Source organism: Equus quagga, chromosome 10, assembly GCF_021613505.1.
Source record: "Equus quagga isolate Etosha38 chromosome 10, UCLA_HA_Equagga_1.0, whole genome shotgun sequence".
NCBI lineage: Eukaryota > Metazoa > Chordata > Mammalia > Perissodactyla > Equidae > Equus > Equus quagga.
This window is the reverse complement of record NC_060276.1, coordinates 41,937,595-42,074,210: the sequence shown is the minus strand read 5'-3', so window position 1 is coordinate 42,074,210 and position 136,616 is coordinate 41,937,595. Positions and strand designations below refer to the sequence as shown.

At 42.7% G+C, this 136,616-nt stretch overlaps 6 protein-coding genes and 1 long non-coding RNA gene across 11 annotated transcripts; 3 read left to right on the top strand and 4 right to left on the bottom strand.

Annotated features, from left to right (window-relative positions):
- Nucleotides 1-7,135: 7,135 nt before the first annotated feature.
- TAF7L (TATA-box binding protein associated factor 7 like) lies at nt 7,136-23,818 on the bottom strand. The gene is made up of 13 exons (XM_046672851.1): nt 22,954-23,818; nt 20,368-20,438; nt 19,471-19,549; nt 18,052-18,185; nt 17,280-17,406; nt 16,979-17,034; nt 14,631-14,663; nt 13,702-13,774; nt 13,253-13,366; nt 12,646-12,822; nt 12,335-12,447; nt 11,147-11,206; nt 7,136-7,218 (listed from the first exon to the last, which is right to left on the bottom strand). The coding sequence occupies exons 1-13, from the start codon at nt 23,816-23,818 to the stop codon at nt 7,174-7,176; spliced, it is 1,947 nt and encodes a 648-aa protein (XP_046528807.1). The 3' UTR covers nt 7,136-7,173.
- A 26,361-nt stretch (nt 23,819-50,179) lies between these two features.
- Nucleotides 50,180-53,007, bottom strand: TIMM8A (translocase of inner mitochondrial membrane 8A). Its single transcript, XM_046672522.1, has 2 exons — nt 52,786-53,007; nt 50,180-51,240 (listed from the first exon to the last, which is right to left on the bottom strand). Exons 1-2 carry the CDS (start codon nt 52,915-52,917, stop codon nt 51,079-51,081), a joined length of 294 nt encoding a protein of 97 aa, XP_046528478.1. The 5' UTR covers nt 52,918-53,007; the 3' UTR covers nt 50,180-51,078.
- Nucleotides 53,008-53,227: 220 nt separating this feature from the next.
- Nucleotides 53,228-64,671, top strand: LOC124246057 (uncharacterized). 2 transcript variants are annotated; one of them, XR_006890386.1, is made up of 4 exons: nt 53,228-53,500; nt 57,816-58,083; nt 59,111-59,334; nt 64,537-64,661. It is a non-coding gene; the product is annotated as an uncharacterized LOC124246057 (long non-coding RNA). The 2 variants fall into 2 exon arrangements; XR_006890387.1 differs by lacking the exon at nt 59,111-59,334 and having other exon boundaries at nt 64,537-64,671.
- Nucleotides 53,575-85,199, bottom strand: BTK (Bruton tyrosine kinase). 2 transcript variants are annotated; one of them, XM_046673977.1, is made up of 20 exons: nt 85,088-85,199; nt 78,658-78,839; nt 76,367-76,537; nt 75,731-75,829; nt 73,951-74,019; nt 72,288-72,369; nt 65,113-65,241; nt 64,746-64,813; nt 63,743-63,930; nt 63,014-63,076; nt 62,363-62,417; nt 62,021-62,100; nt 61,713-61,840; nt 60,623-60,697; nt 59,951-60,122; nt 59,224-59,440; nt 57,843-57,907; nt 57,118-57,236; nt 56,417-56,574; nt 53,575-54,109 (listed from the first exon to the last, which is right to left on the bottom strand). In XM_046673977.1, the coding sequence occupies exons 2-20, from the start codon at nt 78,709-78,711 to the stop codon at nt 54,038-54,040; spliced, it is 2,064 nt and encodes a 687-aa protein (XP_046529933.1). In that variant the 5' UTR covers nt 78,712-78,839; nt 85,088-85,199; the 3' UTR covers nt 53,575-54,037. The 2 variants fall into 2 exon arrangements, with proteins under 2 accessions (XP_046529933.1, XP_046529934.1); XM_046673978.1 differs by lacking the exon at nt 78,658-78,839 and having other exon boundaries at nt 53,578-54,109.
- Nucleotides 85,200-89,117: 3,918 nt separating this feature from the next.
- On the top strand, nt 89,118-92,143 carry RPL36A (ribosomal protein L36a). 2 transcript variants are annotated; one of them, XM_046673292.1, is made up of 6 exons: nt 89,118-89,243; nt 89,659-89,764; nt 89,966-90,033; nt 90,895-90,921; nt 91,652-91,774; nt 92,071-92,143. In XM_046673292.1, the coding sequence occupies exons 1-6, from the start codon at nt 89,133-89,135 to the stop codon at nt 92,089-92,091; spliced, it is 456 nt and encodes a 151-aa protein (XP_046529248.1). In that variant the 5' UTR covers nt 89,118-89,132; the 3' UTR covers nt 92,092-92,143. The 2 variants fall into 2 exon arrangements, with proteins under 2 accessions (XP_046529248.1, XP_046529249.1); XM_046673293.1 differs by lacking the exon at nt 90,895-90,921.
- Nucleotides 92,144-94,069: 1,926 nt separating this feature from the next.
- Nucleotides 94,070-103,102, bottom strand: GLA (galactosidase alpha). The gene is made up of 7 exons (XM_046673313.1): nt 102,720-103,102; nt 99,182-99,356; nt 97,962-98,139; nt 97,316-97,407; nt 95,287-95,448; nt 94,876-95,073; nt 94,070-94,478 (listed from the first exon to the last, which is right to left on the bottom strand). Exons 1-7 carry the CDS (start codon nt 102,923-102,925, stop codon nt 94,212-94,214), a joined length of 1,278 nt encoding a protein of 425 aa, XP_046529269.1. The 5' UTR covers nt 102,926-103,102; the 3' UTR covers nt 94,070-94,211.
- A 111-nt stretch (nt 103,103-103,213) lies between these two features.
- HNRNPH2 (heterogeneous nuclear ribonucleoprotein H2) lies at nt 103,214-109,183 on the top strand. Of its 2 annotated transcripts, none has more exons than XM_046673311.1 (2): nt 103,214-103,326; nt 106,970-109,183. In XM_046673311.1, exon 2 carries the CDS (start codon nt 107,023-107,025, stop codon nt 108,370-108,372), a length of 1,350 nt encoding a protein of 449 aa, XP_046529267.1. In that variant the 5' UTR covers nt 103,214-103,326; nt 106,970-107,022; the 3' UTR covers nt 108,373-109,183. The 2 variants fall into 2 exon arrangements, with proteins under 2 accessions (XP_046529267.1, XP_046529268.1); XM_046673312.1 differs by having other exon boundaries at nt 103,218-103,314.
- Nucleotides 109,184-136,616: the final 27,433 nt, after the last annotated feature.

Below are 136,616 nucleotides of genomic sequence, written 5' to 3'. Positions count from 1 at the left end.
GTTCAGAGTAGACAGCAGGGGTTGGGGGAGTGGGCTTGAGAACTTTGAACAGAGTCAGAGGCCACTTAGCCAGCTTTCTATCAAAAAGAGCTTTATAACCTAGAGCCCTGCAATTGACTTAATTTGACTAAGTTTACATACGTACATATCTATGCTACATATTTACTGTACATCAGTACTCCCCTGGCCTCACTCACACATTAAATTCTAATACCTCTTAAAATATTAATGTTCTGCCTTGCTCTTTGTTAGCCCCAGCCTCTGGTTGGACAGATAGATGCATCCTGGCTGCTCCCCTAGGCTGTCTCTCCATTCATGTTTGGGGTGAGCTGTGCTCAAGACCAAAGCAAGAAAAGCCTGTGGCCACAGAGGAGTCTAACAGGAAGAGTCACTCTGTTCTCTTCATTCGCTCCAAATCTTGTTCCCTTGAGACCTGGGCCTTGGATGAATTTTCCTGGGCTCCTCTAAACAATGGTTCAGGTGCTAAAATAGAACAAATCCAAGCTCTACTCACCCTATGCAGCAAAGAAGGAATAAATAGGCTTCTATTAGCCTTTGCCAAGCTAACACACAGAGTACATATTCTGGTCCCCTCCAATTCCTGTCTGGCTCAGGGCCTTAAAGAAAGCAGCGGTTGCCACCAAGGTCAGGAGGGTGTGAGACGATTGAGGTGTTGTGTTATAATTGAGCAGTGGGCCAGTGGGTAGAGCTCCTGAGAAGCTGGATTTATCTCCTGCAGGGGAGGGAGGGCAGTGGCTTGGGTCCGGAAGTCTCCTTCTAGTATCACCGGGGGGGCACTAAGCCACAGGTCCAGGGTGTCAGACCTCAACACAACATCTGCCTTAGAACTCACGAGGTCTCTGGGTGGGAGAACTGGGTATCTGGATGTATGGCGAGCAGGTGGTAGGCAAGCATCAAACACAGAGCCTAGGCATCAGTCAGTGGGGTGGGGGGAGCTCTATTCGCAGGGGCCTAGGTTGTGGGCGGGAATGGGATAGAAGAAATTTGCTATAGGACAGAGAGCTCAGGGTCTTTGAAGCATATGCCTGCTAAGCCTTAGGAGGGCAGATGTTATGAAACAACCTTTGACCAGGAAAATCCTGGAAAATCTTTTCTGTAACCCCAACTCCACCTGAGAGATCTTGGACTGTTGAGGGCCTGTGGCAGCCGCAGTGGGCCATGGTAGAGAAGCTGTAGATCTTGTTATGTAGGATTTGTGCTGTAGGTGGACCGAGGCAGCAAGTCAAGAGTTGAATTCTCACTAACAGGGTCACTGACACTTTGGGGTCCTGCGTTTACCTTAATGCCGGAGAGGAGTATATCGCTCAAGGGTCCAGTGATGTCACTGCAGAGCAGGTGTGGGCAGTTTGTCCTCAGTGAGGTAAACGGATCTTTGGGCACTGTGAATCCAAATTAGGGTGGGATTTACTGAGATGTGTTGTATGTTGTTAGGCATCTGTCATGTATCGTGTCTCCTAGAGGTATTGTGTACGATGTGGGTAGTTTATGGCCCTGTGCTGGAAGGGTGGTGAAGGGAGTTGCTGGGTAGGCAGCCTAACGAAAACCTCTGCCTTGTGGGATTAGCATCAGCGATAAGGAATGTGAGCATTTGCTGGAGTCGTCAAACAGTATCAGGGAACAGTTAGGGTGGATAGGCGATTTCTTCTCGGCAGAATCAGATAGAGGCCAAATGCCATTATGAGGGTGCCTCTGCTCCCAGCAAAAGCAGAGTGGAGTCATGTTGACTGGGGAATTATTAGGAAAGGCTGACTGGCTGGAAGACATCGAGTGTTTGCTGTATGGTTCCCTAGGAAGGGTCCTACCCAGGAGGACATGTGCCCTTCCCTCCAGAATGGAAAGGCAGAAATCAAAGCTCACAAATGCTCATTTGCTTCAAGGCCCAAAGTTTGGAGATATTTCTCTGCAGAGAAACCTGTTTGAGTTTCTATGCTCCAGGAACCGGGCTGGCAGGAGGCAGTAATGAGAAACCCTGAGGTCAGGCCGAAGCCAATCCTGGGAGATGTTGTCCCTCCAGATTAATTTTAAGAACTACTCATGCTGCCTGAGGTGTGTGTTTGGGATCTGGGCTCCATATCTAGCTTCAGGTTAGAGCATTCCTTGAATACACCTTCTCAATGGCAGATTTATGGTCTCCCAGACTACTGCAGGCCAAGAATTTTATCAAAGTTTCTTGACACGGGTGACAGTAACCAAGAAAGTAGCTGCCTTAAGACGAACAGTCCTGGGGGAGAAACTGGGAGCCCTGCCCTAGGGCTGTGGAAACTTAGCTGCTCAGCTGGGCAGCTCTATCTCTGGGCCTCGCTGCCAAAATCCGGCCCTGAGAACAAAGAAATACTTCAGCTCCTTCTTATTCTCTTGACACCAGTGGCTGTGGGAGAGGGAAAGGCTCAAGGCCAGGGCTCAGCTCCCAGCCTCTATCTCCTCCCACAGCTGCCGCCTTTGGGGGGGACCTGCTGAATGTCCTTGCTGTCCTCAGGACAGCACTGAAGCCAGACTGAAACCTGCTATGCTGCTCGCTGGCTGCAAGAACTGGTCACGAGGATGAGAGTTGGGGAAGGGATTGGGGGGAGGTGGCAAGGGTGGCACACGAGTCTAGAAAAGTTTGGGATGAAGGGGTGGGGCTGGGAACAAATTGGTTAACTTTGCCACTCACTGTGGTGCTTTTCCCCTTTCTCTTGAATTCTGCTTTGAAAAGAATAAATTTGTATTTGTTTACTTTGGGTCCTCTGGTTATACTCTTTGACTCTGATATTCTACATCCTTCCCTTTTTTGGGTGTGGGAAGAGAGGGTGGGCCAAGAAGCCACAGGAGCACTGCAAACTGTCGGCTACCAGATGAGTCCACCAGCTACTGAGCAAAAAGACACCCCACTAGCCCCGTCCACCCCTGTCACCTGGAGCGGTTGCCTCTCAAGGCCCCACACAAATTAGTTCGTTGTCTCCTCATGGGATGAGCTCTCTATAGCAATGGTTCTTAAATACCATCCTCGTCAATCTGAGGAATTTTTCACCAGCCTGAAGCAATATGAGAGAAGTCAGGACAATGTGGCGAATTTCCATAAAGTTACACTTATTCAATTTAAAAGTCTATCCTTTAGATTTAGATTATAGATATATACATGTGTGTGTGTTAAAATGTCCCTGTGAATTGGTGGTGACGGTTTTTAAAAATTCCATTTTCTGGCAAAATAAAACCCTGTCAATCCTGCTTTCCTACTACCAATTTTTCTTTTCTCACCAATCTATAACACCACTGTCCAATAGAAATATAATGTGAGTCACATTTGCAATTTTAAATTTTCTAGCAGCCATATTAAAAAAGTAAAAATAAAAAGGTGAAATTAGGAGCTAGCTCCGTGGCCCAGTGGTTAAGCTTGCGCTGTCTGCTTCGGTGGCCCAAGGTTTCGCCAGTTCAGATCCCATACGGTTCGGATCCCAGGCACGGACCTAGCACCGCTCGTCATGCCGTGATGAGGCGGCGTCCCACATAGCACAACCAGAAGGACTTACAACTAGAATATACAACTATGTACTGGGGGGCTTTGAGGAGAAGAAGAAAGGAGCGGGGTAGGGGGGAGGGGAGGGGATGAAGGAAGAGGAAGAGAAGAAGAAGGAGAAAAGATTGGCAACAGATGTTAGCTCAGGTGCCAATCATTAAAAAGAAAAAAAAGAATTTGCTTTCCAAAAAGAAAAAGGTGAAATTAATTTTAATTAATATATTTTAACCCAACATATCCAAAATATTATCATTTCAACATGTAATCAGTATAAAACAATGAATAAGATCTTTTATATTCCTTTTTATTTTTTTTCACTGAGTCTTAGAAATTGTCAAGCAGGCTGACAGATTCAGCTGGTAAAGAAACAAGAAACCCACGTAGTCCAGGCAATTTATTACTTGTAGAGACAGCAAAAGCAAATCAGCAATGCTGTCAGCTCCCTGCGTCCCGTGTCTCACAGGGCAACACTGAAACAAAAGACGCCAGCTGACATGCAACATGAACGATGGGACTCCCTGTGGCTGAGAAGGGAGTCCACGCTGCCGCTAAGCAGTTCACGGCCTGCAGCCGTGCCCTTTGGCGGTGGGGGCAGGCAGAAAGGCCCAGGCCTCACCAGAACGAGGGAGGCAGATAAGAAACTGCCTCACCACAGCCTCCCTCAAGAGAATAGGGTCAGAAATGGTCTGATAGCTCCTCCTGAGACCACCTGTCTTTCCATGTTCCCATGTTCCCATGTTCTGAGAGGATCACAGGGCACCCCGCCAAGGCCTGGGGGAGTCTGCAGTTGAGCTTTGCCTATGTGGCCTACGTAGACAGTGCAGTTCCCCTACAGAAACCAGGTGTATATTTTACACTTATGGCCCACCTCAATTTGGGCTAGCCAGATGTCAAGCGCTCAAAAGCCACACATGGCTGGTGGATACCACATTGGACAGTGCAGGTCTATAACATGCAAGAGTCAGAATCACTGGGCTATAGAAAAGGAAAACTCCCAGAGGTATCATGTGTGTGGGGTGACCAGAGGGCAGTGGTGAGGCGGCTAGCCGGGGTTACAGTGAGGTGTGGTGGCAGAGGAACAGACGGGCACTGCAGACGCGCGGATTCGCCCCTGCCCCGTCCTGTCGTCTCGCCATCCGCCCCGCCTCTCAGCACAGCTCTGGCTGCTCTTGGGCTGCAGTATCAAACAGAGGCTGAGCGCCGGCTCTTCTACGTCTCTCGCCCCTGGATGCCACCTGGGGCACATGTGCCACCCTCACTGGCCTGTCTCTCCAGCCATGTCCCCAGGGTACTTTTTATCTGTTTCTGCTCCAGTCCTCTGCCTTCCTTCATCTGGAAAGGCCTATCTTCTTTTCAAACCCTGCCTCTTCGCCCACCTTCTGCCTCCGACAGTCAATTCCTTCTCCCCATTCTCTCTTCTCTTTTAAATTCCCAGTTTCTGAAAAAAAGACTCCTTTTTATATTATCTTGGTTTTCAAATTGTCCTCTAAATTCTCTCCTCATCTTGACTTCATTTTGTTTGCCCTTGTTTATCTCCCTTAGTCCCACTTCTTCCCTGCATTTGCCCCGAGCATTCCTTCTGCCTTCATCCCTCCTCTGTAGGCCCTGCCCGTACATATTGACCTCTTCTTCTCTGCCCTTGGCTTACTAACTTCAACTTGGAATGGGAGCACAAAAGTGGCCCAGAAAACTTGGGAGTACACTTCTTAGAGTAGCACCAACTTCATCATTTGGGACTAGAGCTGGGTCTAGCTGGGTTACTTCCAGAAAACCCTCAGGTGCCTCTTGGTGATAAGCATTATCACCCTTGATTTCCAGATGAAGAAATAGAGGCTCTAAGAGGTGTAGGGACTTGCCCAAGGTGAGTGGCAGAGCTGGGATTCCAAGCTTGTGTTCATTCCTCTGCAACATAATTCACTGCAAACAGTGGAGCTGCCATTTTTACCACTTTTCTATTGGTGGTGTTAGTGCTATCGAGTCGCTTCTGATTCCTAATGACCTCGTGTACAGCAGAGCAGAACCCTGCCTGGTCGTTTTTTTTTTTTTGAGGAAGATTAGCCCTGAGCTAACTACTGCCAGTCCTCCTCTTTTTGCTGAGGAAGACTGACCCTGAGCTAACTTCCGTGCCCATCTTCCTCTACTTTATATGTGGGATGCCTACCACAGCATTGTGTGCCAAGCGGTGCCATGTCCACACCCAGGATCCGAACCAGCGAACCCCAGGCCGCCGAGAAGTGGAACGTACGAACTTAACCGCTGCGCCACCGTGCTGGCCCCCTGCCCGGTCTTTTGCGCCATCCTCTCTCTCACGTTTCAGCGCTGTTTCAGACAATGCTCCACCTATTCATAGGGTTTTTATGGCCAATATTCTTGGACGTGGGTGGCCAGGTCCTTCTTCCTAGTCTTTCTTAGTCTGGAAGCTCCTCTGAAACCTGTCCACCAAGGGTGACCCTGCTGGTATTTGAAATAGTGGTGGCACAGCTTTCAGCATCACAGCAGCTCACAGCTGCCACAGTATGGCAACCGACAGATGCGTGGTGTGTTTCCCTGACCGGGAAATGAACCCGGGCCATGGCGGTGAGAGCATCGAATCTTAACCAGCAGACCACCAGGGCTGGCCTCATTTCTCTATACCCTCTCTCAAAATCCCAATGCTATATGGTTAATATGAGATGATTTGCTTAGTTCCTTAGGAGTTATCCTAAGAGCTCTTTAGAAGGATGCCCCAGTACTGACAGCACCTTCTGTCATTTCCTAATCATAGTTTATTGCTTGTCTCTCCAGTTTTCTTTTGGATGAGTGTACGCATCATGGGAGCGCTTTAATAAGGTGACAGTAATCCATTTAAAATGAAAAATTTATTTATTGCTTAAAGAATACAGACTATAAAACCTTAAAAATACAGCTGGAAAAAACAAACCCACCCAGGGTCTTCAAGGTGAAGTCTTCACAGGCATCGCAGGCATCTGGTTTTTCCTAACCTTCTCTGAGAGGGGCTAGGATGAAGAGGCTCAGAATAAAGGTAGCAGCTCGGAATTTCATCTCTGCTCATCTGACTATTCCCTTAGCAGACAAGTAACAACCAGACACAGTCCTAAAGACATAACAGAGCAAAGATGGCAGCAGCAAGAAATCATCCCTGAGCAGGAAAGCGGCCCCATGACCTGAGCAGAGGACACAGCTTAGTATTGCCTGCTGTGAGGTAGGCACTTAAATTCACTGTGGCAGGGCCTGGCCCTTGGTACAAGTGAGTTGATTTGTTCTATGTTTTAAGAAATATTTAAAACAGAAGAAAGAAAAGCTAAAACATATGCAAAACAGCTGTACGGCCTTTAGGCTAGACTGTCTGCCTTTGGCAAACATGGCTGAATCATCTGATGACACCATAGACCAGAAACAATGTAAGTAATTCTCAAATTAACGAAGAGAAGCAAAATCTCATAGTTAAGTTGGATCTTTAGGCCTACTACTGTTTTATATCTGTCGCTTTCTACAGGAGCACAAACTTCAAATATAACTAGCAAGAAAAGGTTCAGAGAAACAGATACAAATGATCCAACGTGAGGCAATAAAGGGAACAGAAACGTGCGCAGTTTCATCCAGTCTTCAGTCTGGATGGTGAATCCAAGGTTTCTGCCCCAGGCTGAAGGGTCTCCTCACTTCTCCAGAAGATATTTCAATTGCTCCCGCAGGGAAATAAGCTATAGAGAGAGGCAGCAACAACATGAAAAATCCATCTGAAATCTTAAGTCCCATTACTTGATCCAGAATTTACTTACATGAATGAAAAAGAACTACTGTAATTTTGCATTTACTAGATTCTCTTAGTCTTGCAATGTTCCAAAGAACAGGGCTGCAGTCAAGAGCGCACCCACGAGGCTGCAGCCAGGATGCTGTCCTTTATTATGCCAAACTTATAAAAGGAAGCCTTTAAAATTGAATATGCTTAAAAAATGGAATATGCTTGCTGTTAAGAAACTGTACCTCTGGGGAAGAGTGGGCAGAAGTCACAGCTCACTGTAGGGACAAAGGAAATGGGATCACTGTAGCCATATTGTAAGAGTTAGAAGATAAAGCCATCGGGATAGCCTCTGCACACTGGATCTTAAACTGCATCTTAGTTGCTGCTTCTTGCCATGTTGAGACACCCGGAAACCAGGTCAGAGTCCTGACCAATTAGGAGCCTGATGATGTTCGACTTATCCTGATGCTTTCTAAGTCAGAAGCCCTGAACCTTTTGTGGTGTAGGATTTTTTTTTTTACTTGAAATGACAAAGTGACCAATAACATTCAGAGAGGTATACTGTTTCTGGGAAAAGATTGTTTTTGACTATTATTCAAATATGGTCACTCCATACCAGTTTGGATTTTCCTTCTGTGAAATGAAAAGAATGGAGCATTAGAAAATGATTCTACGCTGCCGTCACCTACTGAATTGCTCTCATTGCCAACTACGGTAATTTAAAGGCTCTTTTCACTCAGATGCTGACCATGATGACAACCACTGACTGTCTCAGTTCTTTCTCCTATGTGGGCTCTTTTTCTTCCCACCACCCACTAAAGGGAAATTTTTCCCTAGGTTCAGACTTCTTGCTAAACAGTCAACCTGGCTAACTCATCTAGCCCCACAGCTTCAATGATCACTTCTAAGCGTGAGCCACTCTCCAGTCTTCCATTTTCAAAAGCGCTTCCAACTCAACATGCTTCCCACTCAACACATCATCTTCTCCATCCTCCACCCCCAGTAATCCTCTTCCTGTCGTCTTCATTTCTGTTAGTGGCACACCATTTTCCAGTGAACCAGGCTTTGGACTCCTCTTTGTTCCCTTTTTTTGCCCTGTAAATCCAATCAGTAGTTAAGCTCTGATTCCTTCTATCACTTGCATCTTCCTCTAGTCTCTCCCACTCCAATTTCTCCTATTTGCTGCTGGCAAAGAAATGTTCCCGAGTTACTGCCCAGGGAAAAAGCTTTGATGGCCCATTATGACCTACACCAAAAATCTAAACTCTTTACCCTGGCATCACCACTTCTGCGCCATTGTGCATGCTACTTTCTATACAGAATGCCCTCCTTTCCCTATCGCCTTATTAAAACCCTATCCACCTTTTAAGGCCCAGTCAAACACCATCTCTCCATGAAGTCTTCCCTAATCTCCATGGACAAAAGTGAGCTCTCATTCCCTTAATTTCCTATCCCTCTCATGGATCTCTCTCCAACTGGAGGCAGACTGTGTTGCAAGCATTTATTGTTCCCTGCAGAACCTAGCTTAAAGTAGGCACTCAAGAAATCTACACTGAATAAAGGCGCTAATATAAAGGGCTCTAAGTGAGTAAACTTTACACATATATTTCTATGTTGAAAATAGCACTCCCCAATACTAACTAGCCAGCCCTGGTGGTCTAGTGGTTAAGATTTGGCACTCTCACTCCCATGGTGCCAGGTTTGGTTTCTGGTCGGGGAACCACACCACCCAGCTGTTGGTTGTCATACTGTGGCAGGTGCGTGTTGCTGTGATGCTGAAAGCTATGTCAACAGTATTTCAAATACCAGAAGGGTCACTCATGGTGGACAGGTTTCAGCAGAGCTTCCAGACTAAGAAAGACTAGGAAGAAGGACCCAGCAACCCGCTTCCCGAAAAACTGGCTATGAAAACTCTATGAATAGCAGTAGATCATTGTCTGATACGGTGCTAGAAGGTGAGAGGATGGCGCAAAAAGACCAGGCAGGGTTCTGCTCTGCTACACACAGGATCACTAGGAGTCGCAATCAACTGGACAGCACTAACAACAAAAAATACTAACTACTTCCATGGATGAAAACAAAGATGTTTAGTGGGTGCTAAAGTAATCTTGGTATTAGCTGTTCCCATGATTGTCTATAAGCGGTACTTGGATAACTGATTTGCTGAGGGGAAGGAAGGTACAGAACATAAGAAATCCCCAGACCTTGTTGGGATGGGGCTGGAGACAGGGGATGGCATCTCTACCTTAAGAGCCCCATGCTAACCCCATCCTCATAACATGACCTCCAGTCTCTTTTAAATTGTTGCTCTCAACAGTACAGGGCTGGAGTCAGCAGACATTTTCTACACAGCTACTTGACCCTCACTTATCCTACACTGCCCTCTTCTCTTTTCACTCTGCTCACTCTCTTGTGGCTATCAATACAGTCATTCAAGTTAGAAATCTGGCATACTTCCTTAACGCTTCCTTCTTCAACACCCAGTGACTCACCCAAGTCCCATCAATTCTACCTTTAAAACACATTCTCTCGTATATGAATGTTCGCAGCAGCATAATTCATTATAGCCAAAAAGTGGAAACAATCCAAATATCCTACAATGAATGGATAAGCAAAATATGGGATATCCACACAATGAAGTATTATTCAGCCATAAAGTGGAATAAAGTACTGATACATGCCACAATATGGATTAATCTTGCAAACGTTTGCTAAGCGAAAGAAGCCAGACACAAAAGACCATCCACGTTTCCTTTTATATGAAATCACCAGAGAAAGCAAAGTAGGCTGGTAGAAAGTAGATGAGTGGGTGCCTAGGGCTGAGGGGGTGAGAGGAATTCAGAAGAAATGGGGAGTGACTGCTAATGGGTACAGGTTTTTTGGGGGGTGATGCAAATGTTCTAAAATTGATTGTGATGATGGTTGCACAATTCTGTGAATATACTAAAAGCCACTGAATTGTACAATTTAAATGGGTGAATTTTACGGTATGTTAATTATACCTCAATAAAGCTGTTATTAAACACTTTTATTGCAGTTAAAAATATACATATTCTTTCCATATCCATTGCCGCCACCTTAGCCCAAGTGACCATCATCTCTTATTAGACTACCTGACAGCCCCCCTGCTTGTAGTCCTGCCCTCCTCTAATCCATTCTCCAGATAATAATCAAGGTGATCTTGAAAAAGTTTAATAAATGTGACTCTCCTGCTTAAGTCTTCAAGGGCTTCCCATTGCACTGAAGACTAAAACCCACCCTCCTTCTCATGGCCTGCAAGGGACCACACAATACAGCTTCCGCCTACTTCTCCAACCTTATGTTAAGTCATTCTCTTCCTCAGAGGACCGCAGAGGTCCTCAAAGACGGCAAGTGCTTTCCCAAGTGGGCCTTGGCATATGCTCCACCCAGGAGGCTCTTCACCCACTCTTGGCCTGAAGTCAAGGATACTTCAGGTCTCAGCTTAATTACCACTTCCTCAGAGAGGGCCATTACGATCCCCTCAATTTAATTCAGGACTCTCTTTATTCAAATAGCGCCACTGACTTTTTTTCCTTCACAGCACTTCTTCATGATATGCACCTTTCTATTTGTATGGTCATTTGTTTCCTGTCACTCTTCCCTACTAGACTGTTCGCCCCACGAGGACAGTTATTATGTCTGTCTTATTCAACAACACGCTATTACATCCGGTGCTTTTTACTTAACAGGCATTCGGTATCTGAGTGAATTTTCACAAAGACCTTGTTTCAATCTGCTACCCTCATTCAGAAGATTTGGTCACTATTATTCCCGTGAAAGAAACAGCCAGAAAGGAGACTGACAGTAGGGTGGGCGGAATTCCCTGCAGCAAATGTTTTCTGTTGATTTGAAAACACACTTCTCACCTGCTCACTTTTTTGTTTTTCCTCTATCTTAAGCCGCTCCAGTGCAGACTGTAAATGACTCTGGAAAACAAATTGTATAAATGATGAATGCTGAGTCTCAAAGGAAGACAAGAGAGACAGAGTTTGGCAAATAATTTGATAAGTAAGAAAACTGTCAGTTGTAACAAGAGCACTCTTTTTAAAGGATTTAGAGTATAAAAACTGCACCACCTAACTAGAGGGCCATTCGATTTGATTTTATACACCCTACACAGCATTTTTTTATTGCCCTAAAATAAACAGTTGAAATGCCTTCGTGTTACCTTTCTCTAGTTTAGCACAAACCCTTTGACTGTGTTGAACAATTAAATAAACTGGCTTAGAATTTGGTGTTGACACCTTCATTTGCCTGCATTAGGGCAGAATATTACTATTCCCACCTAGTACTGCAAGCAACAATCATATGTATGTATCTTTCAAAGTGTATCCACATCTCATCTCACTTGGTTACTCTAAGGACGACACTTTGAATAGGTATAGTTCTGTGTCAAGTTGCTCCTTCTTGATGACTACAGCTCTACAGAAAATTATATCCGGCAAGGAATTCTCCAGATGCTTCAGAATTTCCCTCACTAGAAAAAGGGAACCAAATATATCATAACATGTATTTTCCTTTTGTTGAAATGTGTATTAATGAAATGTGTATTAATAAAAATAAAGCTACTTATTCTTGTTCAACCATCCATCATAAAATTTAAAATGACTTTAGTTAATTCTCTTTCACTGCAATGAATACATTTTGGTACACGCAACAAGGTTCAATCTATGCCCTACCACTTCCTGTGGTCCTTGGCAAGTTACTTAACCTCTCTGAATTTCAATTCCTTATCTATAAAATGGGAATGACGACAGTACCTCTATTTCAGAGATGCGAGGATGGAATGAGACGATACATGTAAAATGCTCAGCTCTTTATGCACCTTTCACATAAGTAAATGCTCAATATTGGTGATTACCTCAAGTCTCCTGGTCCCTTCACAAAAATGCTTATCATGAGATGATCAAAATTAGCCAGATAAAAAGAAATAGGGTTATCTTTTATTCAGGGTTTCTAAGAGGTTGTTTAGGTTCATGAATGAACAAGAATGCTGCAGAGACGACAGGAACGGAAACACAAAAATGGGATTATACCAGCTAACAAGAATTTACCTTGAGCATCAGGTTTTCCAATTTCATGATGAGATTCTTCTGTCTTTCCGCTCTGTACTGAATCTCTCGGAGCTTTTTCTCCATGTAGTAAATCTCCTTCTGAATTTCCACGGCTAATAGAGACAGACAGAAACTTTATGTATCTAAACACAGCCTCAACTAGTTGACTGAGATCCAAATCAACTAAAACTCCATTACACATCTGAACAACAGTTTCTCAAACTTCGCCTTGCATCTCACACGTGTTTAGAGTCAGTCTTGAGCACTGCCACTCACTCTGTCCCAACCCTTTGGTTTTTCCTCTAACTTACTTATTGAACTGGCTCCTTCCTTGGCCTCATACTGGTCAGATTCAATTAACTTGGCCTGTAGCTCCCTTTCCAGAGCCTCTTCATAATCATCTTCCTCATCTTCATCCTTATCATCCTCCTCTTCATCATCACTGTCACTGCTGGAATCACCGAACATCTCCCGAAGTGTATCACATTCTATTGGTTTTAAGCAAGAGGAAGTTAGAACTATCTGAAGCTTTTCCAATGACTCACTCTAGCTGCAATTATACTCCCTCCCCCTCAAATTCACTGGGTAACCAATGAATTTTATAAACAATTTTCTCACAGGAAGATTATCCCCTTCACAAAACAAGTACAGGAAATGCGAAACACTAATGTTCATTCATGTATTCAATGATCAAGACATTTAGAGAATCTAAGGGCCCATGGAAATCTATAATACCAGAGATGGAGGAGAGATTAGAACACCAATCTGAAACCCCTAAAGCACTGAGGGACCACTAAGAGAAAAGAAGGGCAAAGGAATCCCTTTCCTGTGATTGGCCAGGGAGTCTAGGGAGAATGGTCTGACACACAGCCAACACCTGCCCTTTCTGAAGCTGCTGCTTGGCCTTTATTAAGTTACCTGATGAGACACCACCCTGCTTATAGCCACTTATTCCTGGGGATGTCTCAAAGACAGGGATGAAGCCTTGACTATCTATTTCCTTGGTTCCATCTTCACCAATGACTTCCCATCCTGAAAACAGGGGCAGTCAAGGAAAAAGCAGAAAGAAAGGAGAAGGCACAGTTGAAAGGCAAGAGGGTCTCTGGCTGAAAGCACTATTTAATTTAGCCCACTTCAGGCCATTTGGATCCGGATTCCTAGTATGGAGAAGTGCCTTATATTGAATTACACAAGTAAATAAATTTCTAGTCCCTGAATTTACTGTTCCTAGCTAGAAAGTAACATTTCCAAAAATCTGAAGTTCTGCACATCAAAATTGGCACACAAATACCAGAAGCGAGGACTTGCCAGGAAGTGCATATGGGGTGGGAGGGATGACACAGAAAACACTTAGTATAAAAGGATACGGGCACTGACGGCTTCGGCATCAGAACACAGCAGTTTTTTCACTTCCTTTTCCACATCAGGAGACTCAATGTACTGCACCGGAGCGGGAGAGAAGGGACCACCAGTAACATCATTTAACTCCCCGGGTTTTGCAGTAATGTCTTTATCCTGCATACAAATGAATTCAAATAATTAGGCCTCTTTAATATCCATCCAACCAAATTTCTACTGTAAGTAATACTGTTTATGGAGGAATTTTTGACCTGGGTCTAGATTTTTGTACAGTAAGCTTATTTTTTTTCCCAAATTACTTGAGACATTTAATCTTTTCAATTTGCAACTCTAGGTTAAAGACCTCTCTCAGAGGCACAACCTTTAGGTCTCAGTTATTAATTATTCGCCCTGACCCACAGTGGCAAAGAATTATAATTCCTTATTTGTTACTTAGAAACAATTTGGTTTAAAAGTCCAAATGCCCGGACGTCACTTCCCCACATCTTTATTATTAAGGATTTTCCTTTAAAAACTGGGTCTTAGTTACATGTTCTCCCTTAAATCCAGTTTTAGACAATCATCTCCACAGCAACCAATTCGTCATGCCACAAATAGAAATTAGAACTTTGAGGGGGAATAAGCAATTGCAAACAACTGCTGGTAAAAGTGAACTCCAGCTTGCAAGAAATGGCTTTTTAAATAACTATCAGACAAAAAAGCAGATTAGAATACACAGGGTCATTGGCCAAACTGTATCTTTTCCTCTAGGAGTTATCAAACAGTAAAGAAGGAATTCATTTTTCAGTGAATCAAATTCAGTGTATGCCTATGGGAGTGAGGGTTAGAGGTGAGAAGGTAGGCTTGGAAGTAACCTTTATGATTTCTCTGAAATTAATGAGCTATGAAATAAAACACACTAAGGGTAAACGGTAAAGTTATATTATGATTACTCTACCTCAGTAAGGTTGATTTCTTCAACATCCGTGAGCTATGAAATAAAATACAATAAACAATGAAGTTACATTACGATTGTTCTACTTCACTAAAGCTAGAGTTCTAAAAGTATTATTAACTTAGTTTTACATTTAGTAGGCACTCACGAATATTGCTGACTGACAGTATAAAAGCCAGGGCATTCGTGTCCAGAGACTGAAAGACTCAACACAATAAAGCTGTCAATTCTCCCCAAACTGATCTAGAAGTTTAATGCCATTCCCATCAAAATTCCAACAACATTTTCTATAGATATAGACAAACTATTCTAAAACTTATATGGAAAGGTACAAGCTGTAAATCGGTTAAAACAATCTTGACAAAGGAAAATAAATTGACAACAGTCTTTCTGATTTCAAGACATATTATATAGCTACGCTGCGATACTGGTGGAGGGATCAACACATAGACTGATGGAAAAGAACAGAGAACCCAGAAAAAGACTCACACGAATATGCCCAACTGATTTTTGACAAAGGTGCAAAAGTAATACAATGGAAGAAGGATAGCCTTTTTTACAAATGCTGCTGGAGTACTGGACATGCAAAGGCAAAAAAAAAAGGAAACTTCACATCTTTTACAAAAATTAATTCAAAAATGGACTGCAGGCTTAAATGTAAAATATAAAACTTTTAGAAAGAAGAAATAGGAGAAAATCTTCAGAATCTGGGCTGGGCAAAGACTTCTTAGACTTGACACAAAAAGCAAGATCCTTAAAAGGAAAAATCAAGAAATTGGACCTCATCAAACAAGAAATTTTTGCTCTTTGAAAGATCCTGTGAAGAATATGAAAAGACAAGCTACACACTGGGAGAAAATATTTGCAAACCAGATATTTGACAAAAGACTAGTATTTAGAATAGACAAAGAACTATCAAAATTCAAGTATTAAAAAAAATCCATTTAGAAAATGGGCAAAAGTCCTGAACAAACATTTCACTGAAGTGAACATACAGATCGCAAATAAGAACAGGAGATGTTTGACATCGTTAGTCCTTAGGGAGATGCAAATTAATACCACAAGGAGATAACTACACAGCTATCAGAATGACTCAAACAAAAAATAGCGACAACACCCAACGCTGGTGAGGATGCAGAGAAACTGGATCACACATCCATTGCGGGTGGGAAAGTCAAATGGTACAGCCACTCTGGAAAACAGTATGGTAGTTTCTTATAAAACTAAACAGGCAACACCACACGACCCAGCAACTGCACTCCTGGGCATTCATCCGAGAGAAACGAAAACACGTTCACACAAAAACCTGCTTGCAGCTTTATTTATAATAGTCAAAAACTGGAAATAACCCAGATGTCCTTCAATGGGTGAACAGTTAAACTGTGGTCCATTCATACCATGGAATATTACTCAGCAATAAAAAAAGAAAGAACTATTCATACGTGCAAAAACTTGCGTGGCTTTTAAGGGAATTATGCTGGTTGAATGAAAAAAAAGCCAGTCGCAAATGTCAGACATTGCATGATTCCATTTATATGACATTGTTGAGATGACAAAATTACGGAGATGGAGAACATATTACTGACTGCCAGGGGTTAGAGACTGGGGGTGTGGGGTGGGAAGGAGGTGGTGTGGCTATAAACGGTCAAAATGAGGGATCCTTATGGTGACAAGTTTGAACTGTTTAGAATCTTGGCTGTGCAGAGGAACATACAGAGGAATAAAAATGTAGAGAACTGAACAGAGGCACGCACACACAGGAGTACAAGGAAAACTGGAAAAATCTGAGTAAGATTGGTGAATTGTAATAATGTCAATTTCCTGTTTGTGATATTGTTCTATAGTTTTGCAAAAAGTTACAATGGGGAAAAGTGGATAAAGGGTACACGGTGTCTCTCTTTTATTTCTTACAACTACATGGGAATCTACAATTATTTCAAAATAAAAAGTGTAATTTAAAAAAGAAGCCAAGCCACAGTACTCCTGTAGCTTGCCCAAGGTTCTACAAGTCTGAGGTAAGGTGAGGAATATAACTACAATTCCCAATTCTCAGGTTCTGAATGGGTTCACTTTAAAACTAGATCTTGCAATTGAAAACCAAAAGCATTAGCAGAAGTTTCAAATTCATGACACATCCAGATACCCTTACCGACCAGCCTCTAACCTCAAGGATCAAGTCTGGTTTAGTTCACTGTATATTCCCAGTGGCTAGCACACAGTGCCTGACATTTAGCTTGCAATGAATGCTTATTGAACATATAAATGAACAAATTAATCCTCAACTGACTGTCTCCCCCACCATAATCCTCTTCCAATCCACCCAGTAGACACAGAAACAGCATGCAACTAACCTTTTGTTTTGTTTTGCGGAATCTTTTCTTTCGGACATTCTTAAGTGGTGGAGTAACTAAAATAAATTCAACATGGTGAAACACGTATATGACTGACGGTAGCACATATCTATCTGAATTTGATAAAGAGAAAGGTCATCTTATAAGTCACTGGCTCATGACATGACTCATTCTTTTAAGAGTGTCTGGATGCTTAATGAACCAAACACCTAAGTGTGGTAACAGGTCCCTGGCTCACTAGTAATTAGGATTCAGCAGAAAAATGCAGTCTGCTGGAATGAGCAAGGGGCTGGTGACTTACTGCCATGCTTCCAGACATATTTTTTCTCTCCCTCTCTTTCATCTTTCCCGATTACTTTAAGATCAGTAGAGGTAGCTGGTTCTTCCGGAGAAGAGTGGGAATCACCATCAGCAGTGCACACAAGCATCTACATTTAACAGACAAAGAAGTTGACTATGACCATAAATCTTGAGTTAGGAATGAATCATGAGCATTCTTACCACCAGAAATCCTGGAGCATAGAAGCAAGGAGCATGTTACTTGGCATTTCCAGAAAATCAAGTATTACACACATTCATATTCATTCTCTCTCTGTCTCGGCAACACTGTATATGGACTCTGAGTGTTTTTAGCTCGAGTGCTTACCGCTGCAGAGGGAATATGTTGAAAACAGATATATCTTAGAATTTTGACTTAGAAAGGAAACAAGAAATCAACAGTAGAGATGACGAATAAGAACCAAGGTGAACCTCCAGAGTTAACAGCGTGCTGCGTTAGCAGAAAGTTCAGAAGAAGATCCCAGATGTTCATATTTTTCAAATAATGAAAGTCACTATAAACGGCAAAGAGGGGGCTCTAAAAGCTATTTGGATAAAATAAAGTAACGGAAAATTATCAATCAAATGCTAAACCAGAACGTGATATTGTATTCCTGCACAATTGAGCTGGAAATCAGAAACGACAGGCAGCCATTCACCAAGTGGAAAGGAGCGCTGAAAGAAAGATAAAAGAAGGGAGAGAGGGATTTCTTGAAGGATGCAAAAGCTACTAGATTAAGAAAACTCATCCATACCTGGGAAATATCTGCTGTTTTATAAAAGGTGTTTTTATCGTGAGTTTTCAGGCTTCCAATAACGCAAGGCAAATCAACCAGCTTAGCAGTTAGTGAGACAGCTTCCACCTCCACGACTGCATGACGTCCATCAGCTGAAGAGAAGCAGGAAAGATGAAAGTTGACATCTTCCCAATGTACTCTTAAGCCTCCTAGGGTTTGAATAACGAAGACTTATGTGGGATGGACTAGTCTTTCAGTGAAACCTACTCTTCTTCATAATGCTAGAACTGTGTACGCAATTAGTAACTTCCCAGAGAAAAGGCGGCACAGTACATGGGGCTCTTTTTTCCCAGTTTATGCCACTCGATCAAAAGTAGCTAAATTTCTTGGTGATGGCTGTGAACTAAACGTGGATGCAGTAGTAAATGTTTCCTTCTCATCCTGAAAGGCAAATTCCATTCATTCAAATCCATTCATTTTGACACCATTAGAAGCATTCAATTGTGTCACTGTACACGCGTGTTTTCAAAAGGCTGGGTGAGGGAAGGGTTGATCCAAGAATGGTGCTAATAAGCCTCAAGTTACAATCTCTGGTTAGCTTCACAAAGATAAAATTATACACAATAGACATATACTGAATATATACATATATTCATATACTGACAACTCTGAATCTTGCCCAGATGTCTCAAATATGAATATCTTTTGACACAAGAGGATTCAAGTGTAATCTTCTAATATGAAGTGAAAAGAGAAAGACGCAGAACCATGTTTGACATGATCCTTTTTGTGTAAATTAAAATATAGAAAGATTATTTAAATGTTGGTATTATGCATAAAAATTTTGTCCGTAAGGAAAGATGAGGAGAAATGGTTATTACTACTTATCTTTGGCATTGAGGTTGGGGCACTGTGAGGGAGAGCTGCACGTCTCCTTGTGAACTTTTCTGTCTTGTTTGAATTTTCTAACCATGAACTTCATTACCTTTTTTGTAAATGTCTACAAGGGCGACCTGAACAGTGGAATTATGGGTCATTTTTAATTTTCTTCTTTATATATTTCTCTGTATTTCAAAAACCTAATACATATTATTTAAAAGAGAAAGATATGTCACGTTTGTAGACAAAGAGCAGTACATTCGGCATTTCCTGGACAGTCAGAAATCACAAAGCTGGCATGCAGGAGACAGTCGGCAGTATGCGAATCGCACAGTTGAGCCCCAAGTTCTTCCTTATACACACTATGATAATTACCTCAAGTTGCATAATCTCTACTTCCTTTCCTCCAAAAAGAAGAGATGGAAGTGACTTAAGTCTCTCTTAGAGACCATATTCTGTTCTTTGTCACATCCTTAGTATCTAGTATGGCGCCTGGCACACAGCAATCCCTTAATAAATTACTGTTCAACGTCCGGTGAATGGATATTAACTACTTACGAGATATGTCAATTTTCAGTTTATCCTTCATGGAGACACTTCTGGAACGTAGTAGCTTCCTGACAGTAGAAGCATGTTCCTTAAAGGAGGTAAATTGAAAAATCAAAAGGATGAATTGTCTACTTGGCAGCTAATGCAACAGATATGTCAGAGACAGTCCCCCCTTAGATGAGACCTTAAACCTCCCAAAGGTTAGAAGTGACGCCATATGCCTGAGATACCGTGCACTGTGTAAGTCAAGTTAGGATGAGGCTGTCTCTAAGCTCACTGTCCTCTTTTAGTAGCTATAGATAATGCTTTCTCCTACCTCTCCATTCCTGCCTCTCACTGCTGCCCCTTAGCTGCAGTTGCTAAGGAAAGGCTTGGCTGCAGTTTACTGGGTATATTGACTAACCCTAACTGGAGAAACACCCTTCTGAAGCCCATCCTTAATCTAGCTTTCTTAGACTAAATGACACTTGAATACAGGTATCGACGGGGAAGAGACCCTCATACGATGCTGAGACGAGCTTCCGCAGCCTTGCTTGGTGGTGAATTTGAGGAGACAGTGCTGATCCCTCTCACCGCCCCTTTTGCGGTGACAGAAAGGATTTTAGGAGAGTCTTATCTTGGCTCTCCAGGGAACAGGCTGCTAGTGTCTGTGATAAGTGACTGAATCCATCACTGCCACAGCTGTCTGCCGGGAAATCAACTCACATGATAGGTGGCATATACAGCACAAAGAAATGCCACTGAAAGAGTACACACTAGGACAGGACTGCTTACTAGAAAACGATTCCTGGGAAACAAATGTTCTCAGTTTTTATAGCCTACCTTAAACAGAAATGCTACAGAATCCAAGCAGAACTAATACGGATGTGCTGAAGATATTTGGTCTGAGATGCAAAGGTTTCTTACCGGAGGCAGACGCAATATAAACTGGTTCTCAAGTTCATGAGGAGGTTCATCCTGGCTTCTACTCATCTCTTCTTTAAGTTCATGAAAGCAAAAACAAAACCAACAGTAAGTCACCAAAAACTCCTCTTGCTCCCTCTGCTGACCACTTCAGGTAGTACTGCTTAAATTGTACAAGATCTTGCCTATAACTCTCACCGGAACGATGTGTGTACGGGTCTGAAATACCTTATTTGCCATAACTTGATTATTTCTAAAAGTCACCTCATCTCCCCTTCAATATGTCCAGATTTTCCAAAGTTAATTGGAATTGCATGATGACAAATGAAGAATTGTTGGGGCTGGCCCCGTGACTGAGTGGTTAAGTTCATGCACGCCACGTCGGTGGCCCAGGGTTTCGCCGGTTCGGGTCCTGGGCGCTGACATGGCACCACTCATCAGGCCATGCTGAGGTGGCGTCCCACATGCCACACCTAGAAGGACCCACAACTAAAAATATACAGCTGTGTACCGGGGGGCTTTTGGGGAGAAAAAGCAAAAATAAAATCTTTAAAAAAAAAAAAAGGAATTGTTATGAAATATGGTTGAGTCTTCTTAATGATATTCTTAGACTCAGGTAAAGGACCACAATTCATCAACACAGCAGTGGCTACCAAAGCAAACCACACACCTCTGCCGCGAAGAGGGCCCACCCAAGGCTGCAGTCAACCAGAACCACTGGCAGAAATGTTCTGATGATGCAAAGGAAGCAAGAGCTTAATTTTCAATATTTCATTCAACAATCCTTAATGGATTGGTAGGACTTAAACCATGGGAGAGCAGGCAGCTTTTCATGACTCTAGAGTCAGCATCAACAACTCTGAGCTACCTCGGGGAAAAGTAAGGAGTCCAGTTCTTAGGGCCGGGCTCTCTGTGTGAGTACATTTAACTTCATGGAATAGATGCATCCCTGAAGGGGTGATACAAGGCGAAACCCAATTTGATGTATTCATCACGAACACTAACTGCATGAATTCTATGCGCCAAGCACTAAAAGTGTGTTATGTCTATTATTTCTTTTAATCCTCACAACCACCACTTATTTGAAATAGCTCTAAAAACTGTTGAAAGGAATCCTAAGATGGATCCCTTTATATAAAAAAATACATCTCCTGTAAAGCGAATAATCTCCAAATTAATCTTTATTTTTAATCTCATTTTCCATCTATTTGGAATGTATCTGTAGTGGCTTGCATTTCGGGTTTTAGGGCCCAGACTTCCTCTGAGGAAATTTTTTCTCAAAGGTGGAAAGAAAGCAATATACATATACGAAACCTGACAAAGTTTTCTTATGTTCTAAGGACTATGCTTTACACCAAATTATAAAATCTTCACCTTAAATTAGATTTAAAACTCCAGTTAATGTAGAGCTACTAATACCCTGTAAACCATTAACTGGGCTCTTAGTTTTGAATTTGAATCTCACTGAAAAGCACTGGAACCTTGTTTTTAAGCACATACAAGTGAATCTGAGACCCTACGACGACAAAATCATTCACCAATTATTATTTCACTCCTTTAGTACCATTTCAGAAACTACCAGAAAGCACAAGAGAGGTCAGCAATGGAAAATCAGACACCCAGCAGGAGGGAGAGAGAGAAAAAGAGACATTGATTATCCGTGGTAGTCATTTCTTCTCTTCCTGCTTCATACACACACACACACACACACACGCGCGCAAAAACTAAATGTAAACGTAAGGAAAAAAGTTAACTAAAAAAAAAGTAGATAAAAAATCTTGGGACAGGGCACATTGCCTAACAGCAAAGAATAACAAACACTTAAGGTTGGGAGCAGAAATACAGATTACTTGAAGAACTAGCAGCGAAGCATGATTTTATCAGATCAGTAGTAACTTTTAGATTTCTCTGCAGAGCTAAGACTAGGGCATTTTGTTCATTTCAACGCCGTTCTGGCAACTCCTCTCTTATGAAAGAATTAAAGAATTGAAACTATTTCAGAGAAGGTGGACAACCCTAGTTGAAATGAGATTTCATTATTTTTTTAAAATTTGTTACTTGCATTTACCCAATTAACTGGTTGTACCGTATTTATTTTTCTAAAAAGGCTTCCATTTTTTTTTTCCAGCAAGCACTCTTTGGTACCCAATTAAATTAACAGGACCAGCCGCTCTCCACCGTCCATCCTCAGCTCCATTTCGCTCCAAGGGAATCAGAACCTGAATTAGAGTTACAGCCGGCTGGAGGGCGCCTGACTGCATGCTCCAGGCAGCAGTCACCCGAACTGGCATTTTCTCAACGTCACAGCCATTGGCTGCTGCTGGGAGGCAGTGACCACTCCATCCTTAACCGCGGAGCACTAAGTTTCCAGGGGAAGCGTCCAGCGCCTAGGCTTTGATCCCATTTCCCTGGAAACCCTCCTGCAGAGCCAAGGGCCCCAGCCTTCGTTCCTCGTGGTCCGGGCGGGCTGCGGAGGGGAGCGCGGCGACTGCCCGACGCTGACCGTCCCCCGTCCCCGCGCCCCGGGGAACCTTCTGACCGCCCTGCCCCCCGCCCCTCCGGACCCGTGCGGCCCGCGCCGGGACTTGCCTCTCTGCCCGGGGGGTTCCGGCGGGGGCTCGAGCGGGCTCCCGGGCGGCGGCGAGCGGACAGCGCGGCGACAGGTAGCAGGCGCGCGCCGCCTCTCCCGCGTCGCCTCGCCACGCCTCTGCGGCCGGCCAGCGGCCACGAGGCGGCGGCCGGCCAGCCTCGTGCACGGCCGGCCAGGAGACTGGGGAGGCGCGGAGGTGCGGAGGGCGGCGGGGCGCCACCGCCCGGGGCCCTCGCCAATCAAGGCTTCCAAATGAACTCCCTCTACATAGGGGCGGGCGACCTTCTGGTCGGCCACACGAGGGACACCAGGGCACAGCGTTACCGCTCCTCGAACGCGCGAGGTTGGGCCAATTTGTCCCGTGGCGAGGCGACCTCGCTTGGTGACAAATACACCGCCGCAAAAACGCACTAACGGCGCCCAAAGGCCTCTAACATCATCAGTGGCTCCCTTCGCCTCCACAGAATCACTGTTTTCCATCCTTTGGACAGAAACACAAGTCACGGCACTTCTCTCTCCCCGAGCGGGCTCGCAGCACAGACAAACTCGCAGCGGTTCGCTTCTCCCAAAGGAGATGCTAAACTTGCGGACGGACACTTGCAGCCGCCTACCTTTCCCCTCCAGCAGGGTGTCCAGAGCAGCGGCCGCCTGGGCGCCGCCATCGGCATCTGCTGGGGCGCTGGAGTCCGCCGCAGTGTGGGTGTCTTGGTCGCCAGGAGTTTCGGCGCCAAGGTCACCTGCAGCCTTGGCTCCACGGTCCCCAAGAATCTGGGGGTCGTGGGACCTCAGGACTTCTGATGTTGAAGCTGTTGGTGGTGAATCATTTTCCGACGGAGCGGAAAGCTGTCCCTCAGGGCGCTCCATAGTCTACTGGTAGATCATAAAATGGCTTCCCGTTTAGTCATGGGACCTGGAAGATTCCAGAACTTTCATAAAATGAGGTCAATGATCTCCTTCTTAAAGACACAGGGATAATATTAGAGGCATTAGAGGTACCTGTTAGAGATTACAGTCGTGAAGTCTCTACCGTGTAATGCTTAAACTTAACCCTAAGGAATAAGTATTTTTGGAAGACTAATTATTATCGTACAATCATGTCTTCTGGATACATGATATTTTTTTCATTTCGTAAAGCTAAGTTACCAGAGCTTCAGACCTAGACAAAATCGTTTTGGTCCCTTTTAGAATACATCGGCTGATCTTTATTTTGGCCTTACGTCCGTCGTGCGGCTACATCAAGGGTCGTAATACAAAATAGACCAATGAAATTCATTTTTCATTTGCTGTAGAATATTCTTAAAGGCGTTTATTATATCAAAAAATAATTCTTTAATAATAACACACGAAAAATTCTATTTTCAGTAACTGAAATAGCTGAGTAACTGTGTGTTTTGAATCATACGCACAATGTGAATTATGTAATTAACTTTTCTCCTGATGGCTGCTAGGAAACTCGGAACCAGTTTTACGACCCACTTTTAACAACTGCGAACCTTACTGGCAAATGTTGATGTTTCTCTTTTCTTAAATAACCACATTCTCTCCCAATTCCCTAATTAGTTTTATGTTGTGCAGTTAGTAACATTGAAAGCTGCTTCAAAACATTTTTAAAAGAGAATCAGATATAAATATTAGATAAATAAAAGTAGTGCTCTGAAATTTGTTATAAACCAATATGACCTCAATTTAAATAAAAAGACGTGTCACAAGGAGCATCCCTATGGGTGGAGGAGGGGAGCATAGTAACTGCTCGCTTGTAAATTAATCATGCAACAAATGTTAATTGAGTCTAATGTGCCAGACTTGATTTGAAATATTTACTAAATGCTTAAAATACAGTAAGAGTTTCATGGAAGGAGGCAAAAATTACCCTTAAGATACAGGTATACACATATGCCATTTTTCCTTTATTGCCAGACTTCCAGCTCCTTAGGGAAGAAGGGAATGAAAAGTGCAAGAAAGCAAAGGGCACGAATTATGGTAGAGGAGAGCTGATGCAAGAAGGAGCACTCATGTACAGATACAAATGTGTCATAGACATACCATCATATTGTCAAACATGTACAGAATATTTTTCTGGGTTCTGTTCTGTAATGTTGCTGTCTTTCTAATAAGTTCTTCTGGATCCCACCCCCCTCAAAACCCGCCCCCCCCTTTCCCCTCCCCCCCCATCTATGGCTTAAATAAATTTTATCATGCAGTTGCATGTATTCCTTCAACAGAAATTTATTGAATTGTGTGCCAAGAACTGTTCTAAGGTTAATAATAGCTCACATTCACTGAGCACTTACTAGGTGCTAAGCTCTTTGCTAAGTTCTTTGTGTGCATTGTCTCATTTAACTCTCACAATTGCTCTGTGAGTTTGGTGCAACTATGATCCTGGTTTTTTTTCAGATGAGTAAACTGAGATTTTTAAAAGGTTAATTAGGGGCCAGCCCGGTGGCACAGCGGTTAAGAGCACATATTCTGCTTCGGGCGGCCCAGGGTTCGCTGGTTCAGCTCCCAGGTTCAGACATGGCACCGCTTGGCAAGCCATGCTGTGGCAGGCATCCCACATATAAAGTAGAGGAAGATGGGCACAGATGTTAGCTCAGGGCCGGTCTTCCTCAGCAAAAAGAGGAGGATTGGCAGCAGATGTTAGCTCAGGGCTAATCTTTCTAAAAAAAAAAAAATAGGTTAATTAACTTGACTCATGTCACACATCTAGTAAATGGCAGAGCCAATACTTAATTTAAGCCCAGGTTCATTTGACTCTAAATGTGTCTATGTCTACATCCTCAGACCTCCCCTACACAATTAGATGTGCAATTATTCCCCATTCCCCGCTCTTCCTAGCCCCTGCTAACTTCTATTCTACTTTCTTTCTTTGTGAATTTACCTATTCTAGGTGCCTTATATAAGTGGAATCATACAATATTTGTCCTTTGTATCTGGCTTCTTCCACTTAGCATAATGTTCTCAAGGATCACCCAGTTTGTAGCATGTATCAGAACTTTTTTTTTTTTTTTTTTGCTGAGGAAGATTTGCCGTGAGCTAACATCTGTTGCCAATCTTCCCCCCCTTTTTTTTTTTTATATGAGCCATCGCCACAGCATGGCTACTGACAGACAAGTGGTGGTGTTCCATGCCTGAAAACTGAACCCGGGCTGCCGAAGTGGAGTGTGCTGAACTTAACCACTAGACCATTGGGGATGGCCTAGAACTTCATTCTTTCTAAAGGCTGAATAATATTCTATTGTATGCATACACCACATTTTGTTTATCCATTTATCTGTTAATGGACATTTGGAATGTGTCCACCTTTAGGCTATTGTTAATAATGCTGCTGTGAACATTGGTGTACAAGTATCTGTTTGAGTCCCTGCTTCCAGTTGTTTGGGATGCATACCTAGAAGTGGGATTACTAGATCATATGGTAAATCTATTTTTAACTTTTTGAGGAACCACCAAACTGTTTTCCATAGTGGCTGCACCTTTTTTATATCCCACTGACGTTGCACAGGGTTCCAATTTCCCCCACATCCTCACCAACACATTATTTTCCATTTTTAAAAAATAATAGCTGTCCTAATGGGTGGATAGTGGTATCTCATTGTGTTTTTTTAGCACTTCTATACATCCTCATTTTATGTATTTTTAACAAATCCCTAGAGCATTACAAAAGAGGAATCACATCCATTCCTTGAAATAACACTCTTGTCAAAGCAGCTTGCACAGAACACTCATGTAACCATCCTTATCACTGTGGTTTTCATCTGCATTTCCCTAATAGCTAGTGATGTTGAGCACCTTTTAGTTGACCATTTGTATATCTTCTTTGGAGAAATCATCATTCAGGTCCTTTGACCCCCAACTTTTTTTTTTTAAAGATTGCCATCTGAGGTAACATCTGTTGCCAATCTTTTTTTTTTTTCTTCTTCTCCCAAAACCCTTCAGTACATAGTTGTATATTCTAGTGGTAGGTCCTTCTGGCTGTACTATGTGGGACACCACCTCAGCATGGCTTGATGAGCGGTGCTAGGTCCATGCCCAAGATCTGAACCAGCAAAACCCTGGGCCACTGAAGTGGAGCAGACAAACTCATCCACTCAACCAGGGGACCAGCTGCCTTTGCCCTTTTTCTTTTTTGAGGAAGATTAGCCCTGAGCTAACATCTGCCACCAATCCTCCTTTTTTTGCTGAGGAAGACTGGCCCTGAGCTAACATCCACACCCATCTTCCTCTACTTTATATGTGGGATGCCTACCCACAGCATGGCTTGCCAAGCGGCGCCATGTCTGCACCTGGGATCTGAACTGGCAAACCCCGGGCTGCCAAAGCAGAATGTGCGAACTTAACCACTGGGCAACCAGGCTGGCCCCTGCCCATTTTTTAAATTGAGCTGGTTGGTTTTTATTTTTTGCCGTCATTGAGTTGTAGGAACTCTTTATATATTCTAGAAACTAACTATCAGATATATGCTTTGAAAATATTTTCTCCCATTCTGTGGGTTGTTTTTTCATAATCTTGATGGTGTCCTTTGATGCACAGAAGTTTTAATTTTGATGGCACCCAATTTATTTTTTTTCTTTTGTTGTCTGTACCTTTGATATCATATCCAAGAAATCGTTACCAAAACCAATATCATGAAGATTTCCCCTATGTTTTCTTCTAAGAGTTTTATAGTTTTAGAACCTACATTTAGGTCTTTGATCCATTTTTAGTTAATTTTTGTATGTGATGTAAGGTAAGCGTCCAGCTTCATTATTTTGCATGTGTATATCCTTATCCAGTTTTCCTAAAAACTCTTGTTGAAGAGATTGTCCTTTCCCTTATTGAATGGTCTTGGCACCTTCGTGGAAAATCAGTTGACCATGTATGCAAGGGTTTATTTCTGGGCTTTCTGTTGCATTGGTCTATATGTCTGTCCTTATGCTAATACCACACTGTTTTGATTACTGTAACTTTGTAGTAAGTTTTGAAATCAAAAAGTGTGAGTCCTCCAACTTTTTTTTTTCTTTTTCAAGATTGTTTTGGCTAGTTGGGGTCCTTTGTGATTCTGCATGAAGTTTAGGATGGATTTTTCTATTTCTGCAAAATTGTCATTGGGATTTTGATAGCAATTGCATTGAATCTGTAGATCACTTTGGGTAGTATTTCCATCTTAACAATATTAAGTCTTCTAATCCATAAACATGGGATGTGTTTTTATTGATTTATGTCTTCTTTAATTTCTTTCATGAATGTTTGTAGTTTTCAATGTACAAGTCTTTTTCCTTCTTGGTGAAACTTATTCATGCATACTTTATTCTTTTGATGCTATTGTAAATGGAACTATTTTCTTAAATTTCTTTTTGTGTTATTCATTGTTAGTATACAGAAATGCAACTGATTTTTGTGTGTTGATTTCATATCCTACAATGTTGCTGAGTTTGTTTATGAGCTCTAACAGGGTTTTTTTTTTTGTGGAATCTTTAAGGTGTTCTACGTATCAGATCATGTTATCTGTGAACAGAGATAAGTTTACTCCTTCCTTTCCAATCTGGATGCCTTTTTTGTTCCTTACCTATCTGCTCTGGCTTGAATTTCCAATACCATGTCAAATAGTAGTGGTGAAAGCGGGCACCCTTGTCTTGCTCCTGATCTTAGGGGGGAAACTTTCACTCTTTCACCATTCAGTCTGATGATAGCTGTGGGGTTTTCATATATGGACTTTATCATGTTGAAGTTTCCATCTATTCCTAGTTTGTAGAATGTTTTCATCATGAAAAGGTGTTGAGTTTTGTCAAATGCCTTTTCCACAGCAATTGAGATAATCATGTAGTTTTTTCCCCCTTCATTCTATTAACATGTTGCATTATGTGGGTTGATTTTCATATATTGAACTATTCTTATGTTCCAGGAATCACTCCCACTTGGTCATAATATATAATCCATTCAATAGTTTGCTAAATTCTGTTTGCTAGTATTTTGCTGAAGATTTTTGCATCAATGTTCATAAGGGATATTGGTCTGTAATTTTTTTTCTTATAATATCTTTGTCTGGCTTTGGTATCAGGGTAATGCTGGCCTCATAGAATGAGTTAAGACGTGTTCTCTCCTTATATATTTTGAAAGAGTTTGAGAAATATTGGAGTTAATTCTTCTTTAAATGTTTGATAGAATTCATCAGTGAAGCCATCTGGTACAGAGCCTTTCTTTGTTGGGAGGTTTTTGATACTGACTTAGTCTCCTTATTAGTTGTAGCTCTGTTGGAATTTTCTATTTATTCATGATTCAGTTTTGGTAGTTGTGTGTTCCTAGGAATTTTTTCACTTCATCTACCTTGTTCAATTTGCTGGTGTAGAAATCATTAATAGTATTCTCTTATCATCCTTTTTATTTCTGTAAAATTGACAGTAGTATCCCCGCTGTCTTTTCTGGTTTTATTAAGACTTCGTCTTTTTGTCTTAGTCAGTCTAACTAAAGGTTTCTCAATTTTGTTGATATTTTCAAAGAACTAACTTTTGTTTCATTAATTTTCTCTGTTGTTTTTCTATTCTCATGTCATTTATCTTCACTCTGTTATTATTTCCTTCCTTCTGTTAGGTTTGGGTTTAGCTTGTTCTTCTTTTTCTGGTTCCTTAAGGTGTAAAGTAAGGGTATTGATTTGAGATGTTTCTTATTTTTAAAATGTAAGTGTTGGGGCGTGCCTAGTGGCGCAGCGGTTAAGTGCGCACATTCCGCTTCAGTGGCCTGGGGTTTGCTGGTTCAGATCCCGGGTGCGGACCTACGCACCACTTGGCAAGCGATGCTGTGGCAGGTGCCCCACATATAAAGTAGAGGAAGATGGGCATGGATGTTAGCTCAGGGCCAGTCTTCCTCAGCAAAAAGAGGAGGATTGGCGGCAGATGTTAGCTCAGGGCTAATCTTCCTCAAAAAAAAAAATAGTGTTTATAGCTATGAATTTTTCTCTTAGCACTGCTTCTGCTGCATCTCACAAATTTTGTTATATTTTGCTTTCATTTTTATTTGTCTCAAGTTATATTCTAATTTCCCTTGTGATTTCTTCTTTGACTCAATGATTATTTATTCTGCTAATCTCTCTGCCTTTCGATTGGAGAGTTTAATCCATTTACATCTAGAGTAATTACTGATAAGGAAGGACTTGCTTCTGCCATTTTGCTGTTTGTTTTCTGAATGTCTTATAGTTTTTTGGTTTCTCATTTCCTCCATCACTGCTTTCCTTTGTGTTTAGTTACCTTTTTTTGTAGTGACACGTTTTGGTTTCCTTCTCATTTCCTTTTGTGTATATTCTATAGATATTTTCTTTGTGGTTACCATGGAGAATACATATAACAACCTAAAGTTATAACAATCTAATTTGAATTGATACCAATTTAGCTTCAATTGCATACAAAAACTCTACTTCTGTATAGCTCTGTCCCCCCTTTATGTTATAATGTCACAAATTACATCTTTATATGTTGTGTAACTGATACTTCTACATTTATCTCTGTAGTAGCCTTTGTTGTTGTTCATTATTTCCTCATATGGCTTTGAGTTACTATCTGGTGTCCTTTCATTTCAGCTTGAAGAATTCTCTTCAGCATTTTTCGAAGGGCAGGTCTACTAGTAACAAACTCCCTCAGTTTTTGTTTATCTGGGAATGTCTAAATTTCTACTTCAGGGCCTGGCCCCATGGCTGAGTGGTTAAAGTTCCACACACTCCGCTTCAGCAGCCCAGGGTAGTAGGTTCGGATCCTGGGTGCAAACCTACTCCACTGGTCAGCCACACTGTGGAGGCATCCCGCATACAAAATAGAGGAAGGTCAGCACAGTTGTTAGCTCAGGGCTAATCTTCCTCAAGCAAAAAAAGAAAGAAAAGAGGAAGATTGGCAATGGATGTTAGCTCAGGATGAATCTTCCTCACCAAAATAATAAATAAATAAATTTTGACTTCATTTTTGAAGGATAGTCTGACCAAATATAGAATTCTTGGTTGACAGTGTTTTTTTTCCTTTCAGAACTTTGAATATGTGATCCCATTGCTTTCTGAACTCCATGGTTTCTCAAGAGAAATAGGCTGTTAATCTTATTGAGGCTCCCATATGCATCATGAGTCACTTGTTTCCTGATGCTTTCAAAATTCTCTCTTTGTCGGGGCCAGCCCGGTGGCGCAGCAGTTAAGTTCACACGTTCCGCTTCTCGGCGGCCCGGGGTTCGCTGGTTCGGATCCCGGGTGCGGACATGGCACTGCTTGGCAGCCATGCTGTGGTAGGCATCCCATGTATAAACTAGAGGAAGATGGGCATGGATGTTAGCTCAGAGCCAGGCTTCCTCAGCAAAAAGAGGAGGACTGGCAGTAGTTAGCTGAGGGCTAATCTTCCTCAAAAAAAAACAAAAACAAAAACAAAACAAAATAAAATTCTCTCTTTGTCTTTTAACCATTTGATTATAATTTGTCTCAGTATGGGCCTCTTGATTTCAACCTTCTCGGAGTTTGTTGAGCTTCTGGATGTGTACATTCATGTCTTTCATCAAATTTGGCACGTTATCTGCCATTATTTCTTCCAATATTCTTTTTCTTTTTAATGTTTGGCACCTGAGCTAACATCTGTTGCCAATCGTTTTTTTTTTCTTCTTCTTCTTCTCCCCAAAGCCCCCCAGTACTAGTTGCATATTCTAGTTGTGAGTGACTCTGGTTTTGCTGTATGAGATGCTGCCTCAACATGACCTGATGATTGGTGCCATTTCTGCACCCAGGATCTGAACCAGCAAAACCCTGGGCTGCTGAAGGGGAGCGCGCAAACTTAACCACTCAGCCATGGGGCCGGTCCCTCAAATATCCTTTATTCCCCTTTCTCTCCTCTCCCTCTGGACTATTCACAGGAAAAAAAGAAATTAACAGAGACTGTCCCTGAAGAAGCTGAGACATTGGATTTACTAGGCAAAGACTTTAAAACAACTGTCTTAAATATACCCAAGCTGCTAAAGAAAAGCAACAGCAAAGAACCAAAGGTAACCAGGAGAACAATGTCACACCAAATAGAGAACATCAATAAAGAGACAGAAATTATAAAGAGGAATTCTCCAAAAAAAAATTCTGGAGTTGAGAAGTATAATAACTAAAATTTAAAATTCACTAGGGGAAATAGTTTTGAGCAAGATTTGAACAAGCAGAAGAAAGAATCAGTGAAATTAGAGATAGATCAAGCCAGATTATCCAATGTGAGGAGAAGAAAGGAAAAAGAATAAAAATTGATAGAGCGTAAGAGACTTGTGGGACACTGTCAAGGATACTAACATACACTAATATTTCTGTAGAGTCTCTATTCTATAGTAGGGCCAGTGAAGTTTGCATTCTATTGGCTTAGTGGCCAACTAGTATTTTGACAGAATTTCCTTAACTGCCTGGAGCAAAGAAAAGAAAAACAGAAAGGAAAAAAAAGAGAGAAAGAGGGGCCGGCCCCGTGGCCGAGTGGTTAAGTTTGTGTGCTCCCCTTTGGTGGCCCAGGGTTTCACCGGTTCGGATCCTGGGTGTGGACATGGCACTGCTCATCAGGCCATACTGAGGTGGCTTCCCACATACCACAACTAGATGTACTCAAAACTAAAATATACAACTATGTACTGGGGGGCTTTGGAGAGAAAAAGGAAAAATAAAATCTTAAAAAAAAAGAGACAGAAAGAAAAAAGTACTCTCCCAAGTTTTGCAGATTGGCTCTGTGTTGGGGACTCTTTCAATGTTTAGCCAGTTTGTTTAAAACTGTGCCTTAGCCTCCAGGTCCTGCTTGTGTGAATCCTGAAGGTCAGCCAGAGATGAAAGCTTAGTCTTCTCAGGCCTTTTCTGTCTAACTCTAGGCATGCATCTGGCTTTCTCAGTGCCCTGATATACGTGAGAGCTGTTAAAAGCTCTTATCCTCTCACATATTTCCTTTCCAAACTTCTTCTCTCCCAGGCTTTTCAGTCTGTCTATTGCTCATTTCCACTGTTATCTCTTTCCCCAGGCTGTTCCAGACAATACTTTTGCCTTTAAATGCTTTTGGCAAAAGCCCTCAGGAAGTCCTAGGAATGCTCTGAGTCAGGTTACATAATGGCAGGCTCTTACACCAGTCCTTGAGGGAGCAACTAGTCCAGTTGAAACACACAATTACTATCTTTAGGAATAAGGTCCATATAGCTCCCTCTGGCAATATAAACCTGTGCCGGAAGTGCAGGATGTGGTCTTCATCGCTGCTGCTGACTCGGGGAATGGGGAGTTGGTAGGCAGGTGATTAAAAACATCGCAGCATTCTTTTCCTGCAGTGTAGCCACATCATTCTTCATTAAGCTTTCCCTTGCTTGTTATAAGTTTTTTTTTTTACTAGTTTCCAGAGTTATGCAAAAGTTGGCAGTATTTGACAACTTATCAGTTGTTTTTGTGGAGACAGAACCCTGGAATTCTCTACTCTACCACTTTTTGTGATGTCACTTGACAAGTATAGTGCTGTAAACTTTTGGTTAGTTTCCAGAGTTCTTATAAAGTTGATTTCAACAATGTTTGCCAATTTCTTTGCTGCTTTTCTAAAAGGAAGGACTTTTGGAGTTTCCTACTCTGCCATTTTTGCTGATTTCATTCAAATACAAAAATTTTTTTAATCAGGGCAAATTGTCCATCTCAGTATTTTATCCCACCAGAGAGTCATAGGTGGAAGGAGACAGATATGGCCAATCTGACTTTCACATTGGCCTAGTCTTGGCCATCAGATGTAGCATTTTCACTGGTGGAAGCTTTATCTTAAGGAGATAGGCCTTATTAAAATGATCAGCAGAAGTTCTATTAGAGCAATTTCTAAATTTTACTAAAAGGCTGATTATTTAGCTTTTCTTCTCTTCCTTTTGTTTTTCTTTCCATTAGCACATTTTCTTCCTTATACTTTTCTGTATTTTCTGAATGTTTTGCAGTCAACATGCATATTAATTTTGTAATCAGAAAAAATTGAGCTTTTGCTTTCTTCTTTTTTTTTTTCGGTGAGGAAGATTGGCCCTGAGCTAACATCTGTGCCAATCTTCCTCTATTTTGTATGTGGGTCACTGCCACAGCATGGTTTGTTGAGTGGTGTAGGTCTGTGTCTGGGACCCAAACCCATGAACCTGGGCCACCTAAGCAGAGCGTGCAAACTTAACCACTACACCACCAGGCTGGCCCCTGAGCTCTTTCAAAAACAGGTAAATATCTTGTTTCACGAATGGAATAAAAGAAGTTTTATGAATGTGATAGGAAAAAAATTCAAGCTCCTTACCAAATCTCATAAAGGATATTTAATGGGGCCAGCCTGGTGGTGTAGTGGTTAAGTCCATGCAGTCCACTTCAGCCAGCAGCCCAGGGTTCACAGGTTTGGATCCTGAGTGTGAACCTATACACCGCCCATCAAGCCATGCTGTGGCAGCATCCCACATACAAAAAATAGAAGAAGGTTGGTACAGATGTTAGCACAGTGACAATCTTCCTCAAACAAAAAGAGGAAGATTGGCAACAGATGTTAGCTCAGAGCCAATCTTCCTCACCCAAAAAGAAAGAATAGTCAAAAATTTTTTAATTAATTAATTTTAAATTATTTTTTTTTCCGAGCAAGATTGGCCCTGAGCTAACATCTGTGCCCATCTTCCTCTGTTTTATATGTGGGACACCTGCCACAGCATGGCTTGATAAGCAATGCATAGGTCTGTGCCTGGGATCTGAACCTGTGAACCCTGGGCTGCTGAAGTGGAGTGCGTGGACTTAACTGCTGTGCCACTGGGCCAGCCCCAGAATAGTTAAAAATTTTAATTATCCTTTCACCTGAAGAGAATATAGAGGAGTTTAGAAGATGGAGGGATAGGAGGATTCTGAACTTGCATCCTCCCACAGACACAACAAACCTGCAATACCTGTAGAACGATTTCCTCTGAAAGAGATCTGGAAACTGGATAAAAAGAACCTCCACAATAAGGAACATCACAGAAATGGGTGGAAGCCGCAGAAATACAGCCCTGCTGAGGAAAAAAATTCACATACACCCTAGACACAGTGCTTCACAGTTGAGAGCGATCTCAAAGGTATGGAGCTTTTCCAGAGAAGCAGGGGATTTGAGCTCCACATTAGGCACCCCAGCCCTTAGATCCAGCAAAAGAGAGACAAGATCCAAAAATACTTGGCTTTGAAAACCAGTGGGGAATACATGCAGAAAAACTATGGAACTTCAGGGAAAGGAAAACCTGCTTTCAAAGAGCCAACACTCACTCATTTGACCCAGACGCCAGCACAAAACACCAGATAGAAAAATGCATAGTCCATTGGTAAAAGAGACTCAGTTACTAAGCTCAGAATGCATTCTGGAGAGGCAAGAGGAGGCTGGGCCCAACCACCAGGGACTGAGACACTGGTGGCAGCCATTATTGTGACTTAGTTCAGACATGCTGACACAGATGCCAGCAGGAGCCATTGGAATTCTTCCTTTGGTCTGTTAATTCAGTGGTCTGGCCCACCCACTAGAGCACCTGAAGCAACTGAGCACAGCCAGGCAGTGCTGGCAACCCACCCCAGGAACTGGCTGTGCTCACCAGCAAGCTAGCAGCAGACTTGCACTGCTGGGTCTCACAAACAGTCACACAGGGATCTACCCCACCTACCAATGCCTGAAATAGTTGCATGCTGCCACACCTGGGGCCTGCTCCACACATCAGCACACCTAAGGCATTTGAGTGCTGCAGGGCTGTGCAATGAGCCACACTGGAGGCCTGCGGCAGTTGTGTGCCCCTGGGCCTAACAACCAGGCACACTGGGGACCTGACTCACTCCCCAGCAAAACTGTAGTAGTGGAGCACTACCAGACCTCACAGCCAGCCACGCTGGGGGCTTACCCTGCCCAAAAGCATGCCTGTAGGAGCCACATGTGGCCAAGCCTCACAACCAGTGGGCCCAGGGCCCAACCCGGCCTACCTGCACAATAGCACACTTTCAGCAATAGTAACCCCACCACAACAGAAGGGCACATGCAGCCCACACAGGAGACACTGCTGGAACATTTGGCATGGGAGAAAAGCAGGGGCATGCTGCTGGACCCCATAAGACATCTCCTACATAAAACCACATTTCCAAAAAAGGGAGGTGTAGCTGATCTACCTAATACATAAAAGTAAGCACAAAAAAGTAGGGAAAATGAGGGGAAAAAGGAATATGTTCCAGATAAAAGAACAGGACAAATCCTTGGAAAAAGAATTAAACTAAGATAAATAAGCTACCTGATAAAGAGTACAAACTAATGGTCATAAGAATGCTCACTGAAATGGGGAGAAGAATAGATGAACACAGTGAGAACTTCAACAAAGAATTGGAAAATACAAAAAAGAACTAATAAAAGCTGAAAAATACAATAATGGAAATGAAAAATTCACTAGAGGGAATCAACAGTAGAGTAGATGACACAGAATGGATCAGTGATCTGGATGAAATAGAGAAAATCACTCAAGCTGAACAGAAGAAAGGAAAAAGAATTAAAAAGAACATGGACAGTCTAAGGGGCCTCTGGGACAACACCAAGTGTACTAACATCCATATTATAGGTGTTCCAGGAGAAGAGAGAGACAAAGGGGCAGAGAACCTATTTGAAGAAATAATAGCCTAAAAATTCCCTAACCTGAGGAAGGAAACAGACAATGAGGAACAGGAAGCATGGAGAGCACCAAACAAGATGAACCCAAAGTGGCCCACGTTAAGACACATTATAATTAAAATGTCAAGAATTAAAGATAAAGAGAGAATCCTAAAAGCTACAAGAGAAAAGCAACAAGTTACATACAAAGGAAGCCCCACAAGGCTATCATGTGACTTCTTAGCAGAAAGCTTACAGGCTAGAAGGGAGTAGCATGATATATTTAAAGTGCTGAAAGGAAAAAACCTACGACCAAGAATACTGTACTTGGCAAGGTCATCATTTAGAATGGAAGGAGAGTTAAAGAGTTTCACAGACAAGCAAAAATTAAAGGAGTTTATCACCAAGAAACCAGTTTTACAAGAAATGCTAAAGGAACTTATTTAAGTGGGAAAAAGAAGACCACAAATAGGAATAAGAAAATTATAAAAAAAAAAAAAAGCATTAAAATCACTGGTAAGGGCAAAAATACAGTAAAGGTAGCAGATCAATGACCTATGAAGATAATATGAAGGTCAAAAGACAAAAGTACTAAAATTATCTATTGCGATGATAAGAGGGTAATGGATACACACACAGAAAGAGGTTAGATATGATATCAAAAACATAAAATGTGGGAGGAGGGGAATAAAGAGTAGAGATTTTAGAAAGAGGTCAAACTAAAGAGACCATAAACTTAATATAGATTGCTACATACATAGGTTATTATATATGAACCTCATGGTAATCACAAACCAAAAACCTATAGTAAATATAAAAAAAATTAAGAGAGAGGAACCCAAGCATAATACTAAAGAAAGCCATCAAATCACAAAGGAAGAGAACAAGAGAAGAAGAGAGGAACAGAGAAGAACTCTAAAACTCCCATAGAAAAGGTAACAAAACGTAAATAAGTCCATACTTATCAATAGCTATTTTAAATGTCAATGGAATAAATGCTCCAATAAAAAGGCATAGGATGGCTGATTGGATAAAAAAACAAGACCCATATATATGCTGCATACAAGAGACACACTTCAGATCTGAAGACACTCACAAACTGAAAGTGAAGGGATGGAAAAAGATAGTCCATGCAAATAGCAATGTAAAGAAAGCTGGGGTAGCAATACTTATATCAGACAAAATAGACCTTAAAACAAAAACTGTAACAAGAGACAGAGAAGGGCACTACGTAATGATAAAGGGAACAATCCAACAAGAAGATATAACACTTGTAAATGTCTATGCACCCAACAAAGGAGCACCTAAATATATAACGCAATTATTAACAGACATAAAAGGGGAAATATACAGTAACACAATAGTAGTAGGGGACTTTAACACTCCATTTACCCCAATGGATAGATCATCCAAACAGAAGATCAATAAGGAAACATTGGCCTTAAACGACACATTAGACCAGATGGACTTAGTAGATACATACAGAACATTCCGTCCAAAAACCACAGAATATACACTCTTTTCAAATGCACATGGAACATTCGGCAGTATTGATCACATATTAGGCCACAAAACAAGTCTCAATAAATGTAAGAAGATTGAAATAATACCAAGCATCTTTTCTGACAACAAAGGGATGAAACTAGAAATCAACCACAGGAAGAAAATCAGAAAAGCCACAAATATGTGGAGATTAAACAGAATGCTACTGAGCAATGATTGGGTGAATGAAGAAACAAAAGGGGAAATAAAAAAATACCTAGAGACAAATGATAATGAAAATACAACATGCCAAAATTTATGGGATACAGCAAAAGAGGTTCGAAGAGAGTTTATATCAATACTGGCCTACCTCAACAAACATCAAAAATCTCAAATAAACAATCTAACAGTGCATCTAAAGGAATTGGAAAAAGAAGAAGAAACAAAGCCCCAAATCAGCAGAAGGAAGGAAATAGTAAAAATCAGTGCAGAAATTAATGAAATAGAGACAAAAAAAGAAAAAATCAATGAAACCAAGAGCTAGCTTTTTGCAAAGATCAAGAAAATTGACAAACCTTTAGTGAGACTCACCAAGAAAAAAGAGAGAAGTTTCAAATAAATAAAATCAGAAGTAAAAGAGGAAAAATTACAATGGACATCTTAGAAATAGAAAAGATTATAAGAGAATACTATGAAAAGCCATATACCAACAAATTGGATAGTCTAGAAGAAATGGATAAATTCTTAGAATCATACAACCTTCCAAAACTCAATCAAGAAGAAATAGAGAATTTGAATAGACCAGTCACCAGTAAGGAGATCAGAACAGTAATCAAAAACCTCCCCAAAAATAAAAGTCCAGGACCAGATGGCTTCCCTGGTGAATTCTACCAAACATTCAAAGAAGACTTAATACCTATCTTTCTCAAACTCTCCGAAAAAATTGAAGAGGAGGGGAAGCTTCCTAACTCATTCTATGAAGCCAACATTACCCTGATACCAAAACCAGACAAGGACAACACAAAAAAATAAAATTACAGGCCAATATCACTGATGAACATTAATGCAAAAGTCTTCAACAAAATACTAGCAAATTGAATACAACAATACATTAAAAAGATCATACATCACGATCAAGGGGGATTTATTCCAGGGGTGCAGGGATGATTCTGCATCTGCAAATCAATTAACGTGATACACCACATTAACAAAATAAAGAATAAAATGACATGATCATCTCAATGGATGCAGAGAAAGCATCTGACAAGACAAAGCATCCACTTATGATAAAAAGTGAATAAAATGGATATAGAAGGAAAGTACCTCAACATAATAAAGGCCATAAATGACAAACCCACAGCTAATGTCATTCTCAATGGACAAAATCTGAAAGCTATCCCTCTAAGAACAGGAACCAGACAAGGATGCCCACTTTCGCCACTCTTGTTTACCATAGTATTGGAAATCCTAGCAGAGCAATCAGGCAAGAAACAGAAATAAATGGGATCCAAATTGGAAAGGAAGAAGTGAAACTGTCACCATTTGCAGATGACATGATTTTATATAGAGAAAACCCTAAAGAATCCACTAAAGGATGTCAGCATCATGGCAGAGTGAACTTGCCTGGGACTCTCTCCCCTCCAACATACAACAAAAAGGAGCAACCATATACCAACGGATAATACCCTAACAGCACAAAATCCTCAGAGAGTCGTGGTGGCCACATGACAGAGGGCAGAGAGGCTGGATCCCCCCTCTGAGGAGCTGGAATGGGGTAAGAGAGAACTTCGCTCCCTCCCCTAAAGACTGCAGTCGCTGCTGCAGGAGGCTCCATGAGGGAAGGAGTGGGGTGGGGTCGCACATCCATGGGACCACCCAGGACTCCCTGGGCCCCTTGCAGCCTAGAGGGAGGCCCTCTAACAGGGCAAAAGCTTTTGCGCGGGGTGACCTCATCAAGCCAAGATCCCAGGAGACCAGATAGCGAGAGCTGATCAGGAAACCCTGGACTGCATGCAGGAGAAAGCGCCCCTCTCCCGACCCATACCATGCCATCTTGGCTGAAGGCGGAGGGCTCAGAATATGTGGCTCTCGCCCCCCCCCACCCAGTGGCAATAGGCTGTAACTGCAACCAAATAATATCAGAATGAGAAAGTCCTGTCCTTCCAACATCAGGCACTTCATCAAATCTCCAACCAGAGAGAAAACAATAAGCACCAGAACTCAGTCCTGAGCACACAGAAATAAGTAAACTAAACAACAATGAATTCAAAATAGCTATCATCAAAAAACTCAATGAGGTAAAAGAGAATATAAATAAACAATTCAACAAGTTCAGGAGCTACTTCTCAAGAGATTGAAACTATAAAGAAGAATCAATCAGAAATATTAGAGATGAAAGACACAATGGAAGAGATAAAACAAAATATGGATTCCCTGAATGCTCGTGTGGACACCATAGAGGAGCGAATCAGCATAATCGAAGATAGACATGTTGAATGGCTCCAGACAGAGGAGGAGAGAGAACTGAGACTAAAAAGAAATAAAGAAAGTCTCCGAAAAATCCGACTCAATGAGGAAATGCAACGTAAGAATTATGGGTATTCAAGAAGATGAAGAGAAGGAAAATGGAGCAGAAAGCGTGCTCAGAGAAATAATAGCTGAGAACTTCCCAAATCTAGGGAATAAGAGGGAAACATGTGTGAAGGAAGCTTCCAGATCTCCTAGATTTGTCAATGTAAAAAGACTTACTGCAAGGCATATAATAGTAAAACTGGCAAAAATAAATGACAAAGAAAGAATACTCAGGGCAGCAAGGCAGAAGAAAATAACCTACAAAGGAACCTCTCTCCGACTTTCAGCAGATTTCTCTGCAGAAACCTTAGAAGCTAGGAGAGAATGGAATGACATATTCAAACCTTTAAAAGATAAAAATCTTCAGCCAAGAATACTCTATCCAGCAAAAATATCCTTCAGATATGAGGGAGAAATTAAATCTTTCCCAGACAAACAAAAGCTAAGGGACTTTGTAGCCATGAGACTCCCCCTACAAGAAATCCTCCAGAAGGCCCTCATACTTGAAAAAAGAAAAAAAGGGAGAAAGGGGTCACAAAACACAGAGTAAGGAGACACATAGAATCAGAATAGGATAGCAAATATTCAACTATAGCATTAGGATAAAGGGAAGGAAAACACCAAAGACAAAGACAACCTTGTCACTTTAACCACAAACTCACAACACAAGTTGGAATAAGATATGAGAACAATAACTTAGGACGAGAGGAGGAAAGGGACTGAATCAGTTTAGACTAAGGAAATAAGAGGCCATCAGAAAATGTTTTACTCAAGATTCTGAATACAAACTTCAGGGTGGACACTAAACTAAAAAGCAGAACAGAGACACAAAAAACAAATAGGGAAAAAACAAAGAATCCACTAAAAAACTTTTAGAAATAATAAGTGAATATGGTAAAGTTGCAGGATACAAAAATCAGTTCCATTTCTATACACTAACAACGAAGTAGCAGAAAAAGATGAACACAATCTTATTTAGAATCACAATAAAAAGAATAAAATACCTAGGAATAAATTTAACCAAAGAGGTGAAGGATCTGTACAGTGAAATCCATAAAACATTGTTGAAAGAAACTGAAGAAGACACAAAGAAATGGAAAGATATTCCGTGCTCTTGGATTGGAAGAATTAACATAGTTAAAATGTCCATGCTTCCTAAAGCAATCTACAGGCTCAATGCAATCCCTATCAAAGTTCCAACAACATTTTTTACAGAAATAGAACAAAGAATCCTAAAATTTGTATGGAACAACAAAAGACCCCGAATAGCTAAAGGAGCCCGGAGAAAAAAGAACGAAGCTGGAGGTATCCCACTCCCTGATTTCAAAATATACTACAAAGCCATAGTAACCAAAACAGCATGGTACTGGCACAGAAACAGACACACAGATCAATGGAACAGAACCGAGAGCCCAGAAATAAACCCACACACCTATGGACAGCTAATTTTTGACAAGCGAGCCACGAGCATACAATGGAGAAAGGAAAGTCTCTTCAATAGTGTTGGGAAACTGGACAGCCACATGCAAAAGAATGAAAGACCATTATCTTACATCAAACACAAAATCAACTCAAAATGGATTAAAGACTTGAATATAAGACCTGAAACCATGAAACTTCTAGAAGAAATCATAGGCAGTATGCTCTTCGACATCAGTCTTAGCAGCATATTTTCAAGTACCATGTCTGACCGAGAAAGGGAAACAATAGAAAAAATAAACAAATGGGACTACATCAAACTGAAAAGCTTCTGCACACCAAAGGAAACCATCAACAAAATGAAAAGACAACCTAACAATTGGGAGAAGATATTTGCTAATCACATATCTGATAAGGGGTTAATATCCAAAATATACACAGAACTCATAGGGCCCGGCCCAGTGGCCCAGCAGTTAAGTTCGCATGTTCTGCTTTCATGGCCCGGGGTTCACCAGTTCAGATCCCAGGTGCGGACATGGCATCACTTGGCATGTCATGCTGTGGTAGGCGTCCCACATATAAAGTAGAGGAAGATGGGCATGGATGTTAGCTCAGGGCCAGTCTTCCTTAGCAAAAAGAGGAGGATTGGCAGTGGATGTTAGCTCAGGGCTAATCTTCCTCAAAAAAAAAAAAAAAAAAAGAACTCATCCATTTCAACAACAAAATAAGCCTAACAACCCAATTAAATAATGGGCAAAAGATCTGAGCAGACATTTCTCCAAAGAAGATATACAGATGGCCAACAGGCACATGAAAGGATGTTCAACATCATTAACTATCAGGGAAATGCAAATCAAAACTAAAATGAGATATCACCTCACTCCAGTCAGAATGGCTATAATTAACAAGACAGGAAACAACAAGTGTTGGAGAGGATATGGAGAGAAGGGAACTCTCATACACTGCTGGTGGGAGTGCAAACTGGTGCAGCCACTATGGAAAGCAGTATGGAGTATCCTCAGAAAATTAAGAATAGATCTACCATATGATCCAGCTATTCCACTGCTGGGGATTTATCCAAAGAACATGAAAACATGAATGTGTAAAGATACTTGCACTCCTATGTTCACTGCAGCATTATCCACAATAGCCAAGACTTGGAAGCAACCTAGGTGCCCAACAAGGGAAGAATGGACAAATAAGATGTGGTATATACACACAATGGAATACTACTCAGCCATAAGAAATGATGAAATCCGGCCATTTGTGACAACATGGATAGACCTTGACTGTGTTATGCTGAGTGAAATAAGTCAGAGGGAGAAAGTCAAATACCATATGATCTCACTCATACGTAGAAGATAAAAACAATGACAAACAAACACACAGCAACAGAGGTTGGATTGGTGGTTACCCATAGGGGAAGGGGGGAGGGAGGAGGGCGAAAGGGGTGATTAGGCACATGTGTGTGGTGATGGATTGTAATCAGTCTTTGGGTGCTGAACACGATGCAATCTACACAGGAAACGAAATACAATAATATACACCTGAAATTTATATAATGTTATACACCAGTGTTACAGCAATTTAAAAAAAAAAAAAAAAAAAGAATACAGGGGCTGGCCCCGTGGCCGAGTGGTTAAGTTCGCGCGCTCCGCAGCAGGCGGCCCAGTGTTTCATTAGTTCGAATCCTGGGCGCGGACATGGCACTGCTCATCAGACCACGCTGAGGCAGCGTCCCACATGCCACAACTAGAAGAACCCACAACGAAGAATACACAACTATGTACCGGGGGGCTTTGGGGAGAAAAAGGAAAAAATAAAATCTTTAAAAAAAAAAAAAGAATACATAAAAACATGTATCTGGGGCCCACATTTTTCTTCTGGCCTCAGGCTCCAGTAGGGCTCGGTATGTCATTGTTGTTGATCCTGTCTTTCTTTAAGATTTTGATATTTTGTTCATCATGGATTTTTTGCATTAATTTTTATTTTAGGAAATATTGCATTAAAATACTATTTATCTTGATTACTGAGTTTTTTGGCACCCCCTTAAATTTTGTACACAAGGCAAATGCCTTACCCAACCCTTTTCCCAGCCCTGCTTGAAGTCTTTAGATATATAAGTAATCTATTTGAGACTAGTGGGCATCTGAAAGTATTGTAGTTGAAATATAGGGCTTTATTCCTGGAAGTGGTTTCCATCACACCTCTTCACTATGTTTGTAATAAAGTCCAGAGTTCTGAAGTGGGGAGAAATTTTATTTTTTAAAATAAGATTTATTTTTTAGATGGGTAACACATTCACATGATTCAAAATTCAAAAGGCATAGAGAAGAGGTATATAGTAAGAAGCTTCCCTCCCAACACACCCTCTAACCACCCAGTTCCTCTCCCTAGAGGCAACAATTAACAGTATCCTTCAAGAGATCATTTATGCTTGTTCAAGCAAATGTGCATATAGTTCAATCCTCTCTTTTTACACAAATGGTAGCATATTGTGCCTTGAATCTTACTGTTTTAATTAAACAACAATACATAGGAGCTCATTCCATATCAGTATATAAAGAGGCTCTTCAATCTTTTTTATAGCTGTATAGTATAAGTATCTTGTGGAACATTATTTAACCAATAGCTTACTGAGAGACACTCAGGTTGTTTCCAGTCCCTTTCAATTACAAAGTGCTGTAGTAATAACCTTGTTTGTATGTCATTTTGCACGTGAATATATCCGTAGGATAAATTCCTGGAAGTCAGATTTCTGGAATGGAAGGTTTGTACATTTATAATTTGGTAGATATTCCTAAACTGCTGTCTGTGGAGGTGGTAGCAATGCACACTCCCACTATAGCCTAACAGAGTGCCTGTTCCCTTACACACACACACAACAGTATGTTGTCAGACTTTTGCTTTGCCGGTCTAATAGGTGAGAGATATCTCAGTGTAGGTTTTTAAATTTCTCTTAAATATAAACATCTTTTCACTTGTTCGAGTCATTTATATTTCCATTTCTTTGAGCTGTCTGTTTATATCCATTTTTCTATTAAATCATTGACCTTTTATTATTGATTTATAGGAGCCCTTTATATAATAAGGACATTAGTCCTTTGTAGACAAGTTTCAAATATTTGTTCCCCATCTGTTGATTTTCTTTTACCTTTATGGAAGTCTTGCTGTTCAGGATTTTTTTATGTAGACAAAATTAACAACCTTTTATTTTATGGCTTCTGGGTTTTGTGCAAAGTGGGGAAGCTTGATGGAAGCCCACTAAAGAATAAAGACAGGAGGATCTTAGTAATCACCGTATCAGTAAGGAAGGGAATATGAATCAGAGGTGAGTGTTTGGAAATTGTAAAAGTCTGTAACCTGCGCAATTTCCCTATATTGATTCTTTGTGTTGTCCCCTGTCTATTTTCCCATAGTGACTCAGAGCATAACCCTGAACATGCTAAGGGCCTATGTGCTTGTCTTGAGTAGGAAGAACAGGGTGAATTAGGAATAATAGTTAATCTGATAGGAAGAAGAACCCTGAGGTATTGGCAGCTTTAAGAAAAACAAAGAAAAGCAAGCATGCCTGGGACCTGCCTGAGGGAAGGAAAAAAGAAGGAAGTGCTTGAAAAGCAGGGATCAACTCTTTCAAGCTGGTGGTTATCCTGCCAAAGAATGATGATGAAGGACAGCTGTTCGGAAAAAGAACTAGGCGGTGTTGATAATGTTTCCTTTGTAGTGACAAAGCACATCTAGCAATATCATGACCAAATTAGAGTTGTAACTTGAACAACGCTGGTTTAGTACACAGGTCAGTCCTGTTATATATTGAATGCTTGGGGCCTTAAGGAATTGACTCCAGTCTGAAGCACAGTTTAACAAATACTGCTGAGTCCCTGACTCCCCACTCTTTCCTTTTCCTTTCTTTCTACTCCTTCTTCCTTCCCTTATCAAAGTATAGCATTAAAACTCAAATGATATTTTATCTTTTTTTGGCTTATTTCTAAATTTTCTATTGCTTGCAAGATAAAACTAAAAATTCTTAATATCATATGCTCCATTAGCTCTGCCACTTCAACTGGTCAGTTTCATGAACCGACTTCTTGCTTTTCTCTTCTTGTTCTCCCACACAATGACTCTGCCAGGGTTATCAAAGATGCTCAGTTCTGAATAATAATAATAAATAATAGCTACCATGAAAGTATCTACAGTGTACCAAGTGCTTTGTATGTGATCTCATTTTTCAACCCTGTAAGGCAGGCATTATCATCTCACTTTTATAGATGAAGAAACTGAGAATCAAAGAGGTTAAGTGGCTTCCCTAAGGTAACACAGGTGCTGGCAGAGTCAGGATTTAAACCCAGTTCTGCCTAACCCTAAAACTTACCTTCTTTCCACTACACCATGCTATCTCTAGGATGAAATGTTCCAGTAATTCTGGCCCTGCCTTTTAGACAAACATTACTTCCTATCTTTAAATATATTAGGAGGCAGCTTATTTTAGTAGTTCAGATCATGAGCTCTGGAGTCAAATGGCCTGGGTTCAAATTCCATCCCTACAACTTATTAGCTGTGTAACCTTGAATAAGTTAATTTCTCTGAGCTTCAGGTTCTCCACCTGTAAAATGGTTATCGTACTAATAGTTCCTCTCTCATAGAGTTGCAATTTTTAAAAAGATGATCCATGTAAAACACTGAGTACAATGCAAGGCAAATAGCATGCACACCCTCAATAAAGCATAGCTGTTATTATCACTATATTGCAGATACATCTCAAAATTCTTTGGGCCCTTTTGTTCATCTAGAGTTCCTGAATCATCCGGATCCTGGTTTTCTATATCCTAATTGTCCCTTCTATGTATTTCTGTGTAGCAGAAAGTACCATAACTATAATGTATAGGCTTTGCCTTTTTGAAAGTGATTTTTGCAAGATATAGCTTTAGACGCACAATACAAATTTTATTCATTCATACATTAAATGGCTAATTGCTCAAATGCTGCTCACTTGTTAAGGTGTTACAGGATGTAATGACTTAATTGTCAAATTGCTTTAGCATTTCTTATATAAGGACTAAAAATAGTAATTCAATTACTTCTTTTGAAATAAGATTTCTTTATTTCTCGTATCACAGGATTCATCTTTTTGGCCCTGTGTGATCAGTTCCACTTGCAGTCTTCATAGTGGGACCTCGAGATGGCCAGACTAACCTCCTAGTGTCTATTCTCATCCTGCTCTTGGCTCACTTTGTGTGTCAGGTATCAAGTTTGGGCATTGACTTGAAGCAGCTGTTTTAGGGAAGCCAATCACAAAACCAGCCCTGGACTGGATAGTCCTGCTTTGTCTTCTGACTTGGGTGAGCCGATTCAAATGAATGATCTGAACAGGCCTTGGATATTTTCAGTACCTCTGCAGTCATTCCCATGTCGGATTTCCTTGTCTACTGCTATCATGACCTGCTCTGCCATTTTTTTCAAGGAATGGCAGCATATGACCCTCAGCGACTTTAGTGGTACCACTTATGCTTTCCTTTCCATGATTTTTGGCCTTTTTTACTCCATAACTTTTGAGATGTCCCTTTTTGTCTGTACCTGTTGCCCTCTGACTTGAGATTAATACATCTAAACAATATCCTTACTCTTCCACGGAATGAAATTGAAGGTTACCAGACATTTCTCCATAAAACCTTCTTTTTAATTAATTAATTTTTTGAGGAAGATTAGCCCTGAGCTAACATCTGCTACCAATCCTCCTCTTTTTGCTGAGGAAGACTGGCCCTGAGCTAACATCTGTGCCTATCTTCCTCTACTTTATACGTGGGACTCCTACCACAGTATGGCTTGCCAAGCGGTGCCATGTCCACACTCGGGATCCGAACCGGCGAACCCTGGGCCGCTGAGGCAGAACGTACACACTTAACGGCTGCGCCACCAGGCCGGCCCCCATCAACCCTTTTTGAGTCCAGAAGATGCCAACAAAAATAAGGCTGAAAGTATGAGGAGTCTTAAGAGAAGCAGTACTGGGTGGTTTTGGAATAAAATCTCCTTAGGCCAAGATTTTTTATTAAGGTATTGATATGAGGGAAAATCGGTTTAAAAAAAAAGGCCATCAATTGCTTTCCATGTAAAAGCTATTTTACATGGGGTTTATTGACTTGTTACGTTTTTTAACTCAGACTACTATGGAGATTTATTTGTTACCATAAATACGAAGGTCTTGCTTGATTTCTTTGTATCTGTTATGCCTAACGTTCATTCACGGACTCATGGGCAAGGGCCTCGGGGATAGTCTGGTTCGTTTTCACATCATGGAGAGCTCCTGAGACAGTGCCTTAGGCACCAGGGGAGGGATGCAAGGCAGTGGGGTGCAGACCCAAGAGTGGCAGGCCTCCCGACAGCCCTGCCACCAGAGCAATTGCTTTTCTATTTTATATGTTAGGCTTTCAAGTAAGATTTCATTGCAGAAAGTGTCTGCTAACCCAATCCTCGTGTTTTACAGTTGAGTCTTGAGTTTCCTACCCTGAATATTTGAAATGAGGACTTCATATGTCATGAGGGCTGAAAGTACCACCTTTCTATCAAGGTTCTGAAAATAAATTTCTGAGATTGACAAAACAAACAAAAACTCAAAGTGTGCTCTGGTACTTAACATTCTTGAGGAGGGGGCAAAAGTTCTCTTCTCTTCCCCATTGGCTTGTGCCCAGTAGTGTCGAACAATACTTGGTGCTCAAGCACATTGTATGACTCTGACAGACCCTCTTTCTCATTATGTATATAACCTGAGCAAGTAATAATACTGTAAAACAAAGACATTTGTGTCTAAATGTAATGAGAATATTTTAATATGAAATGAAGTATAAGAAGGAATAATGATATATAGTAATAAAATAAATAAATAGTATATAATAAAATAAAAAGGAAGAATGAAGGAAAGACTAAAGCACCCTTCCTTTATGACTTGAGGTTTTACGTGAACACACTAAATTTTGTGGGGAAGACAATCAACAGGGGCATATAGATACAAGGTGTATGCCGGCTATCCACCCTAAAAGCCTGATTTCTCCTGGACTTCAAAATGCCAGTATGCTGCTGCTGCTACTATTACTTCTTTACCATGTACATGTTCTCCTAACAGCAGGCAGACTCTCCTAAAACTTAAGTTCTATCATGTTACTCATCTGCTAAAACCCCTCCCCACCTCCCCAAATGGCTCCCCACCTTGCTTGATAAAAGCCGAATCCTTACAATGGTCTACAACGCCCTGCATGACCAGTGCACGTCCCGGCCCCCAGCCCCAATCCCTCTCACGCATGTTTCTCCAACTTTCTTTCTTCCCACTCTCCGTAATCATTTTACTCCAGCCATACTGACCTTTTGACTATTCTACATTGGCATCACAGCATGTGGCTCCTACCTTGGGGCCTGAGGACTTGCCATCACCTCTGCCTGAAATGTTCTTCTCCCAGACAGCTACACGGCTTGGGCACTTAGTTGCTTCAGGTCTCTGCTGAAATGCCACCTGCCCAATGAGGCCTTCTCTGACCATCTAAAATCACAACGCCCCACGAACATTCCCTAACGTGCTCGCTCTGCTTTTTCTCCATGGCCCTCATCACAATGACATGATTTCTGTCTGTTGCCTGTCTCCCCTCACTAGAGCATAAGCTCCACATGGTCAGGGATGTGGTTTTTGTGCACTGCTGAATCCCTGGCACCAAAAACAGTGTCTGGTAGAGTAAGCACTTAAATGTTTGTTGAATCATGTTTGCATGAGGATTTTTAAAAATTTCCTTGTAGTGTTTATATGGGGGGAAGTTAAACCAGGATTTGAGGCTTCTAGAAAAATGTATTTGCCCATCTCTCATGGATTTGCACTAAAGGCTCCCAACAAGAAGTTCCACTTTAGGTCTATACTCCAGTCTACTGGGATTTGAAGTAAGAGGAGGGGAATCCAGTCACTGTAACCTCTTCCAGTACACTCAGGGAACTGACTGTCAGCACTAAACTGCTTCCCTCCCCATCTCATCTCAAGGCTCTCTTTTCTCACAAGAAGGTCCGGGATCCCTAGAATATTGTGCCGTACCTTGCAGAGGGCAGGTACTCAGACTGACTACATTTCAGCCTTGGAAGCAGCCCACACCAAATCTCTCCAGGGTGCAGCTGATGACCAGAATAGAAAGCCTTCTCAATCACAGACTTGAATCTTGTAGAAGCTTTTATTTCAGTGATCAAAAGAACGCAGTAAATGGAACCTACACTGATTTACATTAGGCATGCACCTCTACCTGAAACTGCTGTTAGTTTTTGACTGGCCTAAGTCTTTATAGCTTATTTAGGCACATCTTTGAATTTTTTGGACCCTGATATACAGGGCAAGTTAATTTCTTCCTCGTGGCAGTTTAGTGATGAGAATTATGTTCACTGGGTAGACTCCTTTCTAACTAAAGGCCTCTATACTCTCAGGCTACCTGTACTACCTCGAGACCACACTTCATATAGATATGTAAGTAAATCACAGTATAAGGGAGAGAGAGAATCTAGAAAGCTGAAATGTACTGTATGAACATTCCACAGCCTTTTTTTTGCCAGCACTGATAGTTAAATTAAACACTAGATAAGGAGGCCTATAGTTAAGTACCAAATTACTCTTCCCCCACTGCCGCCCTTTCTGAGAGACACCAAGATGTGTATCAGTCTCCCCAGAAATCTGAAATGAGTCCACGCAAATGACAGATTTTATCCATGTGGTCCCACTATCAAATTATAGAAAGCAGTTCCACTATCAAAATTATAGGAAGCAGTTAATGGGACTTGGAGAAAAGCACAGTCCCATATACAGTAATATGCATCCAGTAGAGTCTTCCATTCATTTGTCAATTGTTTTCACAAGATTAGCATTAAAAAACACAACCAAATACCCATATGACCCCCAAGCCCCACACACACACAAAATTGGTCTTTGTTCCTTCTCAGATGACAGGATGTCCCAAGAGTGACAAAGGTGGGAGGAATCTCCCATAGCCTTTTCTTCAACCATCCCATCAATCGCTCTTCATTTCTTGAACTACCTTTCTTTTCCAAAAGGTAATGCTGAGATCAGTCAGAAAGGCTTTCTGAGAAGACTGGCTTGGACTTCTGGGTCTGTTCCAGTCGATTCAAGATGAATTGGCTTGTATCAATGAAGCGCTCAACGCAGTTCACAAAACAGGCCTCAGCCCGACTGTCCAACTTTGGCCCAGGCTTGTCCATGCACTTCTCCTGATCAGAACAAGATACAGAATCACAAAAGGAACTTGGAAAAAGGGGGAGGGGGGCAACTTCTTGTTGCTTAGAGGAAAAACTTCACCCGAAAACAGTATCTGATATGTTAAGAATAGTCACATTTGGCAGTTTCCTTTGTGGCGAGCAATTTTCTACAATCTTACATTCAAATCTCACAACATCCCTATGGAATAGATACTATTATTAATCCTCACTTTACAAAGAGGGCAGCTGTGGCACAGAGATACTTTGTTCAAAGTCATAGGGCCAGAAGATGGTGGAGCTGAGACACTAGAGCAAAAAAATGGCAAAATACAAGTGAAGTAACCCTTCGCCGAATTTGGCTACAACTCCGCAACACCCCTTGCACTAAATGCCTTTAAATTAACTGCAGGATAAAAGGGTGAAAGGATAAATCATTGCAGCAAGACACCCTAAAACCTACCAAAGAAGAAAGGAAAATCTCTGACCTGAGATTCTATAACCTCGTCTACTTAAGCCAGAGGTTCTTGAATCCCCTCAAGATGAATGGAAAATTGTATGAATTTTCCCAAAGGGCCCATAGCTTATAGATTCTTAAAGGAGTCCTTAACCACACCCCCTCCTAGTCCAAATGTAATGATTAATCAGACTTTTTTAAAAGAATCAAAGCAGTCTGGTCCAAGGCAGACAGAAGTTAAGCAAGCATTTAAGGGTCAGAGTCCGGCAATACCATAAGTTTATGGGGAAAGGATTATGGAAACCAATCACTGTAGACAGCTCAAGTTAAATGGTTCAAATGAATTTTGTTCATTATTCTCTGCTGTGTACACAATCCTTAGACCCTCCACTTCCAAGGAAAATTATCCTTGGCTTCTGAATTCTGTGAACTTTGTATGTCAAGCCAGGGCAGTTATGCTGTCCTTGGCAGCCAGAGAACACTTTGATCCCAAGCTGCAAACGCCTTCCAGCCTTTTGCCAAAGTCTCCTCACAGGGCACACTCAATTCCTCAACCTTCAGACCCGAAACGCCTTGGTATTACACAACAATCCAACAAGAAGGCAAGTAAGTGTATACGTTGGAGAGATTACACCACTTTTATAGTTAGTGGGCTAGGGCCACTCATTCGTCATGGGGACAAGTTAGAGCAACTGGGTCATCAGGGTAAACCCTGAAGGGTCCAGGAACAGGTGATTCACTGACGCCCTGGGACTCAGGGTTCCACAAGTAAAATCCCAGTATTGGGGCGGGGGGAGGGTCTCATCAGTCTTAGTGACTGGCACTAGGCAGCTTCAACCTCTGGTGCCTAAAGTGCTGGTTGGGACAGCGGCATAAGTCGTCTATGATCCTCAGTCCTCTGTACCAACAAAGCCGAGGTCCGGCGTGACAGTCCCTTGAGAAGTGGACTCACCCTCTCTCCCTTCCGGCTCGGCCCGAGGAAACCACGGGGTACTGCCGGGCCCCCCCTCCTCCCCAAATCCCGGGCGTACTGGCGAGTCCCGCGGGACAAGGACAGGGGGAAAGTAGGTCCAGTGGCCAGGTCCCAGCTCCAGGCTCCTCACCCAGCAAAGTTCCGTCATCTGGTGTACCAGCTGCTGGAAGCGCTGCTTCTGAGTCTCCACCTCGATGAAATGCTGCAGCTGCGGGTCCACCGAGCCCAGCCCCGCCGCTGAGGAAGACGAGGAGGAATCCATCCCAGCGCGGCTCCGCGTGCCGAGACGGAGTCCGCACCAGCTCCCCGACCTTCACGTGTCTCCGCGACGGAACCGGAACCACAACCCGCCGCCCCGGGCCCGCCCCGGGCCCGCCCCGCGAGCGCACTGCGTCGGCGCGCGGCCCCCCTCCCAACCCGAGGGCTCAGGGCTTGCCGCCCGGCGCCGTCACACTGTCGGGACGTTATTAGAAAAAGGAAGAAAAAAAAACTAGTGTAAAAAAGGAAGTGACTTCCGACCACGTGGCCCATCCCTGGGCGGCCCAACGGCCCCGCCCCTGCCCGCTGCCAAATCGGCCCGCTCTGTCCCAGCCGCCGTGCTGGCGAGTCACTTAGCCGTCCCGGGGCCCTGGCTGAAGTTCTTTGAAGGAGTTTTCCCCTCCTGGCAGAGGGAAGAGAGGCTCCAGCAGAATTTGTTCCCAACGGTCAGCTTCATCTCGATAATATGGCATGCGTACTGTATGCCAGGCGCTGTGCTTTGGCTTGTGAGTTCGTCTCTGATTCAGAGGCAGTTTTTTCCAAGAGCCAGAGGGGTTAAATGCCGAGGAGCCTGTCGAGTTCTCAAGGTAGGAACATGCCAAACGAATGCCACACAGTAGTTTTCTGGAACACTGAGATAGGGCGCTTCAGGGAGGCTGCCTGATTAATTGAGATAGCAGGAAGCCTTCATGCTTTCCAGTAATTTTATTTTATCAAAACACCCTCCCCTCCCATTTTTATGACACCGTTTTATTCTTGCCAAATTCTGCCTCCCTCCCCCCAAGCTCTAGTGCGTACCCAAAGAGCTGTTGGACCCCTTGTGAGGCTATTTACATCCCTCCCTCCCCCTAACTGTTTTCATCCCAAATTCAGTCTGTCTAATATTCTGGGGAAATTTCCTCTCTAGGGAACAATACCGGGCACAATAATTCCTTCGCCTTTGCTCAGAAGGTACTATCCTGGGGAATCAAAGAAGAGAGGCATTCCTAGATGTAGAGAGGGACCTTTGTGGATTCAGCGAGAGCACAAAGGCTCCAGGGCCTGTAAATCTGGGATTTCCTCAGAGAAAGTGAGATTGGGGCTTGTGGAGGAGAGGAGTAGAACCAAGAAGCTTATTGGTGAGCTCAGGATTCTTCATCCATGACATCTAGAATGTTGCTCAGAAGAATTTTGAAAGTGGGACGTTCATCTGCTTTCTAAAATGAAAGAAAAAGTAGTGTTATAGTGGGCTAGAATCTAGAAGTCAAGAGAAGTGCAATGAGTTAGCAACAAATATTTGTTAAGCATATACTATATGCCCAGTAGCATACCCTGTCAATTACAAAAAAAATGGAGAAGAAATAGAAGCGCTCCATGAAGTGCTTGTGTACTTTTCATCCTTAGTAACTCAGGTTATTAATGTGATGAGGACAATTTGCAAATTAAACTGACAAACATATTGATTAAAACTGAGAGAAAATTCGTTACATGATTCTACACCACTGCATTCTTATTTCGGATCCTCAAGTGAAAAATGGATACCAAACAAGTTAAAGTGGTTGACAACTGAAATCCTTTATGTTGTGATAATTTTTAGTTTGGTTTCAAACACTGTTCCTATCACCCTGTAGCGAAAGTTAACAAAGGAATTAACATTTCAAGACTACAGGCATGGGGCCTGCCCCGGTGGCACAGCAGTTAAGTGCACACGTTCTGCGTCAGCGGCCCCGGGGTTTGCAGGTTCTGATCCCGGGTGCAGACATGGCACCGCTTGGCAAGCCATGCTGTGGCAGGCGTCCCACGTATAAAGTAGAGGAAGATGGGCACAGATGTTAGCTCAGCGCCAGTCTTCCTCAGCAAAAAGAGGAGGATTGGTGGCAGATGTTAGCTCCGGGCTAATCTACCTCAAAAACAAACAAAACAAAAAAGACCACAGGCTGCATCACTGGGCGGAGATACTGAGCACCTGAGAACCTTAGCAGTGTCTGGCCTCCAGACTAAGGCCCCTTGTGATTGCCATGGTCCATAAGCCCCTGAGGTATTTAGGGATTCAGGGCATATTCATGCCAGAAAGGTCACGATCCATCAGAACCAAACAGTTATCAGTTTCTTGTTCCTTTGACTCAGTGGTTTCCAAACCTAGCTGAGTATCAGAATTTCCTGGGAAGTTGAAAGACGTTTCTGGGTCCCGCTCCAGACATACCTAATCAGAATCTCTGGAGATAAGGCCCAGTCATCTGCAATTTTAAGAGCTCCCCAGGGGTTCTGATGTGCATCCAGTTCCGAGACTACTACTTTAAACAGGCTGTGGAGACAGTGCCTGTCTGAAACAGTTAGGGAGCAGAGCGAGGGTGTCCTGGTTGGGAGGGAGCATAGCCAATCACCCTGAATCCTCCATGGCACAGGAGAGAGAAGAGAAATGGCTCCAAGGGATTCTCCTCCACGCTTTGTTTCTGAGCTCAGTCATTTGTGAAAGGGAAAGGAGCATGGTCTGATTCAGATACCGACTTTTCACCCCACCAGGTGGGCTCTAGATTCATATATATGTGCTTGTTGGACACTGTTTTTCCCTGTCTTAGTTCTGTCTGGGGCAGAACTAAGATTGAGCATTCACTTCCTACTAGAGATTTAGATTGTCAAATTAAGGTTGCTAAGGCTCTACTGAAAAGTGGAAAAGGCTCCTCCGAAAGAACCCAAAGTGAGAGCAGCAAAGCATTTAGTGTTAGTGGGACTGGCTCCTTATTTTCAGAATACCACGTCTACCGCATACCCCGTAATGCATCGTATTAAGGGAAAAAAACCACAAGCACTACCTATTTTAGTTCCCTTTCAGGCCTTAGGGTTTAAAAAAAATTTCATTTTGGACTTCATCCAGAAAAGGTTGGCAGCTAGTAAAATAGAAGAGGCCAATGACTCCCAAAGGAATGAACACAAATTTGAATGACTTTTCTTTTTTAATGTCCATACACTTGTCTGAGTACCTTTGGCTGCCTGCTTATGCTAGATGGCATGGCCCCATAACACCCCTTCTCCCTAAAGCTGAATTGATATTGGGGTCTGCTAATGATACTTTAGTGAGAATTGGAGTGGGCCTGGGAAAGCCTCTGGCCATGAAAGGATTGGGGTGCAGGCCAGGGTCTGAGAATGTGTGCAGCTGTCAGTCTGTGCCAGCTGCCATGAGACCAGGCAGAGTGGGGACTGAGTGCCTGGCTGGCTGAATGGAAAAGTAGGTTCAAGGAAATAATTTTTTTTTGAGGAAGATTAGCCCTGAGCTAACTACTGCCAATCCTCCTCTTTTTGCTGAGGAAGGCTGGCTCTGAGCTAACATCTGTGCTCATCTTCCTCTCCTTTATATGTGGGACTCCTACCACAGCATGGCTTTTGCCAAGCGGTGCCATGTCCGCACCCGGGATCCAAACCAGCGAACCCCAGGCCACCGAAGCAGAACGTGCGAACTTAACCAGTGCGCCACTGGGCCAGCCCCCTCAAGGAAATAACTTAAGAGGTCTCAATAAAACACTTACCTCATGCCAGCAGCTGTACATGATGGTATATACCCTCTCTGAAGCTAGATGAGGCCTGTAGAGACGGAGGCCTTGGGCAATGTGTTCGGCTGTTTCACTGTTAGTAAATCTTTCATATGGCATCTTCCCCAGAGAGTAAATTTCCCACATCAAAACCCCTAGAAGATGAAAAAAATGGATTAAGTCAGTTTGCAGTCTTTTGAGTAGTAGGAGTCCTAGTCTTCCTAGATCAGCCTCAAAGATTAGATTCAGCTTGTTCCCCCCCAACGCGCCCCCGCCCCGTGCCTTTTGCATTTTGTCCAAACTTCTGCTATAGCATTAACCACGCTGGAGGGTGATCCGAGTTGCACTAGACTATTAGCTCCTCTAGGAGCGAGACAGCATCTTATGTGTCTTTGTAGTTAGAGGGTCTGGCAGAGTCCCTGGGACATAATCAGTATTCAGAAGCTGTCGAATATGGAATGAATTGTTTGTTCCTCTCAATATATTGTAAGTTCTAGGAAGGCAGGGATTGTGTCTAGTTTACGGTTTTTATCCCCAGAAACCCGTGTGGTGCCTGACACAGGAAACACTCCCTAAGGATTAGGTGAATGAAAGCAAGAACAAATAACAATCTCTCTGGGCAGGTTACAAAAGGTCAGTTTCTCCCTTGCATTGCTCTTCCTTTAAGCTGCATAACCCGTATGATCTTATCCACTCACCAAAAGCCCAGATGTCAGATTTGCTGCTGAACTTGCTGTACATCAGGACTTCTGGTGGAGACCACCGGACTGGAAATTTGGAGCCTACTGAGCTTGTGTATTCGTCATCCAGAACATACCTGCAAAGGATTCAGGACTTGTTACTCTTAGGGTTTGGAGAGCTTGATTTTGCTTAAATTTTCTTGGCACATTCACAGGAGTTGCACAAGTACACACCTACAGGCCAACCAGTGTCTTTTACAAATGTTAGTTTTAACATATCCCTGTTTTCGCATCTGATTTAGCTTTCTTGATTGACAATATGGTTACAGCAAGGATGAAGTGAAATAAGATCAAACAGGTGCTCCCTTCCTCTTCTCTAGCCCTTTCCTTTCTCTTTTCTTCTCCTGCCCTTCCTTCTATTCTGCAGTTGCCAGTGCCAATTAGACTGATTAGGAAAGAAGGAGGGATGGAGTAAAGTCAGTAGGATTAACAGATCAAGATAAGGTGTTGGGGAAATTAGCCTAAAAAAAAGAGGGAGGAAGGAGAAGAGAGGAATATAACAATAAAACAAAAGGATAACAGAAGTGACAAATCATTCAGAGAAAGAAAAGGTGTAGAAAGATGTTGGAAAAGACTAGAACGAGAAACAAAGAAAGGGAGAGGATTAAAAACTGTAATGCCTCCTCACGTTCGTACTGTGCTATTTTTCCTTTTAGAGGGGAAGATGCAAAAGGCACACTCACCTGGACAGGCCGAAGTCAGATACTTTAACAACTCCTTGATCGTTTACCAAACAGTTTCGAGCAGCCTGTAGTGTGAGAGATACCAGTGAGACCCCGTCCCTGGCACACAGATTAAAGGCACAGAGCTTCTGCCCACCAGGGGAGTGAAGCCACGGAAGCCTCATCTTCTTCAACTAGAGACCCCTTCTCACCTAACCAGAGGAAGTTGATGCCACTGAGAAATGTTGCATTTCCAACACAGGTAAAGCAACCTGCTACGTAGTCATAAGGAAAAGGCTCAGGACACACAGAATGATTTCATTCACCTTGGCAATTCCACAACACCCCTTCCTGCACTGAAATGCTGAGAGAATTAAGGGAGAACAGGAGGCAAGTGTGTTTGTTTTCTGCTTTTCTGCCGGTGGGACTAGGGCAATTTGAGCCTTCGCCTGAGTGAAATAAACAGGGGCACAAACTCTGATGCCTCCAGAGGGCAGGCGGGCAGAGTGATAAAGTGAAGTGGGGTGGCTGGAGACTGCAGGAAAGTGGAGAGCACGCAGCTGGTCTAAGGGAAGCAGCTACTCCTCAGCTCCAGCCAACAGTTAGCTTGGCCTGTGAGACTGTGGGCCCGGTGTTACAAGATGGTCTGGATATTCAAGAGAACCTGGAAGTTTAGTTTTTTAATATGAAACGTTTCTTTTTATGTGTTTGCTAACTAATATATAACATTAACAAAAAACCAAATGGGAGCTGGCTCAGTGGCATAGTGGCTAAGTTCACACGCTCTGCTTTGGTGGCCCAGGGTTCACAGGTTTGGATCCTGGGCACAGACCAAGCACTGCTTGTCAAGCCACACTGTGGCAGCAACCCACTTACAAAATACAGGAAGACTGGCACAGATGTTAGCTCAAGGCAAATCTTCCTCAAGCAAAAAGAGGAAGATTGGCAACAGATGTTAGCTCAGGGCCAATCTTCCTCACCAAAAAACAAACAAACAACAAAAAAACTCCCAAAACAAACGACCAACCAAATGCACTCACAGGCCCCCAGTTTGTGACTCTGCTGTAACCAAATGATGGCTTTGTGCCAGGAGCAGCCCCATTGGGAAGCAGGTTTGCCCTTCTGCCGCTGAGGGGAAATGACCTCACCATTTCCTTGTCCTGGTAGGGGGCTGGGAGTGAGGGACTCCTCTAGCTCCCACCATGGCAGAACTCATGGTGTAGAGGCTGGAGATCCTTGATTGGCTGACCACTGGTGCAGAGGCTCACCTAACTTTTAGTGTTTTCTAGGTAAACCTGAAATGATGGCTCCAGCAGTCCTTCTCATCCATTTATGATATGTCTTCCTGTGCTACTTCCACCCCCTCAGCCCTTGGTCCCAGGCCAATCCTTTGAGGTCCTACCAGGTCTCGGTGAAGGAACTGCTTTGACTCCAGGTATTCCATGGCTTCGCAGACATCCTTGCACATCTCCAGGAGCTGCTGAGTCTGGAAGCGGTGGCGCATCTCCCTCAGGTAGTTCAGGAGGCAGCCATTGGCCATGTACTCAGTGATGATGAAGATGGGGCGCTGTTTGGTGCAGACGCCATACAACTGTACCAGCTTCTCATGGGAAAGATTCCTATAGGAGAGGCAACAAACCAGCCCTCCCTTTCTGGCTCTGCATACTAGTCAGAAAGGGGCTGGGGAGGAAAGGGGTTGGCCTGGGAATAGAGCAGCAGATAAGGGACCATAATAGCAAGTTGACTTTCCTTCTTGCAACCTTAAACCCCAAGAGTGCCTAATATGTGAAGGTGAGCAGAGATTTGGAGTCCATCAACAGAACAGGAAACAAGCCCTGGCTGAATGGACACTAAGGCTAAATCAGAATCCATCTTCCTTTTGAAAGTCTCATTTTCCACATTTACCCCCAAATGCTACTGAGATGGTACACACCCATGATCAACACTGTTCTCGATCAATATCTAAGGCAGAGAAATGATTACCTTAGCAGTTAGGACTCCCACCAATCAAAGGTTGACCTCAGGCCCTGGTCCCAAATCTCTATCACCTTAAACCACAGTGGGAACTGTCCTGGTAATTCTTAAACTCCAGCAACTGGATTGAGAGTTGAGTTTGGGCTGTAACTCACATCATGACTTTGGCTTCTTCAATGAACTCATCCTCGGACATGGAGCCTTCTTTGATCATCTTGATGGCCACATCATACTGGCCTCTCCATTTCCCATACTTCACTACCCCAAATTGTCCGGTCCCCAGCTCCTTCAAGAAGGTCAGGTCCTTTGGATCGATTTCCCATGAGCCTATATGAACAAAGCCTTGGTGTGATTCTTTGGGAGTCATGTATGTATAATTCCTATAATAGAGAAGAATCCCTTCTAGGGGTAGAAATAGGCAAGCAGTAAAAGGGAAATTCTCAGGAGTTCTTAATCCATCTTTGCTCAGGTAAATCTCTGGGATGGGGGTTACTGGTTGGAGGAATCTGGGATTTTTAGGTGCAAGTCAGCCATAGAGCAAGAAGATAATCTAGACAAATCTCTTAAAATCCCTTTATGATTATGAGTTTTTTTAACCACAATTTAAAAAATAATCCCGGAATCTGTTTTTGCAGTCCCAGTAGGAGCCACCAGAGGGAGAAAAAAATCATTAAATAACTTGTTTGGCTCTGTCTTAACCTTCCTTGTGGCAGCTGATGTAGAATGGTGTGCTGCAAGGACACTCATGAGGCAAGGTTTAGTTGGGTCACCAAAGGTAGTCCTTGCAACTGGCCAGTCCACACTACCCTCGAGAAATAAGCAGTTACCGTAGCCCAGGCCTGCAGTGGAAGGCGCATTCTTGTTTTGTTGAGACACTGGATATTTGAGCCTTGATATGAGTCCTGAAACAGAGAGGGTCATGCTGCTGGTGCAGTGTAGGGGTGGGATGCCTCCCACACCCTCACTTAAAGCCAGACACTTCTGACGTTCCTCTTTCTAGTACATTTTGAATCCCAGAAGATCTCCACGAACCCAAATTTTTCTGGAAGTTTCTCCCCTCACCAAAGAGTTTTCAGAGACAAAAAAGAGAAAATACTGATTGAAATACACTCCCCAACTAAATGTATCCACCCCCCCTTTCAGCCCAGGCTTAGCTCACATCCTACTTCTGCTTTTGATACTGAAAAGTGTAATCAGGACCCCATAAAATGATAACCTTGACACTGCCTTACCTGGAGGTGGCAGACAGCAGCAAACCTTCTCAATGAAGCTTTGCCCTTGTATTCATGCCCTCACTAATCTCCCCATTTTTAGAATGTCTACACTGCTTAGAAACTGTCTTCTGATGTTTTCTAAGCTGTGTTCTTTTTTTTCTTGGTAAGGGAGATTGGCCCTGAGCTAACATTTGTGCCAGTCCTCCTCTACATTTTGTATGTGGGATGCCACCACAGCATGACTTGATGAGTGGGTTGGTATCCCAACCCGCCAACCCCAGGCTGCTGAAGCAGAGCACACAAACTTAACCGCTACACTGCAGGGCCGGCCCCCTAACCCGTGTGTTCTTTGACAGCAAGGACCTTGACTAATAGTTTTCCCACATTCTCCTCTAGTACCGAGGAAATTGCTGAGAACACACTAGGAACCCACTCAATACTTGCTGATTGATTAATCACCAGTCTCTTCTATGTTTTTCCTTCGCACTTAGCGTCAATCACCAAAGAAGCAGTCAGTCCCTGCTGGGTGTAAGGTCTGCCTTTGACCGCCTCTCTACTTGGCCTCTTCCCAGCATCGTAGGGGTGACTTTCACAGCTAATTCACACTGCCCCGTGAAGCTTATTCTTCCCCTCACCACCTTGTCCTGAGTTGCTTCCCCTGGTGCTTATCACACCCTTTTTCTCTGGTGCCCTTGTTACTCACCTGCAGAGTTATGCTGATGGTAGTTAATGAGCTCAGGGATGGTGCTGAAAAGGTGCTTCTCAGCCAGGTAATACTGGCTCTGAGGTGTGGAACACACAACATAATGGCGTATCACCCCTTGAGGGTCCCTGAAGAAGTGGATGCTGAGTCAGCAACTTGGGGACAAGGGTCACCAGGACCCAAGAAGTGAAGTGAGATGAGTTTTTAGTTTAAGGGACAGAGGAAGTAGGAGGGGCACACCGTTAAGGAGCCGTTGGGGGGGGCACTCCTGTCCTTTGTCCCCAGGGCCTTGGAACAGTAGCACTCACCCTGTAGATTTAGCAAACACAGACACGGTATATTTTCCAGCTTTGCTGGAGTCTCTGACAATGAAACCTCCTTCTTTCCCCTGAAACAACAAAAAAGCTGAGTGTGAGGAAGTGGTGCTCACACCTGCATTCCACCTGCCCAAACCTGAGAGAAAATACAAGCCCTGATTTCACTGCTAGTTTCCACATTTGAGATGCAACCTCATTGCTTTTGATACTGAAACATGTAATTGCGACCGCATAAAATGACAGCCTTAACACCGCCTTGCTGGAGGTGGCAGACAGCAGCAGGATCGTCCCTTGTGCAAGGAGAATGCTGTTTGCTTGTGGTTGCACACTTACCTCTTGCTTTAGCAGTTGCTCAGCTTGACTTCGGGTCATGTGTTTGGAATACCACCTGCAAAGGGAGAGTGCTTGAGTGGCTCCTGGGACATGGTGTAAGCGGCTCAGGACTCAGAGTACCCTCCGGGCCTCACCCAGCCAGTGATTCAGTCAGTTCACTCAACCCCCATTTATTGAGTGCCTATCATGCGCATAGTGCACTGGATCCCTTCCCCAAAGTCTGGTTGGCACTGAAGATTCGTGGAAATGGAGAGTAGAGGGCGAAGGCAGGTGGCAGAGGTTACGGGGAAGGGATCAAGGACAGGGCACTCAAGGACAATCCACTTCCATGACTAGGGAGAAAAGACATGGCAGGAGTTTGACATTTTCACCTTTTCAAATGTTTTCTATCAGGCTGCAACTCTTTTTTCTTTCGGCATGCTTCTTCTGGATCTGGGGGGCCTGGTGACCTCTGCAGCTCTCATAAGCAGAGAGTATTTGGGGTGAGGGTAAGATGTAGGCACTAACGTGGGGTGGTGGCATCATTTGACCCAGTTGGCACTGATTTTAATAAGTATCTTGAAATCAAACGTTTGTTGAAAGTATAAAGAAGTATCTACTATCTTTGGTTCCTCTGGGAAGATTGTGTGCCGGGAACATAACCATACTCACTCATACATTTCTATGGAGTCTTCTGCTTCAGTGACATAGTTACTAGGGATGTAGCCTTCCTGCCTGTGGAGGAGACAATATGGTAGATCACCAGCACTCCACATCCTGGGGGAGGGGCAGATTCATACGCCCGTATCCCTGGGCTCAGAACCAATCTCAAATGGAGGTATATAAACCACGCCCCTCCCTCAAAGAGGATCATGTCGCTGATGCATGGCTAGGCCAGTGAAGTGTGTAGCTTCTGCACATGTGGCATTGATTCTATGTGCACAACAACATGTGGGCCAGACCTTACAGGTTCAGAGAGTTGGCCATGTGTAGAGCCCTGGGAAGTCCTTGGAAGGAGAGCTTATTCCCTTTGGTGTGGGAAGAACAATTTCTTTTGTTGTTGTTGTTGTTTTTGAGGAAGATTAGTGCTGAGCTAACATCTGCTGCCAATCCTCTCTTTTTGCTAAGGAAGACTGGCCTTGAGCTAACATCCATGCCCATCTTCCTCTACTTTATATGTGGGATGCCTACCACAGCATGGCTTGCCAAGCGGTGCCATGTCTGCAGCCAGGACCCGAACTGGCAAACCCTGGGCTGCCGAAGCGGAATGTGCAAACTTAACCGCTGCGCCACTGGGCCGGCCCCGAAGAACAATTTCTGATCAGGATCCTGAGTAGGGGAATTATGCTGCAGGATTTTGCATGTGTGTGGGGTGGGCTGGAAGGGCTGGCGTGGACTCACCCATTTTTATCCCGTGCTCGCCACCAGGGTAAGTTGCTTTCCTCCAGGATAAAATACTCGTTGCCCTTCCGCAGCTGTAGATCATTGGCATTCATTGGCATGTAATCATAAAGGGCTACCACCTTTTTCAGCTCGCTGGTGGAGACGGGTGCTGCTGTCGGCTCAGGGGGCAGCGGCTTTTTCAAGATCTGTGTAGTTAGAAAAAAGGGTGGTTTGGCTAGATATCAAGCACCTCTCCTCTTCTTCCCCAACTCTCTGACTTACTAGAGACACCATTCTAACCCAAACCAGGCATAATCAAAAAGTTTATTGAGCTTTCATTCAACAGTCATTTTTAAGCACCTGTTCATGGGCTGTCAGCCTGGAGTGCACATCAGAATCATCTAGGGAGCGGTTAGCATTGCCCCCAGGCAGTTTCTCAGACCAATCACGTCAAAATCTCTGGGGATGGGACCGAGGCATCAGGATTTTTCAACCTTCCAGGACAAAAACCTTGTACAACCACAGTCAGGAAACCTTCTTGGCGCTAAACTAGTACAGGAATCCAAGTGGCTCTGAATTTCAGTTTCCTTGTTTGTAAAATGAGCATAATAATTCCTGCCCGGCTCACTGCAATATATGAGAAAGGGCTTTCTAGACCTCAAAAAGTAACCAAAAAATCAAGTTTTAAGGTAAAATGTTAGTGGTAGAATCAAGGTATTAGGTATATGGATGTTCACTATTAAATTCTTTCAACTTTATGTTTGAAAATATTTTTCGTTAAAAAAAATCAGGCTTTGTTTTGTTTTCAACAGGTGACTGGATTAAATGGTTGCCAAGAGCTTCCCAATAGCCCTCTATCTTTCCACTGAAGAGGAAGTCCTAACTAGGACAAATCCCCTGTCTCAGCAAGAATACCAGCCAACACTGCCAGGTCCCAGGGGAATTCTAAGACTGGAGTGTTTTCAGACCGTGACTGTGAGTTGCTATTTAAGCAGTAGCAGCACCCAATTTCCCTGTATACCTGGTCCTCCTCAGGCGTGGGAGGAAGAGGCTTTTTTGTCTTTCGGTGAGAACTCCCAGGTTTTAAGCCTGCAAAGTAAAGAAACCAGTGAGTGTAAAGAATGCATCTTAAGAAAAGGCCCGGGGACAGGTTTGGTCAGGGACTTTGCTCTTGGACACAGTGCCTGTAGGCAAGTTAGGAAAAGTCGGGTGGATACAGCCCTGGGCCAGGTGGCACAGCTTGGAGAACAGAGCACCGGCTGGGTCTTAGCCCCCACTAATCCGCTCTTCATGCAGCGGCCAAAATGTACAACCTCGTGCCACGTCCCTGGGTTTGATAGATCTTTGAGGGTGATGGAGGGAGAAATTAGATTGATCAGATCTCTTACTTCCATTCCTGTTCTCCAGAATTTGGCAGCCCATAGCATTTTTGGCTGTCTGAGAGCAGCAGAGATACTGCCCATCGATCCAGAAGCAAGGGTGGTATTTCTGTACCAGATCACTGTTGTACCGGATTACTGTAACAGGAGAGAAGAGAGACAGATCACATGTGACGTGTGGGAGAATCCACCATTTGCATGCTTTTCTCTTTGAGCTTAGTGGTGAGCTTTAACCAACTGCCCCTTCCTCGGCCACCCTGAAGGAAGCAGACAACAAGACCAGTTGGCTCACATGCCTGACCCTGGAGAGTTCCTGTGCAGTTCTCTTCAGTGGTCTGTCGTGATGACTATCTGCCAACCAAACCAACGTGATAAGAATATCTGATGTCTCCAGAGCCCAAGAACAAAAATATGTTATCTGTGTTTTCCTGGTAGCCATTTCAATCTTCCTGTAAGGCAGGGGTTGATTATAGTGTTCTTTTCCAGATAAGGGAAACAATGTGCCCAAGGCAAACTCGCTCAAGCTTTCAATATACCAATGTCCCAGCTCCTTGAGTGATCTTTTAGAGATATTTGCCTGAGTGAAGACTTCTGCTTTAGGCTTTCTGCATTCATGGAGTAGTCAACAGAGCAAGCTCAGGGGAGATGAAGGGGATTCTGCCTCTAGAATAAACATGGTTCCAATCTTTATAGGGCCACCGAGGGGGATTGAGCAATGAAGGTGGGTTGAGCTCATTGCGGGAGATAAACACAGCAGCTCCATTTCCCACACAGAGTTGTGAGGCTCAAAAGATCTCCCAGAAGCCAAAGTGCTTTGCAAAGAATAGAGTGGTTTGCAGATAGGAGGAATTGATGTTACGGTTTGTAATATTGTGGCATCTCAAGAACCTTAAAGTGAAGTCAGTTAGACAAGTCATCCTGGGATCATGTTTGTCAGATAACAGAGAAGCAAAGACAACTGAAATAATTGACAATAGCTGGCACTGGGGCAGAGACCTCGGCTGTCCTAAGAAAACGCACGTTCGAAAACATACGCATTTCAGCATCTACTGCTTAGAAAAAGCCCTGCATAACTTTTTTTTTTAAGATAAAAATAAAACCAAACCTTCTTCTGTAGAGACCAACTCAAGTCCTTAAGAGCTTTCTAGTCATACCCCACTCACGTAAGGCTTTGGAGGAGGCCTAGAAGCGAGGTGCATTTTATAGGCAAATGAACAAAAGTGCTGTCTTAAAAAAATAAGTGCTATCTTGATGCTTTTCTAAAGATAGATTTGAAAGCTTGTAACTACTCTCCCCTGTCCACCCTCACCTCTCACGTTTTCAGCTCTCCCCTTCATCATTGCACCAAGTGCAGGGTGGTGGGAGCTGTTCCAGTGGGGTGCGGGCTATAAGGGCCTGCATCATCTGTAGAAAATTTTAAAACAATAATAAAACCAACCAAAAGCCTCTCTGGCTTTTATTATTACCAGGCACTGGAAATTCTGTGCAGTGTTCCTAATGCTCTTCCCAGCCAGGACTGATTGCTCCCACCACCTCCACCCTCTGCCCCTCCTCCATGCCATTACCCTTCCCCCAGGGATTTGAAGACCCTTGAGTGCAGGTCTGGGCACCAGTAGACATGCCAAGAATTCTTAACAACTAGGTGCTTAATATACTAAGCTATGCTAATATGCTAATGAGGGGACCTAAGGCTTCCTGCCTTCCCCACCTTCAGCACACTCATTAAGAACCCACCCTAGGAAATTGACCATTCTTTTTCACCATTCACCAAAATAAACTCAAAATGGATTAAAGACCTAAAGGTGAGACCTGAAACCATAAGGCTTCTGGAAGAAAACGTAGGCAGTACACTCTTTGACATCAGTAGTAAAAGGATCTTTTCGGACACCATGCCTTCTCAGAGAAGGGAAACAATAGAAAGAATAAACAAATGGGACTTCATCAGATTAAAGAGCTTCTTCAAGGCAAATGAAAACAGGATTGAAACAAAAAAACAACCCACTAACTGGGAAAAAATATTTGCAAGTCATATATCTGACAAAGGCTTAATATCCATAATATATAAAGAACTCTCGCAACTCAACAACAAAACATCAAACAACCCAATCAAAAAATGGGCTGGAGACTTGAACAGACATTTCTCCAGAGAAGATATACTGATGGCCAATAGGCACATGAAAAGATGCTCATCATTGCTGATCATCAGGGAAATGCAAATCAAAACTACACTAAGATATCACCTTACACCCGTTAGAATGACAAAAATATCTAAAACTAATAGCAACAAATGTTGGAGAGGTTGTGGAGAAAAAGGAACCCTCATACACTGCTGGTGGGAATGCAAACTGGTGCAGCCACTATGGAAAACAGTATGGAGATTCCTCAAAAAATTAAAAATAGAACTACCATACAATCCAGCCATCCCACTACTGGGTATTTATCCAAAGAGCTTGAAGTCAGCAATCCCAAAAGTCCTGTGCACCCCAATGTTTATTGCAGCACTGTTTACAATAGCCAAGACGTGGAAGCAACCTAAGTGTCCAGCAACAGACGAATGGATAAAGAAGATGTGGTACATATATATAATGGAACACTACTCAGCTGCAAAACAGAACAAAATCATTCCATTTGCAATAACATGGATGGACCTTGAGAGAATTATGTTAAGTGAAATAAGCCAGCGAGAGAAAGATAATCTGTGTATGACTCCACTCATATGAGGAATTTAAAATTATGGTCTAAGAACAGTTTAGTGGATACCAGGGGAAAGGAGGGGTGGGGGGTGGGCACAAAGGGTGAAGTGGTGCTCCTACAACATGACTGACAAACATTAATGTACAATTGAAATTTCACAAGATTGTAACCTATCAATAACTCAATAAAAAAAAAAAAAGAACCCACCCTAGGGGCTAGCCCAGTGGAGCAGCAGTTAAGTGCGCATGTTCCACTTCGGAGGCCCAGGGTTCACTGGTTCAGATCCTGGGTACGGACATGGCACCACTTGGCAAGCCATGCTGTGGTAGGCATCCCACATATAAAGTAGAGGAAGATGGGCACGGATGTTAGCTCAGGGCCAGTCTTCCTCAGCGAAAAAGAGGAGGATTGGCAGCAGTTAGCTCAGGGCTAGTCTTCCTCAATAAGAAAAAAACCCACCCTACATTCCCAAATAGTGTCTGTCTCTTAAGAGCCACGTTAAGGATGACACCCCTTCTTTTGTTGGCTAATGCAGAGCTGGTACTTCCAGCTACTTAGGAGAGAATTGCAAAAGCAGAGTGTCCGTCATGGACTGAATGTGTCCCCCAAAAATTCTTATGATGAAGCCCCCCAATGTGATGGTATTAGGAGATGGGGCCTTAGGGAGGTAAGTAGGTCATGAGAGTGCAGCCCTCATGATGTGATTAGTACTCTTAGAAGAAGAGACCCGAGAGAGATTCTCTCTTTCTCTCTGCCATGTGAGGACGCAGTAAGAAAGTGGCCGGTCTGAAAGCCAGGCAGAGAGTTCTCACCAGGAATCAAATCAGTTGGCAACCTGATCTTGGACTCCCCAGCTTCCAGAACTGTGAAAAATAAATGTTTGTTATTTCAGCCACCCAGTCTATAGTATTTTGTTATGGCAGCCCGAGCTGACACAGAGTGTCCAAGTGGGAGGGCTAGGAGAAGACTGCTTACTTCACGGATGCATAGGGCCAGGCCAGTCTGGGAAGCACTAATGGTTGGTGTACATTCTCTAAGTACTTGATGGGCTGGTCTCTCATATCCGTTTTCATCAGGATAATGTCTAAAATTCTATTTCAGGCACGAATGAAATATTCCTCCTCATATTGGTTGTTGGAATTTCGCCAGTGCCACTTTTTCATTAATTTTGGTGAGGTCAGGTCATTTGCTTATTTTCAAAGTTGCAATTAGGATAGGCTCTATTGAGCTTGACCAAACAGAGATTCCAGAGTGAATATAGACCAATATCTGTAGTGCTGTAACATCAAAGTGCCCTCTGTCGTGTTCAAGGAAATGGAAGGAGAGCGCCCATGGCCAAATCCTCAGGGATACTACCTTTGCATGGGAAGTGCCGCTGAAAAAAGATGGCAGCTGGATATGAGGTAACTGAGGCCCTGCTTTTTAAATTGAGATACAACTTACATATGATAAAGTACGCAGTCTAAGGTATACAGCTAGCCGCATTTGTCTACAACCATTTATCCACTACTCAGATCCAGTGCCTCAGTGGTCTCCCTCATGCCCCTTCACAGCCAGTACCCCTGCAGAGGTGGCCAGTATTCTGATGAGGTCCCCTTCTCATGTTAGTGATTTTCAGTTGGTGCATTACCCTAGAGTGGAGTAACTTATCACCAGAGTGGGATTTAATGGCTCCTAGGTTATCTCACTCTTGGCATTGCCAGCACCTGAGACTGTCCTGGGACTTGCACCTAAATCTCCTAGCTACTGTAGTATTTGTTGCAAGGTTCCTACTTTTTGGTTCATGTTGTAAGCCCAAGCAGGTTCAATAAGACATACACCTGGGTCTGGAACAACTGGAAAAAAATGCCTTCGGTAAAACCCAAGGGAAGAGAAGGTAAAATTGCACCCTACCCACACTAACGACCCAACTGAAGTGTTTTCAGTTTGTTTGTTTTGGCTTTATTTTTCCTGTTGTAATTTTACTTACATAATGAACTTTCAAACAGTGCATAATCAACATAGTAAGGTTACTATCTGAGTCAATGAAACAAGTTTACAAGCTGGATATTCTCATCCTCAGACATTTCTTTGAATATAGTGAGCACTCAATAAATATTTGTTGGACTAACCTACAACTGGTTTTGAAATTAGTATTTGAAGTGTAAAGGAGTTACTAACTTGTACATGCCACATTTTTTCTCTTTTGTTTCTCCCTCAGCTAGTATGTCCCACCTCCCCTATTTTCAAACTAAATCCTAGCTATCCATCAATGTGGAGCCAGAGCTGGTGGTGATTGTTTACTCTTGCAGCAAAATCAATTAACATAACTATTTATGGGTCCCTTTCTGTGTGCAAGGCACCGTATGAGGCACTATGGAGAGAACCAAAGAAGTACAACTATATATGCCCTCTGGAGCTCCTGTCTCAGCCTCTGCGAATATTTCTCTGCTTTAGAAATAGCATATTGGTTCAGAGCATGGACTCTAAAGCCTGAGTTCAAAGCCTGACCCTGCCACTTGCTTACTGAGTGCCCTTGGGCCAGTTACTTAACCTCTCTGTACCTCAGTTCTCTCTTCTGCAAAATGGGGATAATGAAAATAACTGCCTTGTATGATTAATGTGAAGAAGAAATGAGTTAATATATGTAAAGAACTTAGAGAAGATCCTGGATCATATTAAGCACTTGCTGAAGTGTTTGCTCATTTTGTACCCCACCCCCCCAAGCTAAAGCAGACCTTTTACCTCAAAACATGCCAGGAACTGGACTGTGTGGTCCAAGATATCACCTATTTGTAATCTCAACATGACTGTCTTCTAGAATATCTTGCAGCCAACTACAGGTGCAATTTCCGGGCGTGAGAACCAAGCAGCATAAAACTATGTAATAAGCTTAGGATTTGGAATCACACGGACCTAGGGATGTGGCAAGAATAAGGCTCCACCACTCACTAGCTGGGTGCCCTTGAGCAAGTTACTTAATCTCTCTGAGCCTCCGTTCTCTCATCTGTAAATCAGGGAATAGTGCATACTTCCTAAGTTTATTGTGAGGATTAAACAAGCTAGTACATTTGAAGCACTTGGCACAGCCTGGTACATAGTAAGTGCTCATTAAGTGGTAGTTATTCTTGTTGTTGTTTTTAGCCCAAGGTTGCTGTCAGAATTAAATGAGGTAATAAATATAAGGTATCTAGCTCAGTGTCTGGCATATAGCAAGAATTCAATAAATGACCCTTCTCTTCCTTTCTCCCCTCTTCTTTCGGCTTGAAAAATTTGGTGCTTTTTATTTTGGCCAATCAGACTTGCATTCAAGGGAGTGAACAAAACTGGTATAGCTAGTCACCAAGTATCAGAATCTAAATGTTTATTAAGACAAAGGGCTGTCATGCAATAACCCAACCATGCCGTTATCAGTCTGCCATCCTTCCTGTTTCTCTAGGCAGACTTTCCTGATGTCAACTCAACCAGTTAATCTCTCAGTCACTTGACATGTGGCTATATATACACACACATATGTCTGCATGCATCCTGTGCCGCAAGCATTTACAGTCAAGTTTATCTGAGCACACTGTACGGTCTGTATGAAATGCTAAAACTACATTCAAGTTTAGGTCCTCACAAAGCAAGGAACACGAAATAGTTCCTTGGAAAATATTTATCCACAGTGAAGAGATGTACAGTGCTTTACAGTTTTCCAAGTGCTTTCACATACATTGCTTCAGTTGACCTTTAGGACAACCATAGAGGTAGGTACTGCAGGCATCATTATTCTTCCTATTTCCGAAGAAGAACCTGAGCCTCAAAGAAGCTTGTTGGCCTACTTATCAGAAGTCATCCAGCCTGGTAGTGGTAGAAAAGAGCTTGAAACCAGGTTCTCTACTCTGACATCAAGCACTCTCATAATCACCTATTTAAATTTGTGAAACTTAATATTTCATACCTAGGATTCGAAATATTGAAATAACCATTGAATGCCACACCATGCCACCCTTGTAATTGGTGTAAAGAATGGGACCTTTTTTATAAATAGGGAAATAGAAGTGCTTACAATTACAAAATTACACTATCGAGAGAGTGGCGGAACTGGGTTGAAGCTCTTAGTCTAGCATGTGATCTTTTATTCATATGATGGAATATTAAACTCAAGTATATAACTAATAGTAGAGAAAATACAATATTTCTCTCTCTCTCTCTCTCTCATGCTCTCCCTCCCTCCCTCCCTTTCTTCCTCCATTCCTCTCTCCTTCAGTCCCTCCTCTCTCTTTCCCTCCTTCTCTTCCCCTTCTCTTTTTCTTGCCTCCCTCCTTCCACCTATTCTTCTTTGCTTCCTCCCTTCCTCCTTTCCTCTCTCCTTCCTTCTTTCCTCCCCTCCCTGCCTCTGTCTTTCTTCCTTTCTCTCTTTTTTCTTTCTTCTCTCTCTCTTTCTCTCCTTCCCTCCCAACTTCTTTCTTCCTTCCTTCCATTCCTTTTTTCTTTGGAAACTAGTTTTTTTTTTTTCAAACAATTCTCACCATTTTTGAGCTGGTGAATCCAACGCTTCCTCAGTTCTTCAGTTGGGGAGAAGACATAGAGAGGCCCTTCATCATATACAACCTGGGGCAATGGACACACAGACTTCAGCAGTTAGAATTCAGAAAAAAAGAAGAAAGACCTTGAAGAAACTAATCTTAAGCTACAATTTTGTATATTCATAGTGGAAAACAAAGAGAGGCAGGGTCTTCAGTGAGCAGCGGAGCTGGGGTCATATGAACTATCTGAAGAATTCCTGAACAATTCCTATCCAGGGATGCAGGACTTAGAAGCTCTTAGCTTTTTCAATACTCCTCCATCCTCTTGACTTGTGTTTCAATTTGTATATAAACTTAGTTCATAATGTTTCTCTCAGCGCTTAGTGGAGACAGGATTTGTATCTATCCAACAAAGGATTTTATGATCTTATTAAACCTTGAGTTTGGGTAGAAGGGAATTGTAAGAATGATTTATACAACTTAAGTCTCAGTACATATGGATTTTTCACTTGGATAACATGGAGCAATATTTTAACTCATAGCTAATCCCACCCCCACTGCCTAGTGGCCTCCCCTTGCCAAAATTAGCCAAAATAAACCAAATTGGGAACCACAAACCTATGTCAACAAGAGAAAAGTATATATTAAGCACTATCATCAAGTCAAACAGTAGTTTTGGAGCCCCTCCCGTGTACAAGGCATCGTGCCAGGTGTTGTGGAGGTGCACGAAACGTAGGAGATGTGGTTCCAACCCTCATAGATTTAATGGACAACACAGAGTGGACTCTAAATTCAAATGTAAATTAATTTTGAATTATCTACTGTTTAGTGTTATCCACTAGCTCAGCCAAATAACATCATCTTGTTGAAAGGCAATAGTAGTAAAAACTGTGCCCCCAAAAATCCCTTCCTTCACAGGTTTTGTCAACTTTGATACAGTCAGGAACATGAACAAGATCCTTTAACATTTTTCTTTTTGCTTGTTAGTTTTGCTGTGCTCATAAATCCATGACAGAAAGCCCCCTCCCCTGAGACTTTCCACTTCCTTTTCTGGCTTTCGCTGTTGCAGAGGGTGCTGTATTCACATGTGGCCTACAGAGTTCTCAGGACACAAGCAAGCCAAACTGAACATCGAATCTGAAGGGCTTGCTCTTCTTTATGGCTTCCACTGTATCTACCAAGCAGATGTCTATGGGGCTCTTCAGTTATTGTAGACTAGAATAGAATTTAAGTTTATGTGTAAGTCTAGTAAGCCTTCCCCATACCCAACTTCCTAATACCGCTCCTTCCCTCCCCTTTCTGTCTTTTCAACCCCCATGACCACCATTAGACAGATGCCTATCTGCCTGGCAGAACCAGAAGGAAGTGAAATGCTCACTCAACAAACAGAGCATCTTTCTCAATGCAGTTACCATAGACAAGACACACTATCATAGAATTAGTGCCATTATGGATTCTCTTTGAGGGGCAGAGACTAAAAGAAACTATGTTAGACTGGGAAAATAGAAAAGCAAACACACTCAACCCACGCCAGTCTCATTTCTTGGTCCAGCCTCCTTGTGTACTTCTGTTCCCCTGAACCTAGTATCCTTCCCTTTGCCCCACACCCCGTCCCTAAGGATTATATTACAGGTTCTTTGAGAGTTGCAGAGAGAAAATACCTCACCTGGAAGGGGTAAGGGAACCTTTCAATGATTGAAATCTGCTCCATTTCACTGGACTCTTCACCCCTTCTCTGCAATGAAAGAAGATTAAAGCATGGTTATTGGTTGATGCCTTGCTCTTTTCTGGATGTCTTTAGGTACTGAGAGTCCTTTGCAGTGGCTCCAGAAGGCTTTCCTGCACAGACAATGCTAATTCTTAGTGAATACTTCCTATAACCCAGTAAGGAGACATAGCCATAGGATCCAGCACATACTCGTTCAAAAAAACCTCGGGCATTTCAAATCATTGAGGAAAGGGAGGTTACTCAATAAATGGTGCTGGGACAAACATTTAACCACTAATATTGGTGGGGGTGGGGTGGGGGGAGTTAAGTAGCTGTTTCACACCATACACCAAAGTAAATTCTGGATGGATTCAAGAGCTTAATATAAAAAATGACACTATGAATGACTGAGGAAAAAACATACATGGTTATTTATATAATGTTGCCGGAAGCAAGGCCTTTCTACTATAATGCTAAAGGTTATAGCCATAAAGAAAAAAAATGAACTAATCTGATGACACAGACTTTAAAATCCAGTATGGTAAAAAAAAACGCCTTAAACAAAATTTAAAGATAAATGTAAAACTGGACAAAATATTTTCAACATATATTACAGTTAAGGATTAATATTCTAAATATATCAAGATCTCTTAAAAAGTACTAGGAATAAGTAAACATTTCAATAGAAAAATGGACAAAAATATTAACAGACAATTCATAAATGAATAAATATAAATGACCTGTAGATGTATAATTGTTCAACCTTATGAGTAAAAAAAAAATTGCAAAGTAAATCAGCAATGAAATACCATTTTTCTTGGCTGTCAAATTGAGAAATATTTAAAATATTTGCTGTTGGAAAGACTGTAGAGAAATAGATACTCTCATATACAACTTGTAGGAATGTATGGAATTTGAATTCCACTTCTAGAAAATAAAAAAGATAAAAATAACCAAAGTGTAAGTATTTCATAAAGAGAATAACAAAATTTTACTTCTAGGAAGTTATTATAAGGAAAAAATAACAAAGGTATATGAAGATATATGCAAGGATGTTCCTCCCAATATGGTTTATAATGGCAAGTAATTCAAAACAAATAGGAGATCAGTTAAACAAATTACAATATATCCACGATAGGAAATACTATGCAGTCATGAAAATCGTGTTATTAAAGAGTATCTATTGTCGTGGTAAAAAGTTTTCATATATTGTTTAATTGAAAAAGTAGGTTAGAAAGCAAGATGTGTGGTATGAGTCTATGTTTTAAATATATAACATGTATATTAGTATGGGTGTATGTGTTGCTAGTGGAGAAAAACACCTGTGAGTTTATACACCAACATATTAATATTTGTTTTAGCTGGTTAATGGGATTATACATAATTTTATCTTCCTTTTTTGTGCTTTTTCTTATTTTCCAGAGTTTCTGTAATAAGTATGCATTACTCTTGTGATCAGGAAAAAATAATAAATGATATTTTTAAAAAATCAACTCAGAAGTCAGTAGGTGTTATACCCTGGAGAGGCTCTGGGAAATGAGAACAAACAGTGAGCTATTAAAGAACCTCATATGACTCAGAGCCCTAGGAGCCCAGCAGAGTGAAGGACTTTATAAGGGAGCTTTACTATGTTGCACATTACACAGCATCACCCGCTTATTTACAGAGAATTGAAGTATTCCAAGTTTCTTGACAGCCCCCCCCCCACCCCCCCGCTCTGGCAATGATCTCTTCTTACCGGAATCTGTCTTTCGGGGGGTGGATTTTTTTCAGGAACCACTGTTTCAACGCAGGTGATCTTCTCAACATCTATTGAACCCTTCTTACTGCCTCTTCTCTGAGAAAGAGAATGAGGAAGAAAATGGAGAAAGAGTAAGAGTGATTAAGCAACCAGGGGATTAGATTTTCTTATCTAATCATTCAACATGGTAAGGTGACACCTGTACTCTATATCAGGACCTGCCATTTTGAAAAAAAGCAAACAACAACTTCCAGATCTCTCCATCTAACTTTTTTTTTTGACTACCAGATAGAGAACAGATACTACAGAAGAGTGGATGACTGTGTGTGCCGTTATGATATAAAATAAGGAAGCGATTTCCAAGTCTTGGATTTCATTCTCAGCAATCATTGAATGAGTGCTCACCAACTGTGAGATTCCGTGGTAAGATTTCCCACATGGCTTCTTAGCATCTTTGAATTTTTGCCCCAGCATGGCTGTAGTTAGTTCCAGGCTAGGAAACATTTTGCTGAGTTTGAAATGTACTTAGGTCTCTTCCACCTCCCTCCTCCAACCAGAGAGGATCTACCTCCTCCCCAAGGAAAATCTAAGGCCAGGTCCTTGACACTCAGGTTTCACAGCAGAGAAACTTACCCCACGTTCAAAGTCATACTCATAGTAGGAAAGTTTTTGCACGGTCAAGAGAAAGAGGCGCTTCTTGAAGTTTAAAGGTGATGTTTTCTTTTTCTGCTGTGATCGCTTCAGAAAGATGCTCTCCAGTATCACTGCAGCCATTGCTTCTCCTTTCTGGAGCTCTCTTGTGTACTGTTGATAATGAAATTTCTTGAGGACCCAGCACATTAATCCTCATCCCTCCTGGTTCCCCCTTAACCTAGCCACCTAGTTTCAAATGGAACAGAAATGTGCAAAGCTAACAAAGAGCCTTCTTCCTATCTTGAAGTCCTCCTTCCACAACTCCTATCTCCATCAGTTTTCAGGTATAATGAATGCACATTGAATTGGGTCGATTCTATATTATGAGCTTATCTAAACTGGCAATGGAACAAGGCAATGGAATGCTCTGGATGTCAAGTGACATGTACCTGTGTGCTCATCAATGTCTAGAGGCAGCTTTATAATAACCACCCTTTTATGATACGTGCAGAATCTGTGAACAGCGACAGTCTCTGTGCAGCTGTTGACTCTGATATCCCCAGAAGGGATAATGCAGGTGCCAGAACTCCACTGAGGCAGATATTGGACTTTCACTTCCCAGTTTCCTAGACAGTGAATGTAATTTTTCAAACATTGTCCCACTGGGGTCTGTAACCAAGGGGTCTAATAAGGATATGGAGGCTGCACCTGCAGTTCTGGACATATACTAACTGCCGCCCAACCGATTTTGCCCATCACCCACTGGCTGAGCTACAAAGGATAGAAGCTTTGTTCTAAAAGTGAAAAACAATTTTTTGGGAGGGAGTTGTTTTTGTTTTTTGGTGTTTCCTCTCCTTTTTGCTTAGATTATTTCTTTTAGACAGGATCATGCAACAGTGACACAACTGTCTTACTCTTAGGAATGCCATCTCTGACCATTTATGAAAAGTAACTTGTTTACTGTCCAGCCTTACAGTTCTCCAGAAAAATTCAGTTTAGGTAACTGAAGTACAGAAAGGCAAAGAAAGTTACAAGTCACCACTGAATTTTTTATTCACACAAAACACACGTCGTATCATTTTTTGCTTAAAGTTTATGCACGATCTTTTTTTTCCTTTTTTTTAAGATTTTTAAAATTTTTCCTTTTGATCCCCAAAGCCCCCCGGTACATAGTTGTATATTTTTAGTTGTAGGTCCTTCCAGTTGTGGCATGTGGGATGCTGCCTCAGCATGGCCCGATGAGTGGTGCCATGCCCATGCCCAGGATCCGAACCGGCGAAACCCTGGGCCGCCAAAGTAGAGTGCGTGAACTCTATCACTTGGCCACAGGGCCAGCCCCTATGCACGATCTTATATTACTAATTCCAAAACTTAATTAGAAAGATAAAGAGAAAATGTAAATACTGTTACAAAAACGGAGCACTAAATAAATACTGAAAAAAATGACCACCACAACCCCTTAAGTTTTGTTAGAGGTGAGTCTTTTCTTAAGGGGAGAATGGAATTTATTTTTTTTAACTAAACTCCTTATGCTTTTAGTGGCACCATGGAAGCAGAATAAATAAGATCAGCAATACTTTTTCTACTTGTCAAGCACAGATTATTGCTCATACCAAGAAAGCAAGGGAGCATTTTTTTATTGAAGCCTGAGACTATCCACACCGTTAGTTTGCTCTTTCTTGTGGTGTAGAAGGTTCTATTATCATACTGGGGAGACAAAAATAGGTTAAAGGAACACCAGGGATGTTCAGAATGACAACTTTGCCACTTATCCGCCATGTGAATGCCACTGTCTTCTGGTGGCAGATTAGTTCAATGGTTTATAAATGATATTTTGAAAAAAATTGGGCAAAGTAGCAAACCTTTCCCCACACCCTACCACACAGCTCTCTTCTCTGACTCCTTGGTTTAAATGGTCTCTCACAAGAGTGACAAACTGACAAGAGTTTACAACCAACTAGAGTCATTTCTGCCATTCGAATTCAGCTCAAACTCCAAAGAGATTTCTTTTAACATTAAAATTATTCATTTACCCAGAGGTAGTGGTAACCAAGTAATAATCCTCTATTCTCAGGAACTGCCAACTCATCAAGATCCCTGTAATAATATCACATTTGTTCCCACGGTGAATTCCAATTATGTATCACTGCACAAAGACTCAAATTACAGAAGACAAAATAAAACCCTAAAGAAATTGAGTAGCATGACCATTAAATCGGATGAGAAGCATCCCAACAAACCATGTCCAGTTGTACTTCTTATAGCTGAGTAAAGCAGACCCAGCAGTTTACCTTTAGTTTTCTCGTGAGCTCTTGGTGGTTGCACTCCCTGCTCAGACCCAGCATCTGCTTCAGTCTTGGCCTCTGCTCTTATTTCCTGTAAGACGGGTCCTTCTGGAAGCTTCCTCTGCTCTTTTTCTTTTTTAGAACAAATCCAGTTTGTACAAGAGGAAGGCTTCCTCTCTTTCAAGCGTCTGTGTTAGGGTAGAGTTTAGTGCTGGTCTAAGTATGAGGAAGTAAGTAAGCCTCTCACTAACTATCACCCCTCTGAGCGAGGGGTGAAATGGCCTCTACCTCCAGATCATTGAGCTGGAGGATTACTGAGATCTCCATGACATGATGGCCCCTTCTTTGACTGCTTTCCTGCTATTCCTTGTAATCCAGTCCAGACACACACAGACTGGAAATGTGGTAGCTCTTCCTTAGTCACTACTGATCCATCCACCAATAATGTGAAAGGAGAAACATTCATCCGTATATCTTCCTGAAGGTTAGTGTGTTGGACACTCTGCATTAGAGGCTAGTTGCAGCTTTTTTGGGTAATTGTAGAAGGTTCTAATTTTTTTTTTTTGGTAACAATTTCAGCAGCCTACAAAGTCAATTCAACCACAAAAGATGCACCATGAGGGCTGACCCTGCACCTCACTCAGGGGGTGGGGGTGGGGGTGGAAACGGAAGTGACATGAATGTTACACACACACACACACACACACACACAGTTGTTCGTATAGAGAAAGAAAGAAGAGGAAAAATAATAGAAAGACAGAGCTCTTCATTTAAAATATAGAATCTCAGTATTATAACGTTCTCTTTATTAAATTACAAGTGCAAGAACTTTCACATGGCCACCTTTTGCAGCCTCCCAGCTCCCTATGAGCAACAGAATTCAGAAAGAGGATGCTTGTTAGGAAGAGTTCAGCCATCTTACAAACTGCATTATGCCAAGGAATTACTATAAATAGTCCTTGCAGGATCGGTAAACTAAACCACCTTCCATTCCTATCTTTGCTCACGCTGAGATACAACACAAGAGCAAAATTCAGAAAAATACACAGCCTGCCGATGATTGGGAAGAGTCCAGGAGAGGGTAGTTAGAAATAACCAATCAGTCATAGTTCAAATAACTACTTAGCCAGAATATCCAAGAAGCAGTGTTTTGTCTTTATTTCTCCTTTAAAGCATTACTTAATTGCCCTGCAAGATTCTGGGCCTTCCCTTTTCTCCCCAAGGGAATGGAAAGCACTCTTGTTTCTCTTAGTGCAGTCTACCCCTCAGGCATTTCACACACGTCATTTCATTTATTCCTCATAACAAATAGATGAGGAAAGTGAGATTCATGAAGGTTGTATGATTTGCCCAGCCTCATCCACCTGAAACTCCACAGTCCTTGCTGTTTCTGTGGTACCTCATTGCCTCCCAGATGGATTTTTCTTTTTTTTTTTTTTGCCTTTATGAGGTGTGACGCCATCCACCTCAGCACCCGCTCATTCTCCATGGCTAACATCGAAAAGCACTTGGGACAGACCTCTCTGCATCTTCTAGGAACATTTGGCAAAAGAGGAAATGATGGTAAGTACAGGAGGTAAGACAGAATTCAGGATCCTGGGCCACTTTCCTGGGTAATATTCCTCCAGGCTGGAAAGGATGATTTGTCTCTGCTAACTGTTAACTGTACTTTTTCCCACTTGAGGACTCTTCTCAGTCCCGCCAGGTTTTCTTGCATTTTCCTTTAAATCTTCCACAAGGAGATCCTAACTGGTGGATTCTTAGCATCACTCGCTGTTTCATTTTCAGATTTTGTCATTGTTGATGGAATAAAAGCACAAGGTTTAGGTGGAATACCCATTCTTTGTCCCTAGGGTTATCATTGCTTACCGTGAATATAAAACTTTGATTGAATGTACTTTCTTTTATAGTATGAAATATTGCAAATAGATGGAAAGTACAGAAAATGACGTTATACTCACGTACTCACTACTTAGCTCTATAGAATCCTAGCATTGTGCCGTAATTGCTTCTGGTGTTTTTTAGAAATGAAATATTATCCATAGAATCAAAACCTCATTGTGTACTCCTCCACAATTGGTCCCCTCCCTCCTTAGAGATGACCAATATCTTGAATTTGGTGTTTATCATTCCTAGGCATGTTTTTATATTATTACTACATATGTAAGTATTCATAAAAGATATTTAGTATCGGTTTGCCTCTTTTACATTTTTATATAAGTGGTACATATTCTTTAGCAACTTGCTTTTTTTCTCAGTGTAATGTTTTATGACATTTATCTTGGTACCTCTAGTTCATACATTTTAATTCATTTTTATATGCATAAAGTATTCTATATGATGAATACATCACATTTTATTTATTCATTCCTCTATTGATGGAAATTTAGGTTGTTTGTTTTCAATTCTGAACAATGCTGCCATGGACATTCTTGTACATGTGATCATAGTTTTCTACTCTCAGAATGAATTCTCAGTTACTCAGACAAAGTGGCAAACTCAGGTCCAGATGATCGGTTGGACTGTGCAGTTTGTATTATCCCTTGTTCCCTTTGCAGTCCTATCTTCCTGATGCTTTACTATGAAATCTGGTAGAATTATCAACTGTCTCTAACTAGAGGAGTGGATAGCTGATGGACTAAATTGGGCCTGCCAAAAATCTTTTCTCAGTCCCAAGAAGCATCTCTCAGGTTCTGATTGAGATTTTGATTGAGAATTCCCTGGCCTTGGAACCAGAAGAGAAGTCTTCTATAAAATATCATAATCATAGCAACAAAGAAACCTAATTGCTCTTGTTAAGTTTCCAAGAAGCTCTATTTAGGCCCCAGTGAAACCTAATCAATTGATGATAAGCCTCAGGGTCAGCACTACAGGTGCTGAAGACTTTCCAGCCAAAATCAGTTTTCTGGCTGTGCACTAACCAGGGAAATTCTCATCTGCTGTAGTCATTTCCAAGAAGTCTTAGGGCTCCGGTTCTTCTTCAGCATTTCATGTTGTTAACATTTTTCTTCTCTGGTTTCAGAAACTTCTGGGTCTCTGTGGTTCATCATGTCTTCTGACCTGTACTAGAGACAGTAGATTCTGGCCGAGTGATGATGAAAGGAGAGCCAGATAGCCAATCTGCAAGTCTACCCTCTGCATCAGGTTGGTGGTAATACTTTCAGGACCGTCCATCTGACCCGAGGTGACTGCTGGGGTGTCCATCTTTCACTCTGAATTTCTGTGCCCCTTTGGCCTTCTTTTTCAGTTTAGTTTTTGTTTTCCCTGGTTTAAACATTTATTTTTCTTTCAATACCAAAATAACACATCGTTATAGAAAATGTTTGAAGTACAGGAATATGAAAAAGAAAGCATCAATTATAAGCTCAATATCCAGAGGCATTAATATTTGGACATATTACTTTCCCTTTTTTTCTGCGCATTTTTCTTATATTTGAGATTGTATTTCGCATACTATTTGTAGTTTGCTTATTTTTCTTCACATTGTCTATCTAGGGGCCAGCCCAGTGGTGCAGTGGTTAAGTTCACATGTTCTGCTTTGGTGGCCCCGGGTTCGCTAGTTTGGATCCTGGGTGTGGACCTACGCACTGCTTGTCAAGCCATGCTGTGGCAGGCATCCAACATATAAAAAAGCAGAGGAAGATGGGCACAGATGTTAGCTCAGGGCCAGTCTTCCTCAGCAAAAAAAGAGGAAGATTGGCGGCAGACGTTAGTTCAGGGCTAATCTTTCTCAAAACAACAACAACAGCAACATTATCTATCTATCCATTTATTCATCCATCCATCCATCCCTCCAATACACCTTTTCCTCAAAATATCTAAAGTTCTTATTTAACATTATGTCTGATTATTTTCCCATGATATTAGGATTTCTATATAATTACCATTTACCAAGTCAAAAAGTATGCGCATTTTGCATTTTGAAACATACTGACAAAAGTTTCCAGAAACATTGTATCAATTTCCACTCCAAATAGCAGTTTTTGAGAGCCAGCTTTCCCCATGCCTTTATCTATTTCGGCTCCATTTCAAATTAGTTTTTACTCTGTTTTTATTGCAGACGAATCTGTTTTTTCAGGTAGCCAGTGATCTTGAACACCGGTACCTTCCAACCTCCAACTTGTCTAAAATTTAACTTCTCTTGACTCTCTAGATTTCGTTGTTCTAGGGATGAGCTAATAGACTATGGTTCATTTTCGTTTCAGGGAGGCAAGGCAGTGAGACGAACTTCTCCTTGAGAGTCAGATAACCAACATTAACCCTAGGGTCATCTGGTGACAGAGGGAGGAGGAAAGCATGGGATTAAGGCTTTTGTGTTTCCAGTGCTCTCTGTACACCCTCGGTCAGTGCACATGAACCTCCAGAGAAACTGAAAGTCACACGTGGCCCATTTGTTTCAGGGTCCTCAGAGGAGTTCTCTCTCCCCCTCCCTTGATGGCTTCATTTGCATAACCAAGCAGCTTTGGAGTGAATTAGGTCAAAGTCTTCTCTCTAGCTTCTCGTTGGGCACCGCCTCACTGAAAATTCTAGCTCTCCCTTATTCCCAGGAGTTAGCAAGCACATGTCAGCATCACTGGGCAAAAAGCAGCAGGTAGCTGATGACTCTCTGGAGAACACCCAAACTGGTTTGCAAAGCCATATCTTCTCTTTATACCTAAGTCACTTCCTGGTATGGGTCTAGTCCACTGAAAGGAAACTCTCTATAGGAAATTTGCTCAAATGGAAATAGTAAATCATAGTGATGATAATTTAAAATTACACCAAGACCCTAGAAGTGGATGGAAAGTTGCACTAGTTCTCCCCGTAAGCAGTTTACAGAGATTCTAAACAAACACATCACCAGTCATAAGCAACAAGGATTTGGACTTTAACATAAGCAGATAGTTTGAATAGTCTGAATATAAAAGGGGTCAGAATAGAGCAGATAGGGCTAACCCTAAGGGATATTGCTTCAGTAGAATGCTTTAGGTTCCATGAGTATTTGCATTTTGTGGCTTATTTGGAGGGTGAGATTGTTTTATCAAATAACAGGCTCCAGAGAGGCTGTAGCACCCTTAGTTCAGGGGTTTGGCATGCAAAATGAGGGAAGGAGCAGAACTAGCACACGACTAATAGCACAGAGGACAGCATCTGAGCTGTAGAGACTCCAGCCTCTGGGCTTTGCTGCTGCCCTGCTTCTGGAAATGCGCAGCACGGGAGAGAGACTTTGAGCTTGGAAAACTGGGTGGCAAGGAAACTGGACTGGGATTCCATCTGCAGGTCCAGCGACTCATCCAAGGATGTCTTGATCAGGGCCAGCAGTTCTTTTTATTCTAAATGCCACACTCTTTGCTCTGGGCAGGCCCTCTGGGGATACTGGCAGGTCTCAGGCAGAATAAAAATAATAGCAAACTTTGAGATAGTAGCACTTACTATTTCCAGGCCCCGTTTTAACTGCTTTTACGTATATTAACACACTTACTGCTCACAACAATCCTATGGGGAAGGTACGAGGCAAGTAGGGGGAAAGGGAAAAGGGGAAAGAGCAGGGGAAGAAAGGGGCAAAAGCAACTCAATGCAATTCAACGATGATTTATTAAGCACTGACTCTGTTCCAGGGGATGCGGCAATGAACAAAATAAAGGAGGAAATGAAGAGGGGACATAGGTAGAGAAAGGAGGGAGAAGAGGAGGAGGAGAAGGAGGAGGGGGATGGAGAGGAGGAAAGGAGAGGAGAAATGAAGACAAGAAGAAAGCCGTGCACATGGCAGGCAATGGTAAGAGGAAAAACCTTCCCCACGACCTCAGGGGTTGGCCATACTCTCTGGGCTGAGGCTGAGGCTGCTTTCTTCTGGCCCAGTTTCTTACCCATTGTTACCACGAGGTTGGCTCATACAACGTTTCCAACAAGCCAGCTCTGATCCTGGCGATATTGGCCCGATCCAGCCCGAGGCAGGTGGCCTACACCCTGGTTTGGCTGGCGCCTTTCCCCGGTTCACACAGGTAACGGCCTATTGCGGCATGTGAGCTTTTATGGTTTTCTCAGTCTGCCTCTTTGAATGCCCTCTAAGGGCCTTATTGATACAAATATACATTTTGGGTCTTCAAGCAATATTTGACCAAAGGGCTTATTTTTATCCTTCTGCCGTTGGCAGTATTACTTTTCTGCCAAGTTTTGCAGAGGTGCCGCATTCCAACATTTGCTACCTATTCAGATGGTCACCTCATGTCACTTTTCTCTCTTTTTGTCCCCCCACCACCCTCCTCAGAAAGGACCCTTACAGCCCCCTCTGATCATTGGAAGGGACTGCCAGGGCTGATGACACTCCCACCCTCCGTCAGCCTCCTCCTCCACCAGCAGACTACATGGCACCAGCCATGCTTTTTCTCTGGCCTTCATGGGTCCCACGAAAGGTACTTGCTGCTGCTGCCCAGCCCCTGCCATGCCCCAGACCCACCTCAGTCCTGACTTAATGCAGGTTGCTTCCCAGATGCATTGAGATGCCAGGACTTTGAAAGTGGGTCTCGATCTCAGAAGACACTGGCCCTGGAGACATATTCTTACAGTCCAGAGAGGAAGGACAGTCTGAGCAAACCCCACCCTTTCACAGCCACTCAGTTCCCTTTTTTTGTTTCCTGACTTAAACCAATGTCTTTTTTTTTCTTCTTCTCAGCAGCATGGTATCTGGTTCCCTGCTGCTGTCCCTATTCCACCTCCCCCCCCAGCTGTCCCCGCCCTTCATTTGCTTGGGACCTCTGACACTACTATCTTGAGTCTGCTCTGAAAGAACCCTTCTCAACATTACTGGGACCACTGAGATCCTAGATGGGGCTGGCGTGAGCAGACAGGTCGTCAGGCTGACCTCCCATAGGTAAAGGGACGACATACCTAAAGGACTGTGGGGATGGTCGGCACGGGGAGTGGAGACTTACAGGAAAGAGGAGAAAGGCAGACCTGCAAACACAACATGAAGGTACTAAGGAAGAAGAGCGTCTTTAGAGTCTCGTGTCCTCTAAGGCCGAGGAGACTCCGGGTCTCAGAGTTAAACTTAATAGTGAAAGATGGAGTACTCATGAAGGGACCCCCAAAGTACAGCGCATGACAGAGGTAGAGACAAGACTTCCCCCTGCTGAGTCATTTTCTAAGAAAGCATTTTTTCTACAGATAAAAATGTCTGAATGTGAGCCCACACAAAGACTTGGGCCCTTCCCCATTTTCTGTGGATGTTCATTTTCTCTATTTAAGATTCTGCCTCAGGGATTAACTCAATTTATACCTTTCTCTTTAATCCTGTAAAGCGATAAACCAGACTAGGTATGTTACTTGAAGCCTGAATGTTTCCCTCAGCCACATCTTAGCCTATGTTCTAGCAGTGATCTTCTCCTGGAGGATTCTCCTAGGAAATGCAGACAGCGCTGGCTGCAGACCGGAATGGTGGCGGAGCCCCTGGTAACTGATCTGCTTGCCCACCTTGACACATCAGGCACTACCATCTTTACTTGCCCCAGGCGCTGTATCCTAATGTAGAAACAGTTCACAGATCTCACTAGAAGTCCCTCAGAATTTTTAAGGCAACATGCTTTTTTAAAAGGCATTTTGTAGGATAGTTGGGTGGTTAATCCTTACCTCTGCACAAGCCAGATAGGCAGCCAAGTGTTGCATGATCTTCCTATTTTATTGACAATTTATATCCTTTAACTAGCCACCCCCTGAACGCTGCTCCAGTCACCTGCCTGAGAGTTGGTCACAGACATTTGCCTTCCCTCCCCTTTAGTCAGACGCTACTTGTCACATGCCCTGTCCTTTCTCAAGGTCCGTCTTGGGGTGGAGACTGGGAATTGACAGGCATACAATGGGGGATCTGAACAAGGGGGAGCAAGACATGGGAAAGGGGAAAGTAGACCTAGGCGCTTCTTCACCCTCTGCCCATGAGCAATCCCCTACACACTTGGCTACATGACAGAAGGACTGTACCCAAATAGTGCAAATGAATAGCTTAGCGTCACCTCAAAAGATTCCAAATGTAATATAAGGTTCTATTCTTGGTGCTATCCTGTTCAACATTTTTATTAATGAGCTTTGAGGAAGATATCGAAAGTAGCCTAACTAGTTTATGAGTGGTGCAAGTCTGTTGTGAGCTAGACTGGATGATAAAACCAGAGTAATCAGTTTCCAAAAGATCTTGATCACCTGGTGTGATAAGCCAACTTCAACAAATTGTCATTTACCAGGGCTAAGGGTCATGTCCCATAACTGGGCACTGACATTGAACTTCAAAGGACTCTAGGTGAAAGTGGGTTAGCAGTAGCATTTGAGAAAATAGTTCAGAGGTTTTTGCTAATAGTAATCAAGAGAAATGTCATGTCAGTAACATGGCTGCCAGAAAATCCAAGGTGATATTAGGCTTCCTTGTAGAAGTAAAATATGTAGACAGAGGAAAGTGAACAGGCCATTTACTCTGCAAGGCCAGGCCATAGCTAGATCCTGTCTTCAGTTCTGAGTACCTCATCTTAGGGAAAATTAATGAGCAGGAGCATGTCCGAAATAGAGCAGGATTGGTGAAGGGAATCGAAACCAAAGTCATCTCACACGAGGTGTGATAGAAAGAACTAAGATTGATTAGACTAAGAGGGGCCGTGTTCACTGTCTTCATATTTCCATGTTACGAACATCAAAAACCTCTACAGGGGCTGGCTCCGTGGCTGAGTGGTTAAGTTGGCGCGCTCCGCTGCGGCGGCCCAGGGTTCAGATCCTGGGCGCGGACATGGCACCGCTCATCAGGCCACGTTGAGGTGGCATCCCACATCCCACAACTGGAAGGACCTGCAACTAAGATATACAACTGTTTACAGGGGGGGTTTGGGGAGATAAAGCAGAAAAAAAAAACAGATTGGCAACAGTTGTTAGCCCAGGTACCAATCTTTAAAAAAAAAAAAAAACCTCTACACATGTCTCTTAGCCAGTGAGACTGCCTAAGAGCCTGGAAAGAAGAAGAAAATGCTGTGAGACTACAGGCTGGCTGTTTGGCAAAGAAACTTTTAGGAGATGTAGCAGGTAGTGGTAATGTTTTTATTATCTCATTCCCAGAGACCATCCAACAAAAGGGGGATGATCAGAGAGTCAGCTCCGGACCCATGGATGTTCCTGGAGGGTTATGCAAGCAGGAGACCCCAGGTTTTCATAGTTCCTTAGCCCCTAATCCACTGGCACCTCCTCCTGCGTCTATGCTCAATTCTCTCTCCTCATTATCCTATACCCTGCAGGTGCCCTGCTTCCCCTGTGTGATGTTGTGGTTAAGTGCAAACCTGTGGTGTTAGATTACTTGGGATCAAATTCCAGCTCCACCAAATAACCACCTGTGTGACTTTGGGTAAGTGAATTTAATGCCTTTTGTGCCTCAGTTTCCTCATCTGCTAAATATTAATAATGGTACATATTACCTGGGTTGTTAGGATTAAAAGAGGTGGTATGAAAGGTGGTTAGGAAAATGCCTGGCATATAATAAGTGCTCAGTAATTAGCTATTACAATTACCAGGATACAACAGCCATATTGTATAATGGTAAAGGAGCCCAGGCTCTGGAGTCAGATCACCTGTGTCTGTGTCCTGGCTCCACTAAATACTAGCCACATTGGGCAAATCGTTCAACAGCCTACAGCCTCAATTTCCTTATCTGTAAAATGGCAATTACAATACCACCTACCTCCTGGAATTACTGTGAGAATTCTATCAGACAATCCGTTTTAAATGCTCAGTACCCTGCAGTCTTTCTCTGCTGGACTCTCTTGAAACCTAGCACATGCCTTCTGGCAGGTATGCAGGGAAGGGAAGAGCTCCTGGTTATTTTCTCTCTCTTGGCCTGATTATTGCTATTGCAGGAGTTGAACAATTCTTTTGTTACTTTTCAGAACTTAGAGCAGCCAACTTGCTCCCTCAACAAAAGGGGGCTGCTTTAATGCTGATCATTATTCCTTTTTTACAAAGTACTTAGTCTGTAATAATACATTTATGAGCGCGACCGTGATTATTTGATTATTGTATTCCTCTAGAATACTGCCTGCCACAAAATAGGCATGCGATAAACATGTGTTGAATGGGCCAGCTGGCCATGTGACAGATGAACTAGAGTACTGACTCCCTCCAAGCCTTCGGTGAAGTAGCAGTTCGCTGTGAAAGATGTTCCCAGTGTCTTTGAGGTGGGACGGGAATGGAACATGGAGGTGGAAGGCCCCTCCCCTTGATCCTAGTCCTGGCTTCCCTCGGGGATAGGGACAGGGAGCCTGGAGGGTCTGGAAAGGACACTGCTTCCTTCACTTAACGCTGCTACGTAGCAGCGTCCTCAAAAGTGAAGAAGCCAGGAAAAGTTGCAAAGCTGCGGGGCTGGAGGAAGTCGAAGAGAGTGCATCAGCCTCAGCCTGACCCCTTCGTTAAGCTCCCGCCCCCGGCTCCGAATCGAGTCCTCTCAGCCGACAGAGGGCGCTGCGCACAGAGCCTTAGACTCTATGGTCGCTCCCACTGACTCCCATGGGGAAGCGCGACAAGGAACCGCCTATATACTTCCGTTTCCGGCCCGGCCTCTTTCTTTCCGTGCCGATAGCGCTCTTGCGAACATGGTAGGATGTTGGGTTGGGGGTCGGTAGCATCCAGCTTAATCTTTCTACTCCCGGCGACAGTGCCATCCCATGCTGGGTCCAGGCCCCTGCGTGGACTCATTGTACCAAAGGAACTCAGTATTGCTGGGATCGACCGCGAAGGGGCTCGGGCTACGGGTTCAGGAATTAAACTGATGGCATCAAAGAGGTGGACTTAGCTGCGGGGTGGAGTGAATACGCTCTTTGCACTTGGAGGTTCGGCGGAGGGCGCTCTGCCTCAAGTGCCTGGGCTTGGACCACCTTCTGGTCAGAGCGTTGTGTTAGCGAGGAATCTGAGAGTCGGGTCCTCGTGCGATGGCTTAGCGTCAGCTGGGCCAGGTAGGGCGTTGTGCTCTTGGCGTCTAATATTGTCTGTTCTGAACGGTTCATTTACTAGGTGAACGTTCCTAAAACCCGCCGGACTTTCTGTAAGAAGTGTGGCAAGCACCAACCCCACAAAGTAACACAATACAAGAAGGGCAAGGATTCTCTGTATGCCCAGGGTAAGACGATCTGTGCATAATTTGGTTTTAATGTGGCATTTATGTAGTAGTATAGTATACGACCTTGGTTTTTTCCTCCTGCTTGGGCGTTAATATTTCTTCTGGAAAGCTCAAGATAAAATCCCTAAGAGGACTTGAACATGTGGCTATTGTTATTTATGTTCTTCAGTATGCCATAACAAATAACTTTGGCTCTCCCAGGAAAGCGGCGTTATGACAGGAAGCAGAGTGGCTATGGTGGGCAGACTAAGCCGATTTTCCGGAAAAAGGTTAGTAGTGATTACTGTTTGACATGCTTCCCACTTACTGTGGTAAAGACCTTGCATTTGTCTCTAGCCCACACTTCTACAATGTAGGTGATGTGTTTTCATAGTGATGTGGATCAAGGCTGCCCCAGGGAGAGAAGCCCAATGCGTGCTGGCCTACATGGTGACCTATATGACCTGATTCATATCTAAAGTTATACAACCACACAATAACCAGACCTCACCTGCACTGATACCATTTAATGACTTTTTACATCATCTTTCCTTTGTCTAGTAAAAATAGGTCACGTACCCATGCCTTAGAAAATTTAGCCCTACCCTCAACACATTGCAGCCCTTCACTGCCCATGGGTCCTGTCCCCATGTTATTCTCTGAATAAAAGAGCACTACTCCTGGACCTTGAGAGTCCAAGAAATCTTTCTTTGGACTCCTTGGCTCTCCGAGCCCGCATCATAGTTACAGCCACGTTATCTCAGTTACCTGCGGTGACACATCTAGTAGGCAGTGGAGCTGGAAGTGCTGCTCAGGTCTGACTCCAGTTTACAATACTGCATCTCCTCAGTACTTTATATTTTTTTGTGCTTTTTGAAGAGGCAAACATCGAGTTAAGGGATATACTCAATCTTGCTAAGGACCGAAGTTTGAGTACATGAGTAAATCCTTTCCTTGCTCTGTTCCCTATCTGTCGTGTCCTTGTGAATCCTCAGCTCTTCGTTGCGGAAAGAATTGTTTTCTTATTGCTTCTCGACTCAGAAGGCTACAGTCTGTCTGCTGCCTATCTCATGAAGTCTTAAAGCTCTTTAGAATAGCCATTTAGGCCTTCCACTGGCCTCCTGAATTCCATATTTGTCATTTGTCCTCAGGCTGAATCAGTTCCTGTTCTACCACAGGTAATTTGGTTACCACTTAATTAGCACAGTGCCTGGAACATGGCATTCCATGACTTGAGTGTTCATTTAGGTGCAATAAATAGTTTGATCTCAGGGTAGAAAAAGGAATGCTTAATTGCCTTTTCACCTTTTTGGTTACTTGTTTAGAAGATGGGGAGGTTCTAGCCATGTTTGGCTTTTTGAGAACTGCAAACTAGCAGTAGTAGAATTCTGACTCCAGGAGCAGGCTTAAAGAGTTGAGTATTAGTGGGGAGTGTACCTTGAGTTAAATAATATAGTTGAATGTACATAAGTTCTAGACATAGTTGTAGGTAGTCTTTGGAGAATTAATATATCATAAGTAACAATTATTAACCTTATCTAATGAGTTGTGAAAGTTGTGTTTCATAGTTGCATGGACTTGGTTGACCCACTTTTGATTGTTGGAATATTTAAATAGACGTGCTGAATGGCCACACTTCAAGGTGGTATGGTGGGTGCCTATTTGATAAGGAGCCCTCTAGGATGTTTGATGTGAATGGAGAACTTGATGGCAGTTAAATAACTTGCCACCCTTGCTATCACATTTTCTGTTAAATCCACTGGTTTTCACATTTCTATTTTCTCCCTATGCTCGAGACCGATTGTCACAACTCTTATCATTTGAAAGCTTTGCTTTAGTAAACCAGTCGTTTTTGAGGGAAGATTTTCTGCAGTGATTTATGAAGAGTTTGACTTAAATTTTTTCCAGGCTAAAACTACAAAGAAGATTGTGCTGAGGCTTGAATGTGTTGAGCCCAACTGCAGATCTAAGAGAATGCTGGCTATCAAGAGATGCAAGCATTTTGAACTTGGAGGAGATAAGAAGAGAAAGGTATCTAATTATGGGTGGAAGGTGCAGTCTTCTATGTAGCTTTATTATATTTTGGAGAGGTGAACATTTCTGCCCACTCATTTATTGCTGCATCAAGATCAGGGGCAATCTTCTCAAAATAACTAGCTCTGTAGCTGAAGGTGTAAGGTTTTTGGTATTGGTTTCAGCATGAGTAGGAAAGGAACAGTGAGGACACTTAAAGGATGATGATCCCTTTAAGAATAGACACTGCTCGATGGAGTAGAGGTTCTTTACAAAATACCAAGCTCACCGTTTTTTTTTCTGTTCTGTTACAGGGCCAAGTGATCCAGTTCTAAGCCTCATCTTTTGTTTTATTATGAAGACAATAAAATTTTGAGGTTATGTTTACTTTGTTTGGTTGCAGTTGGTGTTTTGGGAGGGAAACAAACTAGTGCCATCCATAAAATCCGTCGTGTGGGGAAACTGATGCTTCATGGTTCTGAGTACTTTACTCGTTTTGGATTGAACCTGACTGGTTGAGCTCATATCAGATGTGATGCTCTAATTTGGCATTTTAATCACTTGGGGCTTCATGTGATTCCTTTTGCTGTTAAGCAAAGGTTATTGGTTATCATGGGACATAAGTAGGGATCTGAAATTCCCTAGCAGGGTGGGATCAGAAACAATTATATCCATAGTGAATGTAAGGCTTACCAAGAGCGGAATAATCTGTCTCATACATTTGCTACTTCAGTCATTTAATGAGGAATTTTGGCCCAGTTCTCTAGGCGCAACATACTATATGTATTATATGTCTTCAGACTTGCTCTCATACCCCCTAAACGTTTTGACAGTACCCCCTCAAATTTTAAAGTAGACAAATTATTTTCATCATGTTGAAATAACTAAAGGATGCAGTTTCTAGTGAATTCAACTTCTCAGTGGAACCTAATGGGGATATCTATCCAATTTTAGAAATGCCTAACAGTTTCAAATTTTACATCCTTTTCCTCTTGGTATACTATTGTATACTTCATTGTTAATGATGTTCAGCTCTTCATACTTGTGCGACAAAACTCTGGATGGCAAAGCAAATAAGCTACACATTTCAGTAACTGGAAGTGCATCTCAATGAGATGGAGCAGTTTTCTTTCAAATTAGTTTATCTGTGGATGTATAAGTATGGGTTTACTAATTTCATTCTAATTTTTATCACCTGACAATTAGTACTGAAAATAATTTGTAATCACCTGACAAAGGAATCGTTACAAAATGCACCTTCTGGGGCCGGCCTGGTGGCACAGCAGTTAAGTTCACACGTTCTGCTTCTCAGGCGGCCTGGGGTTCGCTGGTTCGGATCCCGGGTGCAGACATGGCACCACTTGGCAAACGCCATGCTGTGGTAGGGGTCCCATGTATAAAGTAGAGGAAGATGGGCATGGATGTCAGCTCAGGGCCAGTCTTCCTCAGCAAAAAGAGGAAGATTGGCAGTAGTTAGGTCAGGGCTGATCTTCCTAAAAAAAAAAAATGCACTTTCTATTTTGAGTGGGCCTTTTGTACCATTTTTTTGTACTGTCGTGCACTTTGGATGGGTGAGATGCATGACTTTATACATTTGCTCATGTGGGAGAAGGGTGATCATGAAAGGGGAAGGAGCAGGCTTGAAGCTGCCTATAGGTTGGTCTTCAGGCAAACAAATTGTAGGAAAAGGAATTGAAATGTGGAAATTTCCTTAAAATGATCCATTCCCACATACCCTAGTTTGAGGCTGATTGCCTCATCACAGAACCTCAAGAGATAAGGCAATTCATCTTAAAGGGAAGGGATCCTCTGGCCGGAGGTCTGGTATTTTACGTCATAAGGTGAAAGCCAGCTGCATTTGTTGGATCTAGATTATAACCAACCTTGGGATTTGGGAACCTAGGTGGTAGGGTATTTCTTGACAAGATTGTTCCGTAAAAATTCAGTAATGTGGTCTTTTGGGTTGCCTCTAGTTTCAGATCTGAATCTTCCATTTATCAAGGTTATTCTTGCTTGGGTAGTTTTTGCCCTTCACTTGATTTCTTTTCATCTTCCCTTTGAGCTAAGATTGTAAGCAGTATCATCCAAGTACCTCAGTAGGTGGCAGTGTAAAGGGTTAAAAGCCTGGCTGCCATTTACAGTGGATAAGTACCTACCTGAGGGTTGTGAGCGTTAAAATGAGTCAATACACCTTAGGCCTCTAGAACGGTGCCTGGCACATAGTAAGTACCCAATAAATTACAGCTGTTTCTCAGCAGTTAAACATTCGTTTCAAAAGCTTTTCCCCAAAATGTTCTCTTCAGATACATTTAGTAGTTTTAAAAAAGCTCACTTGTGGACATTTTTATTCAAGGAAATAAAAGAACAGCTGAAGTGGGAATGGAAGACAAGGTAGAAGTGGGGTATTCACTTGGTCAACGAAATATACACTTTAAAGGAAGCTTTCTTATGCCATCTAGTTTGTTCTGTCTAGCCGAAGCAAAACAGTGCCTGTGGGATTTATTCGCAGTTTTAAACTTGAAGTCCATTCATAAAACCCAAGCTTTCCCTTCACAGGAAGGAGCTCTGTGATCAGGCAGGCAGGAAGACAGGCCAGTCCTCCACCCAGGGAAGAAAGAGAGATGGTATGAAAACGAGGTCCACCAATCTCCTGCAGGTTTACCATCGCCACAGCCCAGGCAAAGTCCGAGAGAGGGCGTTCCCACACCTCAATGTTGTCTTCCTGAAAAGTAAGCCAAGAAAATCGGGGTGATAGCTTGGTAACTGGCAGTAAGCTGCCTTGTTTGTGGCATTCAGTCTTATTGTGAGAACTATCTGAGCGCTTCTAGGAAAGATTAAAATTATTCAGTAGCATGTTTTGTAAATACTGATTCCAGCAAAAAGGAGCCTCATTACTGATTATAATATCAAGATGAAAAAAAATATTCTCATAAGATCAGTGCTTATTCTCATGCAACAGATTTAGGCCCAAGACAAGCTTGGCACTTGGGTATAAAGCCATCTTAAAGTACACACATCTTAAAGTAAAATAAACATTCGGATGAATTGTAAACTAGAAGGCAGGAGGACAGGTTCCCAGCCAATTCCTGTTTTCTCCCATTGAACATTATTTACTATACCTTTCTAAGCCGGTACCCCTGCTTGCCCAGGGGGTCCTGGTTGATGGCAATTACATCCTTATCTTGAAGGAGTGCTTTGGCTTGAGGGCTGATCTGTCGGAGGTCATTGGACATAAATAATGGAGCTGCCATGATAGCCCAGAGGGCCATCTGAGTTATTTGCTGATCCCAGCTGAGGCCAAAGTTGCCAATCACTAACTGAGACAAAGAATGAAGTAAGAATTCAAGAGCCAGAAGAAATATTCTTCAAGTTGCCTAGACGCAGATAGAACAGCCACTTTCCAAGGCACCCTACGGAGTACTCGCACATAAAGCCTGCTCCCAGGAGCCTTCCCTTCTAATTTACCTTGAATGTCAAGTACCAGACAGGCTCAGTGTGCAGGGTGGAACCAGGGGGGCTCAGGTTCTTACCATGTCTGGGTCATTCCAACCCCCTGGTCCTGCGGCATCAACAATTTTCTCCTGGTTAGAAGACGTCCAGTCCAAGACACTCTTTACACTTTGCCAAGCATCATAAATGTCAGCAAAATTTCTCCAGTGATTGCAGTACTCTCGGACTTCTGTGTAATTGGGCTGTGAAAACACAAATAACTCTTCTGTTTACTCCTATTTACTTTCTACTAATATTCTTGTGAGATGAAAACAGTCAAGTTTAAAGGAGGCCCTAGTAGCTTTCTCTTTAGTTTACAGATTAAAGGTCTCCATGAGGAGAGCTAAATCATATAATGAAATTTCATTCTAAGAAGTTTGCTGCAGAAGTAGGCCATATAACTTAAAATCTCTACTTAAGATGGCTTTAACACAGTTTATGCTGGAAATTTACCAAACAGTAACAAGGTATTGGGATTATGGAGGATTTTAATTTTTTTCACACTTCACTGTATTTTCAAACTTTTCTAAAATGAACATGTATTACTTTTATAATCAGAAATAACCAGAATGATCTTTTTTTTTTGAGGAAGATTAGCCCTGAGCTAACTGCTGCCAATCCTCCTCTTTTCGCTGAGGAAGACTGGCCCTGAGCTAACATCCGTGCCCATCTTCCTCTACTTTATATGTGGGACGCCTACCACAGCATGGCGTGCCAAGCGGTGCCATGTCCGCACCCGGGATCCGAACTGGCAAACCCCAAGCGGAACATGCGAACTTAACCACCGCACCACCAGGCCAGCCCCTAGAATGATCTTAAGTAAAAATAAAAGCTGCAAAATTACACAGGACTCATCAAGCATAGGATAAGGCAATCTGAATCCTAGGAATATAAATAGAATAAATAAAAGTTTGTAGTTAGGCAGGTGGAATATCCGAGGTTAACGATGTTGAGAAAGAGGTAAGAGTATTTTGCAGAGATTAAAAGAAAATAACAGGAATTCAATAAAATAAATATATATTTATATTTAATATAAATATATTTATAATATAAATATAACATGTATAATATAAATATATTTATAAATAAATAATATACAAATAGATAAATATATTTATATTGAATAAGTAATTATTCAACACTTACCATATGCTAGGGATACAGTGATAAAGTCAGACAAGTTCCCTGCCTTCCTGGAGCCTACATTCTAGTGGGGGAGACAGAATCAGCAAGTCAACAAATAATTCCATATAGTGCTAAGCTCTTAGAAGGAACCGGAACTGGTTAATGCGATAAAGAATGAAGGGATAGAGGGCTATTTTAGAGTAGGGAAGACCCATCTGAGTATGTGGCATTTGGTCTAAGACCTCAAAATTAAGAAGGAGTCAGCCATTTAAAAATCCTGGAGGATGAACATACTAGGCAGAAAACAAAATGTAAACATAAAGGCCTGGAGGCAGCGATAGGTTTGGGGGTGTTTGAGGAACAGAAAGAAAACCAGTGCAGTGAGGGAAAGAGTGATGGGAAATGAGGTTGGAGGGGCAGGCCAGGGCCAGATCAATGGAGTCTGATTTTATTCCAAGTGCAACGGGAGGCCAATTAAGGGTTTTAAGCAGGGGAGTGATGTGATTACATTTACATTTCAATAAGGTCACTCCAGTGCTGCTTCGGAAATGCACAGGGGTAGGGGGAGAGTGGAAGTAGAAAGATCAGGCTGTCAGAGCAGTTTGGGAGGGAGATGATGGTGGCTTGGAAGACCAGGTGGATGCAGCAGAGATGAAGAGGAGTGGCCTGATTCAGGATATCTTTTGTAGATAGGACTGATAGGATTGCTGGTGGTTAGGTTGTGAACCATGAGACACAGGGAAGAATCAAAGATGACTTCCCAGGTGAGGGTAGCTTAGATTCCAATTATAGCAGTGGGGAATGTGAGAAGTGGCTGGATCCTAGGGGAGATGGTAGGATGAGACTGTTAAGTAAGGTTGGACTTCAAAGGAGACCTTTGTCTCCTTTGTTCTCAAGTTCTGAAAATCAGCATGGCTCTTTTGGATCCTGGGCTCACTAGCTCACCTTACGAAAGGGCATCATATAAAGGGGCCACTCACAGGAGTACACAATGCTTCTGCCAGTCCTGTTCAGGGCCAAGGACATGTACTTATAACCTGTATGAGAAAACAATGGGTAAAATAAGGGAAAAAAGGGACTTTCCAGTTGGTGCTGTATATTTTAAAAAGAGGCTGCCTGGAAAGGCATGTTTATATTTTAAATGAGCAGCAGAGACAGTTGGCTGCTCTGTGCTTAAATTGCGTCTTGTACTTCCCGGACTGCTGGGATTGTCGGGAGGTGCATTTATTAAGGAAAGGCAGGAATGAAGATGCTCCTTTCTCTGTGACTGTTTGACAATCTGGATGCTTTCCCAAGTCACGTTATGGAGAGTTACAATTACTGTTTGTAATTGACTCACAGTCCTCTTGAATTAAAAAGACACAATATTAGCCGTGGTTAGGCATGTATGAATTTTACATGCATGAATGAGTGAACGCATGGACAAATTGAAGGAAGAGAAGAGGTAGGAACTCTGGCACATTGAGAATAATTACTTCCAGTATTGTGACTGGGTATTTAAAATGTGAAGATTAGTTCTTTGGATGCTCAGTTACCTTGGCCTTAAAGTTTTTCCCTTTACTCATGGCTAAATCTCTTGAATGAAACATACCATCTGCCAAATCTACCAAAGTGTCAAAGTGACAACCATCAAATTTCAGCAGATCTACTCCCCAGTCAGCAAAGGTCTTCGCATCAATGTCATAGTATCCATAACTCCCAGGGAAGCCTGCACAGGTTAGCTTTCCAACATCTGCATAAATTCCTAGCTTCAGTCCTTTGCCATGGACCTGAAATGAGAGGAAGGAGTCACCATAGGAGAAGAACAATCAAGAAGTAGAAAGAGAGAACCACTCTAGGCTGGGGGCAGAGACAAGTACACTGCACCAAGTATCAGTGGCTTTTTCTTTTTTCACAAGCCCCCAAAATTATCTAGATGAATTTGTTGGGGGAGAAAGAGCAAAGTCTCCAATTCTGCAGAGTTCAAACTACATGTAAGCTATAGCACAGAACTGAAGGGAAAGCTATCAGTCGCTCAAATCTTCCTCTGATGGGATCCTAAAAGTTACCTCTCCAGGGCGATGGCAGATTTATCTGGACAAAGACTCTCTCCTTGACCAAACCTTAGTTAGGCTCCTTTGAGTCCATTTCTCAAGTAGGCCTCAACCTTGCCTTCTGCGTCCAGTTGTAGCAAACATCCTGCTAAGTCGTCCCCTACACTTGATATCCGATCAAGTTCCTCATCCCCCACCCTTGATGTCTCAGTCTTTGGCCTGCTTTTCGCAAGAATCCCTCTCTTTCTGATATTTCCTCTTAGTTAAGTTTTCATCCACTGACCCCCTCAATCTGCTCCTTGGCTATAAATCCCCACTTGCCTTTGTTGTATTTGGAACGGAGCTCAGCTCTTTCCCCTATAGCAATAGTACTGAATAAAATCTGTCCTCATTGCCTTTGAGTAGTGTCTGGCTCTATTATTCTTTAACAATCTCCAGAATATATTCCTTCTGTCTTCTAAAATTCTAGTTTATAGCACAATTGCAATAGCTGCTTAAAACTTATACGGAGATATATGCATACATGTCAAAAACCAAGTTCCTTTTTCCTCCTAGAGAATTCAGTGGTATCAGCAAAAGGAGAACTTCTCCAAGATGGGCCTCAAGAGCTATTGCAAAACATCTATCTGCTGATAGGATGAAAATTCCACATGATAAGCCTTACAATCAATGTTCAGATGACACCAGCTATTTTGCTTTCTAAATTTTTCTGAACAAGCTTTGGTACAGAGGTGCTTACAGTCTCCTGAATGAAAAAGAGAATTATCTATAAACTCACATAATCAGCTAGGCGGCGGATCCCACCAGGAAAGCGTTTAGGGTCTGCCTGAAGTCTGCCTTTTGAATCTCTTTGGGGAGCCATCCAACAGTCATCAATGCAGAGGTACTCATAACCTACATCCCTCCAGCCTTCTGAGTCCATGAGGTCTGCCATCTGCATGAAGAGCTTCTCACTGAAAGAGAAATTCCAAGAATCATTACAATTCATTAAACAAATGGTTGGGTACTCCTATTTGTGTTAGGCACCTTGGGGTTTTACAATTTTTTTCAACTCAGTAATAGTTCAGTAGTAATCACAACCAATGCAAGGTAAAATGAACTGGGCCCTTTTTCTTCTCCCTCCCCTCCCCTCTTAAGACTTCCACCCTAAGAACCCCAAACAATTAAAATGAGAAGAGAAATACGACATGAAATTGAAAAGGTTATTAAAACTAAAAGTTCAGTAAAGTAAGAAACTACAAAGTCAACATAATCATCAGCTTCCTTAGATATCAACAATAATCTATTTGGAGAAAGAGATACCATTCACAAGAGCAACCAAAAAAGCAAGAGAAAAACCTGAAATACCTAGAGATACATTTAAGATATATGCAGAGCCCGTATGAATAAAATTATCATGTTTCCAAATGATTTGAATAAATGGAGGGACATTATGTTGCTCTTGGATAAGAAAACTCAGTAATAAAAAGAAGCTAATTCTCCCTGCACACCTTTATACATTTAACAAAACCCTGAACAAATCCCAAAAGGACATTTTAAGGAACTTGGCAACATGATTCAAAAAGTTCACCTAAAAGATTAAACACGTAAACATTCTACAAAAGATAAATGAAGCTGGTGTAGTACCAGTAGCATTAGAATACACAGATCAATGGAATTAAAGAGAAACTTCAGAAAGAGAGCCTTCCAGCCATCTGGTACCATGGAATTCAGTATATGTTAAATGTGGCATTCCAGGGCCAGCCCCGTGGCTGAGTGATTAAGTTGGCACGCTCTGCTTCGGAGGCCCAGGGCTTCGCCAGTTTGAATCCTGGGCACGGACATGGCACCGCTCATCGGCCGTGCTGGGGCGACATCCCACATGCCACAGTGGAAGGACCCACAACTAAAAATACACACCTATGTACTGGGGTACTTTGGGAGAAAAAAAGAAAAAAAAATAAATGTGGCACTCTTTATAGGGCAATAAAGTCCAGGTGGATTAAAGATTGAAATATTTTTAAAAATCCATGAAAATACTAGTCGAAAATGTAGGTGACTATATAATCTTCACGTAGGAAAGGACTTTCTCAACATGATGCTAGAGCCAGAAATCATAAAGAAAAAAGTTGATGTTTGACACATAGGTATCAAAACCAACATACAGCAAGAACTACCATATTCACAGTGTATGACAGAGAAAAAAACAAACCACAAAAACATTTTCCAATTGAAAAATAGGGAGCTAGCACAAACAGGCAATCCATAAAAGAAACCATGCAAAGAACCAATTTAACATATGAAAAGATGTTCAACCTTATTAGTAATTAAAAAAATGAAAATAAAAACACCTACAAGATTTGCAAAGTTTTAAAAGAATGACAAAAATGCACTTTTGGTCAGGGTGTGGGGAACAGGCACTCTCATACACTGTTGTTGGGAATGTGCATCTGGAAAACTTCTGGGGAGGATAGTTTATCTGATATGTAACAAAATGAGCATACCTTTGGACCTTGTAATTAGACTTCTAAGGAAAGACTGAGATGATGTACAAGCATGGTTACCATAGGTTTGTTCACAATAATAAAAAATTTAAGGGGCCGGCTCGGCAGCAGCGTAGTGGTTAAGTTTGGGCACTCCACTTAGGCAGCCTGGGGTTCGCAGGTTCGGATCCCAGGCGCGGACCTAGCACTGCTGTGGTGGTGTCCCACATAAAATAGAGGATGACTGGCACAGATGTTAGCTCAGGGCCAATCTTCCTTACACACACAAAAATAAATAAAAATAAAATTGAAGAGCCTGACTAGCTATCAACAGGAGATTGCATAAATAAATTATGGTATTTACACACAATTTGCATTTATGAAGCTCTTATTCTACGCCAGGCACTCTACTCTGCTTACATTTAGAAAAGGTAACTAATTTGCCCAAGGTTACATGACTAAGTAATGATAAGCTACAATTTTAACCTAGGCAAGCAGACTTCAGAGTCGTGTTAACACTCAACAACATAAACATGATCTCATTTTTATAGAAAATAATAAAAAGAAATCTGTGTTTTTATTTACATAGAAGAAAATTGCAAGGTCACATATTAACATTTTAACCATGATTATTTCTGGGTGGTGGAATGAGGAGAATCTTTATTTTCATTATACTCTTCTTTACTATCAACATTTTTTGCAAAGATTATGCATTAATTTTATAATCAGATACAAAAAGAGGACAACCACCACTTAGAAAAAAAGGAAGAGACAAAAAGAAACATGTGATGGGCACAGTTGCTACACACTTTACCCCAGGGTCACAATGGACTTAGTCTGAAACTTAGAAGGCCAATTAACTCTGTCATGTTTGACTAACATCCTGACTTTATCTGTAAAGCCATTTATGGAATAACTTATGGGCAGTGGGATGTACCATGACCTCTGCACCACGGGTGTCTTTATTATGTTTTTAACAATAACTATCAGTGATTCTTAACCTTTTCTAGATCAGTGATCCCTTTGAGAATCTGAACAAAGCTAAGATCCTCTCTCCAGAAACACACACATACTCATATTTGCAGATTTGCATTAATTTCCCCATGGATTCCAGTTAAGAACATTTGTTCTCTCTGCCTAATTGAGGGATCAGGCACTGCGCTGTGCTATGTATTTCAAATGGGCTATCTCATTGAAAGCTCACCTCTGACAAATAAGAACTATTTTACAGATTCTTCCGAGTTGGCTCTGTGAGGTAAGAGTTATCTCAATTTACAAAGAATGTGTGGATCTGATGGGTTCAATACCTGTCTTATCCAGCCTCAACCCTCGCCTTCGATATAGAAAGTTCCTCCAGCCAGACGCCACACTGAAAGGCAAGGTGGTGGGGAGATCTCCGAGACTCCATGGTCTCTCTAAACTCCCTCGAGTTACAGCCAAGGAACCCGTGACCCAAAAAGGAGAAGAAATGGCGGGCATCTTTGTCCTCCGTCTCCCCCACTCACCGCGGCTGTGCTCACTGCCAGTACCCAGCAGAGGTAGCGCAGCAGCTCACGAGAAGGGTCTGAACGGAACTGGATGGTAAAATGGAGAAAGTCCCCATTCAGCTAAATGGTCACGCATTGAGAGACGGAGAAGCAGGGGCCGCTGGCCTGACCCCTACTCTAGAACGGGCCACAAGGAGAAAGTTTAGGGCTAGTTCCCACCCAGGGCAGTTGCTGGGGATAAAAAAGCACCAGTAGGGGAGCTCTCCCTCGGGCCTAAATGTTCCCGCTGAGACCCTCCATCCCTCCAACACAGCCACACAAACACACGGAAAGGCCAAGGGAAGGGGGTACCCAATATCTCTGATACCTGACACAGGAATCCGGGTCTTCTTCACAGTCAGTGTTGCACATAAAGCGCTCCCAGTGCAGCCAGCCCATGGTGGGGGTCATCGCCAAGCCATTGTCCAGGGCCCTGGCCCCAGGGATGCCCCAGAGTACCAGGGCCAGGGAGCGGAGCCCCAGCACGCAGCCCAGCAGCTGGGCTCTGCTCCTCAGGTTCATCGTCCCTGTCATCAGGCAGTACAGACTTCCATGGGTAACCTGGGCTTTTAAGTTTAACCTTAGGGGCGGACCAATCACCGGGGAGTTCTTAAATAATGACGGTATTGTTTCTCAGGCAACTCGGACGGTTATCCAGAGGCGGACCAATGATCAGTCGCGGAAGACGCACCGTAACCAATCATCTTCTTCCTTTCTCGACGGGGGCCTTCTCTATTTCCATACCAGAAGGAAGTGCGGTACTTGAGTGATCCCGAGTTTAAGCCGAGAGTTGCTCACGTGACCGAGATCTCACATGACGTAGGTGCTCACGTGATCAATCGCTTACGTGAGCAGAACTAGTTCTGGTCGTCGTCTACCATCTCGCTATAGCCGTTTGAGGGAAGAAGGAGGAAAATTATCCGGTATCGTTAGAGGTTGGTGTGTGGGTGGGAACTGGGGCCCCGGGGGTGGTGATGATGGAGACCAGAGCGGGGTCTTCGGGCCGCCTCCGCCTTTTTCGTTGCTTGCTTTCCCCTCCCCCGCTTCCCCCTCCCCCATCTCAGTGCCGGGAAGCCGTCTTTGCTGCGCCTGGTGGGGAAATGGTGGACGTTCGTGACTGTGTGTGTGTTTTTGTCTATCTGTCTGTCTGGGCGGGTCTCAGGCGACTCTTAAGAGAAAACGTAAGGTGAAAAACGTTTGAAAACCACGTCCCTGGATTAGGAAAAACAGATATTGAGACCAGTGGTCTGAGTGCTGGTCCATCCATTCAGGCACTCAGTCTCCACTGCCTGATTGTCTGTAGGGGGAGGCACATCCAGGCAAATGCTGCGTGTGTGACAGAGGCGCCCAATAAATGTTTTTATTGAATTGAATATTTAAATAACGTTTATTTTTCTGCTTATAACAATAACCTACATGTTCAATTTTGAACATTCGAAAAATAACAGTATACTCTAAATTTGAAAAATACAAGTAATTCATCACTCGGAGATAACTACTCAGCATTGTGGTGTATAGAAAGTATGTGTATAGCACACATATACATACACAAATTCTTAACTCGCAGATGGAATCCTCGTTCCTACTTCAGCCAACAGAGCCCTGGTGGCCTTCCCAGGAGATAACAGTAACGAAGCAGAACCTCCCTGCCACTACAGAGGTGATGCTAAGGCCTAGAGTGCTGCGGGGACATTGAATGGGATGGGTCATCCAAGAGCTTAGGCAGGCAAAAATACAGCCCGTAAATCTGTCACTCAGACCGAAAGATGTTTATAGGAAGACTTGTTATCACCACAGATGCAGTGTGCCAGGCACATAATAGGCAATTAGCGAATGTTTGTTGAATCCTTGCTGTAGTTTTATGTCAGTTTTTACACTTTGTACTTTCTTTCCAAGAGGCCCAGTGTCTCCAAACTATGTCAGGTAAGCCATCCACATACAAAATTAAAAAGTTTTATAAAATTTGTTATACCAAATCCCAGAAAAACAAGCATTTTAATTTGTTTTATGTTATTTTTTTGCTGAAATAAAAGTAATTCCTTTCTCTGTAGAAAGTTAAGAATGCACAAAAAATTGAAAAATCAAATTGAAAAAGCTGTAAACTCACCACTCAGAGTAATCACTATTAACATTTGACATATTTCTCAAGCATATATTTTTTTCTAACATTGTTTTTTTATTCCAGTTACAGTGATTTTTAAAAATTAAAACTATATAGAAGTACATAGAATAAAAAGTGAAAATCCACTTCACTCTTCTCCCCTCCCGGTCTTCTTTTCTTAAAAAACAAGTTTGTATCATGTGCCTCTGGATCATCTTCTATGCATTTACATATATATATACATGCATGCTTATACTTTAAAATAAGTAGGATCATACTATGCATATTCTTTCATTTAATATATTTTGAGCATCTTCGTAGCTCAGGGCAGGTCTTTTTTTTAACAGCTGCATATCATTCCATTTTAAGGATAAAGTGTAATTCATTCAGCCATTCTCCTGTTAATGGCTAGTTAGCTTTCTAATTTTCTGCCGTTACTAACAGTGCTGCATTGAACATTTGAGAGTATTTCTGTTGACCAGCTTCCTGGAAGGAATTCTAGCAGGGTGGAAGGATATGTGAACATATATTTTTTACATAGTTGAGATTATAAAGTAGCTGTGATCTTGGGTCACGTAAGATTATAGCACAAGTAATTTTTCATGTTGCTAAATATTTTTGTAACCTTTAAATTGTGTGTAATAGTCTATCTTTCTTAATAAAATACCTTGCAAAGAATATATAGTTCCATAAATCGTTGTGTGAATTTCAGATCATCTCCTTAGGGCACATAACCTGAAGTAGATTTACTATATCAAAAGGCATGATACATATTTCCAAGTTGCTTTCCAGAAATACTGGATCAACTTTTACTCCTCTAAGAGTGTATTAGTTTGTGAACCTTGAATATCAGCATTGACTTATCCTCACTGCTTAATTTTTACTATCTTGATGGGTGAAAAGTGGCCATTAATTCTGGTTTTAATTTGCATTTCTGATGATTGATGAGGTTTGAACATTTCCCAGACTCCTCTCCTGTGTCCTCATCTCTGTATTCCCCCTATATTTAATCTTATCAAGTCCCGCAGAGTCTACTGCTTTGAATGTGTAGGTCACATCTTTCCTGTGTTTTTTAAACTGTTGTTGCCTTTGGTGAATCCCTTAACATGTCTCTGAGAGACTGAGATTCTAACTGATCTTGCTCGTGTCACCACAACCCCCTCTGTTTGAGTGCTACACTGTTGCCAGGGCGATCTATCTGAAAAGGTTCTGATGACGTCACTCCCTTCCCTTGACTCCCGTGTTTAAAACCCTTAAAAGGTCCCTGGCCTTTGTCTATCAAATAAGGCCTTTGGGATGTGATCTCTACCTTGCCAGCCTTTATCTCTTCCTTTGCCGCCTCCTATTGTATGCTCCATCATAATTTTTAGAATTTGTTCACGGATCCCTGAACCTGTTAGTCTGTTTCATTTGACCATTCTGCGCCAACTGATAGAATTGCCTAACCAATCCCTGCTTTATACCACCCTTTCACCCTACATGGAATTCTCTCGTAGCAGGGATAATGTTTATTTGCCCTTTGTCTTTAGTAAAGATGTACAGTGCCCCTGTAGGACCATAAGGCCTTTCTGGGCTTATTGATCCTTGTATGCCAGAGCCAAGTACTGGACCTGGCAACTGAAAAACATAAAGTGAATGCGTGAATTCCCCATAATGTCTTTTTTCCATTTATCTCTTAGGCCTTACTATCTCCTTGATTTTATTAATTTGCATGAGTTCTTTATATAATAAGGGTATTCGTGTATTTGTTGAAGGTATCTTCTCAAGTATATTGTTTGTTTTTAATTCTGTTTAATCTTACTTTGGATGCAATGAAGTTTTTCATTTTTATGTAATCAGATATAGCCATGTTTGATATGTTGACGTCTTTCACCGATTTTGTTGCTGTTAATTTTTTATGCCTTTTTCTTTTCTTTTCTTTTTTAAAATATTTTTTTAAGATCTTATTTTTCCTTTTTCTCCCTAAAGCTCCCCTGTACATAGTTGTGTATTTTTAGTTGTGGGTCCTTCTAGTTGTGGCATGTGGGATGCCACCTCAGCATGGCTTGATGAGCGGTTCCATGTCCACGCTCAGGATCCGAACCGGCGAAACCCTGGGCCACCAAAGCGGAGCGTGCGAACTTAACCACTTGGCCAGGGGGCAGCCCCTGTATTTTCTGACTATAATGTTAATATATGGTCAACGCAGAAAACTTAGAACATATAGAAGTGTCCAAAGAAAGCATTCCCTGAAACAAAAAGCTCCCATAATCCTACCACCCAGAAATAACCACCATTATTGGTATCCAACACATAATAGGTATTGAATAAGTAATCGTTGAATAAATGAATGAGTTAGAAATTTGGTGCAGTCGTCTTGTTTATATGAATGTTTTACAAAAAAGCTTTTAGTGTAATTGTTTTGTATTAATAGTTTGCTTTTTTCTCTATGTATCCTGAACATTTTTCCATGACAATAGTTTTCTAATTTTTTTCAGGTATACCGAAATTGCGTTGAGCTGAGTTTGCCACCAAGAGCCCAACAGTCACCATGATGCTGAGCACAGAAGGCAGGGAGGGGTTCGTGGTGAAGGTCAGGGGCCTACCCTGGTCCTGCTCAGCTGACGAAGTGATGCGCTTCTTCTCCGATTGCAAAATCCAAAATGGCACATCTGGCATTCGTTTCATCTACACCAGAGAAGGCAGACCAAGCGGTGAAGCATTTGTCGAACTTGAATCTGAAGATGAAGTGAAATTGGCTTTGAAGAAGGACAGAGAAACCATGGGACACAGATATGTTGAAGTATTCAAGTCCAACAGTGTTGAAATGGATTGGGTGTTGAAGCATACAGGTCCGAATAGTCCTGATACTGCCAACGATGGCTTCGTCCGGCTTAGAGGACTCCCATTTGGCTGTAGCAAGGAAGAGATTGTTCAGTTCTTTTCAGGGTTGGAAATTGTGCCAAATGGGATGACACTGCCGGTGGACTTTCAGGGGCGGAGCACAGGGGAGGCCTTTGTGCAGTTTGCTTCACAGGAGATAGCTGAAAAGGCCTTAAAGAAACACAAGGAAAGAATAGGGCACAGGTACATTGAGATCTTCAAGAGTAGCCGAGCTGAAGTCCGAACCCACTACGACCCCCCTCGAAAGCTCATGGCTATGCAGCGGCCGGGTCCCTATGATAGGCCGGGGGCTGGCAGAGGGTATAATAGCATTGGCAGAGGGGCTGGATTTGAAAGGATGAGGCGGGGTGCCTATGGTGGAGGGTATGGAGGCTATGATGATTACGGTGGCTATAATGATGGGTACGGCTTTGGGTCTGATAGATTTGGAAGAGACCTCAATTACTGCTTTTCGGGAATGTCTGATCATAGATATGGAGATGGTGGGTCCAGTTTCCAGAGCACCACAGGGCACTGTGTACACATGAGGGGGTTACCTTACAGAGCCACTGAGAATGATATTTACAATTTTTTCTCACCTCTTAACCCCATGAGAGTACACATTGAAATTGGACCCGATGGCAGAGTTACTGGGGAGGCAGACGTTGAATTTGCTACTCATGAAGATGCTGTGGCAGCTATGGCAAAAGACAAAGCTAATATGCAACACAGATATGTGGAGCTTTTCTTGAATTCTACTGCAGGAACAAGCGGGGGGGCTTACGATCACAGCTATGTAGAGCTCTTTTTGAATTCTACAGCAGGGGCAAGTGGTGGTGCGTATGGTAGCCAAATGATGGGAGGGATGGGCTTATCCAATCAGTCTAGTTATGGGGGTCCTGCTAGCCAGCAGCTGAGTGGTGGTTACGGAGGTGGTTATGGTGGTCAGAGCAGTATGAGTGGTTATGACCAAGTTCTGCAGGAGAACTCCAGTGATTACCAGTCCAACCTCGCCTAGGCAGGGAAGGGGCAGTAAACAGCTACTCCGGAATAAAAGCTGTGCGTTTATGGGAGCTGAATAGAACGGGAGGGATGTCTAGCATATCCAGTATGATTGGTAACTGGGAAATATCATTGATTCTGATCACTCTTGGTCAGCTTTCTTTCTTTCTCTTTCTTTCTTTTTCTTTCTTTCTCTTTTTTTAAGAAAACAAAAATTAAGTTTAACAGTTTTGCATTACAGGCTTGTGATTCATGCTTACTGTAAAGTGGAAGTCAAGATTGTTTTAAAACTTCAAGCTCAGTAATTTCGAACACTGAAACATTCATCTAGGATGTAATAAACAAAGTTCAGTATTGACCATAACTGTTAAAACAATTTCCAGCTTTCCTCAAGTTAGTTATGTTGTAGGAGTGTACCTAAGCAGTAAGCGTATTTAGGTTAAAGCAGTTTCACTTATGTTAAATGTTGCTCTTATACCACAATACATTGAAACCTTTGGATGCATGTTGAGAAACATGCTTTTCTGTAAAACTCAACTATAGGAGCTGTGTCTACGATTCAAAGTGAAAACATTTGGCATGTTTGTTAATTCTAGCTTTTCGGTTTAATATCCTGTAAGGCACGTGAGTGTACACTTTTACTTTTTTTTTTTTAAAGATCTGGGACAACTTTGAGATGTAATACCAATACTTTAGGAGTTTGGTCGTGTCGTTTGTATGAAATTCTGAGGCTTTCATTTAAATCTTTCCTTGTATTGTGATTTCCATTAGATGTATTGTACTAAGTGAAACTTGTTAAATAAATCTTCCTTTTAAAAACTGGAAATACAATCTTGTACAGCTTGATTTTTATTATGTTCTATCATATGAGCCATTTCTTTTATACTATCCTCTGTTGAAATTTAAATTGTTTTTAGTTTTTTAATTATTATAAGCATACACTAGCATCTTTATACATACATCATTGCATATATCATTAATTATTTCTAAGATGCATTCCTGAAAGTGGAATTGCTGAGTCAAAGGTCCACACTTTTTCGTTTTTTTAAAGATTGGCCCTGAGCTAACATCCTTACCAATCTTTTTTTTCCCCGTCTTCTCCCCAAAGCCCCCTAATACATAATTGTATATTCTAGTTGTAGGTCCTTCTAGTTCTGCAGTGTGGGACACTGCCTCAGCATGGCTTGATGAGCAATGCTAGGTCCGTGCCTAGGATCTGGACCGGCGAAACCCTGGGCCACCGAAGCGCAGCGTGTGAACATAACCACTCGGCCTTGGGGCTGGGGCTCCCCAGCACATTTTTAAGGCATTTGATTTGTATTATCAAAAAGATTATGGTAGTTGGTGTTTCCACCAGGAGTGTGTGTTTTTTTTTTAATTCCCCCCCCCATAGTCTTCTCAATGATGCACATTATCCTTCTTGATCTTGGCCTATTTGTTAGTTGAAAAATGGTATCCTGTTACTATTTTAATTTGTATTTCTTTGGTTAATACTGAGGTGGAGCTTCTTTCTGTTTGTTTCTGAACTTATCATCATGTCCACAGGACTATCTAGGTTTATCTAGCTTTGTACTTTATCAAGACAAGTAGCTTTTGTACTTCTTCAAAACGCAAAGAAGTGAAAGCAAATAAGTAATCTTCTTTCATTTAACCATAAATTAGAAGATCTAAGACAGCTTGTTATGTTTTAAAAAAGAAGTAGGCCTATGTTGTAGAAATAATTGTCTCCTCCATGAATTCATTAATAGAGTCTCTTAGCACCCTTTAACGTTTTTCAGGGCATTTAAGGCTTGTTTTAAAGCAGTGGTTCTCAAACGTTAGTGTGCACCAGAATCATCTTGCAGGGCTTGTTAAAATATTGATTACTGGGCTCCACTCCTAGAGTTTCGGTCGTTCTGGAGTGGTGCTTAAGAATCTGATGCCGCTGGTTCAGGACCACATTTTGAGACCTATTACAGCTCTCTAATGGCTGAAGGCCTGTACAAACCCCAAAATAGCAACTTTAAGAAGCCGCTTCCTTCATGATTCCTGATTGCCTCGCCTCCAATCCTGTAAAAGTAGTTTAAACTTTCCATTAAAGTACAAATTGTGTATGATTATTTGCAACACCTTGCACTTCCCATGGGGAATTACAACGCTTCTGAATCGGGTTATCGCACACTTCTGCCCACATCGTAATGGCTGTTAATTACACCTCTCAATGACCTTCAGGTCTGGATGCCCTGAGTTAGTACAGCTGCCCATAAACTTGTACAGATCTCTTTGTAGATCTCCTGACCAGCCTGGAAGTGGACTGTTATCCTTAGTCTGCTAGAGCTTGGGGCCCAGTGAAATGCTGAGACGGGAAGCAAATATCAAATTGGTATGACCTGACTTCACTTTATTCAAGGACACTTTTTATTGAGCACCATTTCTAGGAAGTAATTCACACTGAGGATACAGTGGGAGGTGATTTGAGATTCTAGGATGACTTCTAATTTCTGTCATAGCTGCCAAGAGAGCAAGAAATCCATTTTGACTCGTGTCATACTGAAGCAGTCGTTACCTTGTCCTCCTAAGCCCTCCAGGAAACCTTTCTCAGAGGATTCACAAGTAGGTGTTTTTGCTTTCCAGGCTGCCCAGTTAATTTTCCAGAACGTTCTCTAACTATGAGCAAAGATTCTCTGGTTAGCCACTAGATGTCACCAAATCCCAGGAAAGGATTGGCTGAACCCTGAGATCAAAGATATTTGCTTCCTCATCGCTGGATGAGAATACTCAGAAGGGCTCAGGGAAGCAGTCAAAAGAGAGAGACCCTGGAGAAGGTCAGCGATCAGTACTAGAGATGTGGAAAGGGACAACAGTACCTGTCGGGACAGCAGCACAGATGCACACATGCGCGTGCAAACACACACTCACACAACACCTCTCTCTAAAATCTAACACTACCCAGGAGAGTAGTGAGTCACTTGGCAGGATAAGGCTGAAAGTCTGCAGCCACAAAAATCATGGCCTAATGGGGTCTCCACTGATGGCTTATGCCAGTGGTTCTCAGGCTGTGGTTCCTGGACCATCAGTACCAGCACGACCTGGGAGATTGTTAGAAATGCAAAGTCACAGGCCCCATTCCAGGCCGACTGAATCAGAAACTCTGGCAGTGGGGCCCAAACTCTGTGTTTTAACAAGCCTTCCGGGTGATTCTGCTGCTCAGAACCACTGGCTTATGCATGGATTCCGCTATTCACCCACTCGTTTGTTCCTGCATTCATTCGTCCAATCATAAAGGAGGTCACTAAACCAGAGACAATCCTATCTGTAAGTGTGGCACATCTTCTGTACTGCCCACCCCTGCAAACTGATAGGAAAATGCGTTGCAAATCTGTTTCCAAATCAAGGTCCTTTTCCATCAGGGAGAATTCCGAGGCTGTCAGCAAAAACAAAGATTTCTCCAAGACGGGCCTCGAGGGCTATTGCAAAACAGCTGCAGATGGAATGCAATTCCACTTGCTGTGCCTGATACTGGGAGTGTCTCAAGGGCCATTTCACAACCTGCCTCCACACAGACCAAAATTCAGTCTTGTAAAATGAATGCAAAGGAGGCAAGTCCATGGGATCGCCAGGTTAGCCGGGTGCAGGACCTCATTGGGGAGGTGAGGGGTTAGCTTGTACCTAAAGCCTGTCTGGAAGCCCCCGTCCCCCTAGCAGTGATCTGCACAGACAGATGCACAGGACATACCTCCCACCAGCCACCAGCAGTCTGAAAAAAGAATGTTGCGCTTCTTAAGGAAGAGATGGGTATTGAGAGACAACATCTGAGAATCAGTGTAATTTATTCAGTAATTATTTTCTGAACTGTTTATCTATTCCAGTGCTTTGTCTGACCAATACACTAATTAGGACATCTGCCCGCATATCGTGAGGAGCCTTTTCTAGGGTCCTTTTTCTTACTTCCTCTCTCCCTCCCTCTTCCTGCCTCCCCCCTTTGCACAGGGCTTGTTTCTCAAACACTCGAGGTCATTACATGTCAATGCCATCCCCACTTTAGAGATGAGGAAACTGAGTCTCAGGGAGGGTGAGAATCAACTTTGTGGAAAAGAAACAGGATGCTGGCGTGGGGGAGGAAATGATGTCTGGCGAGGGAAGAGAAGGACACGGCTCAGATCCACTCTGGGACCTGGGTGGTGAGGGTGGCGGTGACCAGCGCTGGGTCCAGCCAGGAGAGGGTCCCTTCTCTAGCTCCTCTGCTCGTAGACCCCTTTCCCTACCGCAAGCCCGCTGAGAGGCGGGGCAAGGGTCAGGCAGGGGGCCTCAAGAGGGCTAAGACAGAGTTTGATAAGAATCGATTTCTCCCTCTCGCTTCCCGCTTTTCAGAGACCCTCGATCCCAGCCCCCGCCATGCCAGCAGTACATTCGCTTCCGGAAATGGACCAGGCCGAGGTCCTCGGGGACTGGCGGCCGGGGGGCGGGGCCTGGCGGCCGGGGGCGGGGTCTGCTCTCGGCGCTGCGGAGGGGGCGTGGTCAGCGTGGCGAATGGGGGGGCGGGGGCGCGCGCGGGAAGGCGGCTGTGGGCGGAGCGCCGTGGAGAGGCGACCATTTTACCGAGCGCGGCGGGCACGTTTTGCTGCTCCGGGCATTCCGCCCCCTCGCCACGTCCCTCTCGCTCCTTTCGGTCCAGCCGGGCGTCGGGCGCGGGAGGCCAAGGCCGAGCCGGGCTCCGCGGCAGTGCAGGAGCCGCACTGGGGTCGCCCTGGGCGCCCTTCCCGGGTTATCTCGGGCCGGCCCCCCGGGAGCCCTGCCTCCCGCTCCCAGCGCTCCGGCCAGTCGGAGAGCAGGCAGGCCAGCGCCCCTGGGGGGCCGCCGGAAGCCGCGTTTCCCTACTCAGAGCCCTTTGCCTGGCACACAGTAGGCGCTCAATACATGTTTATTTTCAGTTGAGTGTTGAGTCAACTTTTATGGCTTGTGATTAATCCTTTTCCTTCTGTTCTAGAAACTCAAGTTGCCGATTGGATCAAGGACAAACAGTTCGCCAACTGTCACAACACCATACTGGAACTTCAGCAAGTTCCGAAAACATGTTGGTTCTTTTGTTTATTTCTCAACTCATTTTATTTTCGTTTCTCTTTGTGCTTTTTTTTCCCCTTGCAGCAAAGCCGTGAAATGGTCTACCTCTTCCTTGACACGTCCTCCCACTCCTCAGTTCACAGTGATTTGTCTTCTCGTAAATCTTTTTGAGCAAATAATCAGACTGCACAGTGACTACCTGGTGGTTTTCAAATTATTTCACGTCTGGTGGTTTTGATTTTTGCTTGTCTGGTTAGGCTGTACCTTTTATCCTTAGGCAAATATGAGGGTCTTCAAAAGTGCCTATGAGGCAGGGACAGGAGGAGTGACTGCAAATGGGCATGCAGGGTCTTTTAGAGGTAATGAAAATGTCCTAAACTTAGATTGTGGTGATGGTTTGCACAACTCTAAATTTACTAAAAAACATTGAATTGTAGACTTAAAATGGGTCAGCTTGATGAATATAAATTATATCTCAAAGATAAAATGCCTGTGCAGTAATAAGTAAAGAATGGTGGAGATAGATTTTGTAGGGAGACTAGCAGGAAAGGTGGGTCATAATTATAGAGAAAAATACAACGGCTTAAGGAAATGACAAAGACTTTCCTTGACCAAACTTTAGACAGGCTTTTCTAAGCTCTCTTTTCAACTAGGCCTTGTCTTGGGGCACTGTCTGGAGTCCTGTCCTGGGCTTGCCTAGCCCAGTTTTAGCAAGAGTCCTGCTAAGTCATCCCCCTACCCTTGATACCTGATCACCTTGGCCTGCCTTTAGCAAGAATCCTTTTAAGTTGGTTTAGCAAGAATCCTCCTCCCCTTGATGTCTCCTCTTAGTAATATTCCATCCACTGACTCTCTTACTCTGTTCCCTGGCTGTAAATCCCCACTTGTCCTTGTTGTATTCAGAATTGAGCCCAGTTCCATACTGAAGTCTCTTTTCCTCTATTGCAACAGTACTGAGTAAAATCTGTCTTTACTGCTTTTGATTAGTGTCTGGCTCTGTTTCTCTTTGACAGAAAACACCCTTAGACAGTGCTTCTGGTAGTATATATCTGTCTGGCCTGCTAGGGGGCCATTCTTTTTTAAGAGACCACCAAAAAGTGACTACTCAGTCATTCGTTCACAAAATACTTGTTGAGGGTCTGCTTATTACCAGGCACTGGGCTGGGTGCTCAGGAAACAGATGTGGGTAAAAATCATCTACATGGGCTCTGTCTTCATGGAGCTCATAGTCTAGTGGGGGAGCCAAATAGCATGCAAATACCCACACAAGTGTGCACTTGCAGTAAGGACAAGTACTGGAAGAAGAGGTCCACAATGCCCTAAGAGCCTATAAAACGGGAATTTGACTAGTGAAAGTGGTCAGGAATGCTACCCTGAGGGCATTATTATTATTATTTTATTATTTTGATTGAGGTAGCATTGGTTTATGACATTATATAAATTTCATTATATTTCGACTTCTGTATAGATTACATCATGAGAATAGGATTATGAGCTGAGAGGTATAGGAAGAGTAGAAGCTAATTCAGTTGGAGATTGGAGTTGGGGAGAAGGCTTAAGGCTGTGTTCAGAGAGAGCATGGTGAGCAACAGACTGAAAGAATGCCAGTATGGCTAGAGTTCAAGAGGCAGTGGGAGAGCAGTGTGGTGGGATTTGTGGCTGTGCCAGTATGTAGGAGTCAGGATATGCAGGACCTTATAAGCCAGCTTAAACAGTTTTGTCTATATCCTAAGAGCCATTGGAAGCCCCGTGGGGTGGGAGTAATGAATTGGATTTGTCTTTTGAAAATATCACCCTGGCTACAATGTGGACAAAGGGGTGGGAGGGGTCAGAAGGTATTGAGGAGTCCCATTAGGAACCATTGCAACAATCTAGAGTAGAAGTGATGGTAGCTTGGACTAAGGTAGTCATGGTTTAGATGGAGAGAATGGTAAATTTCAGAATTAGGAAGTAAAATCCACAAAACATGGCAATCAATTGGAATTGGGAGTGAGGGAGAGTGAGAGATCAAGGATGACTTCTCAGTTTCTGGTTTGTACAACTGGATGTTTGTGAGTCCTGATCAGAGACACTAATAACAAGTTCACGGATGAAGATTGTGAGTTTGGTCTTAGACATGTTGTGTTGAAGATGCTTTTGAGAACACCAAGACAGCCAGATAGATAGTTCAATGGATGGACCTGGAGCTCAGAAGAAAAATCTAGCCTGGAGATATAAATTGCACGTAGCTAGTAATTGAAGTCATGTGTGGGGATAAAGTTGTCCAGGTCAGAGAGTATCAGAGGGAGAATGTAGGAGAGCATAGAATCAGAAGGAGCCTTGAGAAACTCCAGGATTTATTGTGGAGGAGAGGAGGATTAACCTGCAAAGGAGACAGGGAAAGAGCCGCCAGGGGAGTGTAAAAGAATGTCAGGAGGGACTTGTGTCATTGAAGCCAAAGGAAGAGACTTTAAGAAGTAGGGAGTGGACTGTCAACAGTGTCCTTTGGTGCTGAGGGGTCAAATAAGATGTGGACTGGTAAGTATGTGTTGCATTTAGGAATATGGAGGTCACTGGTGACCTTAGCCAGATCTCTTTTTGTGGAGTGACAGGGCAGAAGTCTGGATTGGAATGGATTGAAGTATGGTTAGCAGAGAAGGGAAGGCAAGGAAGTGGAAACAAGGGGTATAGGCAATTATTGGTAGCAGTTTGGCTGAGAAGGGTGTGGAATCATCAGGGTAGTAGCAGGAGTGGGATTTGGAGTCCAGAGAGGCCTTTTTTTTTTTAACAACGGGGAGAAATTTTGTTGAAATGTATAGTTTACAAGAAAGGGTCTGTTGGGAGTGAGTGGTTGAAAAGACAGTAAATTAATTAATAAATTATAGTGTACATTTGTTGAGAAAGAGAAGGTTCTGCAACCCAAAGCACAGGTGAAAGACTTAGTGCTCAGTAGGAGGAGAGAGCATCTCTCTAAATTAAGGGACTGCTGACAGGATGTGTGCAGGTGTCAGCAGGTTTGTGTTTAGTGTTAGGAAGATGAGGGAGCTCCCTTCTGAAGACTCGCTCTATTATTTTCTCTGTAAATGGGCATCATCTGCATGTAGAGAGAATGAGAAAGAGGAGGTGTTGGAAGTTGGAAGAGAATGGAGAAGGTTTAATTAGTTGTAAGGGTGAGAGTGGGTGGACCAGAGAAATATAGAAGGACTGTGGGGTAATGCTGATGGCCCATTTCCTGTTGTTGATGGTAAGTTTGTCATGAACCAAGCTTTACTTTTTCTAAGTGCTTTTCTAAGTGTCTCAGTGTTTTATCTTATTTAGTCTTCAAAGCAGCCCCAGGACGTAGGCTGCATCATCCGTCTCTTTTCACAGATGTTGAAGTGGAGCTACAGCTAAACGATGTCACTTGTTGAAGGTCAAAGAGCTAGGGTTGGAGCTAGGTATTGAACCCAGACTGTCTGTCTCCAAAGCCCATGGTCTTAACCACTACACTAAGTTATGTCCCCAAAATAGGTCTGGACCACACTTTACTATCACTAAATATAGACCTCCAAAACCATATTTAATGACTGCACTGTATGCCATTGTATGGATGTAGCACATGTTCGGACCTGATCTAAGCATTTTTTCTCTTCATAGGCACAAGCTCAGTTGCCAGGGCAGGAAGAACGTGTGTGTGTGTTCCTTTGCCCACCGTGCTGTGTATGAGAAAGCTCAGGAAGGCTGGCAGAGAACATGGAGTTGTTTGCCTTTCTGGGCCTGACCAGAGGCTCTGTCCAAACCAAGCCTGCAGTGTACTGGATCTAACTCCTTCACAGAGAGCATCTCCTGCATTTCTAAGTTGGTTTTATGCTTCACAGTCTGTTCGGTTAGTTTTCCAGAAGCTCTCTAGCTGTGATTCTGCATTCTCAAGTCAGCCACTAGACAACACTGAATTCCAGAAAGAAAAGAGCTTATTTGAGGCTGGGTTACAGGAGTAATTCCCCTCTATCTGCTTTGCTGTGTTTTCCAATTTTCTATAGAGAGTATATGTAACTTTCACTTTGTGGGGAAAAATGAAGTTAACTTCTCTAAAATAAAAAGCCAGACTAGGCAGAGGACAGAGGTCTAAGATTCAGTGCTTTTGACTCTACTATAGCTAGATACGCTTGTCTGTGACTCAACAATTCCATCCCTAGGTGTATACCCAAGAGAAATGAAAGCATATTTGTATACAAAGACTTGTATACGAATGCTCATAACAACGCTATTCATAATTGGCCCAACCTAGAAACAACTCTAATATGCATAAATAAATGAATAAACTGTGGTACATCCATGCAATGGAATACTACTTAGTAATAAAATGGAATAAATCTCAAAATAATTATGCTGAGTGGAAGAAGCCAAACCAAAAAAGAGAGTATATACTGTCTTATTCCATTTATATAACATTCTAGGAAATGCAAATTAAAGTATATTTACAGTAATCAGATCCGTGGTTACCTCTGGGGGTGGGGATTAGCTGGGAAGGGGCCCCAGGGAACCTTAGGAGGTGATGGAAATGTTCTATGCCTTGATCTGGTTACATGGGAGGATACATCTGTAACGTTCATTGAGCTGTACGTTTAAGATTTGTGCTCTTTATTGTGTGCATGTTGTCCTCAATAGAAAGGTTAAAAGAAGATGCAACTGCTTTTGTCAGTCTTTTTCCTCCTTCCTTTGCTCCTTTCTTCTCTAGCTCCTTCTCTCCATCCCTCTCTCTTCTGTGATTCTTGTGTCCTTTTGGGAGAGAGTTGATAGTGCATCCAGGCACTGATGCTGATTCTATCCCTAATCCTGCCAGACAAATGGAGAATGCGGAGGACAGTTTACTCAGAAAGTAGGATCCAAGAAGTCTGTGGTTAAAGAAGGGCTCCTGGGAGTGAACATTTCTTCCTCTTCCCTTGTGCTTGGATTAGATATGTATCTTTGGGCCCTCAGTTCTCTCATGGTATTTATCTAAGAGCTGGTGTCTTGGAATCAGACAGACTTGCCCTTGAGTCCCTGGTGCACCACTTACTAGACGTTTGACCCTAGGGAAATGACTTAACTCCTGATCCTCAGTTTTCTCATTCGCAGCATGGGTGTGATAATCTTAACTTCCTAAACTTGTTTTAAAAATTCAGTAAATTCTTCAGACAAGTAAAGCACTTTGCCTGATGCAGAGAAACCACTTAATTTTGGATGGCTCTCTTATTGCCCTACAGGTTGTGAACTTGTGACCTTTGACTGTCGGGTGACATCTGGTCCTGCTCCATTGGAAATTAAATAACCCTTCTTATCATTACTACTACAACAACTAGGAGGAAGATTTATACTTGCAGTGTGACTCTTAAACCTGCCCTGCAGGGGCTGGCCCTGTGGCCCAGTGGTTAAGTTTGCGCACTGTGCTTCGGCGGCCCAGGGTTTTGTGGATCCGGATCCTGGACGCGGACATGGCACCACTCATCAGGCCATGCTGAGGCAGCATCCCACATAGCACAACCAGAAGGGCCTACAGCTAGAATATACAACTATGTACTGGGGGTCTTTGGGGAGAAGAAAAAAAAAAGATTGGCAACAGTTGTTAGCTCAGGTGCCAATCTTTTAAAAGAAAAACCAAAAGCAAAACCTGTCCTTGGCCTCATATAGCCTCTTTCCTACCAAATAAGAATGGAGAGGGCTTTTTCATTGGCTTCCACAATGTTCCTGGATGGTCACTTCGAGACAGCTAGTTGTTGCTGTCCTCTTACAGAAGTGAAGATGGGAGAGGCATCTTAACTTTGCCGAGAGCCCATACTTAGTGATAGCTCTAACACTGACAAATGTTCTGTATCTTGCCTTGTGGGGGCATAATAAGACATTACAGATGCCTAAGTAAATAAAAATGGGGTTATGATTTTTCTTCCTGCTCCAGACAACTCATTCCTACCACATGGAAATGACCGTGAAAGTCAACCATAACACACATACCTACTTATTTCCCTCCTTGCTGACCTACTCTTGAGCGCTTTTTACATTAGCCATGCTATTTCGTTGATCTCAAAGTTGTCTCCTGTAGGAAAGGTTCAGTGGAAAGAGAATGGATATTTGTTGAATGACTGCTCTGTGTCAAACATGGGGCTAATTGTTTTACAGGGGGTCTAAACAACCCTATGATATAAGTACCACTATTGGATTTCAGAGATGAGGAAACTTGATTTTGGAAAAGAGAATTAGTTTCTAGACAGTCACTCAGCTACTATGTGGCAGAGCCAGTATTCCTTATCCCCATCCATTGATTTTATTTTTTTGGCTTTATATTTGAATAAAGAGCATGTGACAGATAGACCAGCCTTTTTCTAACTCAGCTCCATTGCAGTCACCATCAGCCAAGGTGTCTGCCTGAAACCAAAACCATTCAGCTTAACCACAGAAGCACATCAAACACTGATGACCCATAATATCTAGATAAAACTTTGGGCAAACATCCCTCGACCTATCCATCCATTTGTTCATTTGTTTAACAGATATTTATTGAGCACTGACCATGTGCTAGACCTCGTATGAGATGTGACTGTTAGCCCCAGAGTGGAACCATTTATCTTCCACAAATGAATCGTGGCCCCTATAGGAAACCGTGTTAGGAATGAGCAGCTTTGGGGTTAGGGTAAGAAGTGGGGATAGAGTCTCAGAAGGAAGAAAAGAAATGTTTACTGAGCACGAATTGTGTCTGATCCTTGGGATCCTGGGAAGCTCATTAACTCCCAAGATGATTCTTGGTTTTCAGCTCCAGGCAGCAGCATTTTGGGGGGCTGCCCTGGAGATGGGGTGCTGAAAGGTCTGAGGTTCAGATATACCTGCTTTGAGCTCCCTCTCCTCCCACTCCCTGTACTCCTGGGTCTCAGATGGTCATGCTTGTCTCTATATCCAAACTCTACTTTTTAGTAAATGTTAATTGTCTTCTGTGCTGTAAGGATATCTTATTCACTTGGGGTGGTCAGACTTGAAATTGGACCTCCTTGCCTTGAGAGGGACTGTCAGAACGTACAGTTATTCTGGGAAAATGAATTTGTTGGGCCTCCCTCCCCTGGGTAAGGCAAACCAAAACGAGTACAGAAATCTATGACTATGTCCAAGGTTTGGATTCAAGATTAACTGCCTTGCACGGAGGTGTCCCTCAATACAGATTTTCTGTATTATCTTGAGCATCATTTGATGGCTCGATTACACTCTGTACTTCCTTCTCAGAAGTTCACAGTGTGTCCTAAACCACTGATGAGAAGTTAAGGAATTGCCTCACATTTGGTCTTACAAAAGTTTATGTACCAAATTCCTTAAAGGCAGATATAATGATTACTTTTTTTCCTGTTTTGCTAGTAGTTTATATTTGCTGATCATGCAGTAACAATGTTCTCTGTGAAAATGCATGAAAGTATATATACATACGTATATATGAGCCAGAAGAAATTACTGCTGAAATTCTGGTATATTTTCCTCCAGTTTTAAAAGACAAATCTTGGGGGCTGGCCCCGTGGCAGAGTGGTTAAGTTCATGCGCTCCGCTTCGGTGGCCCAGGGTTTGGCTGGTTCGGATCCTGGGTGCGGACATGGGACCACTCATCAGGCCATGTTGAGGCAGCGTCCCACATGCCACAACTAGAAGGACCCACAACTAAAATATACAACTACGTACTGGGGGGATTTTGGGAGAAAAAAAGCAGAAAAAAAAAGATTGGCAACACTTGTTAGCTCAGGTGCCAAACTTTAAAAAAACAAAAAAACCCCAAATCTTGAATATATATCTTCTCCCATTCTGTAGGTTGCCTTGTCTTTTCGTTGACTGTTTATTTTGCTGTGCAGAAGCTTTTTAGTTTGTTGTAGTCCCATTTGTTGCTTTTTACTTTTGTTGTCTTTGCTTTTTCTCTCATTTTCAGGAAATTGCTGCTGAGACCAATGCCAAGGAGCTTTTTCCTTATGTTTTCTTCTAGAAGTTTTATGGTTTCGGATCTTAAATTTAAGTCTTTAATCTATTTTGAGTTCCTTTTTGTAAGTGGTGTAAAATAAGAGTCCAATTTCATTCTTCTGCATGTGGTTATCCAGTTTTTCCAACACCATTTATTGAAGAGACTATGCTTTGCCCATTGAGTATCCTTGGCTCCCTTGTAAAATGTTAGTTGACTGAATAGGCAGGAGTTTGTTTCTGGGCTCTTGATTCTGTTCCATTGAGCTATGTGTCTATGTTTAAGTCAATACCATATTGTTTTGATGACTATAGCTTTGTTTTATAGTTTCAAATCAAGAAGTGTGATGCCTCCAGCTTTGTTCTTCTTTCTCAGGATTGCTTTGGCTATTTGGGGTCTTTTGTGGCTCCATACAAATTTTACAATTGTATTTTCTATGTTTGTGAAAAATGCCATTGGAATTTTGATAGGGATTTCATTGAGTCTGTAGATGGCTTTGGGTAATATGGACATTTTAACAATATTAATTCTCCCGATCCATGAACACAAGATATCTTTCCATTTATTTGTATCTTCAATTTCTTTCATCACAGTCTTATAATTTTCAGTGTACAGATCTTTCGCCTCCTTGGTTAGATTTATTCTGAAGTATTTTATTGTTTTTGATGCTATTGTAAATAGGATTGTTTTCTTTATTTGTTTTTCAGATGTTTTGTTGTTAGTGTATAGAAACACAACTGTTTTCTGTATGTTGATTTTGTATCCTGCAACTTTACTGAATTTGTTAATTGATTCTAGCAGTTTTTTGATGGAATGCTTAGGATTTTATATATATAAGATCAGGGCAGAGGTTAAGTTCACACACTTTGCTTAGGTGGCCTGGGGTTCACAGGTTCAGATCCTGGACATGGACCTACACACCCCTCATCAAGCCATGCTGTGGTGGCGTCCCACATACAAAATAGAGAAAGATTGGCACAGATGTTGGCTCAGGGCCAATCTTCTTCACCAAAAAAGAAAAAAAAGATCAGGTCAACTGCAAACAAGGGCAATTTTACTTCTTCCTTTTCTATTTGGATGCCTTTTATTTCTCTATCTTGCCTGATTACTCTGTCTAGGACTTCCAGTACTAGGTTGAATAGGAGTGGTGAGAGCAGGCACCCTTGTCTTGTCCCTGACCTTAGAGGAAAAGCTTTAAACCTTTCACCATTGTTGGTTGTGGATTTGTCATATATGACCTTTATTGTGTTGAGGTATGTTCCTTCTATACCCAATTTGTTGAGAGTTTTTATCATAAAAGGATGTTGAATTTTGTCAAATGCTTTTTCTGCATCTATTGAGATGATTATATGACTTTTATCCTTCATTTTGTTAATGTGGTGTGTCACATTTATTGATTTACATCTCAGCGATAAACCCCACTGGATCATGATGAATGATCCTTTTAATGTGCTGTTGAATTTGGTTTGCTTATATTTTTTTGAGGATTTTTGCATCTATATTCATCAGGAATATTGGTCTGCAATTTTCTTTTCTTGTAGTGTCCTTATCTATTGACCTTGTAAAATCACTTTGGGTGTGTTCCCTCCTCTTCAATTTTTTTGAGGAGTTTGAGAAGGATTGGCATTAATTCTTTAAAGGTCTGGCAGAATTTACTAGTGAAGCCATCTGGTCCTAGGCTTTTCTATTTTGGGAAGTTTTTGATTACTGATTCAAACCCCTTACACGGTATTGATCTGTTCAGATTTTCTATTTCTTCCTGATTCAGTCTTGGTTTTATTTATTTGGGCTCTCTCTCTTTTTTTCTTGATGAGTCTGGCTAAAGGTTTATTGATTTTGTTTATCTTTTCAAAAGACCAGCTCTTTCGTTGATCTTTTCTACTGTTTTTCTGGTCTCTATTTCATTTCCTTCTACTCTGATCTTTGTTAGATCCTTCCTTTTGCTAACTTTGGGCTTAGTTTGTTCTTCTTTTTCTAGTTCCTTAAGGTGTAAAGCGAGGTTGGTTATTTGAGATCTTTCTTTTTTTTTTAAATATGAGCATTTATCACTATAAACTGTCCTCCTAGAACTGCTTTTGCAACTCCCATAGGTTTTAATGTGTCGTGCTGAACATACAATCTTGAATCCCTCTTTAAAAGCTAACATTATAATGTGCATTTTCCTGTTTCATTAAAAAGTTCTCATATACACTTGTTTCAAGGTTTGCATACTATCCCTCTTATGGCTATAGGTGGGTTCACTTAACCACACCTTAGCCTTGAAGCCCTTTCTGCCCATTCCTGCCCATATATTTCCTGCCTCCAGAACTGGTTAACCTAAAGATGAGTCCCTCATTCTCTAGCCCTTAGTAGTGTTTTCATGTGAAGGAGTTCAGCCTTCCTGGATAGTGTGTACCACATCCTCCAAGACACCAGCCTTATCTTTGAGTTGCCTTCTATATATATTTTAAAGCACCTAGTGTTGTGTGATAGGAAGGTCTTAATAAATACTTTTTTGGGAAAGGTACTCAATTTCTCTGAGCCTGAGTTTCCTTATCTGTCACATGGATCACAAGAGTACTGCTTCATTGAGTTGTGGTGAATAAATGAGAAAAGGCCTAGAAACCAATCCCAGTGTTTGGCACATAGAATGTGCTCCATATGTGTCAGCTATTATTACTATTGCCTGTTCAATGACCTCATGTGGAGAAGTATAGCTTGAGTGGAGAAAACAGGGCAGAACCTAGAAGTGGTGATTAATCATGATACCAAAAAAATATTCCCCTGCAAAATCCACTTGCTTTATGCATATTGGACTATTATGGTAGACACCAGGCTGGGTCAGAGACCCTTGAGACCACCTCAGAGAACATTTTACCTTAGAGCCTTCTCCTTACAAAACATCAGATGAGGACAGAGGAGCAGAGGGTAGAAAGGGAACTAACATTTTCTGAATGCCTACTATGTGCCTGACACTGTGTCAAATGATTCCCCCAGGGTTTCTCATTTAATGCTCTCAACACTATTGTGAGGTAAGAGTGACAATCCTAACTTTACTGAATATGAATCTGAACCTCAGATAAGTCCCAAATATTTTAGAATGTCACATAACTCCCAAGAGGCAGAACCTGCATGCAAACCCCCAGAGTACCTGGCTCTAGCCCATGGTTCTCTCATTCCACCATGATGGTGGGCTTACTGCAGGGCTCAGGGGAGTAGGCAGCCTACTGTTTCCTTCACCTTGGAAAGTCCCTGATTTCAAGAAAATCAAAAGAGAGAGATCCTGCAGAAGGTCAACACTAGAGGTGTGGAAAGGGACAGCAGTACCCGTCAGGGCAGCAGCACAGACACACACACACACCTCTAACTCTCTAAAATCTAACACTAATACTACTCAGGAGAGTTTGCCGGGAGGTAAAGTGGGCAACCCAACCATACCGCCCAACCACCAAGTCAGAGGATTCATTTTAGATTACACCCGCAAGCTACTTGGCAGGATCAGGCTGAAAGTCTGCAGCCACAAAAATCATGGCCTAATGGGGTCTCCACTGATGGCTTATGCCAGTGGTTCTCAGGCTGTGGTTCCTGGACCATCAGTACCAGCACGACCTGGGAGATTGTTAGAAATGCAAAGTCACAGGCCCCATTCCAGGCCGACTGAATCAGAAACTCTGGCAGTGGGGCCCAAACTCTGCGTTTTTTTTTTTTTTTTTTTTAAAGATTTTATTTTTTCCTTTTTCTCCCCAAAGCCCCCCGGTACATAGTTGTGTATTCTTCGTTGTGGGTTCCTCTAGTTGTGGCATGTGGGACGCTGCCTCAGCGTGGTCTGACGAGCAGTGCCATGTCCGCGCCCAGGATTCGAACCGTCGAAACACTGGGCTGCCTTCAGCGGAGCGCACGAACTTAACCACTCGGCCACGGGGCCAGCCCCCCAAACTCTGCGTTTTAACAAGCCTTCCGCGTGATTCTGCTGCTCAGAACCACTGGCTTATGCATGGATTCCGCTATTCACCCACTCGTTTATTCCTGCATTCATTCGTCCAATCATAAAGGAGGTCACTAAACCAGAGACAATCCTATCTGTAAGTGTGGCACATCTTCTGTACTGCCCACCCCTGCAAACTGATAGGAAAATGCGTTGCAAATCTGTTTCCAAATCAAGGTCCTTTTCCATCAGGGAGAATTCCGAGGCTGTCAGCAAAAACAAAGATTTATCCAAGACGGGCCTCGAGGGCTATTGCAAAACAGCTGCAGATGGAATGCAATTCCACTTGCTGTGCCTGATACTGGGAGTGTCTCAAGGGCCATTTCACAATCTGCCTCCACACAGACCAAAATTCAGTCTTGTAAAATGAATGCAAAGGAGGCAAGTCCATGGGATCGCCAGGTTAGCCGGGTGCAGGACCTCATTGGGGAGGTGAGGGGTTAGCTTGTGCCTAAAGCCTGTCTGGAAGCCCCGGTCCCCCAAGCAGTGATCTGCACAGACAGACACACAGGACATACCTCCCACCAGCCATTTGAAAAGAGAATATTAGGCTTCTGAAAGAGCAGCAACATCTAAGAATCACTGTAATGTATTGAATAATTATTTCTGAACCATTTACCTATACTAGACTAAGAGGTGTTGGAACAGGCACAAGCAGGAGACCTAGTCCCAGTGCTGCCATTGGAATAGCTATACTCCCCTAATGACAAGGCTTTGTTCCTGGACGCACGTCATCATCGTGCCTGGCTCTGTTCTCCCTCAGGATGAATTTTCATTTGCAGCAGACCTCTCTATCCCCCATTATGACCTGAAATAGTCTTGTGCCAGATCTCCCCACCAGTTCTCCAGACATGCCTTGTCTCAAGCAGTGGATGTACCTTGAATTTTTTCCTGGGGACTTCTGAGCCTCTACTGTGAGTAGACTTTCATTGGGTCCACTTCACTAGTTGCTCCAGGGGTGTCTGACTACCAACAGCCTCCTAGGCTCCCCCCAAATATACAAATCATGAGTACCTTCCAAGGAGGCTCTCCAGCCCCACACAAGTGCACTTGGGCAAGTCTTTCTCTGCAGTCTTTCAAATCTGCCCAGTCCCAGTAGGTTCCCAAGCATAGGCAAAGGAATCGGCCCCTGAAGAGAGACAGACCCAGGCTACAAAGCAGGTTTCTGACCTCCACCATGCTGAAGACTTGGTAAATTCAGCAAATGAATGACTCCCTGGGTGTCAGAGTGTCAGCCTTTCCTAGGCCATGCCTCCTTCTTTTCTTGTGCACCTTCTTCACCCCTGGGCACACCCCACCCGGCCTCCTGACTGTGGGGGACCTGTGTAAAGCTCCTGAAACTCAGGGATGGGAGAAGGGATATGTTCTAAGAATACACAGGATTTGGCTCCACCTGACCAAAAGTCAGGTCCCAGAAAGAAGGTTTGCCTGAGGCACATGGATGGCAGAGGGCCAAGATAAGCTAAATGGGCAAAAAGAGGTCTATGTCCATGATTGAGAGGGGCAAGAAAAGATCATTCGAGCTGCACAGGCAAGGGATATGCCAGTGTGAAAGTTCACGTACATGTATGTGGGAGGTGGGAGTGGGGTTGGGGCAGAGCTGTAGGTATGATGAAGGAGCATAGCTGTTTCTGTATCCCAGGCTTAATGATTAGGGGTTATTTTGTTCTGAAATTTAGATTTCACAGATTAGGGTTACACAGCTGTTAGCGGAGGCACTGGGGAGTGGAAACATGGCTGTTGAATCTGATAGACTGGAATCCATTTTAGGATGAAGTCAATACTACTTAGCAGTCAGACAGATGTTGGTCAGCATCCTGTTTCAATCCTGTTATTTGCTCTGTGACTTTGGACATGAAAACCTATCTGAGCCAGTTTCCTCATCTGTTACACGGAGATAGTAATATTGCTCTTCCATGTTGTTGTTGCAATTTGTGATATGATACGTATAGCAAGCTGGAACACTACCTGTCACATATTAAGTAAATTCCAAACTCATCTAAGAACATTCATCAACCTACAGTAGGTCCATTTGCCAGGCAGCAATCATCTCTGTCTCAATTCTGGCACCCCTAGAATTGACAGGTGCCAGTGTGGATACACTTTCTTACATCCTGCAAACCTTTGGATTTAGACTTGAATTTAGAGAGTGAAGAAAGAGACCAGGAGGGAAGGGCAGGCATGACTTTGAAGAAAGAAAGAGGAGGAGCAACAGAGGGCGGGGGCAAGGCAGGGACACCCCCGGAACCCACTGAGGTCCAGGCTCCCTTCCTGAAAAGAGGAAGAGATGGCTTGGAGGCCAATAGGACAGTAATTGCAGTCCAGCTGCTCCCATCTCTGGCTGCGCGCAGCTGCACTACATCATAGTGTCCAGCCTTCAATTTGTAACAGCAAAGAACCTCTGCTGAGGTTCTAAGCCATCATCTCCACAGACGAGTAGCAGTGGAGGAATGTTCTGGAGATCACTCCATCTTCCCAAGGTTTTTTAGTATCTTTGCCATTACCAGTAAAGGCTGATCATGCCTTACGTGTGAGTGCATGTTTATGATTGGGTTCCTGTTTCATCCAGCCGAAATCAGTGATTTTCAGCAAAAAGGGACTTTCTCCAAGATGGGCCTGCTAAATCTCCCACCCTCGAAGGAGAGACCAATTAGATCTCGACATTCTGAGTATTTTTGTCAGATTCCTGAGAGCCGTTTCCCAAAAGGCCTTGGTACAGAGAGACTCCAATTCAATGCCCAAGATGGGAAGCAGGGTTGCGTTTAGGCTCCCCTAAGGGGCCTGACTGGGTTTACAGGGGAGAAGGTTCAGGACTCCTGAAGATGCTGCCCTTTGACTCTGGAGCACATGGCATCCTGCAGTCACGGGATAGAGGTCCTCAGACCCTGCTTCCTTGCAGGCCCCTGTGAGAGGATGTGAGTGTTCAGAGACTGAGCTCGGCAGTCATCTCCATTTATTCATGACCACATACTGAGTGGCTGGTGTGTGCCAGGCAGGAAGACAGGTATGCTGACATAGCCCTGAGGCTCAGCCAGCTTCTATTGCTCTGCCTGACTGTATTAGTTTACTGAGGCTGTTGTAACAAATTGCCACCAACTTGGTGGTTAGAACAACAGAAATGTATTCTCAAACAATTCTGGAGGCCAGACATTCAATATCACTTTCACTGAGCCAAAATCAAGGGGTTGGCAGGGCTGTACCCGCTCTGGAGGTTCTAGGGGGGAATCTGTTCCTTGCCTCTCCTCAGGTTCTAGTGGCTGTCAGCATTCCTTGGCTTGTGGCTTCATCACTCCAATCTCTGTCTCCATGGTCACATTGTCTCCTCTTCTGTGTGTAAAATCTCCCTCTGCCTCCCTCTTGTAAACTCGTTTGTAATGGCATTTAGGGCTCACCCAGATAATCCAGGATAATCTCCTCATCTCAAAAGCCTTAATTTAATTACATCTGTAAAGACTCATTTCCCAAACAAGCTAACATTCAAAGGTTCTGGGGATTAGGACACGAACATATCCTTGGGAGCTATTATCAGACCACCACACTGACCTGACTGGACAGCTGGAGGTCATTGAGAGGACACTTTCCCAGATGACCTGCTTCTCTCCTTTCCTTCATCAAGGCACCTGCCCACACTGTAGGGAGGGCCTGTCAGGGAGAGCCACTCATCCATGCCCCCAGTACTCCACCTCTGGAAAGGCTTCCCAGCCTTCCCCTCACCTTTGTCATCCTTTCTCCAGGTCACTGTGTCCTGATAAAGACTCTCTTTGACTAAACCTTAGTCAGGCTCCCCTCAGCTCTCTTCCCAACTAGGCCATTTCCTTGGCCTGCTGCCCTTGGCCTGCCTTTAGCAAGAATCCTGCTAAGTCAGTTTAGCAAGAATCCCCTACCCTTGATATCTGATCACACTTGATATCTGATCAAGTTCTTTGTCCCCCACCCTTGATGTCTAAGTCCTTGGCCTGCCTTTAGCAAGAATCCTTCTTCCCTTGATGTCTCCTCTTAGTAATTTCCCATCCACTAACCCCCTCACTCTACTCCTGGCTGTAAATCCTCAGCTGTCTTTGCTGTATTTGGCGTTGAGTTCAATCTCTTTCCCCTACTGCAATAGTCGTGAATAAAGTCTTCCTTACTGTTTTAAAAAGTATCAGAATAATTTCTCTTTAACAGCTCACAGCTGCCCAGATGAGCATCCTTGAAACTGGCTCCGATCTCATCACCCAGATACTCTCAGAGGCATCCCACTGCCTATCAACAGGAGGGCACACTGCTTGCCCTGGCTGTTGCCTCCCTTCATCCCAAAGGTCTTGGAATAACATTACTGTCAGAAAGTTGTGAGTAAAATGCGAATATTATATATGTACACAGCTTTATTTGAGATTAAACTTAGGAGTTAGGATTCTAGAAAATAAGACATGATATATATTAACCACAATAAATAAGATCTTGAAATAAGAGAAAAGAGACAAAAGATAATTATTATTGTCATTATTACTTGAAATAATATTATTCTTGATAGTCTTATGTTAAAGTATCCCCACCTCTGCCTCAGTCAACAGTATATTAGCTAGGCTGGATTTTCTGACATTATTTGTAAAGTCCTGGGCTGGCGTTCAATGCTCCCCACCCCGTGCATCCAGATTACATTTCCAGTCCTCTCTCCCAAGCCCTCTGTGCTCTTGGCGAACTGTACCATTGTCTGTTCCCTCAAGAGACTCCTGCATTTTCCACACCACTTTAACATGTTAGGGTTCAATTTTCACAGGGCTTGGCCCTCACACACATGATGTCATTACATTCTCAGATCAACCCCATGAGGGAGCATTGTTACCCTCAATTCAGAGAAGAAGAAAGCAAATCTCAAGGAGGGAGAGAACCAGACTTATCTTTGGTAAATAAGCAGGTGGCTGGAGATTAGAGAGGAGTGGAGGAAATAAAGTTGTTATATAGTTGTTATATAAAGTCGTTATAATAACAAAATGAATATATATCATCTTTAGTTTATATTGAAGTTACATAAATGGTATTTTTGTTTTTAAAGATTGGCACCTGAGCTAACATCTGTTACCAATTGCCAATCTTCCTTTTTTTTCCTTCTTCTTCTCCCCAAAGCCCCTCAGTACATAGTTGCATATTCTAGTTGTGAGTGCCTCTGGTGTGCTATGTGGGACGCTGCCTCAGCATGGCTTAGATGAGAGGTGCTAGGTCCGTGCCCAGGATCTGAAGCGGTGAAACCCTGGGCTGCCAAAGTGGAGCACACAAACTTAACCACTCGACCGTGGGGCCGGCCCCCCATAAATGGTATTTATTATTATGAAGTCCCATTAGCAGCAGTGGCAGAAATTTGTCCCTCCTCTTCCAGCTCTATTTCCAGATTCCTTGCCCCTACTCTCATCTATTTTGTGGAAGAAGGGTGTCGAGGAGGGAGAAGAGGAGGGGGCGGGCCTGCAGCGCCCACTGTGGGGAGGAGCGATCTGTACTTGCACTGGAGCTACCAAGTAGGGGTAATTAAGGTAAGCCACCTTTCCCCATGCAGAGTCCCTTCCCTGACACACAGTAGGTGCTCAGTGCATGTTTATTTCCAATTGATAGTTGGCGTAATTGTGTATGGATTGTGATGACATATTTTCCTTCTGTTCTGAAAGCTATCATTGCTGACTAAATCAAGGACAAATAGTTCATCAACTGTTACAGCACTATCTTCAAATTTACGGAAGTTTGTGTGAGCTGGATAGGAAAATTTGCTACGTAGAATGCTGGCTCTTCCATTTGTTTCCAATTTAGTATTTCTCAATTGATATCAGTTTACTTTTTGTTGTTGGTTAGGAAAACAATGTTATTCTCTGCAGAATATACTGAAAATGTTTTACCTCCTCTTTGAAACCACTTTTTACTTCTCCAGCAACCTTGATGTCTAGTTGCTCGGTTCTTTCTGAGCAGATTTTCAGTCCCCCTTGGTTGGTTTCTTATAGTTTCGGATGTGCTCATTTTGCTCATTCAGTTTTGTCCCTAAGCAAACGGTTTGGCCTCCATAGAAAGCTGATTGAATAATACACGAAGAAGAGCAGATATATGATGTCTCCCGTGGGGTAAATTGTTAAACAAACCTGAGGGACATAGAATGGCAGCTTTATACATTGCTTCTAGTAGTATATATAAGTCTGCCTTTTGAGGGAAACAAATTATTTGAAAAGTCCCTTATCGGTTATCTATTGCTGCATAACTACTTACCCCCAAATTTAGCAGCTTAAAACAGCAAACATTTATTATCTCACATATTTCTGAGGGTCAGGAATCCAGGAGTGGCGAAGTTGGGTGATTCTGGCTCCAGGTATCTCATGAGTTAAGATGTTGGCCAGGACTGAAGTCATTTGAAGGTTTGACAGGAGTTAAAGGATGCACTTCCAAGATGGCTCACAGAGCTATTTGCAAGATGCCTCAGTTCCTCACCATGTGGATCTCTTCACAGGGCTGGTTGAGGGTCCTCGTGGCGTGGCTCCTGGCTTCCTGAAGAGTGAATGATCTGACTGAGGGAGATCAGGCAGGAAGCTGTGAAGCCTTTTGTGACCTAGCCAAACACTGCTGCTTATGCTATATTCTTTTAGCTGGAAGTGAGTCATTAAGTCCAGCCCACACTTAAGGGGAGGGGAAGCTGCTGCAGCGTAGTTGTTGTTGTTTTTGTTTCCTCACAGCAGAAGCAACAACAAGACTCTGACAAAGTTTCCCCTGGTGTTTATAGAGCAGTGTGAGAGGTGGGGGTGGGAATGTCAGAAAGCATTCAGATGAGGAAACAAATGTAAAGAGGAGAAGCTTTAATGGTGGTGGCCCTGGATTGGGAAGGGCTGTCTAGGAGCTGGGCTGCCCACCTGGTACTCGGTATTTCCTCCCTCCTGTCTGTGCTTATGTCTGTGTTTTGATAGGAAAAGATACCATGCTGAAACATGCTTCCCAGAGAGCATGGATGAATACACTATGCACCTCTGATAGTACCTAGAAGGTCTAAAAACTGAAGGGAAATCCCACCAATTCATCTGAAAAGAATGTAATTGTTTTCCTTTCAACCCTGGTTCCATCAGACCAGTTCATTGTACCACACAGAAATGGTATTGAATTTATCACATTGTGTACAAAACAGTGCTTACTTTCCTTTTTACTGTTAAATTTCCAAAGGTGCGCCATGGCATGACTGGGCTGTTTGTTTTATTCCAAATTAATTTCTTTTCCGAAAACAGGTAGCAAGGAGGGAGGGAACTTACATTTAATGAGCAACTACCACATGCCAGACACTATATAGGTTTTCTCATTTAATTCTCCCTACTCTTTTGAAAATAAAGTACTATTATTATCACCACTTTATAGACGAAAAAACAGATATTTAGAATTGTTAAGTAGTTCTTTCAGGATCACTCAACCAGTAAGTGGAACAGGCAGGACTCAAACCTAGTCTTTGTTTAACTCCCAAGTCTGTGGAGTTTATTAGGGTGCTTCCTTTCAGATGGTGAGCTTTCAAGCTTCAGGGTCAGGTTGATTTAAATTGGCTAAGTTGTAGAGTTTTGTTTTGTTTCTTTTTTAAGATTGGCCCTGAGCTAAAATCTGTTGCCAATCTTTTTTATTTCTTCTTCTCCCCAAAGCCCCTGAGTACATAGTTGTATATTCTAGTTGTGAGTGCCTCTGGTTGTGCTATGTAAGAGCCCGCCTCAGCATGGCCTGATGAGCCATGCCCTGTCTGCACCCAGGATCTAAACCAGTGAACCCCAGGCCGCTGAAGAGGAACACAAGAACTTAACCACTCAGCCATGGGTACGGCCCCTAGAGTTGTTTTTTGATTCAGTTACAAAATGAGTGTAAATCTTTTCATGGTACATAAAGAGCACTTATTATTATAAAGTGCCATTAGCATTAACACCCTAAACTCCACGGCTGTAAGAGCCTTACTGCTTGATTTCAGAAAATTCAGTGTTCTATAGACCAGTGCTTCTCAAATGTAAATGTGTATACAGATCACCTGGGGGATCTGTTTAAAATGCAGACTCTAATCCAACAGGTCTGCGGCCTAAGATTGTGCATTTCTAACAAGCTCTCAGGTGATGCTGATGCTGATTGATCTCAGATCATATTTTGAGTAGCAAGGCTATGGAGTATTCCTCCATAAATACTCTTTGAATCCCCAGGGGTGCTTCTAGCTGTCCATGAGTTTATAGTCATAGATCAAGGATGGCTAGCTGAGTTAGAACTCTTAAGCTTCTGGCCATAGCTATTTTAGAGAGATTCTCCTTCACACCAGAACTCTGCTTATGGTATCATTTCTACCTCCTGTATATGAGTGGACTTGGAAATCTGCTATGCCAAGTATTAGAGGGTCCACATGCTATTGCAGTCCCTTGATGTTAACCATAATGGGTAGCTGATGAATAATGGCAGCCAAGAAGAGGGTGAACCGGAGAGGTGAATGCTATAGTCTTTTCTGCTGCTTGACAGAGAGGAGAAGGAGGGAGCCCTGGACTGTGGATAGCATGGTCCATTCTGTAGGGCAGACCTATAGCTGTGGTGCAGATGAAATATCTACATCAAGTCACAACTTTGTGGCACAGGCCATGGAAAGTATCCCATCCATTTCCTTTGCTTTGATTCCATGCTTTTCAATCAAACAAGTGATCACTGCAGATGACAGCCAGGAACTGTCTTCTCTGCTAATGATTCTCTCAGGGTTGGCAAATGTTTAACAAGCATGCATTCTAGTCATTCATTCAGATAACCAGTCTGTCAAAGAATACTAACTGGTACCCTCTGTGAGCCAGATACTGGATAAGATTCTAGAGATAGAGTATCTCTACCCTCAAGAAAATTTCAGCCTGGAGGAAGAGACAGGCAAGTAACATATAGCACATAGTGATAGATTTTAGGTATTATCAGAGCCCATAGGAGAGCCATCCAACCCAAATTTGGGATAGATAGGGAGGAGGCAGGGCAGTGGTGTGCTGGTAAATGTTTAACAATTGGTCCCCTGAAAAAATAAAAGCCCTGATTTGTAGTGTTTGCTGATTTTCATGGTGTAAATCCTTTCATCATGGCCAATTTCAAGCTATCAACTTAATGTCACTGAACACGGAGTTGGGAAGAGATGTGCACAATAGGCTCTTGAAAGTCAGACCAAGCTAACTCTAGTATGACATTGGGGTAGAGAAGGCCTCCCAAAGTGAATTATGTTGAAGAAGAGATTTGAAGGAAAGCAAAAGTTAGTCCATCAAATTTTGAAGACAGATAAAGGGATTCCAGATACAAGGAACAGCAGATATAAATGACTCAAGGTCATAGGAACCATGTTGCTTTGGCAGTATGTGATGGTAGTCTCAATTAAAGAGTGGGAGTGGACAGTGTTAGATTTCCCATTAGGCAGACTAAGCACATACTTAGGCCACCATCAAGCTGGAGGAACCAAGAAAAATCAAAATTTAGCTTGGATGAAATTATTAATAAGCTTGTCATCAGTAAACTTGGAAGAAATGTCTAAGAAAAATTATTCTGACACTTGTTAAAGTGGTAACGCAGATTTTATTCAAGATTATTGCAATAGGGGAGAGACTATTGCAATGAGGAGAAAGACTGAACTCAACTCTGAATATAGCAAAGACAACTGGGGATTTACAGCCAGTAAATAGAATGAGAGGGTCAGTGGATAGAAAATTACTAAGAGGAGACATCAATGGTAGGGGAATTCTTGCTAAACTGGCCTAACAGAGTTCTTGCTAAAGGCAGGCCAAGAACCTAGACATCAAAGATGGAGAATGAGGAACTTGATCAGATATCAAGAGTGAAGATCTTGATAAACTGACTTAACAGGACTCTTTGCTAAAGGCAGGCCAAGGTTGAGGCCTAGTAGAGAAGAAGGCTCAGAAGAGCCTAACTAGAATTTTGTCAAGGAAGGAGGCTTTGTCAGTTACTCTTCTTGTTCAAGGAAAGAAGAGACATTCTTCTTTCCTCCAAACAATATAGGTCCATTTCTCATTTGATTGTGTTTTGTTCACTGAGGACGAGCTGAACCATCTGTTGAGACTTGGTGGTAAAGGATATTTGCTGGATGGTTCAAGCCATTAGGCATTTAATGAGGGGGATTCCTATGAATATAAGAGAAAAAAAAAGGTTAATGGTTGGGGCAGACTATAAATCTGGTTTCTGAGTCCAGAGGACAGCCAGTTGAGAAGATTTCTAGATGTTGGGCTTCAAGCATGGTGAGGATGGCTGTGGCACTCCAATGGATTTCCTCATTTGCAGTTTGAATGTTTTTGGTGATAGACATCAGTGAGGTTTCGGTAAGATTTTCCACAGTCATGGTTATTCCCCAGAGCATAGTATGGAAGATGTGGGAGTTCAGTGAACTTTCTGAGTGGCCTGCACAGCAGCAGCTCCAGGCACAAAGATTGTCTATATATGATCTGTTGTGGTGACGAGTCCTTTGAAATTGATATGAACACATTTAGCTTTGCATGCAGGGCTTCTTTAGATCCTGGAGGAAAGGTCAACTATAAGACAACCTAGAATCCTAACAACGATCTGGGTTTTAGTTCTCAGTATCAAAGGAAAACCAGACCTTGACAGGAGTTAAAGTGGTAAAAGCAGATTTTATTCAGGACTATTGTAATAGGGGGAAAGAGATCTCAGCATAAAACTGGGCTCAATTCTAAATACAGCATGAGCAAGTGGGGATTTATAGCCAAGGAGGAGGATGGAAGTCCATGGATGGAAAATTACTAAAAGGAAATATTGTGGATAAGGGAAATTCTGGTTAAACCAACCTAACAGGATTCTTTGCTGAAGACAGGCCAGGGTGATCAGACTTCACCTGGGAGATCATGGAGGATGAGAAACTCTATCAGATATCAAGGACGGAGAGTTCCAGTTAAACTGACTTAGCGGGGTTCTTGCTAAAACTGGATTTTACAAGGAAGTGTACAAATGGGCCTAGGAGAAGGTTCAGAAGCCTCACTAAAGTTTGGCAAAGCAAAGAATCTTTGTCAGAGGAGGGTCCAAGATGGCAGCATAGGAAGACCCCGAACTCACCTCTTCCCACAGATACACCAGATCTATACCCACGTGTAGACCAATTCTTCTTGAAGAAGACCTGAGGGCTGAATGAACAGCTTTTGCACACAAATGATAGAAGAACCACATAGAGACCAGTAGGAGAGATGGAGACACAGTATCAACAGGAACCCTACCCCCAACACAGTGACCTGCAGTGGGGAGGGATATCACTGAGGGACCTGTGCTCAGTCTTGCCTGCCCCAGGGCACAATAATAAAAAAAAAAAAACACAGCGACTTAAGGGCACCTAGACTATACATGA

Bases quoted from the DNA above. Each gene is read 5' to 3' on its own strand.
- TIMM8A (XM_046672522.1), bottom strand. From the start codon at position 52,917: ATGGATTCCTCCTCGTCTTCCTCAGCGGCGGGGCTGGGCTCGGTGGAC. The intron at 51,241-52,785 runs GTGAGGAGCCTG...TGTTCTGATCAG, and splicing joins AGATGACGGAACTTTGCTGG to GAGAAGTGCATGGACAAGCC.
- TAF7L (XM_046672851.1), bottom strand. From the start codon at position 23,818: ATGGAGCGCCCTGAGGGACAGCTTTCCGCTCCGTCGGAAAATGATTCA. The intron at 17,035-17,279 runs GTAAGTCACCAG...AATTTATTTTAG, and splicing joins ATATGTCTGGAAGCATGGCA to TTACTCCACCACTTAAGAAT. The intron at 13,775-14,630 runs GTAGAGTAATCA...GCTCCGGTGCAG, and splicing joins AAGAAATCAACCTTACTGAG to TACATTGAGTCTCCTGATGT.
- RPL36A (XM_046673292.1), top strand. From the start codon at position 89,133: ATGGTCGCTCCCACTGACTCCCATGGGGAAGCGCGACAAGGAACCGCC. The intron at 90,034-90,894 runs GTTAGTAGTGAT...ATTTGTCCTCAG, and splicing joins AGCCGATTTTCCGGAAAAAG to GCTGAATCAGTTCCTGTTCT. The intron at 91,775-92,070 runs GTATCTAATTAT...GTTCTGTTACAG, and splicing joins GAGGAGATAAGAAGAGAAAG to GGCCAAGTGATCCAGTTCTA.
- BTK (XM_046673977.1), bottom strand. From the start codon at position 78,711: ATGCTGGGTCTGAGCAGGGAGTGCAACCACCAAGAGCTCACGAGAAAA. The intron at 74,020-75,730 runs GTAAGAAGAGAT...CTTTCATTGCAG, and splicing joins CCCCCGAAAGACAGATTCCG to AGAAGGGGTGAAGAGTCCAG. The intron at 63,931-64,745 runs GTATACAGGGAA...CTAACTACACAG, and splicing joins CCACGCCTGAGGAGGACCAG to ATCTTGAAAAAGCCGCTGCC.
- GLA (XM_046673313.1), bottom strand. From the start codon at position 102,925: ATGACAGGGACGATGAACCTGAGGAGCAGAGCCCAGCTGCTGGGCTGC. The intron at 95,074-95,286 runs GTAAGAACCTGA...TCTTTGTCTCAG, and splicing joins GTTGGAATGACCCAGACATG to TTAGTGATTGGCAACTTTGG. The intron at 94,479-94,875 runs GTATAGTAAATA...CTTACTTTTCAG, and splicing joins AGGGGTACCGGCTTAGAAAG to GAAGACAACATTGAGGTGTG.
- HNRNPH2 (XM_046673311.1), top strand. From the start codon at position 107,023: ATGATGCTGAGCACAGAAGGCAGGGAGGGGTTCGTGGTGAAGGTCAGG.